The sequence below is a fragment of the Phragmites australis genome, chromosome 3 (assembly GCF_958298935.1).
Source record: "Phragmites australis chromosome 3, lpPhrAust1.1, whole genome shotgun sequence".
Taxonomy (NCBI): Eukaryota; Viridiplantae; Streptophyta; class Magnoliopsida; order Poales; family Poaceae; genus Phragmites; species Phragmites australis.
In genome coordinates, this window is record NC_084923.1 from 10,148,910 (window position 1) to 10,290,963 (window position 142,054).

General features: G+C 44.0%; 12 protein-coding genes across 17 annotated transcripts; 4 read left to right on the plus strand and 8 right to left on the minus strand.

Annotated features, from left to right (window-relative positions):
• Positions 1-7,160: 7,160 nt before the first annotated feature.
• LOC133912056 (protein disulfide-isomerase LQY1, chloroplastic-like) lies at positions 7,161-15,692 on the minus strand. The gene is made up of 5 exons (XM_062354603.1): positions 15,464-15,692; positions 15,303-15,386; positions 15,031-15,082; positions 14,194-14,350; positions 7,161-7,517 (listed from the first exon to the last, which is right to left on the minus strand). The coding sequence occupies exons 1-5, from the start codon at positions 15,608-15,610 to the stop codon at positions 7,496-7,498; spliced, it is 462 nt and encodes a 153-aa protein (XP_062210587.1). The 5' UTR covers positions 15,611-15,692; the 3' UTR covers positions 7,161-7,495.
• Positions 15,693-28,941: 13,249 nt separating this feature from the next.
• Positions 28,942-33,944, minus strand: LOC133912057 (nuclear transcription factor Y subunit C-2-like). Of its 2 annotated transcripts, XM_062354605.1 has the most exons (3): positions 33,717-33,944; positions 33,132-33,224; positions 28,942-30,061 (listed from the first exon to the last, which is right to left on the minus strand). In XM_062354605.1, exon 3 carries the CDS (start codon positions 30,008-30,010, stop codon positions 29,270-29,272), a length of 741 nt encoding a protein of 246 aa, XP_062210589.1. In that variant the 5' UTR covers positions 30,011-30,061; positions 33,132-33,224; positions 33,717-33,944; the 3' UTR covers positions 28,942-29,269. The 2 variants fall into 2 exon arrangements, with proteins under 2 accessions (XP_062210589.1, XP_062210588.1); XM_062354604.1 differs by lacking the exon at positions 33,132-33,224 and having other exon boundaries at positions 33,717-33,941.
• A 15,425-nt stretch (positions 33,945-49,369) lies between these two features.
• Positions 49,370-57,321, plus strand: LOC133912058 (V-type proton ATPase subunit a3-like). The gene is made up of 18 exons (XM_062354607.1): positions 49,370-49,662; positions 50,195-50,239; positions 50,548-50,670; positions 50,757-50,864; positions 52,138-52,245; positions 52,340-52,513; positions 52,894-53,031; positions 53,544-53,651; positions 53,797-53,904; positions 54,014-54,162; positions 54,856-55,009; positions 55,215-55,375; positions 55,463-55,669; positions 55,819-56,002; positions 56,080-56,163; positions 56,254-56,456; positions 56,592-56,651; positions 56,752-57,321. The coding sequence occupies exons 1-18, from the start codon at positions 49,513-49,515 to the stop codon at positions 56,954-56,956; spliced, it is 2,469 nt and encodes an 822-aa protein (XP_062210591.1). The 5' UTR covers positions 49,370-49,512; the 3' UTR covers positions 56,957-57,321.
• A 19,579-nt stretch (positions 57,322-76,900) lies between these two features.
• Positions 76,901-80,455, minus strand: LOC133910962 (calcium-dependent lipid-binding protein-like). Its single transcript, XM_062353200.1, has 11 exons — positions 80,351-80,455; positions 79,808-79,909; positions 79,335-79,385; positions 79,060-79,180; positions 78,859-78,977; positions 78,469-78,567; positions 78,182-78,262; positions 77,987-78,072; positions 77,636-77,861; positions 77,352-77,546; positions 76,901-77,281 (listed from the first exon to the last, which is right to left on the minus strand). Exons 1-11 carry the CDS (start codon positions 80,453-80,455, stop codon positions 76,901-76,903), a joined length of 1,566 nt encoding a protein of 521 aa, XP_062209184.1.
• Positions 80,456-93,637: 13,182 nt separating this feature from the next.
• LOC133912059 (receptor-like serine/threonine-protein kinase At2g45590) lies at positions 93,638-95,923 on the plus strand. The gene has a single exon (XM_062354608.1). The coding sequence runs from the start codon at positions 93,759-93,761 to the stop codon at positions 95,769-95,771; it is 2,013 nt and encodes a 670-aa protein (XP_062210592.1). The 5' UTR covers positions 93,638-93,758; the 3' UTR covers positions 95,772-95,923.
• A 2,361-nt stretch (positions 95,924-98,284) lies between these two features.
• Positions 98,285-101,801, minus strand: LOC133910963 (transcription initiation factor IIF subunit alpha-like). 2 transcript variants are annotated; one of them, XM_062353202.1, is made up of 9 exons: positions 101,384-101,801; positions 101,095-101,259; positions 100,580-100,734; positions 99,961-100,328; positions 99,627-99,742; positions 99,370-99,492; positions 99,047-99,256; positions 98,746-98,940; positions 98,285-98,585 (listed from the first exon to the last, which is right to left on the minus strand). In XM_062353202.1, the coding sequence occupies exons 1-9, from the start codon at positions 101,567-101,569 to the stop codon at positions 98,490-98,492; spliced, it is 1,614 nt and encodes a 537-aa protein (XP_062209186.1). In that variant the 5' UTR covers positions 101,570-101,801; the 3' UTR covers positions 98,285-98,489. The 2 variants fall into 2 exon arrangements, with proteins under 2 accessions (XP_062209186.1, XP_062209185.1); XM_062353201.1 differs by having other exon boundaries at positions 99,370-99,501.
• Positions 101,802-104,186: 2,385 nt separating this feature from the next.
• Positions 104,187-105,727, plus strand: LOC133910486 (serine/threonine-protein phosphatase 7 long form homolog). Its single transcript, XM_062352867.1, has 3 exons — positions 104,187-104,451; positions 104,531-104,871; positions 104,947-105,727. The coding sequence occupies exons 1-3, from the start codon at positions 104,368-104,370 to the stop codon at positions 105,725-105,727; spliced, it is 1,206 nt and encodes a 401-aa protein (XP_062208851.1). The 5' UTR covers positions 104,187-104,367.
• A 13-nt stretch (positions 105,728-105,740) lies between these two features.
• Positions 105,741-106,978, plus strand: LOC133912061 (uncharacterized). Its single transcript, XM_062354610.1, has 2 exons — positions 105,741-106,045; positions 106,121-106,978. Exon 2 carries the CDS (start codon positions 106,139-106,141, stop codon positions 106,976-106,978), a length of 840 nt encoding a protein of 279 aa, XP_062210594.1. The 5' UTR covers positions 105,741-106,045; positions 106,121-106,138.
• Positions 106,979-107,251: 273 nt separating this feature from the next.
• LOC133912060 (uncharacterized) lies at positions 107,252-111,443 on the minus strand. Of its 2 annotated transcripts, XR_009908757.1 has the most exons (3): positions 109,226-111,443; positions 107,873-109,143; positions 107,252-107,799 (listed from the first exon to the last, which is right to left on the minus strand). XR_009908757.1 is itself a non-coding variant. In XM_062354609.1 (2 exons), exons 1-2 carry the CDS (start codon positions 111,043-111,045, stop codon positions 108,450-108,452), a joined length of 2,514 nt encoding a protein of 837 aa, XP_062210593.1. In that variant the 5' UTR covers positions 111,046-111,443; the 3' UTR covers positions 107,835-108,449. The 2 variants fall into 2 exon arrangements, 1 of the variants encoding a protein (XP_062210593.1); XM_062354609.1 differs by lacking the exon at positions 107,252-107,799 and having other exon boundaries at positions 107,835-109,143.
• A 1,575-nt stretch (positions 111,444-113,018) lies between these two features.
• Positions 113,019-114,683, minus strand: LOC133912062 (probable carboxylesterase 8). The gene has a single exon (XM_062354611.1). It carries the CDS (start codon positions 114,507-114,509, stop codon positions 113,508-113,510), a length of 1,002 nt encoding a protein of 333 aa, XP_062210595.1. The 5' UTR covers positions 114,510-114,683; the 3' UTR covers positions 113,019-113,507.
• A 6,104-nt stretch (positions 114,684-120,787) lies between these two features.
• On the minus strand, positions 120,788-126,134 carry LOC133912063 (long chain base biosynthesis protein 1a). Of its 2 annotated transcripts, XM_062354612.1 has the most exons (13): positions 125,803-126,134; positions 125,344-125,508; positions 125,161-125,255; positions 124,957-125,048; positions 123,869-123,962; positions 123,715-123,787; positions 123,500-123,632; positions 122,960-123,134; positions 122,646-122,786; positions 122,352-122,447; positions 122,116-122,257; positions 121,271-121,398; positions 120,788-121,183 (listed from the first exon to the last, which is right to left on the minus strand). In XM_062354612.1, the coding sequence occupies exons 2-13, from the start codon at positions 125,453-125,455 to the stop codon at positions 121,007-121,009; spliced, it is 1,458 nt and encodes a 485-aa protein (XP_062210596.1). In that variant the 5' UTR covers positions 125,456-125,508; positions 125,803-126,134; the 3' UTR covers positions 120,788-121,006. The 2 variants fall into 2 exon arrangements, with proteins under 2 accessions (XP_062210596.1, XP_062210597.1); XM_062354613.1 differs by lacking the exon at positions 125,803-126,134 and having other exon boundaries at positions 125,344-125,525.
• Positions 126,135-128,008: 1,874 nt separating this feature from the next.
• LOC133910964 (protein RADIALIS-like 3) lies at positions 128,009-128,851 on the minus strand. Of its 2 annotated transcripts, none has more exons than XM_062353204.1 (2): positions 128,505-128,851; positions 128,009-128,405 (listed from the first exon to the last, which is right to left on the minus strand). In XM_062353204.1, the coding sequence occupies exons 1-2, from the start codon at positions 128,735-128,737 to the stop codon at positions 128,384-128,386; spliced, it is 255 nt and encodes an 84-aa protein (XP_062209188.1). In that variant the 5' UTR covers positions 128,738-128,851; the 3' UTR covers positions 128,009-128,383. The 2 variants fall into 2 exon arrangements, with proteins under 2 accessions (XP_062209188.1, XP_062209187.1); XM_062353203.1 differs by having other exon boundaries at positions 128,009-128,411.
• Between the last annotated feature and the right edge of the window lie 13,203 nt (positions 128,852-142,054).

The window sequence follows — 142,054 nt, forward strand, 5'->3', positions numbered from 1 at the left end:
TGATGGTTGGTGCTTGTTCCATGGTTACGAATTTAGAGATGCAATTGAGATCTAATTTAGGAAAAGTGAAGGACCGAAACAGCGACTAGAGGGGGGTGAATAGGAACCTTTAATAAATTCTTTGATAAGAATAAGGCATATGTCCAATTCGAGCCCAACGCACCTCAAGAACGAAACCAAACTAAGCGCAACACCAAGCACAATGGAAACAACAAAAAAGTACGCTCATAGCGAACAGCAAAAGTTCACCGACCAGTACTGATGAACAGCACTCCAACCAGTACTGATGAACAGTACTCTGACCAGTCTAATAAACAGTAATTCCGACCAGTCTGTTAAATAGTACTCTGACCAGTACTGATTAACAGTAACACCGACCAGATGAACAATAATCCTGATTAGTATTGATGAACAGTAATTCCGAACAGTACTGGCAAGTAGTAATTCCGCCCAGATGAACAGTACACCGACCTATAGGAAGGTTCGAAAAAGATCTGGTTGCTGAAAACACTATTCACGGATGTCCATGATAGGAACCAGAAGTTACGAACTGGTTGCAGTATTGAAAAACTGCAGCTCAAAACACAAGATCCAAACTAGAAATCTAACTAAACGTGGTTCAAATCCAACAAAATTTTAGCCACAGCTTCTCACGAACACTGTGAGTCTTTATCCAAAAGATCTCCTCAAAGAGATCAAGATTTCAACCTCTATTTTGTGGATTTGACCAGAAACAAGTGGAGAGAAAAATGTTTAGAAAAATGACTTCAAGTTGATCATGTGAGGGAGATTATATGGGATCACCCTAGATGTTCTCACATAAGTCCTAGCAACCTTTTGACCCAACAAAATCACTTGAAATCGCTGTCACAAGCGACGAGTGAAAAATCAACAGAAGGGAGATCAAAAGCATCACAAGTTTGTTAAGCAACTAATGAATAGAAATATGAACTTAGCAAGATTCATAGCTACATGGTTTGGAAGCCGCCCTTCATCCTCCCACTCTTGATGAGATAAAGTTTAGAGTTATGAACTCTAACTACTCTCTCTTGAAATCCTAACCAAGCCTAAGAAAATATCAAGTATGAAGATAGATCCTGGAGAGATGTTGACGTGCTCAAGTTGTCCACCTCACTGTGTGCACTTTGCACCGGTCCTCTCCCATATATATATAGGTAAAATGGACAATTCCCAAAATGCCCCTAATGACTAATACATAGATATTATCCCCGAAGGGAAAAATGGTCCAACTATTTTGTTGTCCATCGGACGAACCCAGCGCCTTTACCACTCTGCTTCGTCTCCAAGCAAGCGTTGTGATGGTGCCATGCATCCTCCGACTTTGCCCCCGGTTTTGAGGAAAAACTGGCAAAACCACCTTGCATGCTTCTCCAAGCATGACTCCTCGATGTCGAAGCGTGTCTGACCTCCGCCATGACCTTTGATGCCTTCAAGCCTTCGTGCTCCCGCCACCGGGCCGCCTCTCAACTTGCCATCGCTTTTTCGCCTTGACTTGGTCGACGCCATCTTCATCACCTTCTCCTCCCATCATGTTTTCTTACGCCCTCCATGTGAGCGATGCGGATCGCCCATGGCTCCACTTGACCTAGCACGATCCGTCGGCACCAAGCCTCCACTTGCCCTTCATCGTCTTATCGTTGACCGCCATGTCGCATCCATACACCTACACATCATGAGCCAAGAAATATGTCTCTCCGACATCCTCTGTATTCACCCCTTGTTAGCCATAAACATAATCAAACACAATTGAAACATGTTGTGCAAATCGAAGGCTCTAAATCAACAATTACATCAATCACTCATCATCAACAACACAAATCTCCCTTGTGTTCTCAATCTCCCACTTGATAAGTGCATTGACAACACTAAAACACAAAGATATTGATTTGATAATAATAAAAGAAAAGAAATTCATCTAAGTGACAAAAAGCCAAAGAAAAGTAAACACAATGTCACTTAAATGAGAAGAACAAGAAAAGCCAGACAAAAGCAAAGAAGAACCAAAAACTCACAAAAAGCACCAGTTTCCAAGATAGTTCAAATATAACTACAACCGTGCAAAATGAGTACAAGCTCAACCTCAATTTGTGAGCACATGGGCACAGATGAATGCACACTCCCCCTTACTTATGCATCTTCTCACTGTTTCCCCCTTTTTAGCCATACTATGCAATCTCTCCCCTCTCCCCCTTTCTTCACTCTCCCCCTGTTTTTGTGAACTCTCTCCCCTTTTTGGCAATGCAAACATCAAGCTCACAAGCAAGCATGCCATTAAATAGGGTGCATATGAGGTGCAAGCCTACAAAGCTTCACATATAGATTACAAAACACTTGAAGGGACTAGACATGTCAAAGCACTACGAGGAGTAAAGTGATATAACTCAACGGCGCACAAAGTCTCAAAGTGATACTATGTTACAAGCATCGGGAGCAAAAGCAAGTTTTGATCATGTCTTTCAAATTTCAAAAGATGTCACCACAGAAGCATCCAAAGTTACATGATCAGTACAAGGATTAAGTAAAAACTAGTGCTATGTCAAGCTCAAACCAGTCAACCAAATTCTACCTACGGGCTTTGCAAACACCCACATATCGATCCAAGCCTTAGTTTGACAAGGTGAAATAACATATACTTAGCACATTTTAACTAGTACAGATTGCCTTTTTTTCATTCTTTGATCAAATACTTTGATCTATCTATAGATCTTAATCGAGCACATACCCGCAAGCACTGCTCAGAGGAGCTACTCGACCACCCAGCGACTACTCGCGAGTCACCTACGACCACACACAGGTCACACATGACCACGTACAAGTCACACATGACCACTGTCAAAGAACACTAGTGACTACAGACGAGTACATGCGACCATTCACACGAACACGTTGTGCTGAGCACTAGTGACCACAGACGAGTACACGGTGGACACGGATTTTTCTCAGATCAACTTTAGCCACCATGGGTTCACTTCCTTGGCAAATGACATGAATCATTCATTTTGATTGACTTAACATGTGGTTCAAAATACAACGAGTATTTGAGATACAAGGCAAGCAGCTGACTTGATTTCCATCATTGATCAATCCAGATTTTTCCGTGCATTCTCTCTACATCATAATAGCAAACAAATAGTTAAAAGGGACAATGAGGAACACATACTAACAAGAAACTTGTCCATGATGAAGTGACTGCTTTTGGAAACATTATCTATAAAATTCTCAGTCGGACTAGCAGATACAAGTATTTGATGGGCAAATTAAGGATTTGACACTCCATTTAGGTGCATGTTCTTCTGTTCTGCAAGTATTTTGCTGGTTTGTGAATATTGACTAGAATGATCTGTCGTGACATCAACAAGAGCAAACAACTATTCAGTTTGTAAAATGGGAATAAAATGAACCATATATACAGTATGGTTATACAAAACATTCAGTCCACATCTGTCCAAAAGGGAATTCAGTGCTGCTAGTATCAAAGTAGTCCACATCTATACATAGGACTGAGCAAGCTATACAAAAGTTTATTGCAGCATCTAAACAAAACAAAATGAACCATATATCCAACAAAAGTTTTCCAGGACGGTTTGCACCAAATCTTGAGTTGTTGTCCAGGACACAACTCCATTGCTAAAATAATTCTCCAGTAAGCTGATCATCATTGACTGGTCCCCTCAAGAGTTGAGTGAAGCTATTAAGGACCGTGTATTCTCCAAAATCCTCCTTGACCTTAGAAGCACTATCATTTGTCACTTGTGCTGCTGCACAACATGAAGTGCTTCTTCCCCAGCCTCTTGTTCCTTCCAAGAAAATAATATCAAATGATGAAGAAAAAAACATATAATTGAATAATAACATTGAAGTGCAGTTTTTTTTTAAATAATACCATTGAACTTTTTCCTTTTTTACTATGTCCTTTTTTCCTAGTCTTGAGCTTCTTATCAAGCCAAGTTCTTTTCGCTTTGAAACTCTTATGCGGACCTCCTTTTTCTTTAGGCGTGCATTACTCAACAAGTCCTTTGCGGGCATAACATCTGTGCAGACTGTACATGGATCAATAGTACTAGTACATGCATTGATTTGTTCTTCAACTTGCTTGCTAAGCATGTCAAGTGCATTGTTTACTACCAAGCTGCATTCTGGATAGCTGGCGGCTCGATGCGCCAAATTGAGAAATTTGTGGGATAGAAATTTATAGCGAAGCATAACATCCGACCTTGGATTCTCAATTATGTTTCTTCCTTGGTTGTCTTGTATTGTTCCACTCCGTGCTTCCCGTGTCCATCTCTTTAGTATATATTGAGTCGATAGTGACTTGATGTTGATCAAATCAAGAACTTTCAGAACATGGGCACACAATATCCCAATTCTGTTGAATTGCCCGCAGCTGCATACAATTGTTTGCTCCAAAGGATCACCAATAACTTTGTACTCCTCCTCAAAGGTCAAATCTCCCTCAAGACTCGCAATTGCTACAAGATATTCATTATTTCCATCCAATGCCTTGGTGCATGCTGCCATGGATCTTTCATATTCACCTTGAAAAGCTTCGAATATAACAGGTGTGTAAAGCTTGCTAGCTTGCAACAGCATAGGTGTCCTCATTTTGATTCTAGGTAATTTTTTCCTTGAATCAAATTCCGAATTCAGTTCATTATTTCTTTTCCCTTACACCACCCTTTCAAAATGCTTAAGAAACCGAATGATATCAAAATCAGATTTGAAATTAATTTTTAGGTAATTGTTCAGACTCTCACTCAATTGTGTACTTCTCATTCCTAGTGTGAAAACATCCTTCATATAACATTCAGCCCATTTTTCTTTCAACTTGTATATACTATGCAACCAAGTTTGCTTGCTCACCTTTTTCCTCATCATGTCAAATTCCTCTTTAAATTTTGCCTCATCCTCGTACTCATACATGCATGCGCTAAAATATGAGAGAATACTTGATTCTTCATTCTTCTCTTGAGTTAGATGTTTGGCAGCATTTTGCATAATGTGAAATGTGCACAGTCCATGCCATGCTTCTGGAAATACTTCTCCAACTGCTTTTCCCATTGTAAAATCTTGATCTGTATACATTGTTTTAGGTTATCGGCCATTATGTGCTTTTAGAAAGGTCTCAAAGAGCCACTTGAATGACTCAAATATTTCATCGTACATAAGAGCCGCACCAAAAACTATTGTTTCTCTAAAATTATTGAATCCAACAAACACACCAAAAGGCCTGCTCTCTATGTTTGTTCCAAATGTAGTATCAAACTAACAACATCACCAAAATGTGCATAGTCAGCGATCATTTTAGCATCAGCCCAGAATATGTTTGCTATTTGTTCTTCACAGTCCATTTGCAATGCATATTGGAAAGACGGGTTCTCGGCAATTTTGTCTTGAAAAAACATAAGCATGCTACCTGCTTGACCATATGCCATCTCTCGTTGGCACTTGCTCCACAAATAGTTCTTGTGATCACGAAGGGTGTAGGTAAGATTAAGTGATCCACCAACTTGGCGACTGGCCAACTCATGTGCTGCCTTTGGTCCAATTCTGGCATCATCGGTTGTTTCAATCTCAAAAGCTTGTAAATTTGAAATTTTTCTTTGTGACACCATCAAGTGCAAGGTTTGTGGCAAGTGGAGGGCGTGATTGTGTTCCGGAACCAGTTCAGTCACTTTATAATTTCCCTTCTTTCGATCCATTGCAAGACCCATGCGGACTTGACAGTCAGTTCTTGTTTCAGCTCGAGAACATTTTGTTAAATGATCCCTTTGGTCTTTTCCTAGATGACCCTCATTTCCACAAACATATCTACATGATGTAATCTTGCCATCGGGCTTTTATCTGTTCGTGTATCTTTTTCTGGCCTCAAAACCCTTTTGACCTCCATAGCTAAGCCAAAACATCCAAGCCTCATCTGAATTTCCGAATTCCATACCAACGTGAGGTACCAAACTAGGCACCATGCTCTATCTGTAAAAAAAAAAAACGCCACCGAGTATAAGATTATTGCATACACATGCTAACCAAAAAATTAAATACACATGCTACGATCACCAATTACATATTACCATACATATTCATAGAGAACAATTGTGGCTGAACATAGACATTGATCTTTGCACCAAACTAGAGTTGCATCAAAAGAAATGGATCACTGAACAAGGCACATATTCAGAAAGAAAGCATGTAGTTGTATTACACACCTATCTCCTTCCATCTCAGGAGTGCAGAATTCGTGTTGATGGCAGACCTACATCTTCAATCAGTTGCTTTTTCCATGGGATAAGAGAGAAGCTTGATCAATTTCAAGGCAACCTGATGAGGGGAGAAGGGGGAGCTTGATTAGTTCTAAAGAGCCACTGATTAGGGAAATGGGGGAAGAGAGGCAGAGGAGATTTTATTCACTGGAATGCCTCAATCCAGAGAATGCGGGAAGCTAGAGTCGTCGTTCGCGCACGCCTCGACAGCGCAGTGGCACTTTTGGCGGATGCGGTTCCGGACCAAGTTCACGCCGGAGCAGAAGGACGGCCAATTTTTTTCCCTCCATCTTAGCGTCTCGCGCTCACCTTTTTCCATCCACTCGAACACAGGCCGAACTGCGCCGCATGGCGTAGAGCACTATTGGGCCGCAGCGAGCGCGTAGGAGGATTCGGAGCCATTCAATCGGCGCTGGTGTGCTGGACGTCCCTCTGACGTGAATCGCCCAACGTCAGAGGAATCAGTTCCCACGCGTACGGTGCGGCCGCCGGCTTTCAGAGAAGGTGTTGCGCGGCCCGCGGAGCAGCCACAAAATGGGGTCGGCCCATGTGCGCGAGCGCGCTCAATGTTTTTAGGCGGCCACAACCCACAACCGCAACATCGATGACCACCTGTAATTCGTCAAGTTTACTCCAGAAAAGTTCAGTCATTCAGCTAGAGATCATACTGCCTCAGAAAGAACTTCGTTTTGGTGAGGCATATGTAACCCCTTACGGAAAAGCTTCACTTACTGACAAATGATATTTGATCTTGCTAAAAGCATTCTCAATCAGCAATTCAGCACACTTGTTCTCGAATTTTTTTATAAAAAAATCAGCACACCCCTATAGATTTTGAAATCATTGGTCGCTTGAATGCAATACGTGTAAGCACAAGCACAATGGAGAGTCAGACGAGTGGTGCTAGCTCCGAAAATTAAAAGAAGACGGTATGTTACATTCATTGCAGACTGATCGACACTTCAACTTCAGTCATCATCTTGCGTAGTCGTTTTTTTCCTTTCATTTTGAAACATTGAGGGCAGTCATTTGCATGCGACTTAAAAACTTACATACATATTTACCAAAAATGGACGTATACATTACAACACAAAACAAACAGATTGATCCTGATGGCTGATAATAGGTACACCTCTTCTCATCATGCCCTGGCGTCCTCAGATCAGGCAGTAAAGGTTACATCCTGGACATACCATCACTAGCAGGTAACGAAACCTTCAGTCATCATCCTTGAACTCCCTGATTAGCCATCCAATGGAGAAAAAAACATCAGACATCTCCTTTGTTAGACTTTCAACGGATCTACTTTTATTTGTAGACAAAATCATTGACGATATAAAGAAAAATAACATATACGATAGGAAAGAAGTCCACTTTACAATCTTCAACTATGGCCTGATTTTCAACCCTCAACTTTAAAAACGTCTAAATCACAACCCTGAATATCAAAATGGTTCAATTTACCCCCTTTGACCATACTAGTGTGGTTTTGCACCTACGTGGTATCCAGTAGGATTCAGTTTGTTAACGTGGCATCCAACATGCCATAATAATATTTTCAGAGCCTACTCCCACATGCCATACTGGGTGCCCTTTATTCCTCCCTAAGTGAGTATAAAACGTTTGGTCACCGTTGCTTTTGGCTCCAGCAAGGCGACGAAGATGTGGGTGGGCGGCGTGGCGCTGCTCATAGGTGAAGGCGGCTCTACAAGATGTGTGGTAGCGAGCATGAGGAGTGGTGTGGTGGTTTGACGGCAGTGGCATGGATCTGGGAGAAGGTGGCGGCCTTGCCCGTGACACACAGTGGTGGAGCAGAATGTGTTGGAGAGCATTAGTGTGCTGAGAATATCGTGATGCTCACCTTGTGATGGCGCACGTAGAATGGCCCGGCGACGTGATATGTGAGCTGCCGCGGTGGCAGGCAGAGACAATGGTACGACCCTCGACCGTCAGCGTGATGCCAACCAAACTGGCCTGAATCGAGTTTGGGTTCTAGGAGGAATGGATATGTAGTAGCTACTAGCTAGGTGTAGAAGGGATTGGAATTTGAATGACTGCAGCTTGAATTTCAAGGCAGGGACGAACGCAGAGAAAAAAAGAGAGAAGAACAGAGCTCACCGCGCGTGTGAGAGACGAAGTGCAGAAAGAGTGAGTGCGTGCACAAGATTTAGAGGCCATTTGATGGGGGTGGCGCTCAGGGAGAGAGAGAGAGGCTGCCAAGGTAGAAGATAGAGGTAGAAGAAGGGAACTAGAGAATGACATGTGGTCCCTATCAATTATTTCATATTTTCTTGCTGACCTGTGTTGATAAGCAACGCCACATTAGCAACTAATTGCACATGCAGACACCACAGTGAAAACCGGTCCACATCAATCAAAGCCATGGTGGTTTGGACTAGAGGTGTGTTTTGCACCGGTTTCAAGAGTTGAGGGTTGTGCTTCAAGCAGTTTCAGATTTGGAGGTTGAAAAACGGACTAGGACCGTAATTGAGGGTTGGAAAGTAGGTTTTTTCCTATAGAATATTAGGATCTTTATTTTCTCATGGACAAGTATCAAAAGGGTACATCTCAGACTGTGGGATGTTTTGGAATGAGTGTCTCTCCAACCGGACATCCAGGACTCGCATACTTGGACCCCAACAACCTCAGGTTTCTATTTGGCTTCTTCGGCATATAGAAGATTTTTCATGGGGTGCACAGGTTTTGAGCCCTGGAAGCGAATTTGGAAGTCTTAGGTTCCTCCCCGTTACAAATTCTTTTTATGGCTGGCGGTTCTCAACCGTTGTTGGACAATAGATAGATTGGCTTGCGCAGTCTCCCACACCTGCAGCAGTGTCCTCTGCAATCTCTAAGGAGACAATGCATCATCTTCTTCTGGATTGTGTTTTCTCTCGGTAGACGTGGTACTCTGTTTTGAGCAGATTGGGTTTAGTGCACTTGGCTCCCCAATCGCAGGGGGTCTCGGGTGTCGGCAACAGGTCATGGGGGTTTCAATTCCTTGGTTATGTTTGTGGCTTGGTTGCTTTGGAAGCATAGGAACGCATGTGCCTTCTATGGGCTCTCCCCAAGCCTCTCTAGGATAGAGTGTGATATATGGGATGAGGCCTCAGCGTGGTGTGCTGCTGGAGCAAAAGGGTTGGTCATCCTACTAACATAAGCTATTGGCTGGTTGTTTTTGAGTTTTTTTGCTCCCCACAGCCTCTTAGTGTTTTTGTGTTTTTATTTTTGTTGGTCTTGGGTTGTAGGGTGCACCATGTACTTCTTTTATTCCTTCTTAATTCAACAACGAGTAGCTCTCCTGCCGGTTCGGAAAAAAATGTATCAAAAGGGTAGTATCCGCGAATGATATGCTCCCATATCACTAAAAAAAAGAGCTAGAAGCACATTGGCCATCTCTACATTAAGGCCCCATGTATGATTAAGCTTCATCTATTAAGACATGTGAAGCATAATTCTTGGTAACTCAATAATGGTTCTTGGTGCTCAGAAGTTCTTAACATGATTGTTGGGGGAATCGCCATTAAGGATCCTGATGTCCCTTGGCCTCGAAAGTCCGGGCCCAAAGACCACCAAGCTCTAGCCCCCTTTGGGGCCTAGGGCTCCGGGGCGGTCTCGGAGAAAAGATCAACCAGGAGGGGGCCCACAGGCCGCCCCCACGAGTAGTGAGGTGAGCAGCATTTAATGTTGGTGCAGTGGTGGTTGCCTGACACAATGACGCAAGTGGTGGCCGCTTGAGAAGATACCGCAAGTGGTGGCCACTTGACAGGATACCGCAAGTGGTGACCGCATGACACAATGGCGCAAGTGGTGGCCGCCCGACACGTTGGTGCAGTGCGGTGCAAAATAGACGACCCGTCACTAGGATAACTGACTTACCAGCAGTATGGATAATTACTGGGCTAACCCGCTCTCTGATTGTACAGTATAAGACATACATCTGCCTGTATTCTATGAGCATGTTTGTATATTCACACTCTGAATATCAATATAAATACAGACCCTTGGCCATCAAGCCAAAGGAAGAAAAAAGATTGCCCGGACAATCTTGATGTCTCCTCCTTCTCTACCTCTCCTTCAAGCTTAAGTCATTCTTGTAACTTGGCTCTCACCGCACTTTGTTCATGGAAGACATTTTCTTTCACTAACAGTGATACCGTCTGTGGGGAGAGAATAAGTGTAGAAACACTAGGAGAGATAGGATACCACCAAAGAAGAAGACTACCGGGGTGATAGCCCAGGCAGCCAATTCCCCAGCCACGCCCATGCGGAGGTCCATGCGACCGCCGCACTCAAGCTCACGCTCTGTTGACGCCAGCCCCTCCACGGGCCAAAACGAGAACTCCGGGGCCAGCGGCGGTCCAAACGCGACCCTGGCCATAGTTGACACCAGGGACCCTGCCGATCTAGGGGCCCACGACGACAATAAGGTGCGGACCTCAGGGCATCCCAGAGGGCTGCGGCTGAGGCCACGGCCGCACAAGCCATCGCAACCGACCAGCAAGCACACATAGTAGCTCTCCTGGCCCAGCTGGAGGAGCTACAGGCGGCCCTGTGGGCAGCACAACCAACTATCCGCACGACCGTTGTGGCACCCATAGCAGCCAACGCTGCACCGGCCCGGGCTCCGGGGGCCAACGAAGGCATTATCGTCACGACGCATCATCACCACACATCGTCCACGGTCGACCAGCAAGCAACGGAGCTTCAGGCCTGTCGACACGAGGCCCCGCTCATCTACTCTGACTCTCCCCTTCAGGCGGACCTACAGGCCGCACCCTTCCCAGACGGGTTCCGGATCCCCAAACTTCCTAAATCCAAGGGTGATTTGGACCTGGAGGAGTTTACTTGCACATACGCCCTTGCCATCGAGGCCAACGGAGGCAAACACGCCACCATGGCCAAGTGTTTTCTTCTCGCTCTAGAGGGGGTAGCCCTCCGGTGGTGAAGCCTTGACCTCCGGCGCACCACCTCTGACCCCCCTGAGAGAATCACTAGGACTCCGCCCGAAGCCAATACCTCCGGAGCAGGGGCAAAAGTCAAGACCGCAACTGTGAGTGCAGCCAACAAAGAAAAAGAGAGAAGGAAGAGGAAGGATTGCAGGCTCACCCACGCCAACGGTCGCGGTGGCCTCTAGACCTATCACATCCTCATCATCGATGGGGAAAGGACCCCCAGGGTCCAAGTTCATCAAGGGAGGCATCGCACCCTCCTCCGCCCTAGTTGAGGGCAGTCGGGTTTGGACAGGCTAAAATCTCCCCAAGGCCCCCGCCTCCAGGCCGGGCCTCATCTTTTGACACATCGTCTCTAGCCCCGGAGTCAGGGCCGAGCCTCCAGCGCTTTGCCCCTTCCGACTCCATCTCAAATGACCTAGCCGTCGAACTGGTACACAAGCCCATCAGGTCGATGAAGTTCAGGATGGGAGCGAGGTCATCGTGGCTGCGGAGATCATGACACTAACGGTAGAACACCCACGCTTTCTGGCTCCCCGAGGCTCCTCTGGATTGTGCCACGCCGGGGCCGCCAAACCGAGGTGCGAGCAGATCTGGTTGTGGCGTTCTTAGCTACCTACCAGTTCCATGCATTTCTCCCACACATTAAAGGAAGGCTGGCCGAGGAATTTGTTCACGGCTTTGGCGGCTTCGTCCAGCGTCAGGCATCATTCTGAAAGAAAAAGGTGTATCATGTTTGCTAGTTCGAAGTTGGATAGCGGGGAAGACTCACCGGAGTCAATGGTGGCCCTGGAGTATGTGTTTAGCTCACCTTCGTCGTCCTCAGCTAGCTCGAAGACGCAGTCCTAACCCACCTGGAAGGGTCTGATGCGCAGCATTATGAATTCCTCCGTGAGGTCGTGTATGCTCATCCGTCGTGCCACCCGCTGGAGGAGTTCCACCCTCAAAGTCATCCGGGCCTCGGGCATCTCCACTACCAGGATCTGGATGTACCTGATCTCCCGATAGGTAGAGCGAAGAGGGGACCCGAAACCCACGACGCGGTAGAACCACCTCTTCGACCACCCGGTGTACAACCACTCGTTGATGGCCTTCGCCGGGAACACTCCATGGTACTCCAGCCAGAGCTGGAAGTTCACGCTGGCGAAACTGAGGGCTTTCTTCACTCCGCCCTCCATCTGAAGCTTCGGCTGGCAGTTTGCCTCATAGAGGGTGGCAAAGAACTCCACGTGCCCCTCGCAGCCCTCCGCTCGCATAGCCCACTCAAAGATGGCCAGCCGGGCGATGATGTTCGTCGAGAGCTGGAGGAGCTCCACAAAATAATATCGAAGCACCGCCTCGAGTGGCGCTGCTGAGAACCCAAGCCCAGTGTAAGGAAGGTTTCGAAGACCACGATTTCGTGACCCCATGGTGCGGGGATAGTCTCCCCTCACGGAACACGTTCAACCAATCTGGAGGGGATCTTTCCCTCCACGACTAGTCGATCGAGCTCAGCCTCAGTGACGGTCGATACGCCCAATGTGTCGGTCTAAAGAGGGTATTTCCTGCTGGCGCGGCGTAGCTCTACACCTAGCGGCGGGCTGGGCAACGGCAGAAAGTTTTTCGCCACCCGGAATTCTGCTGACCCGCGGCATCAACAGTTCCGCCTGTGCCACCGCCATTAGCGGCGGCCGCCGACATGACGGCCCGGTCTGCCGACGACGCGCGATCCCTCAGTGATGAACTCGCTCCATTGTGGGTGCCGGAGCGAGACATGGCCTCCTAAAAAATTGATGTGGAGAGCTTATCTACTAGGAGTCTGCAAAGGTTGGGACCAGTGGATGCGTGCGCAAGAGCTCGAGCCGCAAAAATAGAGGTGCTAGATAAGAATAATGCTTGTCCAAAACCTCCACCTTATAGATTGGGGAATGGGTTGTTGCCTCCCCACAGCGAGTGCGCATGTCCTGTCTCCTCTCCCCGCAATCATGGGGAGATGGAATCGCTCTCCACGATGCTCCAATACCAAGGTGTTACTCATCTCCAATACCGACTGGACATGCGCGGTTACATCACCCACCGCACGCTGCATTTAATGATCTCCCTCGTAGGTAATGATGGGTATTTAGCCTGCACCCCTAACCGGCATTCCAAAGTTCAGCATTATTAGAGGATTGAGGGCTCGTAACCGCGGGGCCAAGGATCGTCGGAGGCCCTGCTCCAGATACCGCGGGGATAGCCGCACCGCTGGCCATCCTCGCGAGGAGCTACTGTTGGGGAAGCACCATTAAGGACCCCCGATGTCCCTTGGCCCTAGAAGTCCGGGCCTGAAGACCACCAGGCTCCGTCCCCCTCCAAGGCCAGGGGCTTCGCGACGGTCCCGGAGGTCATGCCTCCGGGGACCCGGAGCCTTCAAATCCTTTGAAAAGATCAATCAGGAAGGAGCCCACGGGCCACCCCCACGTGCAATGAGGTGACCAGCATTTAATGTTGGTGCAGTGGTGGCCGTCTGACATGATAGCGCAAGTGGTGGTTGCCTGACACAATAGCGCAAGTGGTGGGCGCCTGACACGCTATTGCAGTACGGCGCCGAAATAGACGACACGTCGCTAGGACAACCGTCTTACCAACCGTATGGATAATTACTAGGCTAGCCCGCTCTCTGGTTGTACAGTATGAGATATATACCTATGCCTGTCTCCTATGGACATGTTTGTATATTCACACTTTAAATATCAGTATAAATACAGACTCTTGGCTATCAAGCCAAAGGGTGGAAAAAAAATTGCCCAAACAACCTTGGTGTCTACTCCTTCTCCGCCTCTCCTTCAAACTTGAGTCATTCTTATGACTTGCTTTTACCGCACTTTATTCATGAAAGATAGTTTTTTTCACCAACAATGATAGATAATGCTAATAATCGTAAAATAGCAATAGTAAAAGGGAAAAATGGATACATATATGCAAAATCTATGCAGAAAGCATATTACCTACGATCAAGATAGCGTGGTTGAATTCCTGTGCCTTGGCATGTGGTGCATGTCAAGGAGCCAATTCCCTCACAGTTGACGCACTGTGATACTTCAGTCTCACCTCCGCCAATTACAACAGTAACATTGCCCTTTCCACCGCAAAACCTGCATACCTCTGCAAAATCAACGATTTCTGTTTAATATTCTGATCTACTGGATGCTGTCACAAAGAAACAAAAAGAGAATCAGCACAGTAAATAGTACTACTGTTTGCAGTATGCACTGCATGCCCAAGCAGTTATATATTTCCATCGTGACTAGTTTATTGAGTTCATAAAGGAAACTTTTTAGTCCTTTTGGTTAAGGCATTAATTGATATTGCGATTCCAAATAGGTTAGTGTTTGTCTTAGCCATTAGCCATGAATCATGATGCTCCTTAACAGCTTTGCTACCATAAAAAAACTTAGTTGAAGTATCGTCTTTCCTCATTAAGTCAAACAATAAACTGCCTTTTCCTCCCAACGACGTCATATTTTAGTATGATCACAAAAGCTTAGTTGGAAACATTGTACATTTGAGAATGATGAATGTCGCAGCAATAAAGCATAACTGCAACTCAAGTTCTGATTTCCTGACTTTGCAAATGTCACGTATGGTTTTTCAGCCAAATCCTTCTACTAATGTGTCGCAAAAGTATAGTTGAAGGATCTAAATTAGTGACCTCAACCACCCCCAGATTTGTGTTCTACCCTAGACCTGACGGGTGTCCCCAAAATGCCAATTAAACTAAACAATATTAGTTGAGCAGTAACTTAAAAGAAATGATCAATCTAAGGGGCATAATCATCACATACGCGCGCCGGAGCCGCTGCAGGGGAAGCACGGCTGTGTGTTCTCCCTCTTTGCCTGCATCAGCAGAAGGCAAAGTTGCAACCTTCCATCATTTAGATGTAAATAACAGGGGCAAACTCAGAGTTGGCTTGGTTCTTTCTGTTTTAGCCAACCAATTTCTAAGATGCTGGTAAGTGGTAACCCTATATTAACCTCACCATACTAATTCCTCAACGCCTGCGTGTGGACGGGAGACGATTCGCTACAAAACAGGAACCAAGGAGCAAGGACTCACAGCATTGTCGATTTGCGTCTCGTAGAACACCGGGACGCCTATCCCGACGGCGAGGCTGACGACGCCGACCGATATGGCCACAATCTGGAGCCACCAAAGAAACCGCGCGTTAATCGAACTCCGCGCGAATAAAAGAACCTAGTCGAGCATGCATGGCGTACCGTGTTCTGGTCGAGGTCGGCCTGGATGCGAGGATACCGCGCACGGGGCCTTCGCCGCCGAGGCAGCGCCGACATGTAGTGCGAGGAAGGGGTGGAGGAGCGGAGGGAGGGTTGGAGCGTGGTGAGCGGCGAGGAGGTGGCGGCCATGGCTGCGTCACGCGTTGGCTGCGGCGCTCTGATTGGTTTTGGGCCGCGGTGTCTGGTTTGGGTCCGGAGTACGGCGTATCCGAGCCCGGGGGGGGGGGGAGTTTTGGACCACATGTTTTTTCCTTGTGGATGATGAACGACATGGGCCATAGAGTATGCTATATCACCAAAATCTTTATGCAAAAGAAAGAGGAAGGAGAGAAAAGAGATGTGTAACTTCCGCAAGAAACCATCACTAGCATGGTAAACAAGACCTTAAAGACGATCACCACTGTTGATTTTTTGAAGTCATAAATGGACGATTATATTAGAAAAAGAGCAAGATACAAAAATACAAATACAAGCCAAAGAAAACACACCACCAAAATCCTACAAAAGAAACGACTTCGACACCGGGACAATGAAACTAAAAAGAAAATACTACATACAATAACATCATTCTCGTTATGACCTGTTGGACAAAACAACAACACATGTGGCAGGAAACACACCACTAACACCCTACTAAACAACAAAGCTAATTTCATATCATCGTTACTAAGCTCATCGCGCTAGAGATAAAGTAGCTCCTACTTCACCACGACAGACCTCACCGTTTGCCTCGATATCGCTTCACCCCACACACACAGTCCCCACCGAATAAATACCCCACACACAGTCCCCACACGGCCGCTCGCAATACGACAAATCCGACTGCAACTCCTGAGGTGCAACATCAATAACCTCGGTTGGAACTCGGAGCCATTTCTTCAGTTGCGACACGTGGAAGACGTTATGCACGGCGGAGAGAGACGGAGGCAAGTCCAGTTGATATGCCACTTCTCCACGTCGAGCAACAATCTGGAATGGTCCCACGTATCGAGGCGCTAACTTGTCTTGGACTTGGAATCGGTGAACGCCCTTGAGCGGTGAAACCTTGAGATACACATGATCTCCAATTGCGAACTTGAGGTCTCGGTGGCGATGATCCGCATAGATCTTTTACCGGGATTGAGCTGTGAGAAGACTCTTGCGGATATTCAGAACATGACCTTCCGTCTCCTTGATCAAATCTGGACCTAGAAAAGCCCGTTCACCGGATTTGGACCAATTCAGCGGCGGTTGGCACCTTCGGCCATAAAGAGCATCAAACGGCGACATCTCAATGCTCGCTTGAAAGCTATTGTTGTAGGAGAATTCCGCGAATGGCAAGCATAGGTCCCACCTCTTCCCATAAATGAGAACACACACACGGAGCATATCCTCAAGAATCTGATTCACCCATTCAGTTTGATCGTCTGTCTGAGGATGATATGTCGTGCTGTGAAAAAGCTCGATTTCCATAGCCTCTTGGAAGCTCCTCCAGAAATGAGAAGTGAACTGCGTGCCTCGATCGGAGACAATCTTCTTCGGAACCTCATGGAGGCAAACTATCCTGGTGAGATACAACTCTGCATATTGCTTGGCCGAGAATGTGGTCCTAACAGGCAAGAAATGTGCAGATTTCGTCAATCGGTCCACAATCATCCATATAGAGTCATACCCACTCGAGGCCTTTGGCAAGCTTGTAATGAAATCCATTCCAATTTCCTCCCACTTCCAGGAAGGAATGGGCAAAGGCTGAAGTGTACCGGCTAGCTTGAGGTGCTCGGCCTTCACTCTTCGGCAGACATCACACTCGGAGACATACCGAGCGATTTCTCGCTTCATGCGAGTCCACCAAAACCATGGCTTGTGGTCTTGATACATTTTCGTGCTCCCCGGATGAATGGACAACAATGAATCATGAGCCTCATCAAGGATCTTCTTCCTCAACGCTTCGACCCTTGGAACCACTAGTCGATTCCCAAACCATAGAACGCCATGATCATCTTCAGAAAAGCATACGACCTTGCCAATCTTCATCTTGTCTCGAATCCAGGCCATGTCCTTGTCATCCTTCTGAGCTGCCTTGATATCATCTAGGAGAGTGGACTTGATTTCCAAATTGGCAAGAAAACCATCCGGAACCATTTCAAGTCCAAGCCAGCGAAAATCATCACAAAGTGTGGTATTCCTGGACTCGGCTCTAAGGCAATGACAATGAGCCTTTCGGCTTAGTGCATCGGCAACCACATTCACTTTGCCTGGATGATAATGAACCTCCAGTTTGTAATCTTCGATCAACTCGAGCCATCTTCGCTGCCTCATGTTCAGATCGGCTTGTGTGAAAATGTACTTCAAACTCTTGTGATCCATATAGATACGGCACAAGTTCCCCATCAGATAATGGCGTCCGATCTTCAAAGCGTGCACGACTGCAGCCAGCTCTAAGTCGTGTGTCGGATAATTCTCCTCGTGGCACTTCAACTGTTGTGAGGCATAAGCGACAACCCTGCCTTCTTGCATAAGAACACATCCGAGGCCCATTCGAGAAGCATCGCAATAGACATCGAAACCCTTGCTCATATCTGGCTGAGCGAGAACTGGAGCGGTCATGAGCAACTTCTTCAAAGTCTGGAAAGCGGACTCACACTCACTTGACCACTCGAACTTGTTGCCTTGCTTCAATAACTCGGTCATTAGCTTGGCAACCTTGGAGAAATTCTCGATGAACCGGCGGTAATAGCCCGCAAGTCCGAGAAAACTCCGGATGTCCGTGACATTCTTGGGTTGTACCCATTTAAGCACATCTTGCATCTTGCTTGGGTCAACTGCAACACCGTTTTCTGCCAGAACATGACCCAGAAAAGCCACCTCCCTGAGCCAGAACTCACACTTGCTGAACTTAGCATAAAGCTAATGATCTCTGATTCGGTCAAGAACAATACGGAGCTGCTCTACATGCCCTCCATCAGTCTTGGAGTATATGAGAATGTCGTCGATGAAAACCATGACAAACTTATCCAATTCCTCCATGAACACCATGTTCATCAAATACATGAAAAATACCAGCGCATTCGTCAATCCGAAGGACATGATGGTGAATTCATATAGCCCGTAGCGGGTCGAGAAAGCCGTCTTTGAAATATCCTCCGACCGGACCTTAATCTGATGATAGCCTAGTCTCAAGTCGAACTTCGAGAAGACTTGGGCTCCGGTCAGTTGATCAAACAGAATATCAATCTTAGGGAGAGGATATTTATTCTTGATAGTCACCTCATTCAACGGACGGTAATCAACACACATCCTCAGAGTGTCATCCTTCTTCTTCACAAAGAGTGTCGAGCATCCCCAAGGTGAGGAGCTTGGGCGAATGAACCCTTTCTCTAGTAACTCCTTCAACTGCTTCTTCAGTTTCACCAATTCGTTTGGCTCCATCCTATAAGACCTTTTTGATATTGGGGCCACTCCGAGCATGAGATCAATAGAGAACTCCACTGCTCGGTCGGGTGGCATTCCTGGTAATTCATCCGGAAAGATATCCGGGAATTCCCACACCACAGGAATGCTTAACAGTTCTATAGTAGGGACAACCTTCAAAGCAAAGAGACAAGACTCAACACCCTCAAGTTTCAATTGAATGTGAGTGCCAGACGGACCATTTAGGGTAACTGTCCGCTGAGCACAATCTAAGACCGTCTTATTCTTGGTGAGCCAGTTCATCTCCAATACGATGTCTATCCCCTTCGAGTCCATCACTAACAAATTCACACCAAAAGACATCCCATTGATGATTACCGAGGCGTTGGGCACACATTGCTTAATAAGGACCTTAGCTCCAGGTGCATCTATAAGATAGGGCGTAGGGGTGATGTTGACTGTCAACCCATGACGCTGAGTATAACTTGCCGCTATGAAGCAGTGAGAGGCTCCAAAATCGAAAAGAACAACTACTGAAGCTATGACAAAATGTGAATGCACAGACAACGTACCCATTAGGACGGTGTCACTCTCGTGAACGCCCTCAATGGTGGTGTGGCGTGCTCGGTCACGCTTGGGGACGTGGGTCGCCTGAGAGGACTGAGGTGCAAACTAAGCCGGTGGTGTTCTTGGAGCGGTCACCATGGCTCCCAGCTTCGGATATGGGTAATCCCGAGCATAGTGACTGACACGGTCGCAGTTGTAGCACGGGCCGCCGAGACCACCTGTCACGCTCACTTGAGAGCCGATGGGTCTTGCAGGCTACCCCTGTGGGGCGGAGAAAGCTGGACACTACACCAACCACATCGGTCATGGAGCAGTCGGTGCCAACACGTGAGATGGTGGAGGTTGACTCTCCATGCGGGCACGTTGAGAACTCCCGCCCATGGAAGGCGACGGACCCCTCTTGCGCTTCTTCTTCTCCTGGTGGTTCTTGAGCTTGAACTCCACCGTGAGAGATGTGCTCACCAATTTGTTGAAGTCGATGAACTCATGCGCCGACAGCCAATCTTGCATCTTCGAAGAGAGGCCATTCACGAAGCGGTATTGCTTCCGCTCGTCGGTGTTGACCTCATCCTGAGCATATTGTGCAAGGTGGTTGAGCACCTGCACATACTCCATCACCGATCTACCTCCTTGCTTGAGGTCTATGAACTCACGCCTCTTGATCTCCATAAGGCCCTTCGGAATGTGAAAGTCACGGAATGCCTGGCGAAACTCCGCCCAAGACACCTGGCGATTGGCGGGATGCATGGCCAAATAGTTGGACCACCACGCGCCCGTCGGGCCTTGAAGCTGATGGGCGGCGTAAAGCATCTTCTCGTGGTCCTCGCACCGAAGAAGAGCGAGCTTCTGCTCGATGGTGCCAAGCCAATGATCGATATCCAGAAGATCCTCAGCACGTGTAAAGGTAGGTGGCTGAGTCCTTAGAAAATCCGAGAAGTCATCTCGGCACCTGGCTCCACCTCCATGAGGAGCCGTGTTGCGCAAGAGAGCCTCAAGGAGTGCCTGATTTGTCTGGTGGTTCTGCCCAATTCGCATGAGCACTTCCGCCATGCTCGGCTGTGGAGGCAGCGGAGGGTTGTTCTCATTAGAACCCTCGGGAAGATCTCTCAAACTGCCACGGGTTCTCATCCTGTCATGACGATGAGAAGAAGGAGAGGCGAAGGTTAATTTCCGACATAGGTGAAAAATCAAACTCCAACTAATGCTACTTTGCTATGTCGGATCTCGCTTACTTGGATCCGTATACTATATACTGATGAAAATGCATGTCCAAAAGGTATGATACAAAATGAGCAATGAAACATGAAAGTATACTCGCTTCTGAACTACACATATCTTTCTCAAATGCATCTCACCCCATCAAGCATCACAACCACATATGTTATACTTAGGAGCATAATATAGCAGATTCATACATATTGACAGAAAATGCAAAAGTAAACTTTAGTTGGTTGCTTAGTGGGTTTGACACACTTACTAAACAACGTTCAAATTGTGTTTAGGCTACTTAATTAAACCAAGCTCTGATACCATGCTGTGAAGAACCGTCCAAATAATATTCTAATTAATCACCAGGAGGATCATTATTCATAATCACAACCTCGATGATTAACCATAATATCATTCCGGTAGTCCCAGCATGTGTTTTGTGCCCAAGGATCGAAACACGTGCTATTCCAACATGTACATCACAACATAGCTTAATAAAGAGGGAGTAATAAATATTTATATTACAAATATTAAGTATGCAACTGATTTCAATAATTTACAACAAAAGCGAGCTAGGAGGAGACAAAACCCCTCAACTCCTAACCACAAAAGAACTACGCAGTGGAAAGTTAAACTTAGAGACAACAAAAGAGAACAGCGCCACATGCCCTTAGGCACCATCTCAAAAACGCCACCTTCAGAGTAGGATGCACTACTCTTGCCCGCCGCCCCGATAGGCAGGCACGAAGTAGCCAAAAACAGCCTCTTGCTCAGCAGCAGGAGTACCTGAAAGCGCAGGCATGAGTACGAAGGTACTCGCAAGACTTAAACCATATAGAGCACATATACATAGCTCGACCCCAAGGATTATGCATTGATCATTAGCAAGTATAAACCGCAGGTTAGGTAAAACAAATGCACTAAGCATTCTAGACATATGTGTAAGCGACTAAAACTTTACCAAAACATGAGAAAGCTGCTCTGCAACTAACAACTGAACAAGTATAACTACAAACAACATGTATATCAATAAGTAACAAGTACCAACATTACCATCTCCCACATACCAAACCACAAACCATACTCGAAACACTATGACCGATGCAGATAGACAGAAGCATGCTCATGACCGAGAGCGCGGTAGTTCAAACTGTTTATACACCCTGCAGGGGATACTCTTGGACCCACACGACATGAGGACCATTCGGCTTGTGCTACCGGCCAAAGTGCACATAAGGGGGTACTCGTGATAACCTTTCCCAACCCACCCCAATCGTTTGTATCATGCATCGCTCGGCGCGACGATACTAGAACTACTCCCGGAGCAAACTAGTACCGCTACAAGCCCGCCCGCTCACACCGTCGATGTCCAAGCCCAAAAAGCCACGACTGCGAAAGTATTCGGCTCGCCTTACCATTAGATCGACATGTGATGAGTAAGGTAAGTGCTAAAGCCAACAGCACCGATGATTGATGCTTAACAAGCGCAAAGCGGTCTACGGTGTCCGGTTTCCTCTACCGACCTACCCAGGGGAACTCCACATCCGGACAGGACAAAACACCATCCTAGCACCGCCCAAACCTCATCTCATACTCACCACTCATACAACCATCTCAACCTCGACAAGTGTATGTAATCATAAGAAGGTCATATGCTCGTGAACAACAAAATGCGCTACCGTTCGACTTCTACCGAATGACCTAAGCATGGCTAAGCATATAGGTCGAACTCATACCTAGACATTGACAACCTCTCAAGGCTACAAGGAATGTAAATACACAAGTATTCACGGTAGAAGAATGCAATCGGTATAGGTTCTACCCATTGGCACCCGACACTGACTCACTAAACATGCATACATATATAAGCATAATTCATCAATTTTAGACTTATCCAATTACACAAGATGGGTTAATATGCTTAGTTGCTTGCCTTGCTATTCAGGTGGCTTTCCAAAGTTTCCCTCGCCCTCCTGGATCACCGGCTCGACGTCCTCTAAAAAGAATAACGTATGCAATGCCATGAATAAAGTGCAACATTGCATACCACAATGCTTAACAACATGCTAGAAGTATAAGATATATGAATCAATGCAATACTAAACGATCTAAATGAAACCCAAAAAATAACAGCCATCCGGAGTATCCGAGCTCGGACCCTCCGGGTGACCCTCCGGGAGAGGCGCTCTGTTACTGCTTTTTATTTATTTGACTGGCCCGGAGTATCCGGGCCATCCTCCGGGAAAGACTTTCGATTAGCATTATTTTAATTTGACTCGGAACCTCCGGGTTTGTCCGGACTATTCAGGATATACCGGACACTCGGAGTGAGGTTCGAGAAGAGCTCTTGGCTACGCGATCACATAACTACCTGGAGTCTCTGGGCTTGTCCGGATAATCCGGGCTATACAGACTTGGTTTCTTCACGATTTTTCCACTTGGGTGCTTTGACTTATTTTACAAATCTGTACTACACAAATGTGTACAAGCCCTATCCAAAGGATCCTAAACCAAACTCTCACTCTAAACCCTAACCAATTTTGAACACAATCCATAGGACAAAATCTGCTGAACCCGAAGTATCCGGGTGAGTCCGGAGTATCTGAGTTATACAGAAAAGTTGTTCTCGAGTGGATTTTTAGTCTATTCAAGTTGCGATCTTTTCCAAGACTAAAGGGAACATGTTAGGGACAGTCTAAGGGTACTATAACTTGTTCATCAACTACCAACACGACTCTAGAGCTCAGATTCGACCAAAACTCCATTTTTGCTCCAAAAAGCTCAAGAATGCCAAGAACTTCAAGAACTACTCGATTCCTCCACGAAAACGAAAATGGATTGGATGGATGAGTACCTTATGAGCTAGAGAATGCAATGGTACCACATGCATACCTTAAATCCTCCACTTGAGCTCGGATTTTGGAGAAAAAGAGAGAGTGAGTGCTTGAGCTTGAGTGAGAGGGGGAGAGGAGGAGCTGCTGCAACAGCAGCTAGGGGAAAAACGTGGGGAGTGAGTAGAGGAGAGAGAGGGAGCAGGTGGGCTGCTGCCCACTTGAGAGAGGGAGTGGGTGAGGACTGCGGCCACATGTGGGGAACACATGTTAGAGAGAATAGGTATTTCCAATGCATTTTCCATTATTTCTCCCCCAACTTTCTCTCTTATTCAAATGATTACTAATGAAGTGAATTAGCGCTCCGAATTATCATTACGCAAAATTTAAACATCATGCTTAAGAGGCATAATTTTTCTTAAATGCGTGATTAAGAAATTAGGACGTGGCACCATGGCCCGATAAAAGGTGATGCAACACCCGATAGAAATAGTAGCGACTTGGAGCACCGATTTGGAGGCCTTCCTGTATGAATTTGGATGTGGTACTTGATCCATTGGAAAGGTCTGCAAATAACCTTTACATCAAGTACTCATATGCCTCCATCAGACTCTGAACGAAGGAATTATGGCCTTCCGAACGCAGTGTTGTCAGGCTATCTCCGAACTGAATTTTTGGTATGTGTAGCCTTGTAGTCTGAGTTTGGTGTTGGTCCTAGTGCATCCATGTCCAATATGTTGTAGAGGATGATATTGAGGTTGTATAAGACACCCTCTTCATGTCTACATTCTCACTAAATTCATTATTCAAACTTAGGAATGAGCTCACATGAAGATTTTTATGCGTTGTGGTTGTATGCATGATGGACATGGTCACATTAGCAGGGCCCCAGAAACCCGTCGGATTGCTTCAACCCCTACCGATCACTGTATGGAAATGAGATGAGGTAGGCATGGATTTCATAGTCGGACTCCCCAAAACAAAAAAGGGAAATATCTCAACATGGATAATAGTAGACCGTCTCACTAAGGTTACTTACTTCATACCTGTAAGAAGAAACTATAGTGGAGATAAGTTGGCCCAATTATATATTGACAACATAGTAAAGCTGCATGGAGTTCCTAGTAGGATTGTTTTAGATAGGAGTACTCAATTCACATCAAGGTTTTGGAAGAGCCTATATACGGTATTGGAAACCAAGCTAGACTTCAGCACAGCCTATCACCTGCAGACTGATGACCAAACTGAAAGGGTTAATCAGATTCTAAAAGACATGCTGAGAGCTGGTGCCCTGACCTATGAAAATGATTGGGAGAAAAGTTTGGCCTATGCAAAATTCTCGTACAATAACAGCTACCAAACTAGCTTAAAGATGTCCCATTTTGAGGCTCTTTATGGCCGAAAGTATAAAATGCCTTTAATGTGATCTAAAGTAGGAGAACATACCTTACTTGGATCCTCCCTCATTAAAGAGGCGAAAGACCGAGTCCCAGAAATAAGAGAAAAGCTGAAGGAAGCTCAATCCCGTCAGAAGATCTACACAAACAAAAGAAGAAGGGCCTAAACTTTAAGGTTGGAGAGTATGTATACCTTAAGGTCTTACCAATACAGGGAACGCAAAGGTTACGAGTCCATGGAAAGTTGGCTCCTGGAAATGCTGGATCTCTAGGATGACCTCCGGTGCCATGAAGTTCCAGTAAAAATCTTGGATGTTGTCACCCGGTAGACCAGGGGATCGACAGCACGTCTGTGTCGCATCTAATGGAGTAGGCACACTGAAGCGGAAGCCACATAGGAACGAGAAGATGCCCTAAGGAAATAGTTTCCCTTTCTGTTTGGGGAAGATTGCAAATCTAGAGGAGAAGATTCTTTTTAAGTTGGGTAGGTTTCTAACATCCCAAATTTTCACAAATTTGAAATAAAAAAAAGCATTTTCAAAGAAATATAATTCAAACCAAATTTCAAAAACCCTTTTCTTTCTTGGGCTCAATCTCTCTCATTCTCTCTTTTTTCCCTTCGGCCTAGCTCACCGATCTGGCCCTCTCTCTCTCTCTCTCTCTCTATATATATATATATATATATATATATATCTATCTATCTATCTATCTATCTATCTATCTATATATATATATCTCTCTCTCTCACTCACACACACACACACAACCCGCTCACACCAGCTAGCCCGTCACCTTTCCCCTCCTCCTTCCTCCCGCTCCCACCACAGCACGTGTGCCCTTGTGCGCCAACTGCGGACCCCACACCGAGTCACCACCTGCAACGTCGTCGTGCCACCTCCACCATCTTGTCTCCTCTCCACCCTCTGTGAGGTTGCCACGCACAGAAGCCGGTGACGAGCGCACAACGCCACGTGGACCAAGCCATGTACAGGAAACAGCATGTCACCGTCTTGCCTTCCCTCTCGCCTCTCGCTCGCTCTCTCTATGCTTGCACGCACATGGAAAGCCACTGGCGCAAATTGGCTCTAGCCCCACTGCTTGGCCAAAGCCGAACGCTATGACCCAACATCCACCACGATTGCTGGCCATTATCGTGCCTATCTCCCCCCCCCCCTCTCTATAAAAGGATAGCTCAATCCGCCTCCTCCCCTCGTAGTTCGTCATCCATCCCGAGCAAGTAGCTCCCCTTCTCTCTCTTTTCCTTGCCAAGTCAACCATCACCCCTCCCTCTCGATCTCTTCAATCGGCTGAGCTCCACCGCTGTCATGCCACCCAGACACCTCCATCACCCTCTTCCTCACTTATCATCCTCACCCTCGCCCTCCACCAAGCCCCCCATGAGCTCGACGACCCATAGCAATCACGGCTTATGGTCAGCATGCCTCAGCCCCTTCCTGCAACTCGAGGACCCCAAAATGGGTTCCTCATCTCCCTCTCCCTCCCTGTGTGCTCACATCCGTGAGTGGCAGCTGGGAGCACGAATCCGGCGATAAACCAAGCGACGGTGCCACCCCTCTCTGTTTAGCCTCGCGTCGATGCCCACCACCGTTCTCTACCTCTCTCTAGTCATGGGCCCAACCATTAATGGCACTACCCCACCATTACCTCCCCTGCCTAGGCTGGACTGGGCCACCACGGCCCAGTGGCCTACAAGCACAGTACTCGCATAGCTCAACACAGTACTCAGCCCATTCACACAGTAAAAGCCCACCTACATAGTGCAAGGCCCAAATGAACAGTACCTAGTACAGTAGCCTTTCTCTTTTTGCTGAAAATCCAATTTCTAGAGAATATTCTAGAAAATATTTTCCCTTTTTTCTTTTTCTCGAATTTATTTTTTGTCCAACTTTTGAAGCGCATATCTCCTCCGATTTGACTCCGATTTCGACGATTCTTTCACTGATATTCATCTAAATTCAAATCCTATTATTTACCATATATTTAATTTTTTTCGAATTAATTTGTATTTTTATATTAATTTGTGTATTTGTATTGTTTGTGTGCCCGCGTTTTAGAGACCGGAGAGTCCGAGGAGAAGGAGGAGGAGGAGCCGAGAACACAAGACTTCGAGGTTGACCCCCTCGAGGACTTCGGTAGAGGAAAGTCTCAATCTATTTCCCTCGTTGACCATATTGTACCCAGTTTATCACCACAACCCATAGCAATCGTTTTCCACCGTGCATAAGTACTATTTATTAGCATAATTTAAGTTGTTAATCTAGTTATGTCCTATTGTAGAATTAGCCAGCCTGATTACTATCATTCCATATATAACCTTGATAACCCTAGATTACCATCTCGGCAATATCAAATACGCTAAGATAAACACCTTGATATTAGTATGCTTAGGGTTGTGTACTTTACTATTATCTCATGTTTCATCATAATTAGTTTTGCGAAATGGGTGAAATTGGTACTTTGGTGTTGCGTGAATATCGGGATGGGAAGGCTTATCGGATATTGATAACAATAGTGCACCTGTTGGAGCTAGGGCAAATCAGAGTTCCTGTCGAGAATGCCTTGGGAATTTAAATGATATCTGTGTGGCAAGCTTAGTGTGGAGATGTTTGTCTTGGATTGATTAAGGACCGATTTGGTGTGACATCTTACCTAGTCTTCATCGTATAGCCACTCGACCTTGTATGTAGCAGGACTTAGTCTAAACCCTAACAGCTAGTCCACTAGACATTTAGAGGTAGGAGTGCAACGAGAGACATGGAGCAAGTGCAGGCTTGTCGACCCGGTTGGAGGCCTAGTATAGCTCAGGAACCCCTGGTTAGCTCCCGTAGATAGCTAGTGGGATGATGTTGTGGTAGGTAATGGTTTTGTTGAGTCGCACTATCAAGACAGTGGTTTGTTGCCAAGCTCAATTTTATGGGCAAAGTGTACCACTCTGTAGTGGTAAAACTATCCCAATAGTCGTGTCCATGATCACAGATGAACTATGGCTCGGTCATAACAACTAGCACGGGTTGTGTGTGTTTCCTTGGAGTGTGAGTGGATAGGGTGTGCCTATTTTTAGAAATAGGCCTGACCGTTTATCGTGGATTGTTGTGGATGGAGTGTTCGATAACCTTAAAACTTGGGCCCTGGTGACTTTCGACCACGACCGAACCTTCCTTGATTTAATATTAATGGTATGGTGTATTTACAAAACTCATCTTATGAAAACAAATCCTTGCATGTGTGAACTTGGCTTTTTCGTAAAAAGATAATCTCATAGCCTTACCCTTGTCGATATTGTATGCATGTATTTATGCCCTTCTTGATGTGGAGCAAGGGTTGAGACTTGCTGATTACATTTGTACTCACCCTTGATTATGATTTCAGAGGAAAATATGAGCTTCATCGACCTCGACGGTGAAGCTGACGAATAAGTCTTAGTTGCATCCGCACCCGAGTTGCTTGTGGAGTGGCATGTTCCCCATGCTGACCCATTCAGCATGTTGTGCCCTCTGATGATGTGTACTTTGTTGCTCATGCACCTCTATGTAGTCCTTTATGTATTACTTGTTTGGTGAAATTATTTCACTACTATCTTTTGTTGTATGACTATGCTATAATCTGTTGTAAGACTTGTATTTATCAGCGACGAATTCAAAAACTAGTACAATAAAGTTTAAGGACCGGGATAGCCCGGAGCGCTTCAAAATACTTTCACACTATATTAGTTTTACAACTATAAATATTATATTTTGTGAGAAAATCGTAATCAAAGTCTAGTTTGGAAGACGGGGCCACAATAAAACGCGTCTTGAATTCTTGGATGAAGGGAGTAATTCCTTTTGTAGTTATCGCATCATCCCAAAATAAAGACACCAAATTAAGTACATGTTAAATAACCTTGCTGTGCACTTCTTGAGTTTCTCTCGAATTTATGTAGCTTATCTAGAATTTCTGGTATCATGTTTGAATTTTCTGAAAAAAATTATTTGAGCATGTTTCAGGAACATCTGACATACAAAGTTAATCGTAGGTGATTAACGTGCTCCAAACTCGTGGTACGTAATTAAATAACTGCTCGTTAGTCTTTGATTAATCAGCACATCATGTGCAATTGTGCATGTACAAATTACTCAAACTTATTCTGTATACATTATGGCTCCCTTGAATGACATGCACTGCAAGCATGTAGATGTAGATTTTATTTAGCACGTAAGATTTAGAATTTGTAGAATAAAACATAGTAAGATATCAATTTTTTACCAAAATAAGAATTATATGCCTAAACTAAATATTCTTAATTTATCAACAACTCTATCTCTAAATTTTTTAGAGATTTAGAGATGGAGCCTGCCAAACAGGCCCGTAGCCAACGCCTAGCAGCTCGATGATCACTCGGAGCTCGGAGGTGCCGGGGGAAAGCTAGCTGCACCGCCATGGCCTGCTGCAAACCCTTGGTCATCCTCCCCGAAATTTCCGCTTTGATCGACATCCGCAGCCCCTTGCTGCCACGCCGGATCCCACGCCGGGACGTGCCATGCCGGCATCATTGGCGCCGGCTGTCCCATTGGCGGGTAGCAGTATGGCATCCCGGCCGCGGGAGCTCCGCTTGCCGCGCCAGCTCCAACGGCGCCACCCCCGGCCGCCGCGAACCCAAGGACGGCGGTGCCGGGCTCCTCCTTGGCCTCCTCGCGCGGCACGATGTCGACGAGGAAGTCGAAGACGTCGGTGCGCGCGATGGCGGCGGCGACGTCGTTGCGCTGCAGGGTGCGGCGCTTGTTCTCCTCGGCGTGCAGCCAGGAGCGGATGGTGAGCTCGAGGATGAAGAGCTCGCAGGCCTTGGCGAAGAGCACGGGCGCCTCCGCGGAGATCATGCGCACGTCCTCGTCCGCCTTCATGATCTTCTTGATCCGGGCCAGCGGCAGCTGGTGGTTCTTGAAGTCCGACGCCGACGCGCGCTCCGCCTCCTGCCGCTGGTACGCCCAGAACGCCTGTAGCTGGGCCTGCTGCTGCTGGAGCAGGTGGTGGTGCGGCACCGGCGGTGGGCCGGCAGCGCCAGGCACGCCGGGCACCGGGGCTCCACCGGTCGCGGGGGGCTGCGCGGTGGAGTAGGGCAGCGGCTGGTTGTCCATTGATTGAATTGCTAGCTAGCTTCGCTTCCTCTCGCCTGCTCGGCGTTCTAGCTGCATGCATAGAAAGCTTTGGTTACGTCACTACAACAAAACAAGTTAATCTAATTGAATCATTAGTGCCGACTAGATTAGAATTGATATTGATAAAGTATCAGTATTTGTTTGTAACTTCTCGCGCTCAATCTGTGATTAATGTCAGTTTGTAACTCAGTATAAGTGCCAGCTCAAATTATAAACCGGCACTATCAGTGCCGACTAGACTAGACACTACGTAAGGAATCAGCAAAGGAGACACTATATTAGTGACGGCTGCTCAACACACGCCACTAATATCCCTTCTGATCGGGATCAGATATAGACCCGTCACTAATGAGTGGTCATTAATGATGAGTCGTAACATGATCCGTCACTGATGATAATAGTGATGGGTTAAGTTGTGATCTTTCACTAATGACTAGGTCATAAATGACGGGTCGTCCTAGGTTAGTCATTAGTGACGAATCAAGTTGTGACCCGTTACTAATGATAAAGTCATCAATGACGGGTTATCCTAGGCCAGAAATTAGTGACGGTCAAGTTGTGACCCGTCACTAATGATAAGATCATCAGTGACGGGTTATACTAGGTCAGTTATTAGTGACGGATCGTCATATGCCAGTCATTAGTGACGGATTAACTTGTAATCAGTCACTAATGACCAACTCCAGTCACTAATGACGGTATTCACAAATATTTTTATTTTTATTTTATTTTTCTCTTATTTTTCTTATCTCAGTAGCACTAGAATAGGAATTATTGTACATTTATACTCAAGTTTGATGTAAAGTATAGCAGCTATGGACACAAACATGCGTTCCAAAAATGATGCAGAAACTTTCGGGAGCGAGAACTCAATTTTCTAAGTCATTTTTTGCCTCGAAAAATTCTCCGAACTCGACATGGTCGAGAATAAACGGATGTAACTTTTTTTAGATGTCCGTAGAGTAAAAAAATATCGAAATTGGAGTCTGTATACAAAAGTTATATCTGTTTTATCGAATACACTCCGAATCACCTATCAAATTATAACCCTCGACGAAATTTGGCAAACTTAGTCATTAGTAACAGGTCATAGTTATGACACGTCACTAATGACCTTCAGCAAAGAAGGTTAAAAGGATAAAATATGGCTCAGGTGAAAAAAATATTTTTTTGACTTTTTTCATGTCAAAAAATACGAAAAATGTTCATCGTTTGACAGATCAAGATTACAACCCGTCACTAATATTCAGTCGATAATGATGGGTCACGGTTACGATCCATCACTAATGACCTATCATTAGTGACGTGATAAGAGTGACGGGTACATGACCCGTCACTAATGTTGGTTACCACTCGTTACTAATGACTTTTTTCCATATAGTGAGAATCAGCACTGATAAAGTATCAGTGTCGGTTCGTAACTTTTCGTACTCGATCAGTGCGGTTCGTAACTCAGTATCAGTGTCGGCTCAAATTATAAATCAGCACTATCAGTGCCAGTTTATAATTCGAGTCGGCACTGATACTCTCAGCGGACCCAAAATTTTAATACATCGTGATTTTTGCTTCTGCTCAGGTCCAGCTTATCTCCTTTCTCTCTCCCTTATCTCTTAACCGGCACCACTCTCCCCTCAATCCCTCACCGGCCTCTCTCCCCTCACCAGCCTCCCTCACTGGCCTCTCGCTGCGCTGCACGAGCCCCAAGGGTACGGGAGCGTGGACGAGGCGGCGGGTAGGCGTGGAGGCAAAGGACAAGTGGGCGGGTGGGCGTGGAGGCCACCACCACCATCACCGCGTGCGTGGGTTGCAGTTCCAACCGGTAGGGCTGCTTGGGACAACGTATGGGTCAGAGCTGGAGGCGCAGATCGAGAAGGTCATCTATGCCAGCCGCTACTTGACCTTCCTCGCCATTGTTAGCTCGCTCGTCGGTTTTGTCCCATGCTTCCTCAAGGTGCCTGCTTGCTTCATCACCACATATCCATATTTGTAGTAATAGCTTCCATTTTGCATTACTTGTTTTACCTCTAGACATGTTTTTGGTTAGAACGGTCACGTTTGTCTTCGGATCGAGCCTAGAAGGAGATCTATGGACCCGTTGGTGCATCGTCTTCCTGTTCGTAATCACCTACGGATCAATCAAGATCCATGAACCCGTCCAAGGATATAGCCGCCTACGGGTATGGAAGCATGGCCTGGAAGGAGAGGATGGAGGGCTGGAAGCAGAAGCAAAACCATCACTAGTGCTAGGTTCTTTAGTTAGTTTTGGGTGCTGACGATGTGATATAATTGATATGATTATTGAATTTAGCTAAATTATTTGCTTGCACCAAATATGTCATATTGTGCTAGAGTGCATGAATGCTTTCGATTGGTTTGTTGATGTTATTCGATTTGCTTCTGTGAGATGATTGTAATATGGTATGATTACTTAATGCTTCCGATTGGTTTGCTCTGTTTTCGTGCTATGTGAGATGATTGTAATATTTACAGGCGTGAGATGATTAAATGGAGGCGGCTCTGGCTCGATGCATCGAACCAGCTTGTTTTCGGTAGATCTTTCTCTTTAAAAAAAAAAAAATAACAATACTGCCAGCTAAACTCATAAATCGACACTGATGTATTATGCGGGTTCATAAACCGGCTCTAGTGACTTTTCCTGTACTAGTACGTGCTGCAAATGAATGATTCCACGTGTTCCACGTATGCAGCAATGGCTAACAGTTCACGATACATGCAACGTACAGATGCACGTTTCTAAAGAGAAACATGCCGATCAGTACGTTCTATAGATCGATCGAGGACAAATAATTAATTTATCTTGTAGGCGTATAAAGTTATGGTGAGAGTTAGCAAAATCTGAGAATATCTTATTTTGGTAGCTCTAAGCAAGCGCGACGGATCAGGAGATGAGGAGGGGAGACTTGCTATAGGTGGTGGAGGGAAAATGTGGGGTCCTACTTATCTATCTGTGCTAATTGTATAGCGCATGCGTATATTGTGCTTGAGAGGTGTATTCATCTATCGCCAAACTAACAAATACTAATTGAAGAAGCTAGCGTCTTGGATAATTAGTGTGAACAAGGTCCAAATTTTCTCTCACTTAAAATCAAATATATGCATCTCCTCCCGTGTATTCTCGCCCTTTTCTTTGGGTTATAGAAGTTTCTTTTGTGCGCGATGTTCCTCCTTAATTCTGTTGTGCACATAAAGCAGCATGCTAAGTCGATGAGCGGTCTCAAACTACCATAGTTTTCAAATTGAAAAAAAAAATGAATAGATTCTAGACCACATGTGATATTCAGTAATATGGACTGATGAGACAAAAAGTGACGTTTCCAGCTTTTAAAGAAAACTTCAAGCATTGGTCATGAGGAGCCCTCCAGAGCTGAGTAATGGAGGGCATGCCCATGAACAAGAAAATACACTGATGCTGCACTAACCAAACAGAAACCAAAACGATTTTCTTATTTCAAATAAGGAGAGAGATCTCTGCTTAGAAGGAGATGCATGCAAAGAAAAGAGAGAATCTATATATGCAGATCATGCGCAAGTTTGTTGTTCTGAAGAGAACCTGTACGAAAAAAGCTCCTGCAAAGCGAACGACAGATCTACGAAAACGCACACGGTCGATCGGTGATGCATGCATGCAAGGTCTGCAGGGGGCCAGAGGGCAAATCAGACTAACCTTGCCCCTGAAGTTGGGGTAGCTACTGCCAGATGCTAGATATCAAGCTGTCTCAGGAGCAAAGATCAAGAGCTCCTCCTGCGCAGCAACGTGCCAGATGCTTCAGCATGGAGATCGGAACTCGGAAGCAGGAGGACACACTTCACCCTCCCAGTCCCAGCTGCCGCTGCCAAAGCCTGAACAAAATGGCAAGCTCTCTTTCTTATGAGTAGGGGTTGGTCCAATGAGGCTGGAAAAAAAAAATCGTGCAGTAGACGGAGACCTTGCATATCTGAAAGCATGCGCGTCATTTTCGGGCTACCTGGAAGATAGCTGAAAGTAATCTGCATGTGTTCATATATAGTTTGTGCACATGTGGAGTGTCAACCGTAAATGAAATGAATAATGGTTTAACCAATATTCCTCTGGCTAATCTACATAACTATATTTGTTGATCTACGGTTACACCGAAGCTCAAAATGAAGAGAATACTACGCTAGAAAAGGAGAGCGATCGATGAGATTAACAACGTATAGTTAATTATATGTAATTTAATTAGCAGGAGTAGCGCGGCAGTTTGTCTTTGTCACACTGACGACCGGCCTTCTCCTCGACGCTATCTGCTGTGAAAAGGGTCGCCGATTTATTTTTGGCTTGTACCTGCGGATAAGAAAAGATGAAGAGGAGATCAGGGAGAGCAGGCGTTCGTGGCCAGGCTTGGTCTTCTCGGATATGGATATTATCCGTTGTGGAAGTCTGGCAGCCTCTCAAAATTCTGCGCTCAGATCGATTGATCCATGCGCCACCGGCAAATCTAATTCTGCAGCATGGCAACAGGTGTTAGCCCCACGTGAGGGGTTCAGGAACACTGTTGATGAACAGAACTTGTGATTATTCTTGAAAAGAAACTATCGATCTAACATAGCCGAATGAATCCATAGAGAATTCAGATTTAGCCACACTTTGAATCAACACGGCTGCAGGGCTATCAGCAGTGGTTCTATCTTTTATGACACGCATGGTATGGCAAGCAGGGCAGTGGCGTACAGAAAATCTTTGTAAATTCAGCGGTAAAATTGATCTAACTTCCATCAGATTATAGTGCCCTATATAGCAAGTAAATATTCCGAGGAAATGGCGAAATCAGTATGTCTCCCGGAAGTCTCTCAGTTTTTGGGGTGCTGCCTTTATGCTCCACCCCAACACTGGCCACCGAAACCTGCTGAAAAACCTGTCAGTCGAAATGAAACTCGTGCTTCTCTGTCTTTGGGACATAAGATCATCTCCAAACATATCAATATCTATATCCTAACGGTGGAAGGAATGACGTCCTCTCATGGGCCTTGCTGGGCCTAAGTTACACGTATATATACACATACATACATATATATATATATACATACGTATATATATGTATATCTATATGTATATATATACGTATAGGTATACATACATACATATGTAAAGTGGAAGGAATGGTGCTCTCTCATATTAAAACTATGTGCATGCATAAAAGTACTATTGTTATTAATAATTTTATAAATAAATATTGAAATGTATAAAATTTATGAACTTAATTTTTTAGTCTTCTTTTGTCGTGCTCTACACAACAAAATAAAAATAGGCGCAGCGTACGCGCGCCAATCAGACTAGTTCTCTTTATCTCGTTACATTTCCGATTCATCTCTCCATTTCTATTCCCTTTATTTTCTCTCATCTCCAACAGATTCTCTCCGAAAGGGTTCGTGAAGAGAAAATAGAGATAATTCTGTACTGAAGTGAATGACTTTAAAAATCCCTTCGTGACAGAAATCACGAAGAAAAACCGTTAAAACACTGAAGAAAACGAAAATCACTTTATAAAAAGATTTTGATATATAACGAAAATCCATTGGAAATGGCGTAAGTAGCAAGCCCAAGATCGTGTTGTGTTTTTTCCCCTCCTTTTTAGGGATGGATCGTGTTGTCTAGGGCCTTGCAGTTGGCCGGCTTTACGAACATGCAAATCCAATTATGCTGTGTTCATCATGGTCCGCTACAAAGTTCAAACATCAGTCCAGCTTACTGGGCCTTTAATCTTTAAACCCATTTGTGCTCGCTATTGTGAACCGAAATCCGAGTTTTTTTTTATTTTTATATTTTTAACATAAAATTTTATTTAAATATATCTCGGATTAAAAAATTTACAAAAATAGATGTTTATCGCCCTCTCATGAGACGGTTAGATCCTTACCGTCCCCTAAAAAAACGATAAGTAGTTCATCCACAGCTTACCGTCCTCTAATAAAGCGGGTAGGCCTTACAGTACTCTGAAGGGCCGGTAAGCCCCCTGCACAAACAGTACCCGCAGTAAATAATACTTCAAATTTCAATTTCTCTCATATTTTATCTATTCAAAATAATGATGTTCTTTTGCTAAAAAATTCTAAATTTTTTTGTACGTGTTCATAATCCATATGTATACCCATTTTAATTGAATTTACACAAAAATCATGTGTAGAATTTAAACTAAAATTCTCCAAAAAAAGGTTACTTTTATAACTTCTAACAATTGTTAGTGCCTCAAATAAATTTCTACAAATCTGGTAAAATTCACTAATATTCTTCTTATGTGAGGTGATAATTTCTAAAATTATTTTCAGCACTAGTTTTATATATGTTTGAATTCAAATTAAGTTAAAAGAAGAATATCATATGAAATTATAAAAATACATATAAATGGTGCATTACAAAGGAACTCACTTTTTTACCACATAATATAGGGCTGAAAATAATTTTAGAAATTATCACATCACATATGAAGAATATTAGTGAATTTTACCAGATTTTTAGAAATTTATTTGAGGCACTAACAATTGTTAGAAGTTATAAAAGTAGACTTTTTTAGAGAATTTTAGTTTAAATTCTACACATGATTTTTGGGTAAATTCAATTAAAATGGGTTGCACATGGATTATGGAACATGTACAAATATTTTAGGATTTTTTAACAACAGAACATCACTATTTTGAACAGATAAGATAGCAGAGGAATTGAAATTCGGAGTACTGTTCACTGCCACTGCGGCTAACACCTCCCAAAACCCGACCCATCTATGCCCACCCAACCAGAACTGGTCCTGAGAGTTTTTGGCCCACTCCAATCGACTAGGCTTCTTCTCACACCAGAAGTAGGGATGAAAACAGTGCAGGAAATCCCATCCTATTCTTTTTTTTTTGCGAAAGGGGAGGGGAATTATATTAATTGCTCAGCACAATACATCCCCTGATTACAAACAGGACCCTGAAAAAGAAAAAAAACAATGAAGTCCCTGCAGGTCCTCATCTTCACTTCCGATGATCTTCGCTGGCGAACCCCAACACTGCAGCACCGACCAACGAAGAACGGAACAAGTCCACCTACCGAATCCATCGAGGAAGCCCAAACTTTGAATCGCCGCACGAGCCAACGCCCCGCGAACAGGACGCATCTAAAGCTGAGGTGGTATATCGGCAGCTCCCTCGCCGATCTCAGTAGAGGAAAAACATCGGACGCCGCCAGAACGAGTTCCGGCGACCCGAAAGCAAATCAGCCATCACCGGAGCAGGCCCCGGCGACCCGAAGACAACAGCAACCAAGGGGATCAGAAGCATCCCCCCAAACGCAAAACACCACCGTTGATCTTCGCCAGAGAAGGTGTGAACCGCCACCACCGGAGAAGCCGAGGAGGGAGCAAAATCCACAAAAGCCTCCAAAAGACTGAAAGGCGTCGGCATCAGCACGAAGAAAAAACCCATCGACGTTGCCTTGCACCTTCACACAGCCGCTTCAGCCAGCAGCGTGAAGAGCGCGCGCCGCGCCTCCGACGCCCACACCGTGCCCTCCGCCAGCACACCAAGGTCGACGACCACAAAGAAGCCGCAGACCCGGCGCGCCGCGCCTACCTCGACAGCCAGCGCGTCCTCGCCCGACGCCACCATGGAGATCAAATCACCCCGCCAGGCTGAGGTGATGGGCGGCAGAACCGGGCGGAACAGACGTGACTAGGGACGGCTCATCTGCCAAGAACTCCAACAAAGGAAGGACCTAAACTACCTAGATCTAACAGCTAGACCTAAATATACACAAACCACCAGCGGAACCTGTAGCGGAACCTGCTTCCCCTCCCTCTCCGGCGCCGGTAGGCCGCCGGAGAGGAGGGGGAAGCGACGGGAACATTGCTGGGGCGGAGACGCCTAGAAAACGTCTATTTGCCTTATGAACTTCGAGTTCTACCGCTAAATCCCGTCCTATTCTGCAATGTTTCTTATTTTTTCTTGGTCGTTTCTGTTTTCTGGTTCTCACGTGTGAACGGGATAGAAATAAGGTGGTGACCCCAAAAACGAGACCGAAAACGGATGAGGCATCATTTTGCCCGTTTTTGCGAAATCCTATTTTTTTTTCAGGATTTACCTGTTTCCCTCCCGTTTGAAAACTAGTCAAGACTCATACATCAGCCTAGCCTACCAACCCGTTAGTCGGCTAGGCTAGCCCTAGAGATAAGTATCATCAGCGCCCAGCAGTGCCACTGCCAATCCTAATTCCTCAGCTCCGCATCCCGCAGCCTCAACTACAATCTTCACCTCCTTGGCGCCACTAGCCTGCCAGGGGCCACCGCCGCCACTCCTGTCCACCCACCCTTACTGAGTAGCCATCGCTTATCTACCCTGTGCCGATCCACCCACTTATCTACCCTGTGCCGATCCACCCACCCTTGCGGAGTCTCCGTCTCACCTCTTTAGCTTGTCTAGCCGTTTTGCGCCACGGAGGCGTAGAGTCATCGACGCTCGACGAATGCCGTCAGCACGCCCTCGCCGTCTCACCTCCTTGCCTTGTCCATTGTCTTTCGTCATGGAGCCACCGACGCATGATGAATGCTGACGGTCCGCCCTTACAGTGTCGCTCCTCAGCTCGTCAGCCCATCCCACGCCACGAAGACACGGACACCAAACAATAGTTTCACTTCAGGTGCATTCTTTCTCTAGTACAAAACTAATTCGACAACCTGATTCCTTTAATGAAACATCAGCTCTTGAGTATGGGTTTTCAGTAATATGGTGTTTTGTTAAAAACAGATAATAACTTAGTGGTGCATGAGCTTTTGTTCTGTGGTCCTAACGTAGCATCAGCTCTTGAGCAGAGGTTTCCAGTACGTTTATTCGTGAGCAGTAAGCTGGAGCAGGGTTCACCTTACCAACCGGAGCTCCGGCGGTAACCGAAAATGCGTGATAACCGCGGTTACCAGTCAAAAATTCAAAATAATTCGGAGAAAATTCATTTGGTAAAATTTGAAATTTGGAAAAAAAATCACGATTTTAGCCGTTCGGTAACCGCTCGGTTTTGGTCGGTTACCGAGCGGTTTGGGTCGGTTACCGAGCGATTTTCTCGCATTTTTGAATTGATCGGTTACCAAGCGGTTTGGGTCGGTAACCGTTCGATTTTCTCGATTTATCAAGCGGTTTTATCGAATTTCAGCGCAGTTCAACAAAAAACCCAAAAAAGGGCTCAACCTTGTAAAATCAATAACTAATTCATCTGAGTTTCAAATTTTGTTGGTTTCCTTGTAACATGATCTACATGATAAAAGTATTTATACTCATAAAAAAGTTCAAAAATTTCTGTGAGAAATTGTATTTGTTAAACCAAGTTAAATGCATAATTTACTCTTTGCTAATCCAAAAATCATGAAAATAATTTTGTTAGTCTTCTTACATGATCCTATGTCTTTTAAAAGTACATGAACTCATGAATTAGTTATTGTAACATGCATGATTGTGTAAATATGTTGCGACTAGATTAATCCATAACTGACCTATCACACCTCAAAAATTAGTGAAACCACTTTCATTAGCTTATTTATACTATGATTTACGTAGGAAAAATAATAGTAGACATGAAAAAGTTAATTACAGTGCTGTTTCTTACCATATTCACTTTATGCTTGTGAATTTTGTAAAAATCATAGAGAATTTAATAAAACTCTAAATAAAGTGAAATCAATTTTAAAGATTATCTTAAAATACGTTTTACACAAAAAAAATATGTGTTTGCATGTTACACTTTTTCTTAACATGAGTTAATAACTGAGCTGCACGCTTCAATTTTTTTAATTTTTTCAAACTTTCTCCCTATAGAATATGATGCAAATGACATTATTTTTTGAAAAAAAATTTCACAGAAGGTCTTAGAATTGTATCTAGTTTTTTATAATATTTTTTTGAATTTTTATTTTATTTTTTTTCGAATTTTTTGAATTCAAATTTCGGTTACCGTTCGGTTTCTGAAACCGGACCGGACCGAGAAGGTCGGTAACCACGATTTTTGGGCGGTTACCGACGTATTTGTGAACCATGAGCTGGAGAGGGTGGTTTCCAGTTCGGTTTCCCCAGTTTCATTAATCGTCGAGACTAGACTTGTTCCTCTGTATAGTAGATTTTTGGTGGTGTACTGGTGTCTTGAGTCTTAATTCTGTTGAAATTGGGGGTTTTTAATAAATTCACTTTCCTCCATTATTTTCTTTACAATATGGAAATATGGATGTAACTGAAAGAATAATGATATCGCTTAGAGAAGGTGAATATGTATTTTTGAAAATTTCATATCTTTGTTTAATAGTTGGCCTAAATTTGTAACAAAAATAAATTAATAGATTTTTCACATATAAACAATCTAAATACGTTAGGTTCAACTAGTCAACAATCACCCTAAACAAATATAAAGGTTATAACCATATGGTAAAGATTATTCAAATCTAACAAGATACGCAAGAAACTCTAATTGGAATGTCCGAACATACTAATCGAATGTTGGTACTGTTCATTGGATGTTTCAAATTGTTTATCGGATGCTCCGATGTATTTAAAAACATCTAGATTGAGTCTTACGAAATTAACTGAATGCGCATACAAATAAGCAGATAATCAATAAAATCAATGTAGTGCACAAGAGTAAGAAAATCAGGAGATAAATGATTTGTTATCGAATTTCGGATATCCACCGATATCCTACGTTTCTGTTGAGAAAGCTCGATCACACTTGAGTCAAGTCTCTTTAAATTATTTTCCTCACGTGGTTGCACACATACATGTCCAACTCTTCCTCTATTCCAGAGATGATGAATTCTGCTAGTACTTTTAAGCCTCCTCATAATCTTCACTTGAGAAGATCGCCAGTAATCTACCACCATGCCGTCTAAGAGACGTTGGTCTCTAAGAGTAGCAAACTCCCGAATTTGCACACGATCAACGCTAAGTGCTCAAACACACGCAACTAATACGCCAATCGTGGGCTACCAAAGCACCACACCTCTTTCTACTCACTAAGCCACAAAATGTCTTGGATATCAGAAAGCAATCCCAAAGAGAGAAATGGGGTAATCAAAGGTGGAACACCAAGTTAAAGTACCTCTCAAGCATTTGTAAACACTAGAAAAACACATTCAAACCCCTTCAAAGACTTACCCCCATGCAAGTAGGCGAAGAGTATTTATACTCTAACTCTAAAAACTAACAGTTGGACATACTCTGCACTAATCGGAACTTCCAATCCCCAGATCAGAATATCTGATCCTTCGAATCCCCACACTCGGATCTAATAAAAACAACACATCAGAACATATGATGTATGAATTGGAACATCCGATCCAAAAAAGAACTAAACCCAAGAGCCACATGTTTCTAAAATCGAAGGTTCTGACACATCGGAACATCCGAAATCAGCGCATTTGACCATCTGAAAAACGTCGATATATTTTGATCCTGATGTTCAATTTTGGTGATCTCGGATTCTTCAAAAAGCTTATTCAGAGGACTACACATCACTATTAAATTTATGATCTCAATCACATTGGATCAAAAACTAGGAACATTTTGAAAGCCGATTCATACACATTCATCCATTGTACAACGAGGATGAACACCACTAAGACTTGGCCACATACACTTTTTACTACTAAAGTCGATAACAACAAAAAGGTTAAATATAAAACACATTTTAGATATCTCAGACTCTTAAAGTGAACTCTCAAACAAACACATCTCGCACTAATCACACGGTTTGAGCATTCGATACAACAATCAAAAAACACTTTCGATGACCCCTCTTGATAGTACGACTATCAAACCTAGAACTCGGTCTCCCACCAAACTGCTCAAGACCGAAAAACTAGAAAACTCATTCTAGTTATACATTTGCCTTGAGCAATCTCATCGAACTTGACGAACACATTATCCAAGCCCCGACGCTTCTCATAGGCTTGCTATCAACTCATCATTTGAATTTGATGATAATGTTCATCCTCGTTTCTCATCTCAATCAGCTCTTGATCTTTTGGAAGCTTGATGAAGTTCATTGGACTATTTCTCACGCACCGAGTGTGAAGACTTCACTCTTCACATCATCTTCATTTGATTCACCACCGAGGTATTAACCGCAAGTATAAAGCATATAAGTTGTCCACTAAGCTTTTCTTGATCTTGCTCTTCCAACTTGGCATATTAAATATCTTAATTTGACTCATGACTTATTATGGAACATAACTCTAACTCACTCTTAAGAACAAAGCACATGAATTACTCCATAAAATCTAATTGATAACTTTATATTTTAAGTTACTTTATCTTCACAAATAATTTGGCCTTCACTCATAGTGTCAATCTTCATAAGGAACCTAACTCCACTCACTCTCAAGCACATAACGCATAGGTTAGTCTATAAAACTCAATTGATAATCCCATACCTTTATTCATTTAATATTCACAAGTGACTTAGTATTCATGCTTATCATCAATCTTATTAAACTTCTCATTTATCTCATGAGCATCACCTAGAGCTCATTCATGTTGACGCATCTCTCTTGATCACATGGTATTCCTCAATAAATTCATGCTTAATCTTTCATTTGTCACATATGAAGTAACCTACTAATAATTCTCAACACAATTATTAGCCCATAAATATTTGTAAGTATCAATAACATCCTAAGAGGAGGGTGAATTAGGACACTTTACAACATTTGACTCCAAAAACTTAATAAAATAATTCTATATCAATTTCTATCTAAATGTGCTCTAGGTTTATCTAGTGTGCTACTACCGTCCAAAATATTTGCAACCTACTTTAGGAAGCTAAATTGCAAGTATGTAAATGCGGAAACATAAATAAGATAAATAGAGTAAACTTAGCATAAGGGATTTTTTATCTCGTAGTATCGATGGCATAAATGTCACCCCTAATCCATATTGGAGCTCTATCAAGGATATACTCCTGATCGCCAAGACTGTTACGGTCACAACTCTTGAGCCACCAAGCCTCCCAAGGCAAGGCCTCAATCTGGGTGAGTCACCAAGGTGATGTCTCACCACTAGCCTCTCTTATGGTCATTTGTCGTCGTCTTCACTTTAGAGCTTGAGCCACCAAGGCAAGGGTCTTTGCGTCCGTATACAAGCTTCTTGCCACCACTTCACACCAAGTTAGAGGGTCAACAAGCTTGAGCCACCAATGCCCAAGGTTCCGGCGAGTCACCAAGACTCCAAGGTACCAGCGTACCTCTAGGTACATTATAGGATCACTCATTGATCCACTCTCTAGGCAGTAACACATAGCAACAACTCTCTCTAGGCCTATTAGCACTAATCTGTCACGTCCCAAATCCGTAATCATGTATTTAAGCATAATCATGCATCATTAGTATCATGTTTAATTCTGAGCAATTTTATTTTTGGAGCACTAGAGTACCTCAGTTTGGGTAATAAAAAGGAAAGAAAGAAATTCGAGAGAGAAGGAAACGTTTTTGCAGTTGAAACATACTTGTTTCTCTAGCAAATAGGGCCCACTAGAGGTGGCCAACCACCCTCTCCTTCTCGCTCAGCTGCAGCCCCATCCCTCACTCCTCTCCCACGTTCTCTCCTCTCCCACCCGAGGAGCAAGCTGCTGCCCGCCCCCCTCTCCCTCAAGCTCTCTCTCATTCTTCCTCGAATTCCTTCTTCGAGAAACAAAATCGAGGTATGTATATGGTACCGACGCATTCCTTAGCTTCTAAGTTTCTCATCCATCCAAGTATTTTGCGTAACCATGAAGGATTCGAGCCATTCTTAGTCTCTTTTGATGTTCTTGATGTTTGGATCTAAAAGAGGGATTTGGATGAGTTTGAGCTAGGAAATTGTGTTGTTTGGTTGGTGGATGAAGTGTAGAACTTGTGTGCTAGTGCCAAACCTTTGTCTCTTTGAATTAGTGAGGTTTGCAAATCGCATCGACCAAAGTTCCTCGCAAAACCTATGTTCTACCCAAACCCGGAGGTTCCAGGTTCAATCCGGAAGTTCCAGGTAAACCAAGTTGAATTGTACTTGGAAATCAGGCGAGTTTAGTGTGTAAAATTGAGTCTAGAACCCTTGTCCTAGTGCATATACATGTTTATGTGGGATATATTTATCATGCAAGTCAAATCGACCGAGGAAAGTCATTGCAAACTCAGGTTTGCTAGAACCTAGAGGTTCCTATCTTAGCCTCGAAGTTCTGAGTTATCTCGAGTTAAATTTAACCGAACATCACTCAGAGCCTCACCCGGAGAATCCAACCCAACCCGGAAGTTCCAGGTCGAATTGATCTGATTTAGAATTAGCTGAGCACCCCCATTCGGAAGCAACCCGGATATTCTAGCTCAAACCGAAGGTTCCGACCTCAACCTAGAATCCCTGAGCCAATAAAAAAGCGGCAACCTCAGGACCCCTACCCAGAGGTTCGCTCAGAAGTTCTGTAACCTGGAAGTTTCGAGTTCAACCCAGAACATCCGGATCTATCAGAGTTTTCAAACTTGTTAGATCGTAGACTTTGTTAGTCTTTCACACGTCTTGTACTTTTCACTTATTGTTATGCACCTTGTGTCATACATCTTTGCATGCATTCTTCTTTAGAGAACAAAGCACCAGAGTGTGGCATGAGAGTGATCGAGGGTGGCACCGAACCATCGGAGTTCCGTGAGTGCTGCGCGGGTAGCATCAATAGACGCCGGAGCAGCAAGGCAAGCATCTAAGCATACTCAATCTATTACTTTGGATCGTGTGATGCCTAAATTGATAAATTATGCTCTATGTATGTTATGCATGTTGAGTTAGTTGATGTCGAAAAATTGGGTAACACTAAATTATTGCATTTATCCCTGTCTTGTATTGATGATCTCCATCCTTGTAGCCTAGGTATAATCATGAGATGTCTAGCTTAAAAGTGGTACGAGATGCTTAGTAATATATATGTCTTCGGTAGAAGTCGAGCGATGGAACGTCCTATTGTTTGCGAGTATAGGGCTTAATTACTTTCACCATGAGAACAATGATGGGTTGAGGAGTGGTGAGAATGAGACGAGATGTGGGCGGTGCTAGGGGTAGATCGGGAGAGAAACCCGGATACCATAGACCGCTCGCATCGTTTAAACACCATCTGTTGGTGCCATTGGTTTTAGAACTTTCCGTACTAACCATATGTCGATCTAATGGTAAGACAAGTAGATTATCATACGCTGTGCTAACGCTTGCCGTGCATCGTTATGACGCGTAAGAGAAAAAGAAAAGGAGAAGCAATATGACGGAAAGCCGGAGGTGTCTGGGACATGCTCGCGGTAACCCCGGTGCAATAGGGGCATGTGTAAGTGGGTTGTTCCGAGTATGAGAAAGGTTGACATGAGTACCTCCTTGTGTGGGCATGTGTGGTCACGCAAGCCGAATGGTCCTCGAATAGTGTGGGTAAAGATATACCCCTTGTGGGGTGTAAAAACAATTTGAATTACCGTGCTCTCGGTCATGAGCATGTTTCTGTCCATCCACATCGGTCGTAGAGTCGCAAATGTGAGATGATATGGTATGGTATGTTGGGACGTAGTTGAGATGATTCTATTCTCGGATATGATGGTCGTTACATATATGGTTATGTCGTAGATTACAGGATAGAATGATATAGGTGGTCATGTGTAGATGCTTACACATTTATGTCAAAAATTGCTTTCGCATGTGAATCTACTTAACCCCATGGTTGTTCCTTGCTAATCATCCAAATGCATAATCCCTGAAGTCGGGTTATTTATATGTACCTATTATGGATTAAGTCTTGCAAGTTCCTTCGTATTCACGCTACTCTTTCAGGTTCTACAGGTGAGGAAGAGCTAGTGTTTAGCCACTTCACATCCACCGATGAAGTGACGGTCATGAGTAGTGCAAACTACTCGAGCGACGTGATTTTGGGGTGGAGCCTAAGGACATATGGTTCTAACTATCTTTTGGTGTTTATAGATGTCATCTTCCATTGCGCAGTTTCTCTTTTGGCTAGGAGGTGAATATGTTCCTTTAGTGTCTTAGCTCTCTTTTACTATAAATTGTCAGAAATTCTAAATACTTCAAGAATTGTAATATAATTTTAATTACTCGCTCTTTCTTAAACTTTTTTGTGATGACCTGTGTTGGAAAGGCATATGTTTCAATCTTGAGCATAAAACACATGCCAAGACTACTAAGATGATATTCTAATTAATTATTGTCATCGTGATTAAGTAAATGATCGACTTGATGATTAATTAAAATATTATTTGGATGTTCCTCACATAATCACTCTCTAATCTATGTGCTAATTGTCTTGGATGATCATTTTAGCACTTTGGTGGCTTAGATGTCTTCTTAAGTGTCTATAAGTTTCTCTGTACTCCAACAATTTCAAATGGCTAAGTGGAGGGATATTTATAGCCTCAAATTTGACCTAGTTGTTGTCCCAATGACTAAACTTTACTGTATACGTGTGGATAATTTGGTGTAAATAACATTATACTCATCGGACCATTCGGCGTGTACATCATCCAAAAACTAGCCTTTAGAACCCCACTCAAACCTTTTATGAACACCAGATATTCCGGCGTATTCACCAATTCAATCATTGGACCATCCGGCGTGTACACTTGAGCCAACCAAGCCATTGACATCTTCGCTGCATAAAATACTCAGGTGAGTATATCTTCAGAGCGTTGAACCATTCGACGTGTATCATCTTTATCTCTTTCTTCTATCCAAACGCTCCAGTGTTGCCAACTTCATACGCCGGATATTTCGATATGTGCAGTTGCCATAGACTAAAACACTCTAACGTGTGCAAACTCCTTTTCACCGGACCATCTAGTGTGATTATTTTTCCTAGGACTTATCCATTTCAATCAATCTTTGTCCCGGCTATGATAACTTATTCATGCATTGTATCCATGAGACCTACTAAATTATATACTTAATAAACATATTAGTCCCATTAACTATGTTATCATTAATCATCAAAATCGTGTTACATACTAAAAGGACCATGTTCACTATAATATTATTATTAATTACCAAAATCATATTTAAAGACTAGATAAACCTTCAGTAACTAGATATGAACATGTGTCTATTCTATGTTACCGCTGTTTTCATATTTCAGGGATAGATTGTGGTGCTCTGATCAAGGCAGGGATTTGAACCATTGTTGGCTAGTTAAGTAGGATTGACATTTAGGAATGTTAAGTTTGAGTAAAAACTAAGATCCATATTGGCTTGTAGTAATAGACTTTGTCTATGCAGTACTTTGTCCATGTATGAATTCCTGTCTGGAATGGGTTTGATAGAAAAGGCCATGGTGATGCAGCTCTTGACCAGAGGGTTGGAGCAGAGAGAAAAGAGGGTGTGCACCTAAGGCACTCGCAGTCAGAGGCGGACACCAAGTGGGCTAAACAGTTAGTTTGATTGATTTTGTCATTGCTGTCAATTTGAACAAATATGTTAATTTTGTAGAATTTCATGTTCATGAAAATATCATTAGCGATAATTAAGATCATTGAAGAAAACTGTTAGCATGCTACTCTTAATTTATTGCTAATACTTTAGTAAAACCAACAATCTAATAATTTACAATGTAGCCACTAGATGGTTATTATACGAGCCTGCAGGGCGCATTCATGAAGATTGGCATATAGTTGTAGATAATGCTTATTCATGTTGCACATTAGATTGGCACATTAGGTTGATCTTCCCAATTTTAATCACCGATTTTTATCTGGTACTAATATATTTTCATCTGGATTGGTTTCTTTTCATATAACCAGCAATCCCGTATTCGTTTTCGTTTTTATTTCCGGTTTTTCCTTTTTATTTTTTTATCCGGTTGAGAAAACATGAAAGTGAAAATGGTTAGACCATCTCCTCTCCATTCTCATGCCTTTTATTTTTTATCATCTACAACAACTTCCATTTGAAAGGATTCATAAAGTGAAATGAAAGAGAATCTCCGAGTGGAGGGAATGGGAGAAAGAAGAAGGGAAGCCATTAAAATGTTAAAAGGAATGAGAATCCTTTCGTGAAGGGAACAGAAATCGCGAAGAAAAACTGTTAGAAATGGTCTTAGGGATTTTACTGACCGCTCTTGTCCGTTTTCATCTCTAGATGTTATTGCCCCAAAAGAGAGAAACAATCCAGACATCAGTGTTGATCGGGCCAACACGACACGCCTCTCTCAACCTGTTAACCATCCGCTAGAATTTTTAGATCATCTTCAGCTATATTCTTTTCATTTTATTCCCTTCTCCTCTTCGTTTTTATTCATTTATTTTTTTCATCTATAATAGCTTACTTTCTAAGGAATTTATGAAAGAAAAATAAAAGAGAATCCTATAGTAAAAAGAATAAGAGAGAACTACTTCATAAAAAGAATAGGAATAAAAACCAGTAGAGCGTTGAAAAAAACGATAATTTTTTCATAAAAAGAACCAGACTTGCAAAAAGAATCCGTTAAAGATGGTTTTAGCTCATATACCACGCCTGAGAGGCAGTTATGCAAGTTTCCTTGCCACCGTAGACCTCAGCTTCAAGGCTTGCTGCTGCTTGAGGAAGCATACGACGCCTGAAACAATCCGATTACATGATCGGGAGGCAGGCGCTCCAGGCAAGCTGAGTTTTACGGTTATTTGGACGGAAACAACAGTCGATCGGTAAAACAAAATTGTTAGAAGCCTGTTGCGTGCTTGGGGCTAATGGATGTTTATACAAGCTCTTAAGTATGTCAAACAATCTAATCATCTACAAAATACTTGTTTCTATTGTATATGTCAGGACTCTTGTGTAGATGTTTTTGTTATTACTCATTAAGCACCTATCGAAACTCTGATCCCGTCCGGTCCCACTAGTTAGCCACCCCTAACATCGGTCCATCGCGAAATCTAAGCTCTTCTTTTCGAGCTAAACAAACCCGTGTTTTTCCCTAGTTAGACTGTCCCTAACAATATTCCCTTTATTTCGTTCCCTTCCCGATTCCCTTTCCCATTTTCATTCCCTTTATTTCCTCTCATCTCCAACAACTTCCCTTCGAGGGGAATCGTGAAGGGAAAGGAAAGAGAATCCCGTACTGGAGGGAATGACCCTGAGAATCCTTTCGAGACGAGAACCGTGAAGAGAATCTGTTGGAGCGCTGAAGGGAACGAAAATCCTATCGTGGAGGGATTTTAGCCCCTGAAGAGAAACCGTTGAACACGGTCTTACGAACGAGTACTACCTCCTTCCCTCCCCCCTCCCCTCCCCCCCCCCCTCCCCTGACATGTGGGCCCCACGAGTCGGAATCCCCATCGGTGCGCGGCCCCGCCACGTGGTCCACGACTGCCCGCCTCTCTACCCCTGCCAAGGACGCGAGGAACCCGAACAGGCCCCCGCCCGGTCCAACTCCGATCGGAAATCTACTCCTCGGATCTCCAGGGATCTGAAGGAGGAGCAGTGCGTCGGCTGCCGACCGGTGGACGCGCTCGCACGCCATGGCGCGCGGCGGCGGAGGCGGGTGCTGCCCGACGATGGATCTGATGCGGTCGGAGGCGATGCAGCTGGTGCAGGTCATCATCCCCGCCGAATCCGCGCACCTCACCGCCTCCTATCTCGGCGACCTCGGCCTCCTCCAGTTCAAAGACGTAAGCAGCCTGCCCTCTCGTGCCGTCGATTTCGGCTGTTCCCACTTCCCGCCGAGGAATTTAGATATTGTTGTGGGAATCTGGCTGGTGCTCGTTGTGATGTTTCCGATCTAAGGTGGTGGCTGGATGCTAGGGCTGTGATCGGGATTTCCTGGGAACTAGCGAGGGAATGCTGAATTTGAGGAATTTGCAGCTACCACGCGCAATTATTTGCTGTTTAGTGTACTTCTACATTAGAAATCGGGGTATGATGATTCGCATTGGCTTGATTGGTAGCAATGGGAGCTGGGAATTCAGCATAGGGTTGCTTTTTAACCAGGAATTTTCTCAGCATATACGCCACTTGCGGTTTTTTATTCAAGTAACTGTTCCTCGCAAAAAGTTACAGTTAGTATGCATTGAACTTGATTAGTAGATTGTGGAACGTGAGGGTGTGTTTTTTTTATGCTTAGAAACTGTTCTAGGCGCTGCTTTTTTTCCCCTTATTGGTTGTTTCTTTGCTGTTAATCTGATGATTATTCTTTTACCTCAGCTTAATGCAGATAAGAGCCCTTTTCAACGTACATATGCTGCCCAGGTACTTTTGCTCATTCACCTTAACATTAATTTTGTCTTAGCTTCGCCGTAACATTAATTTGAAATCTTCATCAAGTTGCAAGTCTCTTTTCATTGTTGAAGATCTCTTTTGCTAGTGACGAAGTTAACCCTTTTCCAATGGTGAATTAGGGTATTACCTTCAGCAAATGATATAAACCTCATTTGCCTAAACCATAGTCTACCTCACGTTTGTATTTTTTCTTTATATAGCGTACAACCAGGATTATTTACCCGTGGTTCTAATATTGGTAAGGTTCACTGTTGTTGCTCCGGCTTTACTTGTTACAGATCAAAAGGTGTAGTGAAATGGCTCGCAAGTTGAGGTTTTTTAAGGAGCAAATGTCAAAAGCTGGCATATCAACCTCTCCTACACAACTAATTGAAACTCCTCTGGAATTTGATGACTTGGAGGTATGTTAGTTGATGGGATGCTCCCTAATCATGCACAAATTGTAATTCCTTAGTTGTTCTTTTGACACTGTCAAGTAATATGACAGATAAAGCTTGGAGAACTGGAAGCTGAGCTAACTGAAGTTAATGCAAACAACGAGAAGTTACAGCGGACCTACAATGAGCTGTTAGAGTACAACACTGTTCTCCAAAAGGTATAAGCCTCTCAAAAATATTTCTTCTATTGCATTGAATATACCTTGATGCATATTGCAGCGTGCTTTCGTATATTGAATGAAGGAGTTTATGATCAGATTCATTCTAACTTTCACTTGGTTATTCCTGCTACTAGTTTCTCACCCTGTTGTCAGAACATATGTTATATCACTTTGCACAAATATTTGCTTTGTCTAATGTTACTTGTGGTCTGGATCACTTTAGGTTCAGCAAATAAGACTTGGTTCATCTCGTCATCCTGTACTTTTGTTTTATATTTTCTAGGTAACTATTTACTGCTAGGTCCTCAATGAACATTGACAGCTATGGGCCTGTTTGGTTGCCTGAATGGGGGCCGGCCTGGCTCCGTGCGTGCAGGTAACCGTTGTTTGGTTGCCTGGCTCCGCGCGTGCAGGTAACCGTTGTTTGGTTGCCTGGCTCCGCGCGTGCAGGTAACTGTTGTTTGGTTGCCTGGCTCCGCGAATGGGCCTGGCTCACGGGACGCAAAAACATTGTTGCAGCCTGGCTCTTGGGAAACGGATTTTGAATCTGTTTCTCCTGGGCTAGGCTACAACAGTGATGGTATTAGCGTATAATTCGTCAGTATTAACTCATATTAGTACATTTTAAATTAGATTAAGGCTTAATATGATAAATGAAGTATTATAGTGTGTATTTATGCAAAATAAACATCATGTTAACACTTGCTTTTTTATTTCAATCTCATGCAACATATACTCATTCGGGCAACCAAACACAATCTCTTCTCAGCCAGGTTGAGCACATGCAGCCAACCAAACAGATCTTATTGCATCTCCCTAGCCTGACTAAACTCAGCCTGGCTCACTAGATACGAGCCAGGCTGAGCCATGCGGGCAACCAAATGGGCCCTATATGTATTCTCCTAGCTACCTCAATTGTTTCCAGTACCATAGAGATATGACGATGTAATGAAAGGAAACATGTCATATACTTATCCACTAATCACTTCTGCTTTATGCTCTGAGATCTAAGCTACAATTGTTTTCCCATGTTGATAAACAATATTGTTCAACATGCAACACTTTGGAGGCTTAAAATTATTCATGAGCAGAACCTTCTATTGTCTTTTATTGGCGCACATGCTGTCATCTCATCCAAGTAAAGGAATTTTAAAAGAGAAAGCCTGTTTCCCTTTGTATCTTGTGGTCATACGACACCTTCAGTTTAGTGGCCAAGCTACCTGTGCAATGTCTGCCACCAGGCTTCTTTTCACTTGATTTTCTTTTTCAGGCTGGTGAGTTTTTCTATTCAGCTCAAAGAAATGCTGCGGCACAACAAAGGGTAATGGATGCCAATCAATCTGGCCAGCCTTCACTGGAGAGTCCTCTACTGGAACAGGTAAAAGGATTTTTTGAAAAAGCAGTATCACCATCCCCTGTTATCTTTTTTCTTGGCTCCCTTTTTTGATAAGATATCGGTTGTATTTTTTTAGGAGATGGCAACAGATCCATCAAAACAAGTGAAGCTTGGCTCATTGAATGGCCTTGTGCCAAAGGAAAAGGCAATGGCTTTTGAACGAATCTTATTCCGTGCCACGAGGGGTAACATATTACTTAGGCAAGAGCCTGTTGATGAGCCTGTCACAGATCCGGTTTCTGGGGAGAAGGTTCGCTTAGATTTTTTTTTTTGGAATAAATAAAATTTGTTTGTTCTTTAAAAATTGTTTTCCTGATCCTTTTGATATTTTCTAATTTAATAACGTTTTCCATTTTTTGTACATTAAAAAAAGAAAATCTGCTTTGTAAATGATCACAATATAACTAATCTGTGTACCAAACAAAATGGTACCCAGTAAATACTTTAGAAAATTCTGAATTTCTTATTGTGCTATACTGGTACTTATGAAATTGTGGTATTTAATTGATATAGTGATGACTAGAGTTGCTTACTAATTCCTCATAATGCTTGTTCCGTTCTGAATTTATGCTTATTGTTTATTCCGTGCATGCAGTGCTCTTAGCTGCCACCTTTTGTATGATAATGCAGGTAGCCAAAAATGCATTTGTTATATTCTACTCTGGGGAGAGGGCAAAAGCAAAAATTCTGAAGATATGTGATGCTTTTAATGCAAACCGTTACCCTTTTCCAGAAGATGTTGCTAAACAAATTCATGCTGTTCAGGAGGTCAGCACTTGGTTTACAAAGTTTGCTGATATTCTTCATTTGATTTCTTTGTGATAGATGATACTTTTTTGATATTTTGACATGGGCTTAAATTTTCACAAGATAGCAATTCAAGTGAGAGAATTCAACATGTGAAAAGAATGTCATTTGCACGGTAGTCCTTTTGAACATGTATGTGCTTTGCATGTTATATGGTGTGCATATAGACCCTATTCTGATGCTATTGGAATGGTCGCATTGGATACTTATTTCGGCTCACAAAAATGATCTGCCTTAGTTCTCACTGATATCATTTTCAATACTGGGTTAATCATTAAGTGATGCTAACATCCAGACTTTATTCTGCTCCTAATCATTGATGGTATTGTTGATTACTGATTGATTTTCTGACTTTGCATGCCTAACTTGCATTTCTTAAAGTTTTTAATTAAAAGCTTAATGCTATTAGAAGAGCATTTTCCTATTTTAATATATAAATATATAATATGTTCTGAATTTCTGAGGTCTTGTAGGTGTCTGGAAAGATCTCAGAGTTGAAGGCAACAATTGGCATGGGATTAGCTCATCGTGACAGTATACTCAAAAGTATTGCATCTGATTTTGAGCAGTGGAACCATCTGGTAAGCTCCTATTATTTTCTCCCCACAATTGATGAAATTTCACGTCTTCAAGTTTGGAGTCCACAAAGTTAAGCTGTTGCTTTACTTTATTTTTTATTTTCCTTGTATCCCAGTTTCATTACTAACTTGCAAATCAATGCTACAGGCAAAGAGGGAAAAAGCAATTCATCACACTTTAAACATGTTGAGTGTTGATGTGACAAAGAAATGTCTAGTTGCTGAGGGCTGGAGTCCAGTTTTTGCAAGCAGTCAGGTAGTTAAATGCACATTCACCCTGGTCCCTCGTGATATTTTTCTGGCTGCCTTCCTGATTTTTCTTTTTTACACTGTAACCTGCATGATTTACTTTGTATCTTTCGCAGATTCAAGATGCACTTCAACGTGCTACTGTTGATAGCAAATCCCAAGTTGGCTCAATCTTTCAAGTTCTCAACACAAAAGAATCTCCTCCAACATATTTCCAGACAAATAAATTTACTTCAGCATTTCAGGAAATTGTTGATGCATATGGGTGTGTTTCCTAAGTACAACCTTTGCAGCCCTTACTAAATCCAGATTCTGTAGTGCATTTGACTTGGCTAAATTAGCAATTTATTGACCTTCTGAGCTCTTAGAATGCTAGATTTTAGCTTCTTTGTTGTCATTATGGATTTGAAAATAATTTATTTGCCTGTGGTCTATTATAAATAAGATACTAAGATCTCTGTTTGTATGCTGCATTTATCCATTTTCCCCATGTATTTTCAGAAACTATGCTCCCTTCCTCATTCCTTTTTTAGGCTTGGTACCAATCTGTTTCATGAGAAAAAAACTTAATGCCCACCTTAAGAGGGAAAAGGAAAAAAGCGCATTCCCTCCTCTATACTAAGACATGTCTCAGACTGCTGTCTCCAAATATATTTTCTGTCGTCCTTCTTGTATTGCCTTTTATTTGGACACGCATAGACTTCTATACATCATTGTATGCATGTTGATCAAAAGAAGTTTTAATGGCATAAACAGACAATCATGTGTTCCATGTTTTAATCGAAATTTTCTCAACCTTTTTCTGTTTCTGCTGGAAATTCAAGAACTTGTTTCCTTTGATGAAAACTAACTTGGACTGCCTATTTTAAAAATAAAGAAGTGGAATTCGTGTTGTTTGGGGTTTGGCTCAAATTTTTTAAGCCAGCTAAGTTCTTACTTTGTGTTACATCTGGTGCAGGGTAGCTAAATATCAAGAAGCAAATCCTGGTGTATTCACTATTGTCACTTTCCCTTTCTTGTTTGCTGTCATGTTTGGTGATTGGGGTCATGGAATTTGCTTATTACTTGCAACACTCTATCTGATAATCCGAGAGAAGAAACTAGCTTCGGAGGTTTGTCCACTAGTTTTGATTGCATTTTGCTTCGCCTACCTGTATCTGTATCACTACAAGTCTACGACCCTGGTTTGAACTTCTCTTGGAATGTGTAGTTACAATCCCCAAGTGTTTTTTCTTTGCAAGCATTTGTGTTCTGAAAGAACTAAGTTTTGTTAATAATTCTGAGGTAAAGTTGTGTAATGTCCAATTTTGATTACAGAAACTTGGAGATATAATGGAGATGATGTTTGGTGGGCGCTATGTAATTATGATGATGGCAGTTTTTTCAATCTACACAGGATTAATATACAATGAATTTTTCTCTGTTCCATTTGAGCTTTTTGGTAAATCTGCCTATTCGTGTCGTGATCCTTCTTGTGGGTAAGGAAAATGAAATAAGAAAAACTTATATTTATTTTCTTATAATCAAATTTTGGATCTCATTGATTCCCCCACTTTTTGTGATAGAGATGCTGCTACTGAAGGATTGATTAAGGTAAGAGATGCATACCCTTTTGGTGTGGACCCTGTGTGGCATGGTAGCCGCAGCGAGCTGCCCTTTCTCAACTCACTGAAGATGAAGATGTCAATTCTTCTTGGAGTTGCGCAAATGAACCTTGGAATTGTGATGAGTTACTTCAATGCAAAATTCTTCAGGAACAGTATTAATGTGTGGTAAGTTCATCCCGCCTTCTGACACAAAATATATTGTTTTAATTTGAGATGAAGATTTATAATTCTTCTGAAGAAGCAGTTGATCCTTTCATAGCCTGTGGTACAAATCATTAGATTATGATTATTGCGATTGTATTCTTTTGTAACAGGTACCAGTTTATCCCCCAGCTGATCTTCTTGAACAGCTTATTTGGTTACCTGTCCTTGCTCATTATTATTAAGTGGTGCACGGGGTCAAAAGCAGATTTGTACCATGTTATGATATACATGTTCCTCAGTCCAACAGATGAACTTGGGGAGAACCAGTTATTTATTGGCCAGAAGACAGTGCAGGTCTATATTTGTTATTGTTATGTCCTCTCTGAGTTAAACCGGTGAATCATGCCTAACATTCGTCATTTCCGGTACAGCTTGTTTTACTTCTGCTTGCTTTGGTATCTGTGCCTTGGATGTTGATTCCAAAGCCTATTCTATTAAAGAAGCAACATGAGCAAGTATGTTTATATAGTATCCCACATTCTATTACTGCTTTGTGGTTGCAGTTTTCTTTTACACTGACTGTTTTTCTGTTTCTTTTCTGTCAGAGGCATCAAGGTCACCAGTACACAATGCTTCAGGGTGCCGATGAATCAGTGGGAGCGGAGTTGGGGGAACACCATGAGGACTCAAATGACCATGAGGAGTTTGAGTTCAGCGAAGTTTTTGTTCACCAACTGATCCACACGATCGAGTTTGTTCTTGGTGCAGTCTCAAATACCGCTTCATACCTTCGTCTCTGGGCTCTGAGGTACTGCTAAACTTTAAGCACTTTCTGACCTCACTTTTGAATACGCTAATGTTTAAAGACAGCCTCACGTCCTCGCCGTCACATGCGTTTTAGTCATTTTTCATCTCTAACGAGCAACTGATGTTCTACCTACAGTCTTGCGCACTCGGAGTTGTCCACTGTATTCTATGATAAAGTTCTCCTATTAACGTGGGGGTAAGCAAACAAACCTCTCTCTCTCTCTCTCTCTCTCTCTCTCTCTCTCTCTCTCTCTCTCTCTCTCTCCGCGCTGAAATATCATGTTTTCTCCTTGTAGGTACAACAATATTTTCATACTCGCTATTGGCATCGTCATCTTCGTCTTTGCAACGGTTGGTGTCTTGCTTGTTATGGAGACTCTAAGCGCATTCCTTCACGCATTGAGGCTTCATTGGGTGGAGTTCCAGAACAAGTTCTACGAAGGTGACGGGTACAAGTTCGCACCATTCTCTTTCTCATTGATCCGCGAGGAGGAAGATTGAGCTCGTCCGAACTCCTGTATTTATTGTAGCCGTTGTAAAATCTTGGTGGCCTTTGTTCACAGAACAATCATTTTTTTATCTGTTGTCGCGGAAGGATCATAAAACTCCAGTCCCTTGTTTAATCATGGGACGCACATCATCATTTTTCCCTTCCTTAGCTACGAACCGTACGGAGTTTTTTTTTGGGGGGAGGTGGGGGGGGGGGGTGGCAACAAATTTGGGGTGATGTCACCCTTATATAATGCTAATAAGGAGTTGCCGCTTGGGCGATATGTATTTTGGATATAAATAAGCACTGTATTGAAGGATAAACATTCCATTGCGTTCATTGTCAATAAAGAATGCTATTTGCATTATGAAAGAAATCTCCTATTAGCATGCATGAAAACTAACCGATGTTTCATCTGTGATCTCACACCCTCAGTAAGCTCCGTTTCATAACCGATGCAAAACTAAACCAAAATACAATGTAAAACACTACATGTATGATAAACGGTGAAAATCTAAAAGTAGATAATATATGGTATTGTATTTAAGAAAATAGATAATATGTTAGCGTATTTATAAATTTAGCATTTGTATTTGGCATCTTGTTTGCTGAAAACCTGATTTCGGTATGCAAGACACCAAAAAAGGGTGGGCCGATTGTTTTTGACACCTGAGGTGCTGAATACGAACTATGCACCATATTCGGGATCTGAGTTGTCGAAAACGACCTGTATTCAGCACCTGAGGCATCGAATACTGTGAAATTACCGTATTTGGCACCTCAAGTGCCGAAAACGGCTTGTTCTTGTGTCGGTAGCTGTCTGTGTCTTGTCATCGTGTCTTGTCACCACTCTCGCTGGCGTTGCTACTTTTGTCGACATGTACTCGCTTAAAAATTGAAGCTTTGTGCTGTTTTTGTACTTTCTTCTTTGTTTTCTTCTACTCTTCTCCTTACCTTCCTCCTTTTTTCCTATTGAAAAGCGTAAAATTTGATGCTTGATTGTGGGATATGCTGCAGGAAGAATGAACATTCGCAAGGAGATTATTTAGTTATTTATTCATTATTAACGTGGGTGTGGTTAGGGGTAGGCAAAAATACCCGAGACCGAAAACCGTGCCCGAACTACTCGAGATCGAAACCGAATTACCCAAAGATCGAAATTTCGGGTAGTATTTTAGGTATGGGTCCCATATGATCAATTTTTTTTTGTTTTTTCGGGTATGTTCCTCGGGTACCCGAAATATCATTATGTTCTTTTCATGTAGTGTTTCTGGAGAGGAAAAATATTCTTTTTTATTTGATGTTATACTATTTCGAGAAGAGACATATACATATATGTTCCTATAGTGTCCGTTCCATTATTTAGTGTGTGAATTGTGATATATTATACAAGATTATGAGACTCAATTTCATTGTCCATCAGTCAATATGGGTAGTTTAGGACAAGCAAATTTGATAAGTTAGGAAGCGACAACTTTACTAAGGACATGTTGTAAGCTTTTGCATTTTTTTCCTTTTTCTTAACAACTGTGCATAAATCTAAAACATCAAACCAAAAATAACAAAAGGATTACCATATAAGAAATTTGGGTATTTTGGTACCCAAACCAAAATTTCAGGTACCCGAATTTTTGAACCATATTTTAGGTACTAGTTTCAGAAGACCGATAAATACCGGAAATACCTGGACCGAAAATTTGGGTATACCCAAACGCCCACCCCTAGGTGTGGTTGTCAAACTGTCTTTTATCAGGATTAGGTGATTCAAATTTGGATGGCAAGGAATCGAGTACTTGTAAAATTTGTAATTTGTGTTGTGTGCTGCTGCTATAAATTTGTTGTGTCAGCAGTGACCACTGCCGCGTCTTGTCACCACGTCTCACATCACCTCATTAGGTCATACAACAACACTGATCAATATCTGTTTTTATGTTAGCAGTGGCGTGCTGCTGTTGTACATTTGTTTCGACGTAATTTTGTTGATATATCTTTATTTTCTTAATATAAATTTGTGTGAGTAATTTTTAGTGAACAATAGTAGTTGTAAAACACAATTATCATATAACCCGACATAGAGGTTGCATACGCTGATAAATATTATATGGGACATGGGGTTTTTTGACGTTGCGCGAATAGATCATAACTATAAAGAGATGATGACAACAAATATTGGCATGTACGACACGCCTAAAGACTGACTTAATAGCGTGCCTTAGGGAATGAATATAGATTGGGTTACAATATATGCTCTCTACTAAGTGCACATAGGATATTTGCCCTTCAATAGAACATTAGGGCCCTTCGTCTTAGCGTGACGGGTCATCTCTCGCTTTCTTTCCCTCTCTTCTTCGCAAGCTTCAGCCGAGGCGCGCTCTTCCGCTGCTTTCCTCATGCGCTCCTCCACCTGACACTTGAGCCTCGGTTCCTCTTGCTTTTGTTCATACTTCCCAGCGTTAGTACGCTTCCATCCTCCACCACATGCTCATATTGACCCACCATTTTTTGTGCTCATTTTGCTCTATGTCCAGCCATTTTATGAAGTCAAGATAGGTGGAGGAGACTGGAAAAATGAAATAAGAGAAGAGATTAGTAAGACAATACATAAAATCGTATGAAAAGTGCCACATGAGTGATCTATGTCGCTATACCGTTGGTACTCATACGATCCATGTCAAGACTTGTCGTACTGGTAGTTGGCACACATGAAGAAGCGTAGGTCATAGGTGTAGGAGATGTCCTGGGACTCGTGAAGCCTACACGAGTCACCACAGAAGAACATTGGTAGTTCGACCCCCTAGGGAATGAAAAACTTCCAATGTTTTTTCGGTGGGCTTGGTGGAGTTAAGGAAAATATTGCAGTTGAGAGAGCTGAGAAAGGAGTGGTCTATCCATAGTTGAGAGTGGGATTATATATCGTGGTTGGGGGTTGGTACATGGACTGAGTACATTGGCATAGGTGGGGGGTGGAGCATGGGATTCCCTGTGAAAACTGGAAAAGTTATGGCATTGACGCTTGGCATAGATTCTCTATGAAAGTTGTTATTTGTTGTGGTTATTTCATTATGCAAAAGTTCAGCAATGATTTATTGTTGCCTCTGCATGGAAGATTGAGTAAGGATAGAGGTGTTATCATTTAATTTATGATTAAAGCTCTATTGTGTGGTCACTTCGTGTCTAAAGCCTAAGCCCGTACAGAGGTTTTGTCATGTCATGTTTAAAGCTTAGTCGTGTGGTCACTTCGTGTCTAAATCCTAATTCACGACAGAGGTGTTGTCATGTCATGCTTAAAGCTCTGTTGTGTAGTCACTTCTTATCTAATGACTAAGTCAGGATAGAGGTGTTGTCATTTAATTTATGATTAAGGCTTTGTCGTGTGGCCACTTCGTGTCTAAAGCTTGAGTCAGGACAGAGGTATTGTCATTTCATACTTAAAGCTTTATCGTGTGGTCACTTCGTGTCTAAAGCCTGATTCACGACAGATGTGTTGTGCTATCATGCTTAAAACTCTGTCGTGTAGTCACTTTGTGTCTAAAGTATGAGTCACGACAGAGATGATATGCTAGCAGGAAGGTGTTGCCATTTCATACTTAAAGCTGAGTCGTTTGGTCATTTCATGTCTAAAGCCTAACTCATGACAGAGGTACTGTTCTGGCAGCAGGGTGTGGTTGCAGCAGTGTGTGTTTGCAAGTGATGCTGTGAACGACTATAAAAGGCAATGCTAAATTGTGTATGTTATCCCTGCCCCAAACATAGGACAAAGTAAATAGATGGCGAGCTCTGGTATGCATACATTTGCTATATCACTGATGTTGCGCAAGTGCGGTACTGCATGAGAAATGAAGGTATCCCATGAGCTCGAACCTTTGGGAGGAGATTCTTCCGATGTTCAAACTTTGATACTTTGTCTGTGTGTCATAGGGTATTTAATTTATGTTATATTTCACATGATTCATCAACTTTTGATCTAGATAGTAACTAAATCATGCGTATAGTCATCCACTAGGCTTTGTGACTTCATACTGTGGATCGACTTCAACATCAAAGCTAAGGATAAGGAATGGGTGAACCTATTGAAGAAATGAGACATGGAAGACCTCAAGATGAAGCGACAAGCAGATGAGACAAAGGAAGGGTTGAAGAAAATGGGCGAGGACCTTGTGAAGTGGTAGGCGGAGAAAGAAAAGTTATCTCGCGGGAAGGGTGGTTAGTGCAGACCATTGAGTTTGTTGCCGCCAATGTATTTCACGAAAGGCATCCATGTGTCATATGCTACGTGTGTTGTCAATTCTCTATGACTAGAAGCAATGTATATCAATGTACTGTCTTAGCCTAATGTAATATTTCATTGTACTATGTTGTTTGTAATTGAATAAATTGTACCCTGTCATGTAGCATTATATTCATGTGTGAATGGTTTTGATGTGCAAAGTTGCAAGCCAACAATTTATTGTTTGATAGGACGACACACAAATACGTTTGAAAGTGGCTAGGTGATACTTTTCATATGCTTGAAAGAATTATGCTTGGATAGTAGGTTAATATAATACACTAATGATCACATGCATTAGACATGAAGGTCACAAATAGTTCATAACATAGTACAGTAATATAAGACACTAACCATATAACTATCGAATTGAACTAATGTAATGGAAAGGTACACAAAATAAATAATTGTGTAATAGTCTGAACAAAATACATTGCCTAAGTATGCAAGTAAAAGAGACTACATCTGACCCTTACTCTGGCCTGTACCCTAACCCCTATCCTGAACCCTGCCTCTGGCACGCTTTGGCCTGCGTGTTGATTCTTGGTCGACTGCCTCCTCCTCCTCCTCTCGAGGATGGTCGTTGTGGCAAACCTGTGTGGTAGTCTAAATGCGGAAAATATCTGCATCACATCATACACAAATAAGTTAGTATTGCCACATAATTTGTAATTAACTTAGAGAATATGGAGAATACCTAGATCATCTCAAGATGGTGGTGGAAAGTGCCGATGCAAAATAGCGGAAGAATGCTCGTTGTGGCAGTCAATGCTGTCAGGGTAAGATGGTTGTTGTCTCCGAGGTGGTGATGGAAAGTTGTAAGGATGAGTACAAGAAAATCCACCATCATCTTTAGGGTCATCAGTGTCCTTCAGAAATGGAGACCTCGAAGGGAGGGGTTGTTGTGGCATGGAATCATCATCATCGTTGTCATCTTGAGCGATCACTATATGAGCATATCCTATTTCATTGCTGGTTGTACGTCATCTCAATGTGGTGCGTGAACGTCCTCTTGTAGTGTTACTTGAACCTTCTTCTATATTGTTGCTGGAACATCGAGGCATTGATGGCGTGGAATCATCATCCTCATCGTCCTCATCATTTTCTGCTTAAATAGTGGAGGGTGCGCTTGTACCACTTAGGTTCGCTAATCTTTGTCGTCTTCTATGCGAATCAGGCATCACATCCCCCACCGAAGAGAATATACATTACCAAGAAATTTGGAATTTCTATGTTGATCAACTCTGCGTCTTCCGGGAATTCCTAACGCAAAAGAGGAGCATTCAAATCAGTGGAAAAAAGATAAGTAGGGTGACCGTAGAAAATGACGAACATGAATGTGGGATTCATACCGGTCGGGCAACATCGCTATCCTTCTTTGCCACCTAGAGAAACCTAGCACAGAAGGATGGTAGACTAGTTTGCACATGCTGAGTTACCTTTGATGCCGCTCGTGTAATAGGGCTCTAAGGTTATTGGTGGTTACATGTTGGAGCGAAGTGGTTAATGCATAATAGAAGGGTATTGCATGCAATTTGGACACAGCTTGGATTAGGTTGTTCTCCTTTAAGGGATCATCCTTCCCTCCACGAACAACCTGCAATGAGGCATTAAGTGTTATATCGAGCGTTGTAGGTATGTACTAGAAGATCCGGCTATAGATTTATTGATCCTTGACTGCAACGTTCTGGCTCGACATAAAAGCATGAATCCGTGATTATTTAACAAACATTAAACTAATATTAAACATCATAATTAATATATAACAATACTTAAGAAATAACTAATAAATAAAGTTATGTGCCATAATCATTTGACAAATATTAAATAAATTAAATGTAATTATATTAACAATACAATGAATAAGACATAATATGGATAACTACTACATTAAAGTGAATAGTGCATATGTCATGAACAAGTACAAGTGTACCGAACAACTGCACTGGCTACTCAACAATGTCGACACCGCACGTAATCCTCAGGAGTGTAAGTGTTTAGCGGGTGTGTGGCCCTCATCCCAGCGGCTTGCGCGGGCCCTTGCCCGTCATCATCGTTCTCCCATGTGGGACCCCCGCCGAATGTGTATCCAGACCTGCTAACTCGGTCCTGCATGTACCATGACGAAGGATCCTCATACGGAAGTGTGGGCGCCCCTAGAACGTGCTCCGATGGAGTCCGGTGTACCGAAGCCTCACCCTGCTGGTAGCACTGTGAACCCCCAGGTGCATCGGGATATTGGGGATATTGTCTACAGAGGAGATCGGTGAAGCTTGCGTCCTGCATTGCAGCAGCCCAGTAAAAATCATGCGTGCCACTCCAGTCAGGTGTCTACTACGTGTAGTCAACGATGTCCTTAGGATGAGTCGATGCTGCAGGCAGAGGTGTCATCGTAGTCTGAGGAGGCTGTGTCCATTGCGGGTCCTGTGAACCTAATGTACACTGCTCGGGCTTAGGAGCCTACATTCACTCCTCGTCCTCAGCACTAGAACGTGATACATGATGCTCTAAAGCTGAAGGTGCCTTTCACGACTATGCCCAAATGGGTTCATCACGGGTACTGGACGAGCGCCTACTATGGGAGGCATAGGACGAGTCTATGGATGGTAGATCGTACCCCCTCTAACGTGGGGCACAACCACCAAGACCACGTATAGTGAACAAGAAGTGGGACCCTCTCATCCTCATATAGTCCCAGAGAGGGTTTGGATCCCTCCGCGTTGATGACCCACTTGCTTTCCCACAAACTTGCTCCGCCTGCGCATGCATCTCGTACGCCTCTTAGGTCTATATAGGATGAGGGTCATATCAGAAATACAGAGGTTTAACCAATAAAAATCATTATAAGTATCGTATCACTTACTACAACATGAAGAAGGCGTGATCCTCGAGGAAGGGACTGGGGGTCGACTCTAAAAGTCTACTGAGTAAGGTGTCACACGTGTATGGATAATACCACGAAAGGTACTCCCAGTACGTGGCATTGTTATATTGTCCAGCAGGAACGATGAAATCTGTCGCAACTGACTCAGTCTACCTATGTATGTGCTTGACATTCACGAATGCCCAATTTTGCATACCTCCGCCCTCCTGTGCGCTCCTCCTGTATATGACATAAACAATTATAATTTATTAACATAGATCACCTATGGTACTAATGCTACCTACAATAATACACTTACTCGTGTGCCCATCCGGCGTCTCATGGGGGAGGTAGTGGCACCACTGGTCGGAGCCCGAACAACCTCTGTACACGCTTAGGAGAACATACTTCCACATTGTTCATGTACAACAAGAAGCACTTGGTCATCTATAAGTCTAAGTCACGCCAACAAGAGGATGTGATGATCTCTCCAGTCGCAATTTCAGCCACTTGTACCATACACCATGGATCCCACTCCACACGATCAACGCTGAGGATGTCCAGATCACTGATCACCCAAAAGTAGCTACAATGGTCTTGTTGTTGGATCCATCAAAGCCTGGCATGAATCCACCGATATCCCATCATAGACCTCATGTCATCTGCAATGCTATCAGAGATGGGGACTGGATAGTAGCTCTTGAGCACTCAAGGCCAACAAACCGAGAGGTACTCCCAGCAAGGGGTGGACGGAAAGCTTGAAGCTCTCAAGTCAGCTCAGCTCAGAGCTGGCTTGGCTCAGCTCGGATTAGCTCCTTGTATTTTTTAATGAGTTGAGCCAACATTTTAGCTCATTTTGTTAACGAGCTAGCCCAAGCTAGCTCGTGAGCCAACTCAAGAGCCTAGCAAGCCAATCCCAATTAGCCAGCCCACCTAAAACCTAAGCACTGCTCCACGTGACCACACCCTAGCTTAATGCATCGGCAATGTCCTTTTCCCTAGCCGTCGTCCCCTCCAGCCCTCCATGACGTGCCACATGTAGCCCTTGATGTTAGCACGCCGTGCCACGTACAACCCTCAATGTCGCACCGCCCAGCTCCTGACACCCGAAGTGGTTGCATGGGGTCTAATTATACTATTTATCATATTGTCAGGTTCCATGACCTGATTGTGTCATTTTGCACATTGTTGTGGGCAATTGCACATTTGTTTCTTGATCGTTGTGCTGAATTTGTGTCTATCCAATTGGTTTTGATCAAGGAGCTGATGAAGGTGGATGGGCTCACAAATAGTGTTGGTGCAGTACACGACATCGCAACATAGCACCTCGTAGTGCAGCTCACCCTAAGGGTCCCTGCAACTCACTATGTCAAGCACGGTCGTGTCAGTGACCACCAGGGATAGCAGCGATTATGTTTGGTTTGCGAGCCTAACGAGCTGGCTCGCGAGTTGGACTAAGCCGAGTCTAGACTATCTGTTAGCTCGGTTTTAAAATGAGCCAAGCCAAGCTAGCTCGTTAGCATAATGAGCTAGACTAAGCCAAGCCGAGCCAGCTCGTTATCCACCCCTACTCTCAGCTCTATAGCTGTAAGAGGTGTAGATAGCTTGTAACATATCCTTTCTTCTTTGACCGCTGGGTTACAACAAACAATCCTCTGTAGGTTGCAACCAGCATAGCAGATCCCCAATCGTAAGATGTCGGCTCATAAGGACGTGATGCGAGCTGACTCACTAACCATACAATATGTGGGACGACATAATCGCATGTCATGTTGTAGAACATGATCCCTTTCAGCAGGACATACAAGTAAACCTCATAGTGATGCATAACTATAGCCTCGTCTGCATTCGGTGGGCATGGACCGAACTACGGTAGCTCATAAATGCAGGTAATGGAGATCCCAACATCCTTCATGTGATATTACACACAAAACCTAAGATGTAGATGGTCAATAAAGCTTGAATAGCACTACAACATTTGAAGTGCATTGCATAACAAATAATTATCTACCCTCAACGTAACCCTTCTACTGCTCCTTTGATGGTCGCGAAACTACTAACGGGGTGCCCCTGATTGGTAGCCCAGTCAGCATGGTCACGTCCCTCAATGTTACAGCTATCTTGCCAAAAGGAAAGTGGAACATGTGTGTCTCAGGACACCATCGGTCAATGAGACCTGTGAGCAATGGCCCCTCAATCAGTGGGAGAGGTGTCCTGCTACCGCCCGCCATAGGAGCTCCGACGATCATGAGAGCGAAAGGTAGTAATCCTACCCGTGTGAGTGCCTCGTGGAATCATGGGTCTACTCTTTAATCGTGTTGACACTCTAGGCTCGCAACGAAAGCAACTGCAAAAGGTATCCAATACACGTACTGAGTTAGTAGCAAATTATCATGGCAATTAAGAAGCACATATAATCGTTGTACCTGCTGGCCTGTGAAAATCATCCTTCTCCTGTGGTTCTCATCGTACCGCTGCAAAAAGAGCTTGGGAGATCACCATGAGCAAAGACAATAATTTCAAGCTTCCTGGTTCAATAAATAGGTGAATAACAAATTAGAATATATTGTAAGCTTCATAGTTCAATTAATAGATGAATAACAAGTTGCATGGTTCAATAAAAAAATATCATCGGTGATGCCAGTACCATATGATATATTATAAAATAAGTAGTACAACTAAGATGTGAATAACAATCTAGAATGCAAACCATGTCTGCGAATAACTTCAAAGAACAAACTAAATTGCAACAACCCTAATACAGTATAATACGATAGTGGCATGATAGTTTATTATCGGGTCAGGCAAGTCCTCCTATCATGGCCAAGTTATTTGCAAAGTTTGCACTTGCGTAGGTTGTCAACAGCATTTGCTTCATCCATGTCACCTTTCAGCCTTGTGGATCTAGACCTTCCAGGATCCGTGCGTCGTGCTCAGGGATAAAATACCCACTTAGGCCCCTCAAACGCTTTGTACCTCCTTCCGATGTTGAAGGATCGCATCTTTAGAAGCCATGTGCTCGTCAATGCATTTATCGTGAAGTACGGTGATACATATTGTGATCCGCCGTTGCCTCCTATGTCCCTACAAGAGGCTAAGACACGCGAGCACAGGATATGGTGCACTTTTGGCTTATTGCATATGCACTTCACCTTGTGAGGCCTAAGTTGGCATTGTTGCACGATGTCCCCTGCGTTATACCCTGAAGCATACCTACGGTGGCACATAACCTTGAATTCAATATTTGTCAGGTCATAGATCCTCGTCCGATGAAAGTGTGTCTTTTTACTCCTTTTGGATATGATTGCCTTCACCTTACGTGCGAACCGGGTGCTGCACTTCATAGCAGCATTATCATGGTCTCGAAAGTAGTCCACCATTCTATAAAATGTGAGCTCAATGATGACACAAAATGGGAGGCCCTGTACTCCCTTTAGGATATTATTGAACGGCTCGGCTATGTTCGTTGTCATGATGGTGTACCTAGCATGGGATACAATAATTTTAGAATGCATATTTGCATAAGAAAGGATAAAATACGATCATTAAAATTCTATGTGCTAACCTGGTATTGTCAATGTCATTGATTCGGGCCCAACGCTCTGCTAGCTTGCCTGTTATCCATTGGCTAAATGTAGCACGTGAACGGCTAACGATAGTTTGGCCCCTAATAATTTGTGTCTACAGATGGTCCTCATGTGCTTTCTGCTCTACCATCATTTTGCGATTTGTCTCATTTAACTCTCTCTATATCTCGTTGAACTTCGTCTGCTGGTTCTGAAGACACAACCCTTTGAATCTCTTTACAAGAGACTTGCTGTGATATCTTGAGTACAAGTTTGCAGCCAAGTGACACATGCACCATCTTATCTCCACATCAGTCCATGCAATGGAGTTTTTTGTGCTATCATGCAGCACGTCCAACACATGCAAAAGGTCTTTGTTGCGGTCTGAGATGATGCAAACTCGTTATCTATTTCCCACGACGTGTGTCCTCACCAAGGTGAGGAACCAGAGCTAGCAATCATTGTTCTCCCTCTCAACCATTGTAAAGGTGAGAGAAATGATATGATTATTTGCATCTGCCGCCATCGTTGTCATAAGGGTACCATAGTACTTGCAGCTCAAAATTGTGGCATCCACGCATACAACCGGCCTGCAATATCTGAAAGCTTCGATGCATTGTACAAAGGACCAGAATAACCTAATGAGGTGTGACGAATCGACCAAATAGTATTCCAATTAATCATCAGGATGATCATTTGTTTAATCACGACCATGATGATTAATCGGAATACCATCCCGGTAGTCCCGGCACGTGTTTTGTGCCCAAGATCGAAACACGTGCTTTTCCAACATATATCATCACAACAAAGATTAATAAAGAGCGAGTAATTAAATTGTATTGCAAATTCTTAAGCATTTAATCATTTACACAATTTAATCATATATGAACCAACAAAAGCTAGGTGAAGCTCGAGAATAAACAACAATTCACCTCTTAACCAAAACTAAAAACTACGTAGTGGAAGATTAACATATATGAACTAACAAAAGCTAGGTGAAGCCATATGCCCTTAGGCTCCACCCAAAAGCCTCGCCCCACGAGTAGTTTGCACTAGTCACTTCTGCCACCTACATCGGCGAATGTGAAATAGTCAAATACAAGCTTCTCCTCACCGGTAGAACCTGAAAAAGCAGCATGAGTACGAAGGTACTCGCAAGACTTAATCCATAATGGGTACATATAAATAACCCGACTCCAAGAAGAATGCATTAAAGAATTAGCAAGGAATCGGTCACATGGTTAAGTAACTTTCATAAGCGAAATGCAACTTGACATACACATGTGTGCATCTATACCGAACCACAGGTACCATTCTATCCTATAATCACCACAATAACACATATAACTAAAGGTGGCCAAATGGGCCAGCATGAGGCACGGCCATTTCGGCCCAGGATAGGCACAACACGGCACAACGGCTAACAGGCCAGGTCTGCACGGCACAATGGCTTGGGTCGTGCATGGGCCAGAGCCGCGGCACGACATGGCCCATTTAACTGTTTCTATTTTTGTAGTATCTTATATAATTTGTTTAGATCTACTATCATATAGGATATATGGTGCAATTGTAGTGTGTTTGACTCCCAAGTAGAAGTTTGTGTGTTCAATTCCGGGTGAAAGCAAGTTTTTGTGATTTTTTCCCATTTTTTGCAGACTCATGGGCTGACAGGCCAAAAAGGTCATCGGGCCTACCGTACTGTGGGCCTGCACGACACGGCCTGGTCTTAAGTGGGCCGTGCCTGGGCTGGACTCACGGCACGTGGGTCGGCACGGCACGACCCGTTTAGCTAACGGGCCTAAATGGGCTATGCCTCAATGGGCCTATGCCAAGCCGAGCCCGTAACGCCCATTTGGCCACCTCTGCATGTAACTGCAACCATAATAAGCATATATGTAAATAGAACCATCTCAACCATAACCCAACATGCTATACCACACCATCACACATTCGTGACTCTACGACCGATACGGATGGACAAAAGCATACTCATGACTGAGAGCGTGGCAATTCGAATTGATTTTACACCCCGCAGGGGGGGTACAACTTTACCCACACAACCCGGGTCCATCATCTTGGACCGTTTCTCATACCCGGAACTACCCACTTGTATATGCCCTCGTGGTAAGATGCTTACCTTGCTGCTCTAGTGGTTGCCTATACTCCCGGCGCAACACTCACAGAATTCTAGTAGATTGGCATCGCCTTCACTCGCTAGGACCATCAGCGTAACGCTCTCTAAACGAGTCAAAAATGCATTGCATAAAGAAACAAATGGTGGAAAAGTGTGCATATGATGCATGCTTGAATATTAGTAGAGCACCGTGGTTCCAAAATATTTGTAAAAGACCACCAAATGATTAGGTTTTCGAAGTTTGAAACCCCAGACAAGGTAACCTAACTACACACAGCCTTGCATGGATGACTATCAGACCAACATGGAGGTGATGGTCTGACCGTTGACCTACAGAAGGTTTTGGCTCTTGGCAGTCAGACCGGCGCTAGTGGTGGTATTACCGCGAGACCCTGTCGGCGCCACTTTGCGAGGTCATCGGCGAAAGCTCCAATGAAACCTTTGACCACGAAGTGTACCAAAATACTCTTTGGCACTAGTAGAGTATTTTTAAAGTAATTTGGACAATATTCACCAAGCTAAACTCAAAATACCCCAGGGATAAGCCCTAGGATAGGGTTAAGCTTGGATCTAAATGGAATGAGGATCAATTTGAGCTCGGGAACGTCTCACCTTAGTGTAGGGAAGCCTTTTATTGGAGGAGATCACTCCCAGGAAGCTCTGATTTGGAGATTGAGCTCTGGGTGGTTTAGGGCTTGAGGTGGAAGAAATGAGCATAGAAACTTCCCCGATGAAGAGGATGAAGGGGATGAGCTCGAGGAAGCCTTCGGGGAGCTCGAGGAAGCTCCCTCCGTCGATCTCCGGTCGTCTTGGACGTCTAGGTGATCTCTTCCTCTCTCTTGGTGTGGGCGAAGGAGTGAGTGAGAGTGAGAGTGTGATAGAGTTGGCCGATTTCCTTAAGCGGAGCCTCTGCGCTGTGGCGGTCAAACCGTGGGATGGTCGATCGGATAGCGAGAAGCCCACATGGTAAGCCTATGTGGCTGCCCCCTGGCGGTTAGACCGTGGGGAATCTCGGTCAGACGGGAGAGCGGTATTGTGCTGAAAACTTGATTCTATTCCCTTTTTCTAATCTTCTTCATCTCCAAGGAATTTAGGGTTTTCCTAAAAGGCTTAAACTACCTCCAAGTACTTTTGAAACATGTTTAAACTCAAGTTATCAAAAGAATAGCTAAATATAATTCCATGATGATTATGAATGCTTAATTACGTGATTAGCATTTTGGGACGTGATGACCCCTCCCCCCTTAAAAAGAATCTTGACCCGAGATTCGGCGAACACAGGGAAAAGGTGATGGTGATGAAGTGGAAGGGAATCTCCCACAAATGAAAAAGAACTTTATTGAAATTCCTCGGTTGAATGAAATGATAGTTATTGAGCATTCACATGAACTTGCAGTCAGACCACAGCTAGACTCAGTCAGACCGCAGCTTGGTTAGACCACGGGGATGGTGCTTAGACCAAAATCTATACAGAGAGTTTTGGTGTCAGACTGATGTTATGTTAGCGGTCAGACCGCCTGGGAACAGAGAGCTTTGGGTTCTAAACGCCTCTGAAGGTCAGATCGGCAGACCAACAGCAGTCAGACCGCTAGGAGTATGGTCCTCCGAGTTGGACAATTTCTAAGTGCAATCCTTTGGGAACAAACTCTCCATTCAACATGGTGATAATTATAGACATGTGAGACGCTCCAATTATGCAAAATTACAATGACATTTACATGTTCTCAAAAAGTTCAGGATATTCAGAGCGGATTTTATCCTTACGCTCCTAAGTTGCTTCATCCTCGGTGTGGATACTCCATTGGAATTTGATGAACTTAATAGAGTGTCATCGAGTCTTGCGTTCTGCTTCATCCAAGGTTCGAATTTGTTGCTCGCAATATGAGAGATCTGGTTGCAATTCTTGATTTGCAACCCCAACGACTTCGGTTAGAATTTGAAGGCATTTCTTCAGTTGTGAGACATTAAATACGTTGTGGATATCAGAGAGGGACAGAGGTAGGTCCAATCAAAAGGCCACCCCTTCACGCCAAGCAATGATTTGAAAAGGCCCTACATATCAGGGTGCTAGCTTCCCTCTGACTTGAAAGCGTCGAACTCCTTTGAGAGGAGAAACCTTGAGATATACAAAGTCTCGAATATCAAACACAAGTTCTCATCCACAGCAGTCCGCATAGCTCTTCTGTCGGGACTAAACCGTGAGGAGACACTTGTGAATAGCCAGAACATGCTCTTCTGCCGCTTTAAATGGTGACATTTTAATGCTCGACTGATAACTGTTGTTGTAGAAGAATTCGGCAAATGGCAAGTAAATTTCTCACCTCTTCCCATATGTGAGAGCACAATATTGCAACATATCTTCTAAAACCTGATTCACTCACTCAGTTTGACCATCAGTTTGAGGGTGATAGGCGATGCTATGGAAGAGCTCGGTTCCCATAGCTTCATAAAGGCTCCTCCAGAAATGTGAGGTAAACTAAGTGCCTCAAACGGAGATAATCTTTCTCATACCCGGAACTACTCACTTGCACATGTCCCTATGGCACCAGGATTACCGCGAGCGTGTCCGGACACCTTCGGCTCCTCGCCACCTTGCTTCTTCTTTATTTTTCTTACGCGTCGTAGGGCGACAAGCATCAGCATGGCGTATGATACTCCGCTCATTCGTCCATTATCCGAATATGTGGTTATACAGAAAGTGCTAAAGCCAATGACACCGACGGACGATGCTTAAACGATGCAAGCAGTCTATGGCATCTGGGCTCCTCTCTCGACCTACCACAAACATCGCCCACATCTTGCCTCATCCTCACATCTCATACAACTCGCATAATTGTCATTGTGTTTGTAAACAATAAGTAAGCCCTAACCTCGCAAACAACGGTTGAACCATCGCTCGACTTCTACCGAGGATCTATGCATTGCTAAGCATTTCGAATAACTCTTAAGTTAGACATCAACAATATTATCAAGGCTACAAGGATATGGATCATCAACAACTAGAGGTAGAGGTAATGCAAATCAACATAGGTTCTACCCATCTAACCCGACAATGGCCCCACTATTCATGCAAACATACATAAAGCATAATTTATTAAGTTATACAATATAAGATCCAAAGTAATAGGTTTAGTATGCTAAGATATTTGCCTTGCTGCTCTGGCGGTTGCCTGATACTCCCAGTGCAGCAATCATAGAACTCTGGTTTGGCGTCGTCTTCACTCGCTAGGACCATTGGCGTAATGCTCTCTAAACGAGTCAAGAATGCATTGCATAAACAAACAAATGGTGGCAAAGTGTGCATATGATGCATGCTTGAATATTAGTAGAGCACCGTGGTTCAAAAATAATTGTAAAAGACCACCAAATGATTACGGTTCCAAAGTTTGAAACCCCGGATAAGGTAACATAAGTACACACAGCCTTGCATGGCTGACGGTCAGACCGACATAGAGGTGGCAGTTTGACCGTCAGCCTACAGAAGGTTTTGGCGCCTGGCGGTCAGACCACCGTTTGGTGGTCCGACTTGCCCTAGTGGTGACCACCACTAGGGCCAGTCTGACCGCAAGACCCTGCTAGCGCCACTTTACGAAGCCATCGGTGAAGGCTCCAGTGAAACCTTTGACCAAGAAGAGTACCAAAATGCTCTATGGGACTAGTGGAGTGATTCTAAAGTGATTTGGACAATATTCACCGAGCTAAACTCAAAATACCCCATGGATAAGCCCTAAGTTAGGGTTAATCTTGGGTCTAAATGGAATTGGGATCGATTAGAGCTTGGGAACGACAAGAAAATGGTAGGGGATATCTCACCTTAGCGTGGGGAAGCCTTCTATTGGAGGGGATCACTCTGGGGAAGCTCTTATTTAGAGATTGGGCTCCGAGTGGTTTGGGGCTTGAGGTGGAAGAAACGAGCATAGAACTCCCCTGACAAAGAGGATGAAGGGGATGAGCTCAAGGAAGCCTCCGGTGAGCTCTAGGAAGCTCCCTTCATCGATCTTCAGTCGTCGTGGACGTATAGGTGATCTCTCCCTCTCCCTTGGTGTGGGTGGAGTGAGTGAGAGTGAGAGTGTGAGGGAGAGTGAGTATGAGAGAGTTGGCCGATTTCCTTAAGTGAAGCCTCTACGCTGTGGCGGTCAGACTGTGGGATGGGCCAGTCAGACCGCGGGAATCCCACGTGGCCATCCTACATGGGTACCCCTGGCGGTTACACTGTAGGAAATCCTAGTCAGACCACGAGAGTGGTCTTGTGCTGCAAACTTGATTCTATTTCCTTTTTCTACTCTTCTTCATCTCCAAGGCATTTAGAATTTTCCTAAAGGACCTTAAACTATCTCCAAATACTTTTGAAACACGTTTAAACTCAAGTTATCAAATGAATACACATATACTTAATGTCATGATGGTTATGAATGCTTAATCACATGATTAGCGTTTTGGGACGTGACATGAGGTATCGGTTAGTGCTGTTGTATGACCCATCCTCTAGCCTGATCGGCTCATCCGTCATGGCCCACAGAATCCCTGGATTCGTCATGGTAATCTTTTGTAATAGCCTCAAGCATTGTTGTAAGACTCTTCGAAGCTTCCAAATAGCATCTTCAATGCCTTCTACTTCACTCGTCATACAGTGCGGTAATTGATCAGCATACTTGTCTTAGTTTGCATTTCCCGCATAATCGATTTTAGCGACAAACATATGTTCGTGCCAACAAAGGTGATGAGGAGTTGGGCTATGAGCCTCGCATCAACAACGTGGCTCACATTCCTAACAGTCTCTTAACTGCATGTATGTGGGGTGTGTCTACTGATCACAAAATAGTTCTTGTATTTCAACTTATTTACTCGCACGAAGTAAGGACAGTTTGGGTGCTTGATACACCTAACCTCATACTCTGTAGGGTTAGATCATAGTTGTGGTCCATTCTTGCCATAATAGCATAGCTGCTAATAAGTGGATGACCTCCCCTTGTTACGAAACCGTTGCCCGACGTGGATGTTGCTATTCTGGTATCCGCAGTTAGATAAGGTGTTATACTCAGCGACGGCACAATCCAGCAGTCCAACACCACGAAAGTATTGGATTGTCGGTACCAGATCATCGTTATTAGCAGCTTCTTCATCCATGCTATCACCTACTTATCGTCCATGCATCCTGCATCTACCTCAGAAGAGTCCACTCCAGCTCTCTCTACCGAAACTGCCTCTCCAACATGCTGTCCCTCCTCTTTATGCATCACATGCTGCCCTAATCCTTCCACGCTAGTCACTACATCACCTTGCACCAGTCGTGGCACTATATTTACGTACACCCCTATTTCAAAGTTCTCCAATACCTTGCATGAGTACAGAGGTCATGCGTTGTTCCTTCTCATCTTGAACAACATACGAACAACAATCGAGCTGTTTGGAACAAGCCATAGCTGCACACCCTCCAAGACAACGGTATGGAACTGTTGGTTCACACGCAAAAGGCTCATAACATATGATTTCAGACCATCTAGATCAATAGATAGCTCAACTGGACTCTATATGTGCTGGCAGTTCTGAATTGTTACGAGCCTTCCGTGCAAAATTGCGGAACGTTCTCTATAATAAATATGAAAAGTCATTTCATATCTACTAAACAAACGTATATGTAATAAAATAACTACTTAGATGTATATATGATACATAACTAATTGTTACATGTTAGTAAATTAACAATGCTAATTAAACCATCAATATTGAATTCAAATAAAATTATTAATATTTAAGATTGAATTAAAATATTTAATAAGCATTACCTAAGTATTAATATATAACTATTATGATTAAATATTTAATAAGTATTAATGCTTTTTTTTGGCTAAAATTGACTTTGTAAATTTTCAATTTGATAATTTATTTTAATTAAATCATTCTGCCCAACCCAAGTTTTTGAATCTTTCTGAAAATTATTTCCTTTTTTCTTTTTCTTATTTTCCTTTATTTTCTCTTATTGCACCGACACCCTACTTACATCTATGGAGAGCATGCATGCACTAGGCTATCACCCTACGCCACCACTTGCATAAAGTGCCACCCGGAGGGGAGGCATCCATGGCCATGTGAAGCCCATCATCATACATATTTGCTGCTGCTCACACTATTTTTCACGGTTTTACTAAATCTAAGTGATTAAACTAATTAACCAAACTAATTGAATTAACCAAACTAATTGAATTAATCAAATTAATTTGATAAAACTAATTAATTCGATTAATTATATAACTATAATAACTCTGATTAATTTACGTAAATACTCTAATTTATATAATTAAATTAAACAAATAATCTAATTACTCTTATCTATCAAATTAATATAATTAATCAAATATAATTTAACAGACTGAATAATCTACTTACACTAATTATTATTATTAATCTAAGTAAATTAAATATATGATCTAAATACTTACTGTAACTCCCGATGTTGCTCCTCAAGTTACTCCTCTCCTATTGCTGCTCCTCTCCTCACGCTGCTTCTCGTCTTCTCACGCTGCTACTCCTTCTCACCTCGCGCTGTTGCTCCTATCATCTCTTCTCGTGCTGCTGCTCTCAACTGAAGCCCGTTGTCATTATATAGCAAAAAACGGCAGCAACGTGTGGGTTGTAAAGGCGCGAGGACAGCAACGCGTGGGCTACAAAGCGTGACAAAAACAGCATGCAGGAGCAGTGACAAGATGCAAGACGCAACAAGACCTGGCAGTTTTAGGTAACGTGGCCAGCACGCAAGACACAAGACAGTATACAGTGCTATATTTGACATCTCATGTGCCGAATATAGGCCATTTTTGGTAACTCAGGTGTCAAATACGATGCACACTGGAGTATTCGGCACCTCGGGTGGTGAAAACGATCAGGCCACCCTTTTCGGTGCCTCACGTATTGAAATCTGGTTTTCAATGAACAAAATGTCAAATATTAATACTAAATTTATAAATATATCGATATATTATTTATTTTAGTAAATACGGTGTTATATATATCTATTTTTGAATTTTTGCTATGATAAAATGGTCCGACTAGTGATGTAACAACCTTGGAAGCAAAGTCAAAAGGTAAGTAGGACACGAGAGCACCAAAGCCAAGCTGACAGTGTTGTTACTCGTCGACGGTCGGCACGCTGCTGGCGCTGCGCCTGGCGCTGCTGAACTGCCCCGTCACGGTCCGGCCGACGAACTTGCCGGCCTTGCTGAGGCCACTGCCGAACGCGCCGATGCCGGAGCCCACGGCGCCGATGCCCGTGCCCACCAGTCCCACGCCCGAGCCGGCCGCGCTGATGCCCGTGCCGGCCGCGGTGCCGGCCGCCGCGACGCCCGTGCCGGCCACGTTGGTGACCGTGGACGCCATCCCACTGGCAGCGTCCGCAGCGCCGCTGACGGCCGCCGTCTCGCCCTTCCCCTTCCGCCGCGCCTCCACGGCCCGCTTCTCCAGCTCCAGCGCCTCCAGGGCCTCCGCCTTGGTGAACGGGTGGTAGAGCACCTGCATTAGCTTACAAATCAGCGTCAAACAACTCGACTTCTTGCTACGAACTAAACACGAACGCGGAAACAGCGGGGTGGAGATCGATTGATCTTTCCTTGATGGTGAGCACGCCCCTGTCCTTCTTGTCCTTGACCTTGGTCGTGTCCAGGGACGACAGCAGCTGCAGGTTCACCTCCTGCACCGTCTCCATCTCCAGGTCGCTCAGAGGCAGCTTAGCGATGCCCAGCCGCTTGTCTTGCTTCAGCTTGTCCTCGTCAAACACCTGAAACCCCAGCGAAAATGAGACCACTTGCTCCATACACTTCATTTCGTTTCTCCTGCGTTCTATCTGAGAGCGAGTGGTTCTTCTACCTCAAGAACGAGAGACTGCGTCTCCTTGTCCTCGGCGATCAGCTCGAACGTCTCGTTCCATTCCGGGTTCAGGTTGTCGTCGATGACCCTGGTCTTCTCCTTGAACATTGGGCGTATGAACAGGACCACGTACGGGTCGGATTTGCCGATGAGCTCCTTGTTCTTGAGAGAATCCGCGCGCGCCACGGTGACGGTGAGTTTCCCTTGCGGCATCAGCTCGAGATCACTGCACAAGAGCACCGGAACCTGTCATTCTTACTTGCACGATTTTCGAGTGGACAGATCAACGAACTTTTTGTGACAGGTTTGGGACTCGTAATTGTGGGTGTAGAATGGGCAGATTATGTAAACCTTATGTCGATGTCGACTCCGCCCAGAGGAACAACGATTCTGTGTGGCCATTGGAGCATGTCAGTGATCAGTGATGCCACTGTATCCTACAGAAAAGTAACAGGCAAATGGGATGCTTTTTTACTTCTGAAACTTTGCAGACAAAAATAAAACCAAGAAAGGAAAAACAAAAGGAAAGGGAAATTCATTGCATACGTCAATCATGTCTGAAAGTCCAGGCATCGCAGTCAGGCTTCCTCCGACCGCCTTCAGTATGTAGTCGATTCTTGGTTTTGGCTGCAATTGTAGAAAACCATACACTTCAGAAACAAATATGATACTACAGTGAAACAAATACTATTCATGGCAGATTAAGATAAAACAAATTATATATGACGTTTATATGAAGTCAGTAAGCGACATCTCTGACGACAAAGAGTCTTCAAATTAGAATTCAACGGGTAATCCTAAGAGAGGACTTTGAGTAGTTATAGGGAGCACACCTCTGCCAGAAGAGCAACAACAGCAGCAGAGATGCATGGTATCTCTTCTGACAATTGGAAGACAACACGGATAATGGTGTAGACCTGAAGGTTCTTAAACTGTATACATACATACAGAATAAATATGGGAACTGTTAGGTTAATATACTGGATGTAAAGACAACACTCGCAGTACAAATGCAAGTTGTTGTACTACATGCAAAAAAATAAAATTTAAATGATCAGCTTTTACTTTGCCCAAGCTGGAATTACTGATATCAATCCAAATGGTAAATTATTGTATATGAGTAGTTTCTGTCATGTAAAAATTGCAACCCTTTTTTATAGAAATAAAATGGGAAACTGAAGGTAATCCCCTCTTTTGACAGGCTTGCGTGGCAACGTGCAAACCTGAATGGGAAGTGAAGCAACAAGTGTTTCAACTGCGAGAATAATATTGGGATCCCCACCCCACCGGAAGTCGATGTCCATTGTAATTTGCCCTTTCTTGAAGCTCTGGATCCGAATGCCTGAACACAGAATAGCATAAATCAGATCAAGATTTAAGAAGAACGCATTACTGTGAAATTGACACCACTTTGTCTATTCAACCTTCAATTTTCGGCGGAACAGTCCCTAGTGACAGTCTGCTGAACTTCAGTGAGGATATCCCTGGCGGTCGATAATCGTCAAGCAGCGGCTCGACAGAATCTCTGATGACCATAGTTGCTGCCTGTAGTCAGATATAGCTACAAATCAGAACATATGTCGACAGCAAAGAGGTAAGATGCCCCCGTTACTTGAAATTAAAGTGACTTCATTCTAAATCTATGGGATTCCCCCATGAAGTTTTTCTAAAAGAACTAATGGAGGTTACTTGTACGTACCTCTTCAACAAAGGGCCAAAGCTTGCTCAACTGTTTGTTAAGCCATTTAACCTGACAGCAAAACCAAAGCACACAATAATATGAATCAAGTTAAACATGCAAGCAAGACATCAAGCGGATATTACTCTTTGAAAAACGACAACACGCTGTGGGATCTTGAACGCTCATTTTCTAAGTTTTGAATGCTGAAGAATTTTGAAACTTCAGATATGGACTGCAAATGTCTTCTCTCTAAATTAAGAGGAGACAAATGCTGACAGCTTTTCACGCCCTTGGTAAAATTACGCTGTAGACAATGCAACAATAGTGCGACAAGCCACAGCCAGCACAGCCGCTAGTTAGAAATTAGCTCCTCTAAAAGACACTGCTTGTAAGATCTTCATGGAATGTTTTATAGGATGTTTCTCAGAATTTACGATAATAATATCAATTAATAGGAACATCAACAGAGTGTCAGTAAAGCAACATTTCACCTGTTCATATTCTGGGAATGATATCCATTCAGGGAGATTTTCTCCGCATATTTTCTTCAAATCATCGCGGTGGAGAGATCCAAGTGAATTGATATCAGCGGCCTGTTTCAAAATGTATTAATCTGAAAATTATCTCAAACTAACATGTGCTTACCAGACTACAAAAACTTAGCATCAATTTGCAAGCCATTTGATTAACAATATAAAAATTAACCATTCTATAAACTCAGATGGAATAAATTTACAATGATGCAACGCCGGCTTGCAAAAGACTTGTGCAACACAAATCACTCACAAAGAAACATGAACCATGTTCTAAGTCTGAATCTCTCAGGTGATTCAACGCATTTCGTCAAACCAAACATATCCACCGACTTTTTTTTCCCTTAGGCAATCGGAGTTTACTGACCAAAACCGTATCACAATTGGTATCATATCAGAAGGAAAATCAAGAACAAAAATAACAGAACGCGCGCACACCAAGATCAAAACTTTTCATGATCGCATTCATAGATCAAATCCTAATGATGAAGTCGCACTTGCCTTGACACTGCGTTTGGCGGCGCGGCGAGCCATGGCTCGCGACCAGCCGGCGATCAGGGCGATGCCGACGATCATCCCCATTACGACTCCCGAAATGAACCCCATTTCTCGTCTCCCTTCTCAATGTGCCAAGAAAGAGAAGGAAAAGGTGGGAAAAGAAATGGATCAAATGACAATGGCGTAGACAAGTCTCGGATGAAATTGGTGACAAATCTCTCTCCAAATTCGTTTTACTGCTAACGCCACATGTGGGCCGATTTTTTCGCGTGCAATAGTAACAATAAAGGGGGGAGAGAGAGAGAGAGAGAGAGAGAGAGAGAGAGAGAGAGAGAGAGAGAGAGGCAGACGCGCGATTGGTGAGAAGGTTGTCACGACGAACTTTGCATGGCTGGATCTGTGCATGTCTTTTAGGCAATAACCCTAGAGATTAGTTCTCGGTGAGCCTTCGATTCCACGGGACCAAAGCCGGCCATTGGAAAGTCCAATTGTGCAGCACATGGGCTATCCGGCTAAAAACCAGAGTTCAGTTTCCACCAACTAGGTTGGTTGGGTTATTTTGTGGATTTCCAATTACAACTTTTTAAATTAAAACTTGTGAAATGTGGTTTGTTAATTTTTTTCTCGAATACACAGGAGAATTGAGCATCATTGTATTAAACAAAAAATTATAAATTACATCAAAGCCCACAAATGACTAAATGAGCCGGACAACGCGGAGCGATGCTCACGCTAAGCAAGACACGATAGATTGTAATTTACAAACCAAATTACAACCTAGAGCGAAAGAGTTAGCCGACTACTCGCAGAGCAGACAACCGAGATGGCGAGCCCCTGCCAAGCTCCATATCCTGAGCTCCTGCTTGAGTCGATCAACAACCTGCGGCAGGGAAGAACACAAGTCGTCGAAGGCCCTCGCATTGCGCTCCTTCCAGAATGGTCTGTGAACCTTAAAATGATTGAACTAGCAAATTGTCCCTACGCCTAAAAGAAGTTCAAAGGCAGCGGCAAGGCTGTGGTTGATGTTATTGTAAGTAGTGTCAATTGGCTAGTGTCATTGCTAATAGTTTTTTTTTTTACCTTGTAATCTACATGAAAGTTTTGTTTGGAGATGAATATTCTCACGGGACCATTGTAGAAACTTCACACATGAGGACCAAATTCAGGGTCGTTTAACCAAAAGCCCAGATAAAAGTCGTACTGAGAAGATTAGAAATATCGAGAGAAATGCTCGTAATTTGACATGGACATATCAGCACATAATTCAAGGAGGCAACTAGCACAGTAGCCTTCTTAGATTCCAAGCCGTACGAAACTGTATCTCATGATCCAGTTTAGAGCCGAGTGTCTGATTACGGCGCTGTGCTGGTCCGAAGATCCTTAATTTCAGGACACACACTGTCTTCCTGATCTAACACTAGCTTAGCTACCTCGCTTTCAGATTAACATATCACTAACCTTATCTTGTCTGCTCAAGGCAAACAATAGGTCGGATAAGAGCTATTGAATCTGCTGATTCTCACGTGCTCAAAGTCTCCAAGCAAAACATTCACTGAACATACCAACACAATAGCAAGTTGAGCGAAAAATAGAAAAAGGTCATTGCACATGGACAAAAAGAGCCTTTGTCTCGTTCACCTTTTTCACTTTGTTGGAAAAAGGGAGAAAGGACAGTGCTTGAGATACTCGAGAGAGAACAAAGTGTCACTCAGATTATCATCCTAGTACGAGTCTGTGTTTGTTCCAAGCCTGTAAAGTATCATGTGCACAGTATTATATTCCTAGCTCTGCCTGACAATGTGGCATTGCAAAGCATCCTAGCCTGCATGTAAGAGCCCAGCGATTTGGTTCGGCTCATCTTCACACTTGAAAACGCCTAATCCAAGGATCACTACGCAGGGAAAACCTGAAGTCTGAAGAGGCGTAGTGCCGCAAACACAAGTGCTTGGATTGCAAGAAACGTGGTTACTAGTTCCAATGGTGTACCCGGTCAGGATGACGAGACTTGTCCACGCTCAATTTTGCGCGAAAAGAAAGCCCAATGATTTTATGTAGGCTGCTGGGAACAGCAATTCTTGCGTCGCTAAGATACGGCTGATGCTAGGTTCGAGAAGTATGAGCAACCTGGACAAGTAAAGTAGGTTCCGTTTGGGACACATGAAAATTTCAAAAAAACAGTTCGATTCTCAGCTGAACAAAAAGGTTCACATTCTGTATAGGGTTAATTAAATCTATGCCATTATAAATACGCATGTTTCAGAAAATGACATTATAAAGATTGAAATTGAACCGGTGTCATTATAATTTATGATTTCTTTAAGATATGCCATTTTGAGGATTTTTAACCAAACTGCTCCAATTTTCTTCTTCTCACCGCTGCAACGAGGAAATCCTCTGGTGTGTTATTCACCCTCACCCTCATCGTTGTGCTCCTCCTCCTCTCATTGTCACCCTCCACCATCCCTTTGCCCACCACCGCCACAGCAGGCCCAATGGCCCACCTCCTCCCCTCCCTTACAGGCCTCTCCCTCCGCTACCCCCCCCCCCCTCGTCAACTCCACCACCCACCTCTCCTGGCGCCTCCTTCGTCCGAGTCCACCATCCCCATGACTCCCAGGCTCACATTGATGTGCAACAGCACCTCGCCACCTGCACCCACCATCTCCACTAGGAGCCAAACAGCCCCCTCCCTAGGCACCCCGACCACCATCACCGTGGCGCCCTCCATGAGCCCGCACGGGATCCTGGCACTCCCAGTGCGCAGATCCCCTTCCACGGTAGCCGGGCAGCCCACGCCATGATCACGAGTTCCTTCGTCATTGGCAGCGGCGGCGAGGGACAGGGTGAGGTTGTGCCAGGTGGTGGCGACCTCGAGGATGCCTGCAGCGGTTCCCGGGAGCGCGCATGAGCGAAAGAGGAGTGGGTGGATGAGGTGTCAGGAGAGGTGGACGGTGGAGTTGGCAGGGGAGGGTATAGGAGAGAGAGGCCTGGGAGGGAGGGAGGGGTGGGCCAATGTGCCTATCATGGCGGTGGCGAGCGAAGGGATGGTGGAGGGCGACAGCGAGACGAGGAGCACAGCAGCGAGGGTGAGGATGAACAGCAAGCTGAAGCATTTCCTTATTGCAGTGGTGAGAAGAAGAAGAGAGGGGCAGTTTGGTCCAAAAATTCTCAAAATGACATATCTCACCAAAATCGCAAATTATAATGGCACTGGTCCGATTTCAACCTTTGTAATGGCATTTTTCAAAACATGCATATTTATAATGACACATATTGAATTAACCCTTTTGTATAAGGGCTTTTACAATGTATTTTGCGCAAAAGGTTATATTCATGACTCGGCAAACTTTATTTTTGTGTGTACTTGGTAACAGGCGATGGATTTTGGATGGATCCCCCATGGCATAGCATTCATGCTAATCGTAGGGCCATAGCCACAACTAACACCTGCAGAAACTACAAATCATGACCATTGTTTGACCACATCCTACGGTCAATCTATATGTTGACCGTTAGACCCCCCCCCCCCCACACACACATCGGATTCATTAAATTCGCTCTTTACTCCCCTGCTCAATCCAATCCTACATTCCTACCAACAAATACATGCGCCGCCCTTCGCCAGCTTGCTCTCGCCTCCAACCATCACTCTCTCTCTCTCTCCATCTTCATTAAGGATGGCAACTTAGCACATGGGTTCGGATACCTATGAATTCTGCGTATGATGAATTCAGATTTGGGCTTCATTTTTCACCCACATGCATGTTGAGTTGGGTACTTGGGATGATCGAGTCAAGCTCGGATTTTAAGTTTCATCTGCGAGTGCCCATCGGTCACCTTAAACAGTGAACTATAGTCCACTAAGCTTAGTACATCGGCCATTCACCCAGCCCACTAAGTAAGAACTCAAAGCCACCCTGACCCTATTCAGTCATTCCACATGTCACCTCCGCACACTATCGCCACCACCACGCGCTACTGCTATCGCCACGCGTCGTTGGCTCCATCGGCGGTTGGATTTGATGGCATCCAAGGGGCCGCCCTCCCCTCCGAGGGTGCGCTGATTTGGGGCTACCGAGAGAGGGAGAGTGAGAGAGAGAGAGCGCTGGTTTAAGGTTGTTGTCCAAGCAGATCTGGTATTCTTTCTGTTGTCCAAGCTGCTAAAAATACTCCTTCTGTTTTGTAATACTTGACACTTTAGATTATTTTTTTCTTTCCCAAATACTTGGCACTCCACACATCCCAACGTATGTTTTCCAATTTTGCCCTTTGATCAAACTCCACCTCGTTAATTGTGCAATTCAATTTCTACCACACAAATACAGAGCACTCTCTGGATTCAAACGCTTCTAAGCTTTGTCTCTCACGTGCTAAAGAATGTTTTCTCCCGGCTACTGATCGTATTGATTAAGCAAATGTTTTGACTAAACAGTGGTACAAGAAATACAATTGCAACGCATGCAAGTATCAACACAAAACTCCATATTTTTATTTGAACAAAATTAAACGTATGTGGCATTATATGATGCGCAAGTCACGTTAACGCTAACAAAAGCTAGATGGTTTTGCTAACTCAGCGCAGATTACATATTTACATGGACCAAAATTCTCTTTACCTACACCTACATGCTTCATACTTCCATTTACATAGACCAAAAGACATGTGCTCACACAGGACGTACACAATCTAAAAACTTCTCTTTGTAGACACCCACACCCATATGGTTCTAGTAACAAAGATTACATATGTTCTAGATCTATAAGGATATCTATTTTAAGAAAAATACTGTCTTCTGAACATTTTTAAAGCTGATGAAGAAAAGCACCATCGTAAGCTTATCCATTAAGTTGCCTACATACCTCTTTGTGAGATCATGTGTGATTAAAACATTGGAACATTGGTTTTGTGCTAAAAATATTGGAACATTGAAATATAAATTTTAGTGAAAGAAAAAGGAAATTGTTTGTGTGCATGTGCATGCGTGCGTGTGGTTATTTGTGTGTGTGCAGGGAGCATTTGCTAGGGGAGGCTCAGTGATGCTGGGAGCGGCATGCAGCCCGAGGCTCAACGATGCTTGGCGTGGGCAGCTGGTTTACGTGCGGTCAGAGAGGCACGGCGGCGACAGTGCGCGTGGAACAGCGCAGCCAGCCCAAGGCAGTGCGTGCAGTACGGCCTAGCGCCGGCATGGTGCGGCTCACGTGGACGCGTGGAGGTGTGTTGGCTTGCTTCGGTGCTTGCAGCAGCACACGACGCGGGTGGCCCAGAGGAGCTGCGGCTCGAAATTTTTTTTATTTATTTTTATTTTTATTTTTTAATATTTACAAAATTACACATCTGTTTCAATAAAATACAAGAATATGCTACCGTCACCCGTTTATAAGACGAGACCTTATGAGCCCCACCGCTTAGAAGATTAAAAAAATTCAAAAAACATGATCAGACAACATGTTGCTCATTCAGCGGGCGAGATGATTAAAAAATTTGAAAATACAACATATCGTCCAATGAACGTGCGAGACATTGGTCTCGCTCATTCATCGCACTAGCTCGTGTTCACTTGGCTTCCCTATGAATGTGCTTCCTTGCTTATGTATGTTTATACGTGTATCTTTTTTTTTTATTTAACTCTTAATTTTATCTAGAAGTATAATGGTGGTTCAAAAAATCTAAATATTTTATAAGTAAACTAGAGCTCACTAGCAACCTATTTTAATTGGTTTGATAAAAAAAAAGACTAAGTCAATGTTTAATTAAAATTCTCCAAATAAGTCTACTTTTAATTTCTAGCAAATTTTAATGCTCAAATAAATTCTCAAAAATTATGAAAAAATCACTAATATTCTTCTCATGTGATGTACTAATTTATAAAAATATTTTCAACCCTATATTATTTGGTGAAAAAATGAGTTCATTCGTATACTCCATTTACATGCATTTTTATCATTTCATGTGATATTCTCTTTTTAATTCAATTTGAATTCAAACAAATTCAAACGTGTGCAAATTCATCCAAATGCTGCACAATCAAGGGGTAAGTTCATTAAATGCTGCACAAAGGATTAGTGATGGCGGACCACGGCATACGAGGCTTTTGTTGATACCTGTATAAGTTGCCAACATTAATGAAAGATCAAAGCTAACAACAAATCTAAGAGTCATGAATAGAGGCTACCAACCTGCAGCTCATTTCATGCCTCCTAAATGGATCTCCAAAATCGAGCATGCTAACATGCAAGAGGGGCACTTCATTGTCCAAAGTTGTAGGTCCATACAACACCATAGTTTCTAAAGCATTGTGACATCATAGACATTCACCACAATATCCTGATTATCAGCAAGTTTGCTCAGCAAATTCTCCCCAAGTGTCTCCACATCAAAGGCTCCACCAAGATGTATCTGTTAGCAAGAAATTTGATCATATTTGATCACAATAACTAAATAGATGCATACTAGTGGACAACAACATCAAATTATTCTCATCGAAATAAGAATAGACTAGTGGACAATACATAATTTTGATTTCAGAGAGGCAAATTGCAAACAATCTGCAACGTGTAGACATGTCTTATATTGCTAAATGAATCATCGACACACTATGCCTATTTTTAAAAAGGAAACTTCTTGTTCCTATTACCTAGTGGTAGAAAGTAATGAGCACACACATCTTCTCCATGTTTTAGACTTACAACATGTTATTTGATATGTCAAGGACTATGGTGTTTCTCAAAGAACCACCAATGTGATAATAAGATATTGTATAGTCAAATTATTTTGCACATCAATTCGTATTTGTGACATCATAGACATTCATCACAATTCACCCCTTGATTGTGCAGCATTTGGATGAATTTTGTGCATGTTTGAATTTGTTTGAATTCAAATTGAATTAAAAAGAGAATATCACATGAAATGATAAAAATGCATATAAATGTAGCATTACGAATGAATTCACTTTTTACCAAATAATCTAGGGTTGAAAGTATTTTTATAAATTAGTATATCACATGAGAAGAATATTGGTGAATTTTTCATGATTTTTGGGAATTTATTTGAGGCATTAAAAATTACTAGAAATTATAAAAGTAGACTTATTTGGAGAATTTTAATTAAATATTGACTTAGGTTTTTTTATCAAACCAATTAAAATGGGTTGCTAGTGAGCTCTAGTTTGCTTATGAAAATATTTAGAATTTTTGAACCAACATTGTACTTCTAGATAAAATCGAGAGTTAAATAAAAAAAAATGAAGACACACGTACAAACATACACAACTAAGGAAGCACTTACAGAGGTAAGCCAAAGCAAACATGAGCTCCCCCGCTGAATGAGTGAGAGCAAGGTCTTGCTCGTTCAGCAGGTGACATGTTGTCTTTTCAAAAAAAAAAATTAATCATCTCGCTCGTTGAACGGGTGACATGATGTCTGACCGTGTTTTTTGAATTTTTTAATCTTCTAAGCGGTGGAGCCCACAGGGTCTCGCCCGTTCATCAGGTGAGACCTTGATCTCGCTCGATGAACACGCAAAAATAGACTATTCTTGCAATTTGTTGAAATGGATGTGTAATTTTGCAAATATTACAAACTAAAAATATATAAATAAAAAAATTTGTTGTGGCTCGGGAAGCGCACATGAGCAGCCCATGGTGCGAGCCATACTAGGCACGCGGCCCAGGCAGGGCTGGAGGCATGCGGGCCATTTTCGATTCAGCTCAGTGCGATCGGGTATATAAATTGAGATCGTCTTGTGTGATGGTGAACAGAACCGAACACGACAAAAAGAGAGAGAGAGAGAGAAACACATCTAGGGTTTTTAAGATTTTGTGGAAAGATTTTTTTTTTATACTTTGTAGAAGCATCTTGTAAACACATCTACGTAATAAAGGTCAAAGTTTGCAAATCAATATATTGGTAATCTCATTCAATTCTTGATCTTTGTGTTTGTGCGCTCGATGTTGGTTCTAGATTATTATTTTTTTAAGTTTAGCCTTGGTTTGATCCAGTCAAAAGCATAAGTTAGTGATATGCAAAGTTTGATTGGTTAATTCCTCATGGATTTTACTTAATCGCAAAATTAAGGCTTAATCAATTCGCATAACCATCTGTAACAGCAAGCTTTTTCGTTAATATCTTTAGATCTAGACATCCAATTGACGTGATTCTTATTGGATTAGTTCAGAAATTTTTTCTAGTTTATTCTGTCAAAATTTGAGGTCAATCAAAGTTACGGATTTTTATCTACGTTACTTTTATTGATGAAACAGTAATCTGTTTAAAATGAGACTTAATTAGGTTTTGTAGTTAGGGAGAAGTGAAAATTTTATTTTTAGCTTCCACAATCATTCACCTCCTCTGATTGCTATTTTATTGTGATTCAATCCTACACTCTTATACCAAATTGCGATCGCACTTAATTTGCCTTGGAAGTCTACTCTCTCTTTCTAACTCATCTTTGTTAATATGAGGGATCTTGTAGTTGTTTCTGCTCTAGATAATTAGAAAAAAAAACTAGTATGAATATCATTAAGGATATTGAATTTTTTAAGTCCTTTAACTTATTTTTTAATGCCTTTTGTTGCTTATTAATCAATTTAAGAAGTTCTTCTTGAGTTGGAGAATTCTTATCGTATTCATCATCACTTATATCGTTTTTCATACCTTTAGCCATAAGGCACTTGTGAGATGATGATTTACATGATGATGATTTCGAGGAAAACTTCTTTTAAAGGAGTGGATGGTGAGACTCTCGTCGCTGAAATCTTTATCTTCACTCATCTATCTTGCTATACTTGCAAATGATTTATCTCTTCCCCTTATCTCCCTCTTCTTAATCTTAGTCTTCTTCTTTTACTTGATATAATCAATTGTGTTGACTATATTTTCAATTGAGATTGGGTCTCCACTTGTGAGATGAGCTTGATGACCTTGGGAGCCATCTCTTCATCATTTGAGCTGCTTTGTTCATCATCTTCATAGCTTTCATCATCTTCATCACTTGAACTTGACTCTTGCTTTTATCTCCTCATCTTCTCTTTTGTATGTGAGCATAGAGTTTGCTTGCTTGTGAGAGCAAGTTTTTTGACGTTGGATGAAGAAGAAGTTTTCACCCCCATGTTTATTATCATTTTACGAATGGTGATCTTACCGATTACTTGGCTTGTAGTCATCTTCTTAATGTCACTCTTATCATAGATGATGGAGACTGTCAACTTGTTTTTTGAAAGAATAGCTTGAAATATCTTTCTCACCACTTGATTGTCTCCAATTTATGTCAATCCTAGTTCATTGATCTTATTGACAAGAATATTCAATTATGAGTATATGTCATTAGCATTTTCATAGGCAAGTTGTTTAATGTTATTGAGCTTGGAGACTAGCACATGATATTTCTCAATGCGCACATCATTTGTGTATTCATGTATTTCAATAAAACTAATTTAAATATCATGTGTATTGGTGAGAGAATAAACATGATTATATGCATCAACACATAAAAATGATAAAAAGATACTCTTCGCTAATGCATCGCATTGCCTCTATTTGTTTGTGAAGCGTTGCATCATCCTTTCATCGGTGAGTCTCCAAACATCTAAACTTTTGGCTTGATGAAAATAAGTTGTTAGAATTTTTCATCGAGGAAAATTAGTGTCATCGAAATATGAAGCGCTATAGGTATTCATCCTAACCCCAGACGTTACAACTCTAGATGATTAAACCTATCAAGAGCACGATGCTCTGATACCAGCTATAAAGATCGGTTATGTCATAAGAAGTGGGTGAATTAGAACATTAAAACTAATCAATTCCTAAAACTTCATAAGATAAATCTATATCAATTTTTATTTTTATCTATATATGCTCTAGATTTATCTAGTGTGTCTACTCTACCGTTCAAAAGAGATTGTAATCTATCTAGAAAGGTAAATTGTAAGTATTTAAATACGAAAAAGTAAACGAGGTAGAGAGACCAAACTATGTACAAAAGATTTTTATTCTACAGTATTAATGACATAAATATCACCCTTAGTCCACGTTAGAGCAACCACCTAGGTTATAGCTCCCGGACGGCACCTGGTCCCTACACCCGCCCTGAGCCTTCATGGCCTCTATCATGACAAGCTGCAAAGTCATGAATAACCGATTTGACAATGTTGGTGAATATTCTTAAAATGCTTGCTCAACACAGTAGTAACAAGAGAATGCACTGTTCTTGCAATCTTCTTATATTGAATGGCCTAAATAGCTGTAAAGAAACCCAAATCAAGGATATTGAAGTCTCACGAATTCGGTGGTTGACAAATTACTTGTATATTGAGTCCACCTTGCCGTGCCACTTCACAAAATAGAGGGTCACTTGGATCAATATGAGGGTGGGCATTATCCTGCTGGATAAATATTGGTTTCCCAGCATCTTCACTTGGCCACTTTGCTCGAATTGCAGGTAGAACATTCTCAGTTATAAAGGACCTGATCACCTCTTTTGTAAAAGATGTAATAGGCTTCATTTCTAAGGTCCAAGCGACGTGGTTTTTACTTGACCTTTTAGCGGCTTTATACGTAACTAAAGGAAAACATCTTATTTTCTCATTAAAAGTACAATTTCCTTGACTATCCATTCTTGGATGAGCAATAGCACATAGAAACATTACCTTGGGATAAAGTTTTTGCTTTTGCATGTTCGATGAGGCTCTACTTCATCGGGAAGAATATAATATATGTCAACCTTTCTTGTAAGATAAAACCATTTTTTATCTATATAAATAATATTGGAGAACTCCTAAAAAATTGGGTCTATGTGGATGCTAGTTGGGTCCAGCATGAAAATGCACCACTGTAGTCTTCCTATCTTATTCTTGTCCTTCAACAAAGGCTTTATGCTATTCGAGTGATGCTTTATAAGACCTTTCTTCTTGATCCTCCCGACTGTGCTTTTGCTAACTTTCAAGTGGCCTCACAAATCATCTAGTGGTGTTCTCTTTGACATAGGAACACCATACAGCAAGCTCAGATCAATGAGAGTTCTCTTGCGGTCACAGTTGGACCTTTTCTTTGAAACATCAATAGGATCACCCTATTTGAAACAACGATTTCCAAGTTGCCATATGTGCCTAACTGTCCGTTTACTTACATCGCATGTAATTGCAATCTTTGCTATGATATCTCCAGTAAGCTTCCCTTTAATACGAATACTTCTCAACACCAAAGATTCATACATTTCCTTCCTCCTATTATTTGGGAGTTCCTTCTTGCAACGGTATTAAATTGCACGAGCTGAATAAATGACAAGGAAAAATGTTGTGGACATGTGGAATCGGAGAAAAAAATTATCTAGCATTGTAATTGTATACTTCTCATCAAGAACTTTTGAAAAGTATTACATAGCCACAACGAAAGATCCAATTTTGCCTAATATTGTTCATTGAAATGTAGATAAATTATTCGATCAACTAGTACCAATTCATATAATCAGCAAGTAAATACTCCTATCGAGCAATTAATGTGACTAGAAACAGAACGTGAAATCATCACAACACTAAGAAACGAACATGAGTAATAGCAAAAGACAGGCGACGAGCTAGGAAATTGGACATGAGCAAAGTATGCAATGATGAATGCACTAACACTACCACCGTCTAGCCTCGATTTATGGGGGATGCTACAGATCAGGAGCTTGGCAAGAGGGCTGGGATGCAGAAGGTAAGGAGGATGGCAAGGCAACAGAGGAGAATGATACGGACTCGCCAGCAGCTCCGACGAGGAATACGGGCAGCGGAAGCAGTAGAGAAAAGCAAAGGATGACATAATACTTTGTAGGATAGCAGGGGAACTTGCGAACTTACCATCCGAAGGTGTCCATCCTTGAGTACCTTCTTCCTCTATTTCTTATGGGATCACATTCAAATCAATATCTGCATAAACTCTTCGGCCATAATCTTGACGAGGAGCTTCCAACTCCATTTCTTCATGAGGCACAACATTCAAGTCAATTGCTCTCAAAACTACTTGTCCATAATCTTCACACCTAGCGCTGTCTAGGTTGTCCTCTGCGATTCCTCCTCCTTCATCTTCATGGAGATCCATGTTGAGGTCAAGTGGAGCTAATGAGCTATGCAAGTCTTTTGAGGCAAGTTGGTTATTGTCAATATGGAAAATAAAGGGTTGCACACGGGGTTTAGGAGAAGATATCAGAATCTCCCATGTTTAAGCACCAAATATGTTTTGGACGGATATTTCAAATTTCGGACTAAAGCTACGCAGGAGCTATGGCACCAAGCAAAAATCATTCTACAGTGTCCTTCCTCAAATATCAAGAATGTAACAAGCCAAACCATTAGTAGGCACAACATGTAGGGGTGCAATCGAATCGGATACTGACAGATATCGCTGATTCTATATCATATCCTATATTTTTTTCTCGAAGTTGGATCAGACATGGATAGTATTGGATATAGATATCGGTCATCCTATATTTGCTTCAGACTCCTTCGGACGGTCAGATAGATAGAATTTTTTTACTTCATTTGCATCCTCACACGTCACATTAAATAGTATATAGGTGCAATTATTATTTATCTACAGATGTATAACAATCTATCTATATATTATAATATTTTTAAGTGAAATTATAATAGGTTTTCTTGTAATATATAATATTTAGATATTTTAAATACTTTGAATATCAAATTAAATATAGATGGATAATGCCGAACAGTGTCGAACACTATATTGATCATATTAATTCAGTCAAAAATCCTTACCTAAAGTTATGTGTTTGGTAAAAAAAATACTATATAGTACTAAATGAGGGAGTATCTCTCATCTCTCAATTGATTAATTCGTCCACCAAATCTCTCACTAGTTTATGCTCTGCTCCATGTGTTGGGTCCCGTGCACTGCTTTCTCTCGACAACCTGCGCTCGCAGCGGAGGAGAGAGACTAAACAGACCTCTGAGCTTTTGTTTTGCCGAGCCTTGACGGCGCTGAGTGAAAACTCAACGGGTGCGAGTTAAGTATTAGTTTTCGCTCGTTTACCATATTAGGTTCGGATCAACCTGAGACTAGCCGATTTGAGATCGGATAGTTTTGCTCCACCGATCCCAATCCGACCTGTTAACATCCCTACTCTATCTATATCCACCCCCACCACGTCGCTATCTACGCTATGCAGATCTTGTGCGCTCCACCCACCCACTGACAGTTGGCCATGGACTTAATGGACCCCACTTACCAGAGGCCTAGGATTCTCCCCTACTCTCTAATCCATGGGAGTACCGGAGAGGTGCACACACGCATCTGAGAAATGGCGAAAAGCCAACCCACTTTTCGCCTCAGTCCGTTGCTTCGCTTTGCGGTGCTCCGCTTGTCTTTTCCCCTCCGCCCCGGCCCCCGCCGCTAAACCTCCCCCCGCCCGCGATGCCCTCGCGGCAGCCTCCGCCGCCCTCCCCCTCCCCGTCTCCGGCCGCCGCCGCCGCGGACGCCTTCGTTGGCGACGTCCGATCCCGCGGGCGTCGCCACCCCCCGGTGGCCTCCGCGGCCGCGGCGGGGGCATCGGCCGCGGCGGCAGCGCTGATCTTAGTGGCTTTCGTCGCGGTGCTGTTGTGGAGGATGAGGAGGGGGAGGAAGCGGGCCGCCGGGGCGGGGACTGGGGCGGTGCAGCCGGCGGCCGCACTGCGGAGGCTGTCGTACCAGCAGCTGCGGCGCGCCACGGGCTTCTTCGCGGCGGGGAGCAAGCTGGGACAGGGTGGGTTCGGCCCGGTCTTCCGCGGCGCGCTGCCCAGGTCGGGGCAGCCCGTGGCCGTGAAGGTCATGGACGCCGCGGGGTCCCTCCAGGGCGAGCGCGAGTTCCACAATGAGCTCTCCCTCGCGTCCCACCTCCTCGGCTGCGCCGCCCCAGCCCACGGGGGCGGGGTGCCCTCCATCCTCCTCCCGTTTGCGTACTCGCTCTCCGCGCAGCCTCGCCGCCGCCGGATGATGCTGGTGTACGAGCTCATGCCCAACGGGTCACTGCAGGACGCGCTGCTCGGGAAGAGGTGCCCCGAGCTGGTGGCCGAGTGGCCGCGCCGGCTCGCCATCGCCCGCGACGTGGCCGCCGCGCTCCACTACCTCCATTCCGTCGTGCAGCCGCCCGTGATCCATGGAGACGTGAAGCCGAGCAACGTGTTACTGGATGGCGAGCTCCGTGCCCGCCTCGCGGATTTCGGCCTCGCGCGGATCAGGTCTGAGGAAGAGGAAGAGTTGGAGAGCGGTGCGATTGGTGGCAATGCGAATGGGAACGGCAATCCCGGCGACGGATGTGATGATGATGTGTCAGTGGCTGGCGAGAGCACAGCTGCTGTTGTAGTGAATGGGGAAGACAATGCTGCCAAGTCGCTGGAGGATGATGAGGCGTTTACCACAGCGTCTCCTGCAGAGGCCGCATCCACTTCCGGATGTGACAAGACTAGTGTTGGTAGCGGATTTAATGGCCGAAGCTGCAATGGTGGTGGTGCTGCAGCATCAGGGACTGGGAGTGACTGGTGGTGGCGTCAGGATAATGGTGGTGGTGGCGGAGGCGGTGTTAAGGACTATGTGATGGAATGGATTAGATCGGAAATCAAGAAGGAGCGGCCAAAGAGCGATTGGATTGCGGGATCATCTGCAATCACCCCTGTTACTTCTACAGAGAGGAAGAAGCCAAAGCGTAGGGCACGCGAGTGGTGGCGTGAGGAGTATGCTGAGGAGCTCACTAAGAAGCAAAAACGGCGGATGCTTGCTAAGTCGAAGAGTGACGCTGGTGTGATGTCTGGTATGCAGTGGTGGGAGAGGGATTGTGACTTAGAGGAGAAGGGGCATTCAAGGTGGAGAATGATGAAAAGCTGGAGCCGGAGGAGCAGCAATGGGAATGGCAGCATCGGTTGGTGGGTGGACGGTGTGAGAAGGAGCAGCAGGGATTGGGCTAGTGGGGAGTTTGTGCCCAAGAGTGGTGGAGCAGTGAGCAGCACGCCGAGCATGCGTGGCACAGTCTGCTATGTGGCTCCTGAGTATGGCGGTGGAGGGCCTCTATCAGAGAAATGTGACATTTACAGCTTTGGTGTGCTGTTGTTAGTTCTTATATCTGGACGCCGCCCGCTCCAAATGACAACCTCACCAATGTCAGATTTTGAGAAAGCGAGTCTCATTTCATGGGCGAGGCATCTTGCTCAAGTTGGCCGCTTACTTGATCTTGTAGACCCTGCGCTGCGGGATGTTGATCGAGACCAAGCACTACTATGCATTACTGTTGCACTCCTTTGCATCCAGCGGTCACCAGCTCGACGCCCATCAAGCACAGAGGTGCTTGAAATGCTCGCTGGTGAGGGTGAGCCACCACGTCTTCCAATAGAGTTCTCGCCATCGCCTCCTGGTGGGTTCCCCTTTAAGTCCCGCAAGAAAGGTCGGCGAGTTTAGTTTGTTGGTTAGATGAAAAAGGTAGTGTCAGCCTTCTATTGTTATGCTTGTTTCTTCGTGTACACCACTTCTAATTTATATGTTTAATTGATTGGTGTGTAAAGATCTTGATGGGACAAAACAGTGCCAATTTGGTTCAGATTTGACAAGAACTGCTGCGTTCCATTAATCAATTGGATTGTCATAGTTTGGTAATTCTTTGTGCCAACTCATTTTCTATCCATTTAATCAATTGATTTCAAAAACCTCCGAATTTCAGTCCAAATTGACTAGAACTGTGTCCCCATTAATCACATGCTTAGTTGTAGTTTGGTTAAGAATAGGAGTGCCATGCTTGATTGGATGCTAGACGATCATATAAGAATACTGTGGGCTGGAATCTTTCCTTTTTTTTCTTCTTTCTGCTGGTTGATTGGGAAACATGTTGCTTTGGACATGTTTTGGATGTAGTGCCCTGCCGGGCCCTCTGAGCGCAGCGTGTACTTCCCCATCTTTGACAACTATTTTCTTCTAAACAAGCATGCACACTTGCGTGATGGTTTCAAGCTTTCCATGTTCACCATTCCCTTTCACTTTTTCTTTGCACTGAGATGGCACTGTCACTTTTCTCCAGAGTATATTCTACGTGGTTGCTGGCTTCAAACAGCTTCAAAAACAAAAATCAAGCAGGCCACTGTACTATCTAAAAAAGGCCTTTTGTCATGCTTGCTAGTGTGGTCATGGTTTTGGTACAAAAAAACAGTAGTTTAGGCATATGCCACTAAAGTGAGCTCGGCTGTCTCAAGTCTGAACCTGGGATATGATTCTGGGTTATGTTTTAGCAAGGACTACCAATGATGGGTATGCAAAGTCCAAGCTGGTAGGCACTACTAGAATCCATGAATTTTTCCTTATACATGAAAGTATTTTAATGAATTCTTGTAGTTGTACTGTTGAAACTACTCTGTACATCGGATGGTATGTATAATTTCAACTTGCTTGCTAATTCCGCCCTTTTGCGGTTCTTTACTTTGTTATGCATTCATTCAATCTTTCCTGGTGGTTGGTTCCTTGAATGGAAAACAAATGGAAACTCAAACCATTAACATGCTAAGATATTAAGGCTGTGTTTGTTTGAGCTTCTGCTTTTGAGTTTTTCTGAAAAGTTGTGTTTTTGACTTGTCTGAAAAGCTACTTTTGGAAATAAACTGTTGGCTTCTACAATAAATTTTTGGCTTCTCAGCATATAGCTTCTCAAAAAAGCACATCTCAGCGAGCTTCTCAGCTTTAGTTCATTTTCCTCAGAAGCAGGCTTCTGGAGAGGAGAAGCCACTTCTCCAGAACCTCGTTTGTTCTGGCTTCTGGCTTCTGCCAGTAGCAGAAGCAGAACCAGAACCAGCAAACAAACACGGCCTAAGGTTTAGACTTCAGCGCATTTGAAGAAAAAAATTTATTAACCAGATAAGGGTTGCCCATTTACTGAGAGCATCTTGACACAGTGATCAAATCTTGGTGGATTAAGTTATATGAAAGTTGTGACTTGTGACCAATGGAAGGTAGTCTGGTCTGTGTTTCTCAGGAGCGATATACAATTATCTTAAAGTAAAAGGCTTTGTTGTTGCTGTTGTAATCAACTTTTCGTATCAATGGTACAGAAACAACTGGTCGGACGATGTCATAAAGGGGTATTATACGGAAGCTGTTGCGATATGCATCTGTGGGCAAATTGATATTGATTAGGAAGATGACATTGTTCTCAATCCCTTGATTATGTAAGGGTGTAAGTAGGACTCTACTGTTGCTAACTGCCTAACTGGTGACCATTGCAAATTGATACAAGAAGACCCAGCAGGTGAAAATTTTAAACTTATTACAAACTGATCATTTCTCCAGTTCAGTTTATGCTGCTGTTAGGTCAATTACAATTGAGAGGATGAACAAAAGAGGAAATTTTGCCTTGGGGCAAACAGCAGGTCTGTGAATGCTTTCCTATATCCAGCTTTAACCTGTTTGTTAAATCATTGTTGATTCTGGGGTGATTCTTGAATAGTCAAATGTTTGTGCTGATTGCTTAGTTGCTTTGCTCATAGAGTTTTGCTGATGTCATTATTAACAAATAACCCTTCCATGAGAATAGTACCATCGTCATTTTTTTTATCAAATCAATGTGTTGTCGTAGTTCTCCCACAATAAAAGCGAAAAAACATCAATCATGCTTGTACTGTGATTTTCTATGAGCTTTGATGATTCGACGTGTTGGGTTATCCTAATCTTTATCTACTCAGTTAAAGTTGCATGCATTTATTCCAGCCCTTTGCATTTATCATCATCAATTATCATTCAGTTATGAGCTGTTTTCTGAGGTCTGGAGGATCATCAATCCAACGAACAAAAGGAACTTTAGCATTAAAATGCATATCAAGAACATTTCGTGCACTGCTGCTGTTACCCAATGCAGGGGAGAACAGAAGTGAAAGAACAAAAAGAGTGAGCAGGAAGTAGAGTGAAAAAATAAACAGACAAGAGGCAGCTTGAGTTGCTAATAAAGTCAGTCAGTACGAGAGAAAAATCTATTTTGTTGCACTGAGCCATAAATAATCTGCATCAAGAAATATCTGTTACACTGTTGTATTCTGCATTTCTAAAAAGAACTATATGATTTTCAGATATAAAGATGACATGCTATTCTAGAGGGGCGTAACACTATAACAGCATATACAGGTGGTTAAATTTGTATGTTCACTTGTATTCCTTCCGAAGGAGGATATAGTTACGGCCGTTGGTCTTAAGCATGTGAGAAATTTTCCTCAGAATGGCAGTAAATTCTTTCTTGTCCTGCAGCACGAAAATAGAAGACGTCAAAATATTGAACATGCACTAGCAATGTATCACTGACTGAAATGGATCGGCGATAATCCCGAATTACTATGAGAAAACTTAAAATGTACTGGAACGCATTAAGAACGAAAGGCATCACAAAGCTGAAGCAGACTACCTCTTGAGTTTTTATTCTAGACTTAAACCTAGACACCAGATCTTGGGATGTGACAGGTGCAACTGCATGAAGTACTGTCCTGACTTCCTCCTCTGTAATGGGTGATGAGTTTGTGGTGCTTGCTGAAAGAGATGCTTCTGAAGATGGTTCCAAAGAAGGCAGGGTTTCATCCTTAACAACCGATGTTTTGGTTTCCTATACCAAATACGACAATTTTAAGAGAGAGAATATGGTGCAATGCATTAATAGATGGTTGAAACTTAAATTTCACATGTAAGTGCAAAGGGAAGAAATTACATACAGGTTCCATCTTTATCTTTTTGGAGGCTGCACCATTAGAAATATTTGCATCATCACCCCCTGGTCTCCTCTTTTGAGTGGATTGATATGCAGGTGTAGTGCTCTGAGCATGCACTGGCAGTGTTGGTTTAGCAGGGTTGTTATCCCCTGGTTCACTTTTGGGTTGAACCATTTGTTTTGGAGCAAGTACTGGCGATGGTGGCTCATCTTCCTGTTGGATGAAACAACAACAAAGATGAATTTTATTCCACAAGATTGCTTGTGCTTGTGCAATTCACACCCTTTACAGCATATGCAAATTCTAAGAGGATTGGTGATCCTTACATCTGTGTCTTTGTCGTCATTGTCAGACTCATCTTGCCCAGCAGCTCGCCGGAGCAGCTTTTTTAGTTCCTGACCGGACTTGCTCAGGTTGCCGCTGCCGCCTAGTTCATTCTCGTTGTCATCCTGTGTGTACTATGATCAGGAAGTCACATTTGAAATCTATCGATGTTAGTTCTGGTAAATGCGGCAGCATCTGCAGATCTAGTAAACAGCGTACTGGCAGCATATTGCAGCAAGCGCATCATATCTTTGCATACCTGCTTAATATCTGGTGGAGCAGCCTCAGGATCAGCTAATACAGCTCTTTCCTCTGTGTCAATGTCCAGAGCCTCGTCATCATCAGTGAAGGTCTCTTCGTGCTCCCAATCGTCACCTGATAAAGAAAGGTTCCAGAATCAAGCTAAGATTCTTATTGAAGACCGAGAAACATGGGTATAGTAATATGGTATATGGTCTTTTTATTCCTACTGGTGTGAAACTTTGAATAGTTCTGTGGAATAACAGTAAAAGCATGTGCGTATACTGTATAAATATGAGCAGAATCTCAGAAAATCTGAGTATTAACAAAGTAGTAGTATTTGACCAATATACCTTTCTCAATTTCATCATCCAGATCATAGTCTCTGTCCTTTCCGCCTTCCTTGTCATCCTCCATGCCCTTTGTAGTAAGCCCATGCCTGTTTTTCCTTGCAGCTCCCTCTTCTTCGTCCTCTTCACCTTTGTCTGATTGATTCCCATCATCATTCCTATCTCCTTTATTGGGGTGGACCCCACCAGCCGCCCCTCTCTTTACATCGTCTAGCTTCTTCACATCTGAACTAAAGGCAGCAGCCCCATTTGCAGCTGCCTTCATCATCCACCGTTCATAACCAGATGCACCACTTCTCCTTCTATTCATCTTCTCTTCAGCTTCTTCCAAGGTCAGCTGTTTGTACTGCGCAATTTTACTGAAGTTATGCCTGAAAACGCATAGGAAACTGTAAGGATGCTCTGGTGAAAATAAGACAATACTAAAAAGAAATCATTTTCGGAGCTTTCTGGCACAGAGTTTGCTAAGCTGCAACTTTCAAGCGTTGCTGTCCCTTGTGGGGACTTGGCAAAATTTATAGGCTCTCATGAAGCTTACGTCTTGCTGGTATACATGTTGACATGATGGATGATCATAGTTTGTTTAAAGACAATAAAACAAAGAGGGAAGCAGACAGAGTACCAGGAACCAATTGGAACAGCATGGAACTCCTTGCCGTGCAACATCAACAAATAGTGTGTAGCCGTCGCAGACGGTGAGCCAACGGCTTGGCCTTGATACTGATATTCACCTGTCTCATCCTCCAAAATCCATGGCTTCCTGTTGCAGTATTTCTCCTGTTTTGTCAAATATGTGTGCTCATGGTTAACAGGGTAATTGTCCTTAGTTGCAATCTCCCAGAACAAGTTGCTGCATAAGGATCTTGTAACACACATTTGCCATTTGATAAACAGAATGAACTCTTTTTATGCCTTTATGATATATATATCTAACTGCATAGTAGTACTAATGTTCTATTGATCTCAGGTATTTTCTACAGCAGAACAACTACAATAGTATTTGGGCGTCCGATCGTGACTCGTTAGAGGATTAACACAGTTTCACTATGGTTCCATACATCAACAGAGGATATTCAGCATTGTCTGGTTGTGTCAAAACAGAAACAATGGTGATAATACGTGATGAGGAACCAGTACCCGCATACTCCCGGTAAGCTGCCGTCTTTGCACTTGCAGGCCATCTTTACGAAGAGACCACCTGCTCCCCGCGCTCCTCTTCTTCGAGAAGGGAGGCAAACCGGTGGTGAACCTGCCGACTGAGAGGGCCTTCTCCCCGGTGGTATCCACGCGAACAGTGTACTCCTGCGTGCCGTGGGAACAAGGAAAGTTTACGGGAAACAATACCCAAACTAATGAGTTGCATTGCCCACGCGAATGAAAGAAAGAATATGGGATTCACGGAACGGCAGTTGGGTGGTGGGTGTACCCTGATGAGGGTGGTGACGGGCGCGGCGCAGACTGCGCAGCGCCCGCGGGCGCGCGCCATGGCGGCGCCGCAGGAGTGGCAGAGGGTGGCGTGCCGGCACTCCGTGACGTAGAGATCCGACGCCGCGCCGCACGCCTCGCACGCCGCCTTCGGGACCAGGTCGGCGGCCGCGCTGCCGCTCCCCATGCTACCGCTCGGTGCTCGCTTCGTTACGTAGGGTTTCGTTTGGGCCGGTGGAACCGAAGGCGACGTGACGGCTTCACAGAAAAGGCAGGGAGGGTTCGAATCTAGTCCGTTCGGGGAAGCTGTTGCCTGTTGGTGCTTGGGTCGGTTCGCATCCTGCCGTGGGGTGAGCCGGGCGAATCAAAGCGCCGTGCGGGCCTTGCGACCCGTGGCGCGGCAGATGTGGTCGGGCTCGTGCCGCCGATGGGCTCGTAGCGGGCGGTCGGCAGAAGCGGGATCGCTCATGAAACCCCCCCCCCCCCCTCTCCTGCCAAAAAAAAAAGAGAGCGTGCGAGGTTCCGTGGTCAGCATTTGAGCTGCACCGGATTGCTCATGATTCCTTAATCACAGAGAGACCGAGTTTTTGAGCTGGTGGATTGACAGCGATTCTTTATGTCGTCATTCGATTCTGACAGGCATAGTTTGGTCTAGTCGGTTTTTTTTTTAATCTTGAACACGGCCGAGGAACTCGATCGAGAGAAGATGCGGACGCCGCCACCGCCGACGGCGAGTCTAGCTCGCTCAGGATTCTAAGCCCGGTCTCACATCCTTTAGTCTCCAATGAAGACCGGGCAATGATAAAACATCCTTAAAAAAAAGATGTGAACGCCGCCACCGCCGACCCCGAGCCTCATTTGCCCTCGCTGATCTGTGCCCTGCTCCAACTACCACGCGTGGCAACACAGGTACGCTGCACGCAGCAGAGGGAAAATAAGACACCGAGAGCGTTACACACAAACTCAGACTCTGGATCTTGTGTAGTGGTGTCTTACTCTCCGAGCAACATTTCTGCGAAAGTCGTGTGCTGAGATCTATTTTATTAGTTGTAAAGATTCAATCTAAAACACATACGTTGAGTTGAGTTATATTTATTAAAAAATAATATTTATTTGATTGTAATTGTTTGAACAAATCGAACTAATTTTCTATTGAGTTAATCGAATATGAAATTGTATGAGCAGATACTATAATTAAAATAGTAATTAATTGCTACATAAAGATAATTTTATAATACACTATATACACAACCAATCAGCCCTGTAGCTGTCGCTGTTGAAGTGCTGAACTACTAACAATGCCGGTTCTGCAGCCTTTGTGTTTTGTTTAACGCCTATAATTGGTGTTATTATTGTCACCCACAACTACCACCTAATGCGTCACGATCTGTCGATGTTTCTTCCTAAATATCGCGGCTTCCCGTGTTAATCAATTGGGCAGTGGCTACTGGCTAGTTAAAGAGAAACAAGCCAGGGTGCTGCAGCGTGCCTGGTTATCAGTCCTGCATTCATACGGTCGTGCAAGTGTGCAAGTGGTTCGATTATCTGAATTCGTATCCCCACTAGTCACTGCAGGCGCTAGATTGATACGTTTGCATGGCAAGTGAACAGGAAGACCGGAAGAGAGCATGGTGTATTGTTCTCGCCAAGACTATGCAAATATTTCTGCGTCAGAATGAATTGGGTAGTGTTTTTTTTTGTCAATGGCATGCCAAAGGTGTCGTTTGTTTTGTCGAGAAAGCTTGCTGAGTTTTCAAGTACACAGAGGGCCACTTCCGATGTGCAAAGTTATTCATTTTCATGTATATCGTATAACGTATATGAGTTTGGTAGAAGAGAAAGCAATTCCACATAACAAGTAGTACGGCAAATTTGGGAATTTAGACAACATACGTGACCGTATTTGCGAAAATAGACAACATGTCGACGTATTTGCAAATCTAGCACTCGTATTCGGTATCTCAAATACCGAAATTTGAATTTCGGAAACTGAAAATCCGAAAACACCGTATTCGGCAACTGAGGTGCCGAATACGGCACTGTGGGCCGTATTCGGCACCTCAGTTGCCGAATACGCCGGCCGACCGATTTGCCACCGCTTTTTGCTGCGTCGCATCAATCTCTTTTACGTCACATCAATCAATTTTCCCTTCCCTCCCGTGATGCTTTCGGCCGGTGCATGCATGTGTTTTTTTGGCGCCACACGCGGAGAGATCGCTGGTCTGCTGAATAAATTGAGGTCGCAGCAGCAGCAGAGCAGAGAAGGGAGAAGAGAAGGGAGCAGAGGAACGCGAGAAGCATCAGCAGAAGAGGAGCAACGCAAGCACTTAATTAGCTTTCGTACCGGTTAGTCCTTATATTACCTATTTAATACTTAGGTTAGTAATATTATTTAGAGTAATTAGCTTATTTGGTTAGTCCGTTTCGAAGTAGATTAGTTTTTCAAGAGTAGATTGTTTAATCCGTTCAATTACATTTTTTTAATTATATTAATTTGATAAATTAGAGTACTTTGATTATATAAATTAGATTATTTAATTACGTTATTAGAGTACTTAGAGTTTAATTAGAGTACTTAGTTTATTTAATTAGAGTACTTAGATTATACAAATTAGATTATTTAATTACGTTATTAGATTACTTAGATTAATTAATTAGAGTACTTAGTTTATTTAATTAGATTAAATGAATTAAATTATTTGATAAATTAGAGTACTTAGATTAATTAATTATGATGCTTAGTTTGATTATATGAATTTGATTAGTCTATATAATTATATTATTTAATTAGTTTGATATCATGAATTTCTTTCAACATTGTAATTAGATTGTGTCCTTAGTATAATTATATGAATGTCCTTATCCGGTAAAATTAGAAAAAATTACGTGTACCTTTGTTTAGCAGATACAATATTATGAAGCTTGTAATATATTCTAATTTGTTGTTCACCTATTTGTTGAACCATGAAGCCTTAAATCATTATCATGGCTCATGGTGGTCTTCCCGAGCTTCTTCAGCAGCGGTACGACGAGAACCATAGGGGAAGGATGATATTCACAGGACAACAGGTACCACGTTTATATGTGCTATTTCATTGGTACGAGAATTTTGAACTAACGCTGTACATGTATTGGATAACTCATGCAGTTGGGTCCGTTACGAGCCCGGAGTGTGCACAAGATTAAGGAGTTGGACCCTCGATTCCACGAGCCACTCGCACGGGCGGGACTACTACCTTTCGCTCTCATGATGGACGGAGCTCCCATGGAGGTCGGTGGTAGGACACCTCTCCCGGCAATTGATGAGGCACTGCTCACAGGTCTCGTCGACCGCTGGCGTCCTGAGACACACACTTTCCACTTTCCTTTTGGTGAGATGGCAGTAACACTGCGGGACGTGGCCATGCTGACCGGGCTGCCAATAAGGGGTGCCCCGTTAATAGTTTCGCGACCCGCAAGGGAGCAGTGGAAGGGTTATGTTGCAGATAGGTAATTATTTGTTATGTAATGCATTTAAAATATTACAGTGCTATTAAAGCGTCATTGACCATCTGCATCTTATAGGTTTGGTGTGCAATACGACGGGAAGGATGCTGGCCTCTCCCTGTCCTGGGTTCATGGGCTGACACAGTTCGGTCCATGCCCACTGGATGCGGACGAGAATACACTTATGCAACACTATGAGGTGTACTTATACGTCCTGCTCGGAGGCATCATGTTCTGCAATACGGCAGGCGATTATGTCGTCCCACATATTGTATGGTTAGCAGCCCACCTCGCGTCACATCCTTATGAGCCTACATCTTACAGTTGGGGATCTGCAGTGTTGGCTGCAACCTACAGAGGATTGTGTGATGCAACCCAGCGAACAAAGAGGAAGGCAACCATTACAGGGTGCTTACATCTCTTACAGTTATGGAGTTGGGAGTACCTCCCGATTTCCAGACCTTGGGTGCTCAAGTGCTACTACCCAGTTCACATCTCTGATGGCATTGCAGATGACATAAGGCCAACGATGGGGTATCGGTGGATTCATGCCAGGCTAAGATGGAGTCAGCAGCAAGACCATGGTAACTACTCCAGGGTGATAAGTGACCTGGACATCCTTAGCGCTGATCTAGTGGATTGGGATCCATGGCGTATGGCACGAGTAAAAGAAATTGCAGATGGTGGACTCCTGGCATCCTCTTGTAGCCGTGACGCAGACTTATGGTTGACCACATGCTTCTTGTTGTACATGAACTGCGTGGAAGTATATTCTCCAGAACGTGTACAGAGGCAGTTCGGGTACCGACAGGTGGTGCCTGTTCCAGCACCATGTGACGCCGGACGGGCGCATGAGTAAGTGTGTTATTGTATGTTGCCTTAGTACATTGGTTATCCATGTTAACAAATTATAACTGTTTATGTCACGTACAGGTGGAGCTCAAAGGGGGGCGGAGGCACGCAGGACTGGGCATCCAAGAATGCCGAGTACATACGGAGGTGGACAGAATCAGCTGCGGTGGATGTCATCATTACTGCTGGACAATACGACGAGGCCACGTACTGGGACTACCTTGCTTGGTACCGTCCGCGCACGCGTGCCACCTTACTCAGCGGACCTGTACAGCCGGGCCCCAGACCCTTCCCCGAGGATCGTGCCCGCCTACTTCATGTTGTGGTAAGTGATGCGTTACTTATATTGGTTTTCTTTGGAAAATCTGTGTATTACTGACATGTCCCTCATCTTATACAGACTGAAGAGGCGTATGAGATGCATACGCAAGCGGATCAACCTTTTGGGGAACCAAGCAGGTCATCATCGCAGAGGGATCGTAACCCTCTCCGGGAGTACATGAGGACAAGAGGATCCCGCTTCCTAAACGCTATACGTGGTCTAGGTGGGTGTGCCCCGCAATGGAGGGGGTACGACCAACATGCCATGGACCCGTCTCGTGCCTCCCACAGCAGGCGGTCCTCCCACAGCAGGCGATCATCCAGTGCTCGTGAGGAACCCGTCCGGTCAGAATCACGACATACATCTTCAGCTTCGGCGCGTCATGTCTCATGTTCCGGTGCTGAGGCCGAGGAGTGCACGCAGCCTCCTGCGCCCGAGCAGGTTACGCTGGGTTCACTAGCACCTCCGGCTACGATGACACCTCCGACTGCAGCATCTACTCATCAGGAGGACGTCGTTGACTACACGCAGCAGACCCCTTGCTGGAGCGACCCTAATGCTTTTGACTGGGGTGCTGCAATGCATGCGACCGCCACCTTCACTGATCTACTCGGCGGACAGTCCTCCTATGATCTCAATGAACCTGGAAGTTCACATTGGTACCAGCATGGCGAGCCTTCGGCACACTGGACTCCATCGGAGCACGTTCTAGGGCCGTCCACACTTCCGCACGAGGATCCTTCGGCATGGTACATGCAGAGCCGAGTAAGCGGGGCGGGATACACGTTCGGTGGGGTTCCCACAGGGCAGGCAGATGATGATGAAGACGACCAAGGGCACGCAAGGCAGGGGCCTGCGCAGGCTGCTGGGATGAGAGCCACACACCCGCCAGACGCTTACACGCCTGGAGATTGTGTGAGGCATCGTCGCCGTTGAGTAGCCAGGACAATTTGTCATGACACATGTATTATTGATTTTAATGTCGAGGTCATCCCTATTATGTCTTATTCACTGTATTGTTAATTTAAGAAATTCTCAGTACAGAGGAAACAATAGTAGTTGTAAAGCATAAGTAGCATGGAACCCGGTACAGAGGTTACACATAAAGAGCGAACAACAACAAACATTATCATGTACGATACGCCTAAAGAACATAATATCATGCCTTAAGGGAATAAAATATATAGGGTTACAATAGATGCTTAGGGCGAAGGAAAGTGGCGACGCAAATTAGCGTAAGAATTCCAGGTGCGATGGTCAAAGCTATCCGGGTAAGATAGTTGTCGTCTCCGAGGTGGTTCTGGGAAGTTGTAAAAATGAGTACGAGCAAATCCATCATCATTTTCAGGGTCATCGGTGTCCTCCGGAGATGGAAGCCTCGGAGGGCGGGGTCGTTGTGGCATGAAATCGTCGTCGTCGTCATCATCTTGAGGTTTCTCCGAGGTGGTACCACGTCCTATTTCCCTATCAGTTGTATGGCATCTCGATGTTGTGCGTGAACGTCTTCTTGCAGTGTTCCTAGAACTTTCTCCTGTATTTCTGTTCGAACGTCTAGGCATGGGGGGCATGAAATCGTCATCGTCTTCGTCCTCGTCATTATCTGGATGATTCGTAGAGGTCGCCTCTGTACCCCTTTGATTCGCTGACTGTCGTCGTCTTCTACGCGAACCAGGCATCACACCCCCGCCGAAGAGCATACACATCGTCAAGAAGTGTGAGATTTCTTTGTTGATCAACTGTTCGTCTTCCGGGAAAGCCTGACGCAGAAGAGGATCATTCGAATCAATGGAAATAAGATAAGTAGGGTGACCAAATGTTTATATGACATACCTGAATATGGGATGCATACTGGTCTGGCGACATTACTATCGTTCTTTGCCTCCTAGAGAAACCTATCACAGAAGGATGGTCGGCCAGTTCGCGGACCCTCAGATACATTTGACGCCGGTGATACAAGAGGGCCCTAAGGTCCTCGGTGGTTACACATTGGAGTGGCGCGGTTAACCTAGAACATATGGGTCTTGCATGCAATTTCGCCACGGCTTGGATTATGTTGTTCTCCTTTAACGGATCATCGTTTCCTTCGCGCACAACCTGTAAGGAGGCATTAAGTGCTATAGCGATCGTTGCAGGTGTCCATGGAAAGCCTGTACTAGAGGATCCCGCCATAGATTTCTTGCTCACTGACTACCTACGCTCTGTCTCTGCATCAAAACACGGATCCATGAATATTTAAGAAACACGAAATAAATAAATAAAATTACATTTACAATACAATGGTCATTTCTTGTCTAAAGGGGTACAGTGCAAACCACATAATGCACAATAAGTAGTACAACTAACAGGTGAATAACATTTTACAATACAAAGTCTCTAAGACAGTTCAGTTTGACAGTGGGCTGATAGTTTACTGACGGGTCGGGCAAGTCCTCCTGTCATGTCCAGGTTGTTTGCAAAGTTTGCACCTGCGAAGGCCATCAACAGCATCTGCTTCATCCATGTCACCTTGCAGCCTCGTAGATCTAGGCCTTCCCGGATCTGTGCGTCGTGCTCGTGGATAAGGTAGCCACTTAGGGCCCTCGATCGATTTGTAGTTGGTTCCGATGTTAAAGGACCGCATCTTTGGAAGCCATGTGCTTCTCAATGCATCGATCGTGAAGTACGGTGATACGTACTGTGATCCGTCATTGCCACCTATGTCCCTGCAAGCGGCTAAGACATGCGAGCACGGGATATGGTGCAGTTTTGGCTTATTGCATGTGCACTTCACCTCGTTAGGTCCAAGTTGACATTGCTGCACGGTGTCCCCGGCGCTATACCCTGAAGCATACCTACGGCGGCACATGACCTCAAAGTCATTGTTGGCCAAGTCGTAGATCCTCGACCGATGAAAGTGTGCCTTGCTCTTCCTTCTTGATATGATTTGCTCCACCTTAGGTGAAAACCGTGTGCTGCACTTCATAGCAGCATTACCACGGTCTCGAAAGTAGTCCGCCGTTCTGTAGAATGTGAGCTCAATAATGGCACACAACGGGAGGCCCCGTACTCCCTTCAGGACATTGTTGAACGCCTCCGCTATGTTCGTTGTCATGATGGAGTACCTAACATGGGATACAATAATTTTAGAATGGCTATTTGCATAAGAATCGGTACAATATGATAATTACAATTCTATGCGCTAACCTGGCACCATGAGTGTCATGGATAAGGGCCCAACGCTCCGCCGGCTTCCCCGCTATCCACTGGCTAAATGTACCACGTGAACGACTAACGATAGTTTGGCCCCCAACCATTTGCGCCCGCAGTTGATCCTCCCCTGCTTGCTGGTCTGCCATCATCTTGCGAGTGGTCTCATTTAACTCTCTCCATATCTCATTGAACTTCGCCTGCTGGTTCTGAAGACATAGCCCTTTGAATCTCTTTACAAGCGACTTGCTGCGGTACCTTGTGTACAGGTTCGCACCCAAGTGTCGCATGCACCATCTTCTCTCCACATCAGGCCATGCAATGGAGCAGTTTGTGCTATCATGCAGCACGTCCAACGCATGCAGAAGACCCTTGTTGCGGTCTGAGATGACGCAAACTCGTTCCCTATTTCCCACGACACGTGTCCTTACCAAGGTGAGGAACCACAACCAACTATCATTGTTTTCACTCTCAACCATTGCAAAGGCGAGAGGAATGATCTGATTATTTGCATCCGCCGCCATTGCTGTCATAAGGGTACCATGGAACTTGCCGCTTAGAAATGTGGCATCCACGCATACAACCGGCCTACAATGCCTGAATGCTTCGATGCATTGTCCAAAGGACCAGAATAACCTAATGAGGTATCGGTCAGTGGTGCTATATGACCCATCATCTAGCCTGATCGGCTCATCCGCCATGGCCCACTGAGTCCCTGGATTCGTCATGGCAATCTTCTGCAGCAGTCTCGGAGCATTGTTGTATGACTCTTCGAAGCTTCCAAACAGCATCTTCAACGCCTTCTGCTTCGCTCGCCACGCGGTGTGGTAATTGATAAGCATGCCAGTCTTAGTGTGCACCTCCCCCATAATCGATTTTGGCGATAAACAAATTTCTGTGCCAATAAGCGTGATGAGGAGTTGGGCTACGAACCTCGCATCAACGGCGTGGCTCACATTCCTAATAGCCTCTTCGCTGCATGTATGTGGGGTGTGTCTACTAATCACAAAATAGTTCTCATATTTCGGCTGATGTGCTCGTACGAAGTAAGGGCAATTCGGGTGCTTCGTACACCTGACCTCATACTCCGTAGGGTTAGACCGGGCGCACTTGTGGTCCCTTCTTGTTATTACAGCATAGTTGCTAATAAAGTGGATGACCTCCCCTCTGTTACGAAACTGTTGCCCGACCTGAATGTCGCTATTCTGGTATCCCCAGTTAGATAAGGTGTTATACTCAACGACGACACACTCCAGGAGCCCAGTACCACGAAAGTACTGGATCGCCGGGACCGGGTCATCATTGTCAGCAGCTTCTTCATCCCCGCTACCACCGTCTTCATTATCCATGCATCCTGCATCGACCTCACCAGGGTCCACTCTACCTCCCTCTCTACTGGAACTGCCCTCCCCGACATGCCCTCCATCCTCTTCATGCATCACCTCCTGGCTTGAGCCTTCCACAGTGGTCACTGCATCACCTTGCACCAGTCGTGACACTATGTTTACGTACACCGCCATATCAAAGTTCTCCTCCAATGCCTTGCGTGAGTACAAAGCCCATGCGTTGTTCCTACTCATCTCGAACAACGTATGGACAATGACCGAGCTATTTGGAACAAGCCGCGGCCGTACACCCTCTAAGACAACAGTATGGGACTGCTGGTTCACACGCAAAAGGCGCATAATATGTGATTTCAGGCCATCTAGATCAATAGGTACCTCAACCGAACTCTCTATGTGCTGGCAGTTCTGAATTGTTACAAGTCTCCCGTGCAAAACTGTGGGACGTTCTCCATAATAAATATGGAAAATCATACCGTATCTCCTAAATAAATATACATGTAATAAATAATAAGTACAAAAATAATACTAATTAAATAGTGCAATATACAACTAATATGCATCTTTGTTGCTACTGGACACTATCTTCTACGGTTCTACCAAACCTAAGTGATTAAACTAATTAATCAAGTTAATTGATTAATTATATTACTTTAATAAAACTAATTACCTAGATTAAATCCCGTAAATTCATGTTACTATATTAAGTAAAGAATCTAATCACACTTACTAATAAAAATTATATAACCCAACTAAATCATTAATTTAAATACTCTAATTTACCAAAATAATATAATTAATCAAATGTACTTGAATGAATTTAACAATATACTGACAAAATGATTAATATACTTCTGAACGAACTAAGAAAAATCTAATTATAATTACTAATTAACTACGTAATCTAAAAACTTACCTTAAGGAAATTGAGTGCGGCTGCTGCTCGTGTTGATCCTCTCCGGCTGCCCCCTCTGCTCGAGCTGCTTCTCCTAGCGTTGCTCCGTTGCTACTCTCTTCTCTCCACTGCTGCTCTCTTTTCTTCTCCCTTCTCTCCACTGCTGCTCTCTTTTCTTCTCCCTTCTCTCCTTTGCTGCTCTCTTCTCTTCTCCCTTCTCTCCTTTGCTGCTCTCTTCTCTTCTCCCTTCTCTCCTTTGCTGCTCTCTTCTCTTCTCCCTTCTCTCTTCTGCGAGCCAGGGCTTTTATTAAGCGCAAAAGCAGCATCCCGCTGGCACGCACACACCGAAAGCATCGACAAGACGTGAAAGTGACATGATGTACTGAATTCGGCAACTGAGGTGCCGAATACGGCACTGTGGGCTGTATTCGGCACCTCAGTTGCCGAATACAGCAGAGTACAGGGTGTATTCGGCAACTGAGGTGCCGAATACGGCCCACAGTGCCGTATTCGGCACCTCAGTTGCCGAATACGGTGTTTTCGGATTTTCAGTTTCCGAAATTCCAATTTCGGTATTTGAGATACCGAATACGAGTGCTAGATTTGCAAATACGTCGACATGTTGTCTATTTTCGCAAATACGGTCGCGTATGTTGTCTAAATTCCCAAATTTGCCCAAGTAGTACAGAACAATCTCGCTCCGTCGTATATAATTGATGTTTTGATCAAGATTTGATCAAAAATTTGAAATTTTGACCGTCAATAACTTTTAAAATATTTAGTTTAAAAATATAAAAATCATGTGTAGATTTATTTTAAAAAATATTTTTATAATATTATATTTTATTAGATTTTATAACTATATTCTAATATAAAATAATAGTCAAAATTGCATATATGATAAGGACCTTTACTGTGCCCAAGGGAAGCACTAGTATAGATCAAATCTAACCGTTGATTTGTAGGATATTTCTGTAATTATCTGTTAGTTGAGATATTTACTTGATTAGTCCGTCATCAAGCGGTAATGGGTCTTCTTCGAATCGTTACTGTTGTCGCGAGAGTGGGGCTCGATTCGTCAAGGTCAGCAGTGGGTCCCCGCCGCCAACTAAGGAGCCCGGTTGCCGCGCGGTCAACGAGACACCTCTCGCCTCGAGCCCGTGCCGTTGCCGCCCAGGTGGGACGTTGATACGAGCTTGCGGATGTTCTGTTCACCGGGACATCTTGCTGGGCTCGTATGGATTGGTCGGCTGCTATATTCCTCATGCAAGCACCTGAATCCATGGCTGTGTACTTGTGCAAGCACCGATCCATGCATGGATCAATCGATGGAAGCACATGTGCTTGTATGTTATGGTTGTTTGCTGCTCCACGTCTTGCTTTACGCGGGCAGGAGGCCGGCCGCTTGGTCAGCAGCGGCTCCAAGACTCTCGGTGATATTGTCATCGTCATTCCTCAGACCATGCGAAGCGACAACAGACCAATCGCTATTATCAACTGCAAAAAAGATCTGATATTTTCCTTTTCAATAATACCCTCATACTAGTCATACTTAGTCACAAATACTACTATATTATTAGTAAGAGTTTCACTAGTACATAGTAGATCTGTACCATTGGATGAGAATAAATAGATGGCTCACATCCATTTAGGGGTATTGTAAAGGTCCTATATCGAAGACTGTGAAAAGTAAAAACATATGTATTTTGACCGGAGGAAAAACAACAACAGTATATACGAGTACATCTGCCTCGTACTGTAGGGCAATAGCCAGAAGACGGTACTGACCGCAAAGTGGCGTCAAAATCGACTCGCTGGAAAGAAAGATCCAGTAAGAAAGAAAAGGCCAACGCGACGAACCTATCCGGAAGACTGCACTGTACTGAGTCTACTTATTGGTTAGACTTGACTCTTCAGCTCGCCACTGGGCATCGTAACGCGATGATCATGGAATGATTTGGAAAATATCCTTTAAAAAATAGATGCAACTTCCAAGATAGTGCCGTACACCAACCTCCATTGTGACCGAACGATTTGACGATCACAGCTTGCTCGCAACGACCACGTCGCCGGCGGCGGCGGCGGAGTGGCGACGGACGAAGTCGACCACCTGAGCGATGAACTCGGCGGCGCAGTTGGCCTTGAACAGCTCCATCGCGTGTAACCCGGCGCCGTCGAGCCTTGCCTCAATGGCCACCCCAGCCATCTGCAGTGCATCGACTAGTGTTCTTGTCCGGTCCCTCGGCGGGTCCTTCCGCCGGCCGAGCACCAGGCAGGGTGGGAGTCTCCGCAGGCGCGCCGCTCCCACGCTGGCCAGCATGGCCTCCGGGTTGCAGTACTCGTGGTCCCGGTCGGCGCCCAAGGGCAGCGCGAGCTCCCAGAGAAGGTCGTTCGCCGGCAGCGGCAGCACGCGGTCGTCCACCGACGCCTCCTCCGCGGGCGTCCTCCTCACGCCACTGTGGTGCGGCTGGTTTAGGATCACCCCGCGCAGGTCCACGCCCTCGTCCACCGCAGCCAGCGCGGCGCGGAACGCGATGCTGGCCCCGTTGTGGCTGCCCATCACGAAGACCGGCCTGCCGGCGGCGGCGTGCGGGCGCGCCCACCGGACCGCGTCGGCGGCGTCCTCGAACGACGCGGGGAGGCGGTGCTCGGGCGCGAGGCGGTAGTCCACGGACGCGACGGCCGCCGGGACGGCGGCGGCGACGGCCGTGCAGGTGTTGTGGAACGGCTCGGATGCCGCGCGGAAGAGGACGTACCCGCCGCCGTGGAAGTAGACGATCAGCGGCAGCCCGCCGTGGCCACGGCCGTGCCCGCGAGCTCCGGCGTCGGACGGCACGAAGAGGCGGAGGCTCGTGCCGGTGGCGTCGTTGAGCGGGGCGTCGCTGGAGTGCACCACAATGCAGCGCGCCGGCTCGTCCTCGCCTTCCGCGGCGACAGCGACGGGCTCCCCTGCCGGCACCGCGGGGAGGAGCGGCGCTTCCCCGTAGCGAGTGAGCGAGCCATCGGGGTTGAAACGGATCTTGAGGTACTTGTACGGGTCCATCGCGCCCACCCACTGGACAGCTCTAGGCTCTAGCTCGCCGGCGAGGTAACTGGGCGTTTACTCACACAGGAGCTGGAGCGGCATAACCGAGCTAGCCCCAGCGCGCAGCGCATATATACCGCGCGCGGCGCGGGGGAGGTTGGGCGTTGCGGTAGAGCCGTCCTCCATCTGAGAGCGACGGGCGGTGGCGTGGTTCGATCAACCGGTGAGAGACGACCTCGCACGGCGGTTGAGTGTATTTACAGTATAGATCCGTGGTACGGCAGAATCAATCATTGTTGCTACAATTCTCAGTAAACAGTAATAATTAATGCCGAGAACTGTAACATTAGACTCATATTACTGTACAAACAGTAATCATCTGTATTAATCGTTATTAATACAAACGATCTGTGTCCGCGCGCGTGGCATCTTTGGCCGAATCGGACGGCCGCGGGGCGCGAAACTTCCGCTGCTGGGACGGCGGGGTCGACTCGATCGCCACTTGCTCGGTTGCCCGCGTCGCCCCCGGGTCGGACGGGTGAAAGGGGCTAGCCCACAGGTCGCTCCCTCGCATTAACTAACGCCGCTCGCGCGCGTGCGAGTGGCCGGGACGCGGCCACGCATGGCGCGCGGCCGTGTGGTACACTGGCGACGGCACCGACGCCGCTTTCCGCCCTGTCCTTCGCCCAACGCAAAGTGGCGACGCCTGACTGGCCATCTTGATGACGATACTATCTTCTGATCTGACCTCTCCTTCATAAATGAAAGATTGCACCGTATTTGTAGCACTTTTTTTCTTTCGCTCACTCGGAACCGAAGTTTGTTAATTGCTGTACTACTACCAAACGACCAACTACCAAGACACCCAAGTAGTACGAACGGAACGGAACCTTTTGTTGCTATTGTGCATGAAACAACTGCCCCCATGTGAAATTTTACCTAGAAGTTCTTTTCCCAGATGTAAGGAATAGTGACTTCTTAAAATAGGTGATGTAAGGAATAGTGACTTCTTAAAATAGGTGAATTAGGTTATTGAAAATTTAATTACTCTAAAAACTTTAAAAGATAAATTTATCTTAATTTCTATTTGAATGTATTCTAAATTTATCTAACGTGTCTACTCTACCGTTCCAAATAATTATAATTTACTCTAACAAGGTAAATTATAAGAAAGTAAATACGGAAACGTAAATAAGGTAGAGAGATAAATTTGGTACAAGGATTTTTATCCTATGATATCGATGACATGGATGTTATCTCTAGTCCACGTTGGAGCCCCACCAGAGATATACTCCCAATCGATATCCGATCATGACTCTTGAGCTACCAAACCACCAAGGAAAACCGGATGAGCCACCAAACCACCAAGGTAAGATTTCACAACCAGCCTCTCTTCTGATTACTTGTCATCATGATCACTTCGAAACTTGAGTCACCAAAGCAAGGGTCTTCACAACCCCGTATACGTGGCTTGCCGTCGCTCCACACCAAGTCGGAGGGGGATAGCTTGCCGGTGAGTCACCAAGACTTCAAGTTATAGATGTACCTCTTGGTACAAGTTAGAATTATTCATTGATTCCTTATTAAAATGCAGCACCTAGCTACAACTCACTTTAGGTCTATAAGCACTCAACACTCTAATTTTATGCTTAAGCTCTTTGGATGATCACTTTAAGCATTTTAGTGGCTTCGATGTGCTTAATCACCTTTGATGATCACTTTAGGTAATTTGGTGGCTTCGATGTCTTCTCAAGTGTCTATGAGATTCCCTAGACTCCAGTAGCATGCACACCTTCAAATGACTAAGTGGAGGGGTATTTATAGTCTTAAACCCGTTAACTAACTGTTTTCTCAACGACTCAGAAAAGTTGTTAACATCGGATGATCTCGTAAGAATAGTAGTACTAACATCAGATCATCTGGTGAGTACATCTTCAGAAACTAGCCGTTGAAACTTCACTCCATGCCTCTGTGAACACCGGACACTCTGGTGTACCTTCAAATCTATCACCGGACCCTTCGGTGAGTTATCTTGAGTCATCCAAGTTTTTGCAGTCTCTTTGTGTAAAATGCTCTGGTGCATTCATCCAGTGTTCATTCTATTCATACCGGACCATCCGGTGAGTTAAACATTCTCTTCTTTTTCCTGTAAATGCTCCAATACAACTATCTCTATGATCATCAGAATATCCGGTGAGTTGATCTTCATTCTTCAGCATTTGGAATCGTCTCTGCAAGAAATGCTTCGGTGCTTTATACCCTTCATCACCAGACTATCCGATGCGGTCCTCAGCCTTCCTCCCCTTTGTCAGAAATATTCCGATTAGTTCAACACACAGAGCAGCGGACCATCCGGTGGGTTGATATTTAGTCTTCTGCACTTGCATTCTTCTCTACAGTAAATACTCCAGTGTTACCCAGTGCATATCAACGGACTATCCAGTGAGGTCCTCAACCTTCTTCCTCTTTGTCAGAAACACTCAGTTAGTCTCATGTCCTATTCACCAAAATATCTGGTGAGGCTATCAGCCTCTGGACACAATGCTCTAGTGAGTGCAAATTCCTCTGTATCAGACCATCTGGTGAGACAAATATTTCTGGGATTTTTTTCAATTCAATCAAACTATGTCTCGGCTATGGTGACTTCTTGATGTATTGTATCTATAAGATCTACTAATATATATTCTTGATAAACATATTAGTCTCAATGAATATGTTATCATTAATCACCAAAATCATAATTATAACCTAATATGACCATTTTCGCTATATCAAATAATGTAAAAGTTTCCGCCTTTGCACTACATGGTGAACTTTATCATTGGTTCATTATTATATCATATCATTAACAAGCTGAAGTTTTGGATAAGAGAATAAATGAACACACTACATGATCCTAGAAATCATCCATCACATACCATCACCTATTCTTTGTGAAGACATCCATAGTCACAACCTCCAAGGATTACCACACCTTGCTCACATCTCCCCTCTGGTCCACTTCCTATGGTGAAGTCCAGTGCCTTAGCCAATAACTATCCTTGAAGAGTGCCTCCATAAAAGATATAGTTTTCTTTTTGTCAAAAGTAATATCATTGCGATATAGCCGTATAGCCTAAAAGGATGAAACTACACCCACAAAGATTTTCTTCTTAAGTTTATGTCCAAAACCCGTTAGCCAATCTCCCATCATGTGTGAAATATTTCTAGGCATGTTCATATCAAGGACAATCTTAACAATGCGCCAAGCCGATCTTGCATAATGAGGATAAAAAAAAAGGTGTAGTATGCTTACACTTTGACAACAAAAGAAACACTTTATACTCCCTTTCCAGTTACATTTACATTTTGCTACACAATGTTTGGTCAAAATGATTCATTTTCCCGAGTACTAAGAATATCTTTATTTTCAAAGAGTGATTCCAAAGTGGATTAGATGGATCCTTGGAGCCTCTGCGCCTCCTACATCACTCCCCTCAGGTGACATATGAGGCAACCAAACCAGCCACCAAAGCAGCGTCATTTCTTGCCCTTCATCAGTCACCGCCGCCGCTGACGGCGGCCAGAGGGCACACCAAGCAATGTTCGTCCGTAGATTCCTCCTCCCTCCCTCTCCTCCTCTCCCCCCCCCGCCCCCTCTTTTTCTCTTGTGCAGTTATGCTTTCATGGAGGACGCACCTCGACGTGGTCCTGCATGGTCGGATCCTGCCGTCCTTGACCGAATCTATCACCTCCTGGCGGTCTTGACAGCCTCCAAGACCGGTTCCGGCGTTGGTGGTCGGTGTAAGTGTGGTTCGGTCTCCGGTCTTTCCTCGTCAAGTTGGCACCGCGTTACTCCTCATCGGACCAATGTTGCGCTGCTCGAGTCGTTGTTGGGGGTGAGGCCTCGCTGCTCCTTCTAGTCGCCACCGTGTCTCTTCTCGTCAGACCGGCGGTGGCACTCGAGCTTCAATCGCGCTTGCACAAGGGGGAGGTCGCCTTTCATTTCGTGCCTAGGGTGGCGTTCTCACCATGCTCGGGGTTGTGCCTGTTGGGCGTTGCGGGCTCTGCTCTGGCTTGCCACATGGTTAGGTCCCGTTGGCATCCTCCCACATGCTGGATCAGTCTCCTTCCCACATATCCAGCCTGCGGGGACCCCAACTGTGTGGTGAGGACACACAGACAACATTTGTGGGCTGGATGGTGGTTGTTGACGGGTAGGCGAAGGCGAGTAGGATCTGCATGACTGCAGGTGCTTGCACCATGCGACAACGTGTGGTCACTCATGCAGCATGTTTCGCGTGCTTGGCGATGCAGGCACCTAGTAGTGAGGCGTGTGATGGCCCGGTGGTAGTTTTTCATGCCCCTGTAAGGAAATCGTCGACGTGAAGCTCTGGCCATGCCACGCCTCTTGTTGGTTTTGTGAAGGTCGCCATTGTTCCGCGTAGGGTCTGTCTTTGTGCTGATGGTTGATGCTTGTAATGCTTGCACTATTCCGCTCTCTCTGGGTTGCCTCGGCCTCTCCCCTTGTTGGATTGGTCTATTCCCCCTAATCTGGCCCGCAAGGGCCTTGATGGCTTGATGTTGGCTTTGTCGATGGCATGTGTGCGGGTCGTCAGCTTCCCTTCTTTTAACCCTGACGGTATTGTCGTTGTCGACATCTTCATAGGGTTGCGATGCGATTACAGTCCGACCACGATTGGCCAGGAGCACCAGACGAAAGCCCTTTCGACCTTGTGTCGATGCCGGCACTAGCGACGTCCTTGGGTGCTGTTACCTCTTTGGAGGTGATGCTGCGATGCTCCCCGCCTCTCTGAGAGGTGTTATGGGTGAAAATCCAATCCCGATCTTTCCAGATGAGTGACGATAGCATCTTTGACGTCGTATCCTCCTTGGTGGCATCGTTCGGGAGTCTTTTTCCTGTGGTTCGGATGACCTTTTTTTGTTGGAAAGTCAGAGGTTAGGATCTGTGTTAGGAAATCGAAGGCTAGAGTCTGTATTAGAAAGTCGAAGCTGCTTAGCTGTATTTATACGATGAGCTCGGCAAATGATCCGGTTGCGGAGTCCATCTCGGGCAACAAAAACCAAACACGGCATCAGTGCCGTCCTTTCGAATTTCTTTTTCCCAAGTGGACTGACCGAGTGTGTTTGGTCCGGCTAGTTGAACTAACCTACCAGCCCAACTGGTCATACGGGCTACGGCCTACGGGATACCTTCCACTGAAGACAATCAAGCACGGGGACCAATGATTGAAGCCACATTACAACTCGATCCTTGTACTTGCACCTCGAATCCTCGATTGCCTTATCTCCAACATCTCGATTAGAGGATCCCGTTCCGACGATCTCATCCCCTTGCAGTGGACGTCCCAATAGCACTCTTTTTCGTTCTACCCAGATGTCACCGCCGACCGGCCATGCCACTGCAGGAGTCACCAGGTTCCGGTCTCAGCGCGCAAAAAGCACCGTCCCCATCTGTACATTTTTAGCATCTCCCCGCACCCTTTCGAGGAAAAAGATAAACGCTCTCCATGTACACACCGAGAAGTTGCTGTGAGCGAGACTTGTTCCAGATTTCGCAGCAGTAGTGGCGCTTTATTGGTGGGCGGTGCGGCCGCCGGCAGCGGCAGCCGCTGTGGACGAGGCCCGCGGCATGGACGAGGACCCTGCCCAACTCGTGCGCCATGCACAGTTCACGCAGCAGCAAACAGCTCCCGCATGTGGAACGCGGCGTCGCTGTAGGAGCCGAGCGGGAGCGCCACCGCTACGCACTGACGCACTGGCCGGAGCAAGGATGCGAGATCTTTTTTGCCATGTGATGCGTAGTAGCCTAGCAGCAGTAGGCCATGTGCTTATTCATCCACTGAGATGATAAGTCTGTGCTTTTGTCCCTTCCTGACGAGTTGTGCGTCTCAGAAAATACTTGTCTAACAAGGTAAAGATAAGAGTATGGTTTATAGCAATATTTGCATTCTCAAGTCTCAACTCCTACTTTACTGATGTAAAAGACGCTAATGTTGAACACATGATTTCACAGGATATTCACATGAATCACTTCAATTAGACAGATAAAATTCTTGTGTTCCAAATAGGCCGTAAGTATTTATACATTCCGATTATCTTCTTTTAAACTTGGTGACAGCTTGGCCTACGGGCATAGCGTCTAATATGAGTGAAACGGAGGGAGCCTTGCATTTGTCAGACCATGAAAACCGTTGCTCCTTTTTCTTAAAAGAGGAATAACTCTATATCTGTATTCAGATGACCAAGACGTCCAGCGTTCACAAACATGGTGTGTTTCCAGGGAAAATCACTACTACTAGGAAATCTGCCAGATGTATAGCACAAGCGCACCATTCTCCAAGATTACTGTTCTACGGAACTTTATTTTGCAAGTACAGTAGGTATGAGCAACAACAAGATGAATTCATCAGATCTAAATGTACAAGTTATGTACATTTACCAAACACACACGGCCTAAAGTACACAGCACGTAGAAAAGGATCGATTTCGTCTTGAGGGGAATTCAGAATGGATCAAATGTAGTCCGAAAGAACTGATGCTGAAACTCTCTTCAAAGATGAGGATAGTGTGGAGATGTCTGATTCAGTATGGCCTGCTGATACAAACAAGCGGATTCCAATAGGAAGTTTGCACCTGTCCAAATTTGACCTCTTTGAAGTTACAATGAAGACTGAATCTTCCTTCAAGACCTGTTGGAAAAAGGACGTGTGAATATATGCTTATGAAAAGTAACGTAAACTGTAGCTCCATGTTTCCTTGAGTTGACTATGACTTACCCTCTCAGCAATGGTCTCAAGAACATCTAGGTCAGCTGTTGGAGAACCTGTCGATTTCTTCAGCTTAAGGAAGACAATGGGTGACAAAACATGGCTAGAAATTTCAAGCCCCGGAGCATCTGACAGTTCTGCAATCAAACACATACAAGGTATCAAGGTGGCGGCCACTAGTAACACAGTAGTTGGAAATCATGTCATACGTGAACAAGATTAGTTATGACATGCCATATTACTTTTGCAGCTCCTATCATGGGCTGCATATACGGTACACAACTTCAATTCTATTTTGACCGATGTTTAGAAAACTAGCACTAACATGAAGAGAAGGTGTACAGTAAACTATCTTATATTTAAGAATTGGAGGCTCCTTTTGGTGCCTCCACGTTAATCCTAGGAAAATCCTTAAAATCCCCCCCAAAAAAAAAAGCAAAACATCCAACCGTCGAATTGCGCCATCCATCTCAAGTTGCACCGGTAGCTAGTCCAGCACCACCACTAGCATCGATCGTACGTAGAAGAGTACGAAACAACATAGAAGATTAAAAAACAAATCATAGAGTCCAGCCTCAAGACTACTTCTTGCCTTGCCTTTCCAAATCAACACACTTTTCCAATCAATCTCATAATCATGCATATATAAACATATATAAACATAATTTATGCTAAGCAATTATCAAAGTATTGCATTGACATAGACAGATAGACTCATCTATTTCCCCACTAACCATGAAAAAAGAACAAAGCACAACCTGATAAGTTAGTGGCAATTCCATGTATGCCATTGAAACTTATCAAAATCCTCTATCTGCCACCAAAATAGTTAAATGACAAGACAATACATTTACCTTGATGCAGAAGAGCAATATTGCTCCTTAGGTTTGCAAGAACTGATGGATTCTCCTCCAGGTAGTTGACAGCAGAAACAGCAGCACTGGCAAGATAAGGTGGCAGCGAGGCAGAGAAAACATAGCCAGCGCTACTTAGACGCTGCAAAGTCATATCTCCTTAGTCAGTTAAAACACTAAACAGCAACAATTCCAACATAAAAATTGATGTTATATCAATCTGGTATTGCATCTACCTGATGATCAACAACTCTGACACTTCCTGTGCAGAAGCCACCGTCAGTAGCTAATGCATTTCCCATTCCAGCAGTGATGATATCAATTTTTTCAATCTGCAGAGGTATGGAAGTTTTAGAAATGGGAAGAATGTTCTGAAGTATCCAGTTAAAAATACTACACAAGAATATTTCATGAATCAATTGGTGACTGCCCAAGAAGTTGTGGATTATAAGTTATAACACCTTTTTTTCTTTTACACCAATTTAGTGTCACGGTGAAAAATATTTAGAAAGCTGGGGGAACACACTCACTGGAACTTCATAATGCTCAGCAAGGCCGCGCCCAGACTTGCCAAGCACACCAAAAGAATGACTCTCCTCCAGAATAACACGGAACCGATATTTCTCCTTCAACCTGACAATTTCATCCAAGGGGGCAATTTGACCAGAGTTCTGCATTCACAAATCACAACCACAATAAGAGAGGTTTCATTAAAAAATTTAAATCCTTAATGAGTTGGTTAGGTTCTACAGGTAGGATCCATGTCTTATGTTGCAAACTTCCATGAGGACATACAAAAAACAACTGCACATATCAACACAAACAATCACAAAAAGCACCACACCTGGTAGATGGATTCTACAACAATGTAGCGTCTAATCTTTTCGGCACGTTTATTTCCACGAGTAAGTTTTTCCAAAGTCATTGCAAGTGAAGCCATATCATTGTGCTTGAAGTACACCACAGTACTTCTTGATAGATGGAGACCGTTTTGCACTGCCCAATGAACACCCTCGTCACTGCAATCACATTAAAATAATGGATAGGTAAGTTCAGCAGGTAAAAAACAAATCAAGAGAAAGCAAAAAAAAAAAAAACATTTAGTGGAAAACTAGCCAGGTATGGTTAACTGAATGGAGAGCATTAGCAATTCATCAGAAGAGACAAGAAAGAGGCGAAAACTTTGCTAAAGCTTATGAGCCAAAGAAATGAATGATGTCTAAAAGGTCAAGCACGTGGTCATCAATACAATAAGCAATAAAAATACCCATCTGGTGCTTGCAAAAATTTATATTAAGTTGTCACACAGCAAGCACCAGAACAGCTCCCTGTACCTGAAGCTATAAACTTCATACATTTTCATCAAAGAATAAGGTGAACTTACGCGACTATGATATCTCCTTTCTTACAAAAGGCAGGTATCACACTAAATATTGTAGAAATCCCATATGAATACAGAATGGAGTCTGGAGTTCCCAGGAATTTAGCTATTTTTGCCTCACAGTCAAGGTGGACATCTGCAAATGTTCCACAATGAAAAGGTAAGTTCCTCCTCTATATTAGCAACCGAGATAATTGTCTGTGAACGAAGGTACAAACCAATTGTTCCATAAAACCCGCGTGGACCACAAGACCCAACACCATATTTCTCCAATGAGCCAACGCAAGAATCCTGAAATTCACCCACTTTGTTTAGATATCCCAAAATAATACAGCTGTTGAGATAGTGTCAAACAATAGACTTGTCTCTTACAATAATCTTCTCGTTGCCAATTAAGCCGAGGTAGTTTGCTGACGCAAAGTTGACAACTTCTTTACCATCAACGATTGTATGTGGTCCAGCAGCACTGTATAAAAAACAGAGCAGCAGGGTTAGTTCTGAACCTCAGGAGTACAAAATGATATACGATGTCCATCTACTGCAGATATCCTGCAATCATTAATACATGTAGTAAACATCTATGACCATATTGCATGTATCTAGTTTGATAACAGCAAACCAGAAATGTCTCAAGAAAGTTTATGTGAAATGAATAACATATGCGGATAACTTAAACATTTTCCAAGGAGGGCAACAGAAAGACTATAACATGTATGTAGTTACTTCAGAGAGAGCACTGCCATTGTTATGGATGTACATAGTTATTCCTAAAATGAAAAAAAACGAAATGCAATTTTAGCATGTATGCTAGTAGAAACTGCAGGCTAAGAAAGCATATGATCGATGCAGTCGCTGACCAATATTATAGTGCAATGATGGCACAGAAAAATTATATTGTTAGCAACTAGATAGAGATACAACTTGATTGTGATGATAAGAAACTCTCCTAAGAAATAATATCAGCAAGATACCATCCTGCAGCATACACTAGGCGCTTTAATGACCTTACTAATATCAGAAAGAGAAAACAATTCGAGAATACTAGGCATTTGGGTAGCAAGGGAAAATAAATTGAATGAGGTTCATGGTCTCCCTTGCTGCTTAATGAGTGCATGGTTTCAAATAGTACAATCTAGCGGAAAGGTGGTTTGGTTCAATATTGGTTCCTCACATGACACAGCTATGTTAAGCGGAAACACTGTAGTAGCTGTGCCAACACTATCACAACTTCTACAGCAAGTTCATCCAGTATATCCACAGGTATGAAAAAAAATATGTAGGAATACTGAAGTGCGCATTCTTTCACGCATAAACCACCTGAATTGACTTTAAAATTAGCTAAGAATTTATTTTAAGAACAAAAGCCCTTAGAGTGAAAATTTTATAACACAGCTGCATCAACTACTGGTTTAAGCAATCTGATAGGTCACCATCATTGTATAGCAGGCCATCACACAAACCTTTCCAACATTGGAGTGTCGATTCGGGCCCCCTCCTTGATCGGAGGACATAGAGGTTCTGGCTCCCATTCATCACATAGCTCATCAATCTCCTGCACATAACGAAATGCCAACATTCAGCGATATGCTTCATGAAGCAATAACCAAAATGAATACTATGTAACATCAACAAATAGTAGTGAGCAACGAGGAAGAACACCTGACCTTTTCAGAGAGTGGCTTCTTCGGTGGTTTGTAGCTCTTCCTGGAAAGCTGAAACACTATGACCGCAATGAGAAGCCCCTCCACAACCAAGTGCCCTGAAAAACCACATCGCCACCAAATGTCAAACTCTAATCCCGACACCCTCAACGCAACACACGGGGGATCATAACGGAAGAAGCTTACCGTCAATATGGACCCCGAAGACGACCGCACGAGCCAGCGGCGCATTGAATGCAGCCGAGACACGAGCGAGCACCGCCGCGGTGGCATTCACAACCGGCAACGCCATATCCATTCCCGCGAGGAGAGCTTCTCGTAGCACGAGATGGAAACTTCAGCGTCGCGAATCTGCCAAGCAAACGACGCTCCGCTCGTCAATGAATCAGATCGATCGCTGAAACGCGGAATCCAATGTTGAAACCAGGGGCGTGCTTAACGTGGGGACACGTGCGTTCATTGAGCTGAACCCCCCAGAATTTTCGGGAATCAAACTGCTGTTAGTGCGCCCGCTCGACACAGCAAACAAATCCGAAACGAGCTGGGCGGATTGGAGTGCCCATCCCAGCAGGAAAGGATTGGATTTGTTTGGTCGCGGCAACGGGAAGATCCTGCGGAACAAGAGCAAAGCTAGGGTTTCCTTACCGACAGAGAGTAGAAGCCAGCCGAAGCCCGAATGGATCTCCGCTCCAAAGCGGAGGAGGGCTGGGACGCGCGCGCGCGCGCGCACGCTCGCTCGCCGGCGAGGGCGCGACGAACTGGGCCGCGGAGCCGGGCGAGAGCAGGCGCGAGGAGCCGATTCGTGTGGTGGGCTCGCTTCGCGCGCCGGAGGAAGGAAGGGAAGAGGAGGGCGACGGATTCGAGGTGGTGCCGTGGTGGTCAGTGGAGTCTCGATGCGGTTCTAATATAACGGGGGAGACGACGACGCGGAGGAAGAGAAGAGGAGATGGTGAGTTGAGTGGGCTCGCGCTCGGGCGGCGGTCGTCTTTGGCTGGCTGGCTGGCCTGGGCTCTTGCTTGTGCTTGTGCGAGCGGAGGTTTCGACCGGGTCCGCCAGCCAGCCAGCGTTGATCAATAGTCAATCCTGGCTGAGGCTGACACTTCTATTCACTTTGAATCATTTTTTGGGCTTTTAGTGGCCAATTAACCATAAAATTAACCTTTACACACGGCCCCTCATGCTTGACTTTGTTCCAGAGTTAGCGTTATTATGGTGGAATCTTTCCATCCGTAAGTCCCGGACCACACAGGCGCTCATATTTTTTTAAGATTAAATTTTAAGATAAATAGCACAAGTATAAGCGGATGTATTTAGTTGTTAAAATATATACCCACGCTATGTAAAATTATATATTTAATTTTATTTAAATGCATATTAGGATATACTCATATGAATGTGTAGATATAAGTGTAATATATGTGCGTGCCTGTCCAACTTATAGTACTTAAAAATGAGCAGACTGCCGGTGTACCACTACACGACTTCATGGTGTTATGCAGTTTGGTCCCTTTTTCAGATTAAATTATGCAGTTTGGTCTTTTGACGTAGCGGAGAGGACTGCTTCAAGAAGAGGGAGCAGAAAGACTGGCCTCGAATGCTTTGTCAGCGTGGGAGAGCAGAGGATGTTGAACAGAAAGGAAAACAACTTATTTCTTCTTTTTCAGGAGAAAAACAACTTATTTCTGATTGAATGGCCCTTGTACTTGTATATTCAACCGGGCCAAATGAGGCGGAAGGTTCAAGGTTGTGTGGGCTGGGCTCAACTGATCCGTTTCCTTGTTATGGATAGCCGTGGGTAACGTTCTACTGCCAGTGCACGTGTTTTCCAGTCCAGTTAAGTATGTATAGCACCTAAATGTACGCATCTTAGAGCAACTCTAACCGGTTCTTTCCGACTCCCTATCGTCAAATATAGCGATCAGTAAAAAAAAAACGTCCTCCAACCAGCTCTCCACCTGACTCGCTATGTTTGTTCGCTCGCTATCCGCTCGGTGTGACTCGCCACTTCCACCCAACGGGTCTCGCTGGCCATCTCCATTCACTAGAGACGATGACTTGTGGAACCCTATGAACAGTACTCGAATTTTCCTACTCATCTTCACTATTCAAAACAATGCTTTTCTGTTACTCCAAAAATTCTAATTTTTTTGTACTTGTTCTATAATCTATGTGCAACCCATTTTAACTAGATTCACCCAAAAAACCTGTGTATAATTTAAACTAAAATTCTCCAAAAAAGACTACTTTTATAAATTGTAACAATTGTTTGCGCCTCAAATAAATTCCCAAAAATTTGAGAAAATTCACTAATATTTTTCTTATGTGATGGATTAATTTTTAAAATTATTTTCAACCCTAGGTTATATGGTGAAAAAGTGAGTTCCTTTATAATGTCCTATTTATATGCATTTTTATTATTTCATGTGATATTATTCTTTTAATTTAATTTGAATTCAAATAAAATTTAAATATATACAAAATTTAGCCGTTGCAAATATAGTCATTGTAAATATTTTTTATTTATAAGATACTAATAAAATATATGTGAGTGAAATTTAGGAAGTGAGATTTAAGAGTTGTTGGAGCGCGTAGAGAAATAGAGAAGGAATTTTTTTGAAAAGGCTCTCTATATGAAGATATAGAGAGTGAGATTTAAGTAATCGGTTGGAGATGCTCTTAGGATGCAAGATGCTAGCCTAGTAATCAAATAATTTCCTCTCAAAAGAAAAGTTAAAAAAATAATTACCTGCATGAGCTAGTGCGGCATGGCAATTCATTCACGAAGACTTGAAAAATGAAAATGAAATGAACACGGGAGGATTCGATCGGTCAAAGCAACTTCTTCCCAGAACGATCGACACTTCAGTCACACAATTGTTAATAAGATTAACTAGTAGGAGCAACAAAGCATTACACGGAAAAGGGAGCAAGCTGCACATGCACTGCTGCTGCAGCACGTCGTGGAAGAGCATCGCCGCACACGAGGCGCGCCCTCCATGGCGGCAGAAGCAGGCCATGCGTACGTACGCACGCTGTACGTACGTGCTCCTCTCACACGACATACGTAGCCGGGCAGCAACATGCACGCACGGGCATCTCGAAAACCCAAACCCACACATACTTGTACGGCACACTTGAATGCCTATACACATGAGCATACACACGTCTCACGTACGTGACGGGTGAGCTGCAGCTCTCGCACGCCGCCGATCTCGTACGCGCCCCATCATGTCTGGGCCCGCTTGATTCTGCCTCTGTGAAAACGCACGGTAAGCATATGTTATCAGCTGGCCGTGAACGTGCCTGGTGAGAATCGACGGCATGCATGCATGGACATGTGCGCGCACCTGCTGCTGTTGTTCCTGTTGCCGTTGGTGGTGGCGCCGCTGGGGTAGCCGTAGCGGCCGGACTCGATGTCGCCAAGGTCCTCCACCAGGAGGTCGTAGTGGCGCCTCACGTCGTCTGCCGTCTTGCCCCCGCCCACCGCGGCCGCCACGCGCTCCCACCGCCCCGGCGTGTCGCGGTCGTACGTGGCCAGCGCGCGCTCGAATCTCTCGTTCTCACTCGTGCTCCACCCCATCTCTCTCTCTCGTTGATTTGCACTCTGCTTCAAGACAAGCAAGGCGTCTAGCAGCTACCTCTCAACTCTTTCAAGCAGCTTGGCTCCTGCAGTGGCAATCGATCCACCGATCTGTGTTGCTTCGAAACAAGCATTCGACAACGGATGATATTTATAGGGGAGGGAAGGGCTTTGTCGCAGCATAGTGAAAACCGCTGCTATGCGTGCTGCGGCAACGAATCGGGACAGTGATGCCACTAAACTAAGAGGCGAGCTGCGGCTAAAGCTTGACGGGAAAAGTAATGCAAATTGTGGGAGGGGGAGCAGGGCCGCTGACGAGCGACCTCGTTGGCCGGAGTTTTATTCGACCGACGTAAGAAAGTACCATGGCTTTAGATGATGGGTTTATTTTAACCGCATCTTGGCTTTGTTAGTGTGCGGGGTTAAATGGTCGCCAGATCAGCGGGATCGATGCTGTTTTTTATGTGTCCCTGGCCGGGCTTGCAAGCACTTGCCGACTTCTACTGCAGCTATGTTAAGTTCAGCTGTGTCCACCCGATGCGAGGACGCGACAGTCATGAGCAAAGGTGAAAACACTCCTTCGAGCAGAGGCAGAGCTAGAAAATTTATATGACGGGGCTATAGAAGATAAAAAGTAAATGATCATAGGGATTAGATATTTTTTTTCACTATTACAGAATCTCACATAATAGTCACCACCTTAAGTGCCGGTTCAAACGAACCGGTACTGAAAGAGGTATCAGTGCTAGTTCTAAAACTCCCGCCCGTAATCGAGGGCCTGGAGTTAAGAACCGGTATTGATAGTTACTATCAGTGCCGGTTGATGGTTAAAACCGACACTGATACATCAGTACCGGTTTTTCTTTAAACCGGCACTGAAAGCCTGCTACAGTATATATAGCCTATCTTCTTCCCCGTCTCGACCCAGAACAGAGCCGCCGCCGCCGCAGCCCAGTGTTACAGCGCCTACTTGCCATTTTTTTTTGGCGATTCAAGGTTTTTTTTTTTTGCGTGGGAGCCTTCAAAATTTGGAGGAGTCAACTGTTTTAAGGTTAGTGAGATCTATATTTCATTTTTGGATAGATTACTTGGTAAATTGCTCTAGGGTTGATGATAGATGGTGCTTGTTCCATGGTTATGGATTTAGAGATGTAGTTGAGATCTAATTTAGGTAAAGTTTGCAACTTTGTCGTTGTTAGATGTATAGAGATGATCTAAATTTGATTCTTAGTTGGATTTTAGTTGTTAGATTTCTCTAGGTTTGAATTTAGGTGGTTGTTAGTTGGTGTTGAAATTTGAAATGAGCAAGAGCTCAAATATCCATATAAATTAGAGAAATGTCACAATTTTATCATTGTAGATGATTTAACAAGTTGCAACTTGGCAACTTGTTGAACCATTATTGCCATTCAAAAATTGCAAAAATACCGCTAGAACTGTCATTCGAGTGGCATCCAAAGAATAAAAAATCAGGGAGGTATTTGTAAAATATCTCTAAAATCTAGCTCTAATTTTCTAGTATGTGGATTGCGTATATTTTTAAAGTCATGAATTTTAATAATAATCCAATGAATTTCCTCTGTTAATTAATCAACATACTGAATTTAACATATACAGTTCATAAAATACTGTATTGTAGGGATGGCACGTCCACCCACGGGTCGCAATCAGACTCGGCAGCCTTTAGAAGGCGGGTCCCCCGACCCGGCCCAAGTACCGGAAGGAGACGGGCCCTCAAATAAGGACCAATCAGGATACGAGGTAATTCGATGAATATGTTCTAGATTTTGAAATGTTTAATGATTATAAGTCCAATGTGTTTAATTATAATGATTTGCAGATAGACCGGTCATGGATGTACAAGGAACGAGGGTCAGAGTTCATTGTTGGCATCGATGCTTTTTTGAGAGCTGCCGCGGCGTACAAGAAGCCAAAGGGAAGCGTGATGAGCACTATATATGCTGTCCGTGTGTCGACTGCAAGAATGAGAAGCAGTTTTCAAATATAGAGCAGATCCGTGCACACTTGATTCACAGGGGTTTTAAGGCTGGCTACACCCGTTGGACTGAGCACGGTGAACTTGCAGATGTTGGGCGTGAAGGGAAACCAACAGTCGAAGGTGACAGAGTCAACGATCCGACGGCTAACGAAGACTTCGATATGTCGGCATTTGAAGATACTTTTGTCGAGAACGATGATCGGGACAGTTTTGTTGGCAACAATGAAGAAGGCATAGAACAAATGTTGTGCGATGGGGAGGGGGACTTCACCATTGAAAGACAACATCAAAAGTACCAGCGCATGATAGAGGACTCTAAAACACCAGTTTACCCGAACTGTAAAGATGAGTATAGCAAGTTGCATGTGGTGCTGACACTGATGCAAATGAAGGCTAGCAATGGTTGGGCTGATAAGGGTTTCAATGAATTGTTAGAATTCTTGAGGGAATTGCTTCCAGAGGGGAACACGTTGCCCAAAAACACGTACCATGCCAAGCAGGTTATCTACCCGTTGGGATTGGAAGTAGAGAAAATACATGCATGTGGAAACGACTGCATGTTGTTCCGCGGTGAGGATGCAGACTTGGAAGCGTGTCGCGTTTGCAATGCACCGCGGTACAAGAGCAGCGTTGATGATATCGAGAGCGATGGCGTATGGGTGAAGAGAAAGAAGAAAAGACCCCCCATTAAGGTGGCTTGGTATTTCCCTATAGTCCCCCGTTTGAAGCGATTGTTTGCTAACAGAGCGAATGCCGAGCTAATGCGATGGCACGCCGAACAGCGCAAGAAAGATGGAATGCTTAGACACCCTGTTGATGGCATACAATGGAGGAGATTCGATTCGAAATACAAGGAATTTAGAGATGAAGTGAGGAATATAAGGTTCGGGTTGAGCACGGATGGGATGAATCCTTTCGGCAACACGAGAAGTACTCATAGCACTTGGCCTGTGACTCTTTGTATCTACAACCTTCCACCTTGGATGTGCATGAAACGGAAGTACCTTATGATGCCTCTACTGATTAGTGGGCTGAATCAACCAGGCAACGATATTGATGTGTACCTCAAACCATTGGTGGAAGATCTTCTTGTACTGTGGAAAGATGACGTACGAGTATGGGATGAGTACAAACGGGAGAATTTCACCCTGCGCGCGATGCTGTTCATGACGATTTCAGATTGGCCTGCTCTTGGTAACCTATCAGGGCAGATTATAAAAGGGTACAATGGATGTGTTCAGTGCTTGGAGGAAACGGAGGGGCGGTGGCTAAAAAACAACCGGAAAATGATCTTCATGGGTCACCGTAGGTTCGTCCGTCCGGATCACCCATACCGTAAGAATAAAAGAGCTTTTGACAGGACAATGGAGCTTCGTCAAGCTCCGAAGATTCGCATTGGAGAACAGGTATTTAAGATGGTTAATACACTTAGAGTTGTACTTGGAAAGGGGCCAGGCAGTACAAAAATGCAGGCTGGGCAAAATGCTCCCATGTGAAAAAAGATGTCAATATTTTGGTTGCTGCCTTATTGGAAGTATCTTATGGTCCGACACGCAATCGACGTCATGCACGTGGAGAAGAATGTGTTTGATAGCTTGATTGGTACCTTACTAGACATACCCAGTAAAACAAAAGATACACTAAATGCACGGCTGGACCTGGAAGAAATGAACCTCAGGAAGGACCTACACTACATGCAATTAGACAATGGCAAAAAAAAAAACTTCCCACAGCTTGCTACACTATGAGCAAGGAAGAGAAGATCCGCCTGTGTGGTTGCTTGCGTGATGTCAAAGTTCCAACCGGTTACTCCTCCAATATCAGGAACTTTGTAAACATGAATGATACGAAGTTAGTTGGCATGAAGTCTCATGATTGTCACGTGATGATGACGCAGATGCTTCCAGTTGCAATTCGAGGTATTCTGTCGGATAAGGTCCGAGACCCAATCATTAAGCTGTGTTCGTTCTTCAACGCAATTTCACAGAAGGTCATTGATCCGAACAAACTGGCAAAGCTGCAGGAAGACGTGGTCCATACTATATGTCAGTTTGAGACTATTTTCCCTTCGACATTTTTTGATATAATGCCCCATCTAATTGTTCACATTGTGGGTGAGATAAAGAGCCTTGGCCCCGTGTTTCTGCATCAGATGTATCCTTTCGAAAGGTTCATGGGGGTTCTGAAGAAATATGTTCGTAACTGAGGTCGTCCGGAAGGTTGCATTGCCCAAGGGTGGAGTACGGAGGAGGCCATTGAGTTTTGCATTGACTATATGAAACTGAACGCGATTGGTATGCCTATATCTCGCTATGAGGGGAGGCTAAAGGGGAAAGGGACGATAGGTCATACTTCAATCCATATCAAAGATCGTGCTTCATTCACTCAAGCACACTTCGCAGTTCTGCAACAGGCAGTTGTAGTGATCCCATATGTCAAAATGCATGTGAGCATGCTACGCTCCACAAATCCAACGAAGTCAGATGATTGGATCGCAAAAGAGCACAGAGATAATTTCGGTAATTGGTTACGTCAACTCATGATGGGTAAGGATACCGACGATGCTTTGTTGGAACTGCTGGCAAATGGCCCGTCAACTACGATTCGCACATTCCAAGCATACGAGATTAACTGCTATACATTTTATACGCGAGCACAAGACAACAAGAGCACTAACCAAAATAGCGGTGTCCGTACCGATGCCTGTGACCGTGCTGGCAACAGGGAGACCTACTATGGATTCATAGAGGAGATTTGGGAACTTGAATATGGCGAGTTGATGGTCCCTCTGTTTCGGTGCCAATGGGTCAGACTCACAGGGGGAGTCAAGGTCGACAAGTACGGTATGACTACCGTGGACCTCAAACTCGTCGGATACAGAGAACAACCATTTGTGCTTGCCAACGATGTTGCACAAGTCTTCTATGTAAAGGACCCGGACCCAGCTAACAAGGAGAAGCGTCACGTGGTTCTTCAAGGAAAAAGAAAAATCGTCGGTGTTGAGAATATTGTCGACGACGAAGACTGCGACAAATTCGAAGACCTGCCTCCTTTTGGATAGAATGTCGAACTGCTTCTCATTGATGACACTGCGGAAGCTACCTACATACGCCGCGACCATAACGAAGCATTAATCGTTCAGTGAAAGTAGCTTTCATGTATTTGGTGAAATTTGTATAATATTTAGGTTAAGCTTTATTTTGTATGAAGGACATGTATGAGTGATGTAATAATATGCTTTAATTTATATCGAGTGCATATTGAATTTTTCTAGAATTATTTTTCAACATAAAACAAGTTAAAAAGATTTTATAAAATTTATTGCAATTTTCTAGAATTAAACTAATTTTATATGCAACAAAGCACATTAATGCATTTATTTTGTCAAACAAAGCACATTATAAGAATTAATTTGCTGGGAAATCAAGTATAAGTGCCGGTTATATGTACAACCGGCACTGATACTTCAACTATCAGTGCCGGTTGTACATATAACCGACATTGATACTTGAAGTATCAGTGCCGGTTAGAAAATAGAACCGGCACTGATACGTCTCCTATATTTATCTCCAACACTTAGCCGCATCCTCGTTCCTCTATTCACCCTAGTGCTACTTTCTTCGTTCACTTCAGTCACCCGAGCCTCGACGCGCCGCCGCCTCCTCCCGACGCCGCCCTGACGCGCCGCCGCCTCCTCTGGACGCCGGCCCGACGCGCCGCCGCCTCCTCCCTACGCCGATTTGTCCCTGAGCTCTCGCCGTCGTCACCCCCCACGGAGGAGGAGCCGCCACCGCCCTTGACGCCAACGCCGAGGACCACCTCTCCTGCTTTGCTATCCTCCATCCCCTTCAAGCCCAATGGGTAAGCACCATCCCGTCCTCCCTAATGAAATTTGTGATAAGGATGGAAGAATTTGGGAGAAATAAAGGAACTACGAACTAGGGTTCTATAGCTTAGTGCTATGAAAATTCAAGTGACTGGATTACCTAAATACATGTGAAAAATGTGAAGTTCAAATATACATATATGCGAGACTATTTTTGTTCTGTGAAATGTGAGCTGTTTGGAGATATTGAGCCCCTTTGGTTTGAAAACTGTTGAGCTCCAGAGAGTATCAATTTAAGTTGATAGTGCCATTGTTGCTGATCCATTAGGGAGGTTGAGTGTTCATCCAATTTTTGTCCATGGCCATCCTGTCTAATTGTATCCTGTCATGGAAGGATGAATTGTTTAGTAAAATACAGTTCGACGACAGGTTTTTGAAGAAGAAATAAAACTGGTAGATAACTATGCTTTCATTGCAGCCGTGCAATTTTGCAACATTTTGTGTGTTTATGGTCTGACATCAAACTTCTGCATTTATCTGGGTTTACGGCGTGCAAATTGGCAAATGTCCTAAAAAAGAAAGTACCTGAATTTGTGTTGCAGCAGGAACTTGCATATATGTATCAATTTAAGTTGATAGTGCCATTGTTGTTGATCCATTAGGGAGGTTGAGTGTAGATGTTATGTGCTGCAATGATCTGTAATCCTTCGGTACATGTATAATTGTACAAACATTTATATTGTAATTCATGATTCGAAGTTAACTAGTTCAAGCTCTGTTGGCAAATATGATTCTTTTATGAAGGCTACGGTGTTGGAATTCGCTCATGTTTCCTTTGTCATGATTACCTTGTAGTGTAGTCTTGGTATGAGAATACATCTAGTGCTGCACCCCTTAAAGTTACCATGCTACCATTCATTTTCCATATTCAGTCATGCAAAAACTCTTATTGTTTTGGTTATATAGTGCTTGCTGTGAATATCGTCAAGAAGTTGAGGAAGTATTGATCGAATCTCATCAAGATCTGCAGAACAAAACTAATTGTAGTTAATGAACTAAAACACCAAATACATTTTCCATATACAGTCATTCAAAAACTCTTATTGTTTTGGTTATATAGTGGTGATGTAATTGAGCCATTTTAGCTAAAAGTAGCCTAATCTTTCTCCTTTTTTCCTTTATAATTTTGGGTTTCCTTTTAAAAGAAATTCATCTTTTATGTTACTTGACGTGTCGATCGAGTTAGAGTTGAAAGTTCGTATTTGCTTTATTATTGTCCATGTTGTCCAATTGGGAGTAATTGCGATGCACATGTAGCTGTGGCTGGTGAAGTCGTCATTGTCCAATTGTGATATCTTTGACCCAGTCATTGTTAAATTCTAATACAACTCATTCTAATATATTTTTATTTGAATTTAAATCTTGTGAAACCGGAAAACTATAACAAGGCAACTTGTTGCAATAAATGTTAGAAAAATGGTCACTTGGTGATGTATCCCAGAATAAGTAGATTAGCTGGTTACGTGAATGAAAATATCGAGGTTTGATCTTTGTTTCTTTTTGATCGAGCTCATTGAGTCAATAGGTGTTGCAAGGCTGCCACCATTACAATTTTTTTTTATCTCAAACCATGCAATTTTCCAATAATTGGACTAGCTTTGTATATATAGCTTTGTCATTGATTCTAATATGTGCCTTTCATTTGAATATATAGCTTTGTATATATAGCTTTGAATATATAGCTTTGTATATATAGCTTTGTCATAAATTGGTATGTCATATGTGTTTTTCTATCCGTTTTGGATGGTTGTAGAACAATGACTGATGGTTCGGCGTGGACCATCGAAAAGATTAATGATATAGTTGTAGACCTAAGGAAGATGGCTAAGGAAAGCTTCGATCCCTGTTCGTGCAAGTGCTCTATGGATGCGAACCGGCTTGTACTCCAAATTGAGGAGGTAGTGAGAAGGCTTCAGAAGTTGTCCATTCAATCGGCGGAGGTGCTGGACCGTCAAGATGTTGGCCACCTTGAGGGCGATGATGTGGATTCTAGCGTGGACCCGAACGACGTGGTTCCTTATGACTACGTTGAGGGCGATGATGTTGGCCACATTGAGGGCGATGAGTACTGGTGGTTGCCGAGTGATGATAGCGACGAGTAGTTTGAATGTATAATGCTTGTGTGGACCTGATTATTATGTGTTATGTACTCTGGCTATGAACACTTGCATAACTGAAACTGATGTATGTTGTACTTATGGACCTGATCAATATGTTGTACTTTTGCATTTCTGTATGCCTTATGCCCTTGCATTTTACGTCCCTTTCTCCTCATTTCTTCTATGTTCCAGTATAGCATTCGGTTTTAGATTATCTCTAAATTAAGTGCTTCTTGTATGTATAATGTTGATGTAGGAATGACACGTACGAAATCCAACCGACGTGCACGGCCCCGTCCCGTCCCCCCTCCGATACAAGGTCCCTCAAGTTCGGCTCTAGCCTCAGTACATGATGAGCCTGCAAACATGGAGCCGGACCAGACATGGGGCGGTAGCCCGAGGTTGTACTTGAACATGGAACAGTTTGAGTTGGAGACAACCGCTGAGGCTACGCAGGGCACGGCCGAAGGTGATGCATTGGAGGGTCAGATCGACCTTGATGCTGATGCTCCAGGTGGTGACGAGATGACTGGAGAAGAGAGGAGTGGACGAGGTCCCAGCAGGATGCCTGAGGGACATTTCATCATCGCGGAGGTCAATGCAGTCGGGGAGCCCACGAGACCAAAAGTTATTCTGGGCCCGTACAAGACAGCAATCGGGTGTCTGGTGAGGGACCATGTCGCAGTCACATACAGAACTTGGAGAGGCAGACGGGATGACGTGTGGGTGGTTCCCAAAAATATCAAGGATCTTATGTGAGGCAAGTTGTTGGCAAAGTTTGAGTTCCCTGAAGGATGCAGCATGGCCAAAGCGAAGAGTCATGCCCTATCAACAATGTCCATCGCGTTCAAGAATTTCAAGGGTAAGCTGTGGAGAAATTATGGCTTGGTGGGCTGGACACCAAAATGGGACCATTATCCGACGGTTCAACCATTCTGGAACGATTTCATAGAGCACAAGCGTTCAGAGGAAGCACAAAGACTAAGCGAGATCAACAAAGCCAACTCCAAGAAGAATGTGTACCCCCACAGAACTGGCTCTTGTGGGTACGTGAAGAAATACGATGAGTGGGATGAGATGGAAGAACAGGTAACCCGCAGTGGTGCCACACCTCAGACGGCTCCCTGGATTGAACGGGCGAAGCACTATCTGTACGCGAGAGGGGTGACCTTGGCGGCAGATGGCAGTCTGAACTTCAAAAGCGACAGAGAACAGGAAGTAATGCAGAGAATTGCAGATGCCCACACCCAGTCTTCCCAAGGCTCTTTCAGGCCGGATAGGGAGAAGGACCAGTTAACCTTGGCACTAGGAACCAAGGAGCACCCAGGTCGCACCAGAGGCAAGGGTGTGGTGCCCTGGAAAGAGGGATTCCCAGAATTCGCCGAAAGTTATAGGAGTCGGAAGAGAAGGAGAGAAGAGCTGGAAGACCTGCTGGCTGTAGTGCGACAAGAACTTGTGCAAGAGCGTCAGATGACAGACGCCAAAATCAGAGAAATCAAAGAATCATTTCAGCAAGGAATCAGACAGCAGCAAGGCGAAGAAAATGTTGTGCGCCCTGGTGGTCGTCGGAGTAGCTGCGCGTCTGCGGGGTTTGGAGAAGAAGAATTAGCCCGTTTCCCCATGGATGACATCACAGAAAGCAAGGTGTGCAAGCTTGTCGTGCCCACTATAAACATTACCATCACAGTGGCTATGGGGCAGGTCGACCCATGCGTCGAAGGGGCTCTCTTGAACGATCTTCCGATACCACGGGGATACGCTAAGGTCCACGTGGACTCCGTGCGAAAGCCGTACCGTAAGCTTGACATGGATTACCCCGGAGAGACGGGTTCCAAGAGGCTCGGATCAAACGTGGGTGGTTTCGTTTTGTGGCACAAGCGCTACATATTGTTTGAAGATGAGACAGACGAGTCATCTAATGCGGAGTCAGACCCAGCACACAGAAGAGATCCAACTCCTCCACGGTCGGCGTCAGTGCCACCGTCACCAGGAAGAGATCCAACTCCTCCACTGTCGCTGCCACTGCCACCGTCACTGAGAAGAGAGCTGACTCCTCCCCCACGCAAGTCACCAACAAGAGAGTCAACTCCTCCCCCTCCAAAGTCCGCAACGGTGCCACCAAGGGAGCCAACACCTCCCCCTCCGAAGTCAGCACCAGTGCCTCCAAGTGAGCCGACTCCTCCTCCTCCGAAGTCAGCAACACTGCCACCAAAATTGCCAACTCCTCCGAAGTTGACAACACGCTCTCAGTCTAAGAAGGTGGCAGCACCTGAGAAGTTGCCTTATGAAAGAACCGCAGAGGAAAACAGAGCGATAGTGAACGCCGAAGTCAAGAAATTTTTTAAAAAGCGAGAGCCAGAGAAGAAAAAACCACTCACTAAAGAAACGAAAAAGTTTCTCTTGACGCTGAGCAAACCTGCTATGGCTAAGCGTCAATCAGACTACGAGCGTATCAAAGGAAAGAAATCCTTGAGGCAGGCTTCTATTGATCAGGTACAGGAAGAACAACAACTAGAAAGATTCCTTAAGGATGCCAATATGACAAAAGAGCAATTTTTTAACGAGTCCGTGGCACCCAAAGCAGTCGAGAGATGACAATTTAAGCTGGGTGAACTATTGGTTGCGCCGGACGAGTGGGCCAAACTGACATATCAACTTCGAAAATTTCATGCATGGTACATGAATGAGTCGAAGGAGGGTAGGGAAAGTTTCGAGGCCAGATTCAAGGAACAAGATCTCCTCCACGGGGATGGCTGTATTTTTATATTCTTCGAGGAAATGTATCGACTGTACCAGTATGATGCCATCGACGTGTCTATCTTGAGTTGTTGGACTCTGTAAGTGTCGTATACGTATAATTCACAATATGCATTTCTGTACCATTGTATCGAATCTCTTAACTTATTCCTTGTGTAGAATGGAGGTACAAAGATGCAGAAAGGAGTGCATCATGCATGTGGGATTTATCGACCCATATCTTGTTAACCCGACAATGATGAAATCTACCGACCTAAAGAAAACCGAGAGCTATGTATTGAAGTATCTTCTGGAGCTACAATTGAAGAAATACATACTTTTACCCTACCACTGGGGGTACGTGTTTCTACTCTTTTTAGCAATACATCGTTAGAAATTAGGACTAACTAACCTATAGTGACCTATGTACAGTTTTCACTGGATCCTTCTTGTCATCCAGTCAGATATTAGCAAGATCTTTATTTTCGACTCACAAGATAATCCGAAAGAAACCTACCAATCCGTCATTGACTTGCTACAAAGGTAAAAACCGACCATTTCGTTACTGCTCTTGCAATATTTGATTTGATTGAATCTAAGTCTACTTACGGTAATAATCACACACATACAGAGTGTACCCGCGATACACCAAGAAGAGCGTTAGATACAGGCCATACACGAAAGAATGGACAGTCCGACATGGCTTTCCTTGTAGGAAGCAGGGTCCGGGCAATAATTTATGTAGTTTTTATGTAATGGAATTTATGCACAGCTTCAACATAGAGGATTCGATCCTGCCGGAAGATCCTGAGGTAGGTGGTATACACATTGATGACTAATTTTTAGGTTCGATACGCCAAAATCATATGTATTGATTTATTCAATTATTCAAATTGCAGATCCTCAAGCTGTCCAAAGAACGTCTCATGCCTCATGAAATCAACGCGCTTCAAGAACAACTTGTCGGGTTTATCAATGACAAAATCATCAATCCAACCGGCGAGTTCCATGAAATTGGATTGTCTTTCTCGTTACCTTCAACCCATAAAAAAGGGCAGAGTTCAGATCCATCGGTTCACAAGAAATCTTAAACTCCATAAGATTATTGTAATGAAACTTGATAAGTATGCGGTGTATATATATTGTGATGAGACTTGATTTTTTATAAATAAAATTTATATGTGGTTGTGTATATATGCTGTGATGAAACTTGATATGTATGCGTGTCTATTTCCGGCAACATTCAAAATTTGAAAATGGCACTGTACTGACGGCAGCCGCCACGTTTTTTAAAAAAGGCGGGAAACACCTATCAGTGCCGGTTGGAAACAAACAACCGGCACTGATAGCACTCATATAAGTACCGGTTGGTAATACTAACCGGCACTAATAGGTGCACTATCAGTGCCGGATCTCATCTAGAACCGGCACTGATAGTGATTTTCAGTGCCGGTTTCATACCCGGCACTGATAGTCACTGACTATCAGTGCCGATTAATCAGTGTCGGTTCATATGAACCGACACTGATCACGTTTTTGAACCGGCACTGATCACCTGTTTTGCAGTAGTGTTCCTTACATAATCACGTTTCATGGAAAAATATTGTACAACAATTGCAGGTGCACCTAACATAGGGTCAAGCCTCTAGCCGCCTCCATCACCCAAGTTCAAAAGTCATCTCTATATCAATTATGAGTATGATCAAACAAGTCTTATCCCGTTCAAGATGTCCCTGATTCTAAAGAAGCCCTGAGTCTTTGGACGAAGACTTAAATCCCGGTATTATGTGGCTTCATTTCTTTGTCTCAGATACTCACTTATCCTCAGATATAGACTTATTAGGTACGATTGTTACCTGCGATGTGATGTCTCGCGGAGTCTAATTAGCTATGAGAACCTTTGCTGATTCAAGTAAAAATTTACTGTTATGGCTCGGAAAATACTTCTAAATGTTGCGAAAAAAACGATCTTTTGATAAGTCGCCGTAATGGCATACAAAGCCATATAGTCCGTAGCCGGTAGTCGGCAGCACACGAATAATACTTGCTTCCACTGGATGCATCAATGAACCGGCCGGATAGTCTCTCTTTTCTTTGGTATGTACTAGTTAAAGCAAAAGTTCTAACAAGCTAGATTTACATTCTGGATTGCTTGCCTTATATTGAGAAGAGGATAGGCCAATCATGTTGATCTCACAAATTTGGCATGACCATTACTAGCAGTCTAGCATATATAAGGTTCCATCAGGAAAAAAAAGAATTGATCAAGTTGTCACCCTGACTTTATGCCCAACATTTGTATATGCACACACTGCACCCGGCTATAGGCTCTCGGCCTGCTTGCATTGGGATCATGAACAAAAAGCAAATGATAAGGAATAATTGCATTAGTTATATGCAACGGAGAGAGCAAGTGCACTAAAGGCAGGGGCCTTAATTAGATTCTCCAACCAAGATTATGCGCACATTAACAACTTCACAAGTGGGTCGTTACTGCATTGCACCGCGATGGATACATTTTCACCTGAGATAATCACGCACCAGATGGCATATTAGCATCAAAGAATGGTCTCAATTTGCAGCGATTGTGGCATTAG

Excerpts from the sequence above, each read along its gene's own strand:
- LOC133912062 (XM_062354611.1), bottom strand. The coding sequence starts at position 114,509 with ATGGACCCGTACAAGTACCTCAAGATCCGTTTCAACCCCGATGGCTCG.
- LOC133912058 (XM_062354607.1), top strand. The coding sequence starts at position 49,513 with ATGGCGCGCGGCGGCGGAGGCGGGTGCTGCCCGACGATGGATCTGATG. Across the intron at positions 52,246-52,339 it reads AGAGTCCTCTACTGGAACAG|GAGATGGCAACAGATCCATC; the intron begins GTAAAAGGATTT and ends GTATTTTTTTAG. Across the intron at positions 55,010-55,214 it reads AGAAGAAACTAGCTTCGGAG|AAACTTGGAGATATAATGGA; the intron begins GTTTGTCCACTA and ends TTTTGATTACAG.
- LOC133912061 (XM_062354610.1), top strand. The coding sequence starts at position 106,139 with ATGCATACGCAAGCGGATCAACCTTTTGGGGAACCAAGCAGGTCATCA.
- LOC133912057 (XM_062354605.1), bottom strand. The coding sequence starts at position 30,010 with ATGGACAACCAGCCGCTGCCCTACTCCACCGCGCAGCCCCCCGCGACC.
- LOC133910962 (XM_062353200.1), bottom strand. The coding sequence starts at position 80,455 with ATGGGGTTCATTTCGGGAGTCGTAATGGGGATGATCGTCGGCATCGCC. Across the intron at positions 79,386-79,807 it reads CATTCCCAGAATATGAACAG|GTTAAATGGCTTAACAAACA; the intron begins GTGAAATGTTGC and ends TTTTGCTGTCAG. Across the intron at positions 78,073-78,181 it reads GACTTTCAGACATGATTGAC|GATACAGTGGCATCACTGAT; the intron begins GTATGCAATGAA and ends ACTTTTCTGTAG.
- LOC133910963 (XM_062353201.1), bottom strand. The coding sequence starts at position 101,569 with ATGGGGAGCGGCAGCGCGGCCGCCGACCTGGTCCCGAAGGCGGCGTGC. Across the intron at positions 99,502-99,626 it reads CTCCACCAGATATTAAGCAG|TACACACAGGATGACAACGA; the intron begins GTATGCAAAGAT and ends TCCTGATCATAG. Across the intron at positions 98,586-98,745 it reads CTAGAATAAAAACTCAAGAG|GACAAGAAAGAATTTACTGC; the intron begins GTAGTCTGCTTC and ends TTCGTGCTGCAG.
- LOC133912063 (XM_062354612.1), bottom strand. The coding sequence starts at position 125,455 with ATGGATATGGCGTTGCCGGTTGTGAATGCCACCGCGGCGGTGCTCGCT. Across the intron at positions 122,448-122,645 it reads CTGAGCATTATGAAGTTCCA|ATTGAAAAAATTGATATCAT; the intron begins GTGAGTGTGTTC and ends ATACCTCTGCAG. Across the intron at positions 122,258-122,351 it reads TCAGAGTTGTTGATCATCAG|CGTCTAAGTAGCGCTGGCTA; the intron begins GTAGATGCAATA and ends ATGACTTTGCAG.
- LOC133912056 (XM_062354603.1), bottom strand. The coding sequence starts at position 15,610 with ATGGCCGCCACCTCCTCGCCGCTCACCACGCTCCAACCCTCCCTCCGC. Across the intron at positions 15,083-15,302 it reads AGACGCAAATCGACAATGCT|GCAAAGAGGGAGAACACACA; the intron begins GTGAGTCCTTGC and ends CTGCTGATGCAG. Across the intron at positions 7,518-14,193 it reads CCACGCTATCTTGATCGTAG|GGAGTTCAAGGATGATGACT; the intron begins GTAATATGCTTT and ends ATGGCTAATCAG.
- LOC133912060 (XM_062354609.1), bottom strand. The coding sequence starts at position 111,045 with ATGATTTTCCATATTTATTATGGAGAACGTCCCACAGTTTTGCACGGG. Across the intron at positions 109,144-109,225 it reads CATGACACTCATGGTGCCAG|GTACTCCATCATGACAACGA; the intron begins GTTAGCGCATAG and ends ATCCCATGTTAG.
- LOC133912059 (XM_062354608.1), top strand. The coding sequence starts at position 93,759 with ATGCCCTCGCGGCAGCCTCCGCCGCCCTCCCCCTCCCCGTCTCCGGCC.
- LOC133910964 (XM_062353203.1), bottom strand. The coding sequence starts at position 128,737 with ATGGGGTGGAGCACGAGTGAGAACGAGAGATTCGAGCGCGCGCTGGCC. Across the intron at positions 128,412-128,504 it reads AACAGGAACAACAGCAGCAG|AGGCAGAATCAAGCGGGCCC; the intron begins GTGCGCGCACAT and ends GCGTTTTCACAG.
- LOC133910486 (XM_062352867.1), top strand. The coding sequence starts at position 104,368 with ATGGCTCATGGTGGTCTTCCCGAGCTTCTTCAGCAGCGGTACGACGAG. Across the intron at positions 104,452-104,530 it reads TGATATTCACAGGACAACAG|TTGGGTCCGTTACGAGCCCG; the intron begins GTACCACGTTTA and ends TAACTCATGCAG. Across the intron at positions 104,872-104,946 it reads AAGGGTTATGTTGCAGATAG|GTTTGGTGTGCAATACGACG; the intron begins GTAATTATTTGT and ends TGCATCTTATAG.